This window comes from Salmo salar, chromosome 09 (genome assembly GCF_965601325.2).
Source record: "Salmo salar chromosome 09, fSalSal1, whole genome shotgun sequence".
NCBI classification, from domain to species: domain Eukaryota; kingdom Metazoa; phylum Chordata; class Actinopteri; order Salmoniformes; family Salmonidae; genus Salmo; species Salmo salar.
Window position 1 is genome coordinate 26,324,201 of NC_138299.1, and position 133,300 is coordinate 26,457,500.

General features: G+C 43.1%; 6 protein-coding genes across 29 annotated transcripts; 1 reads left to right on the forward strand and 5 right to left on the reverse strand.

Moving 5' to 3' along the window:
* Positions 1-4,375: 4,375 nt before the first annotated feature.
* Positions 4,376-22,968, reverse strand: trm61 (TRM61 protein). Of its 3 annotated transcripts, none has more exons than XM_014210587.3 (4): positions 22,854-22,968; positions 19,424-19,786; positions 9,869-10,135; positions 4,376-5,313 (listed from the first exon to the last, which is right to left on the reverse strand). In XM_014210587.3, exons 2-4 carry the CDS (start codon positions 19,752-19,754, stop codon positions 5,021-5,023), a joined length of 891 nt encoding a protein of 296 aa, XP_014066062.1. In that variant the 5' UTR covers positions 19,755-19,786; positions 22,854-22,968; the 3' UTR covers positions 4,376-5,020.
* kcrt (Creatine kinase, testis isozyme) lies at positions 22,080-26,491 on the forward strand. Of its 2 annotated transcripts, NM_001140683.2 has the most exon segments (8): positions 22,080-22,175; positions 22,885-23,086; positions 23,916-24,070; positions 24,206-24,338; positions 24,858-25,029; positions 25,322-25,445; positions 25,603-25,792; positions 26,182-26,490. In NM_001140683.2, coding segments are annotated over 7 exon segments (1,146 nt in total). In that variant the 5' UTR covers positions 22,080-22,175; positions 22,885-22,893; the 3' UTR covers positions 26,361-26,490.
* Positions 26,492-26,560: 69 nt separating this feature from the next.
* Positions 26,561-64,026, reverse strand: LOC106610955 (MAP/microtubule affinity-regulating kinase 3). Of its 15 annotated transcripts, XM_014210680.3 has the most exons (19): positions 62,572-62,839; positions 59,952-60,134; positions 59,638-59,691; positions 48,406-48,454; positions 41,896-41,961; positions 37,340-37,410; positions 35,699-35,755; positions 34,852-35,088; positions 34,565-34,705; positions 33,675-33,774; positions 32,426-32,538; positions 32,177-32,324; positions 31,862-32,064; positions 31,635-31,759; positions 31,215-31,481; positions 29,454-29,533; positions 29,232-29,285; positions 27,640-27,684; positions 26,561-27,235 (listed from the first exon to the last, which is right to left on the reverse strand). In XM_014210680.3, the coding sequence occupies exons 1-17, from the start codon at positions 62,632-62,634 to the stop codon at positions 29,233-29,235; spliced, it is 2,010 nt and encodes a 669-aa protein (XP_014066155.1). In that variant the 5' UTR covers positions 62,635-62,839; the 3' UTR covers positions 26,561-27,235; positions 27,640-27,684; position 29,232. The 15 variants fall into 15 exon arrangements, with proteins under 15 accessions (XP_014066155.1, XP_014066154.1, XP_014066156.1 ...); XM_014210679.3 differs by lacking the exon at positions 29,232-29,285; XM_014210681.3 differs by lacking the exon at positions 29,232-29,285 and having other exon boundaries at positions 34,586-34,705; positions 62,572-62,837.
* Positions 64,027-64,600: 574 nt separating this feature from the next.
* LOC106610956 (eukaryotic translation initiation factor 5) lies at positions 64,601-70,938 on the reverse strand. 3 transcript variants are annotated; one of them, XM_014210684.3, is made up of 12 exons: positions 70,782-70,938; positions 70,357-70,564; positions 69,403-69,682; positions 69,136-69,217; positions 68,796-68,968; positions 68,311-68,422; positions 68,079-68,200; positions 67,728-67,889; positions 67,328-67,489; positions 67,027-67,191; positions 66,725-66,862; positions 64,601-64,958 (listed from the first exon to the last, which is right to left on the reverse strand). In XM_014210684.3, exons 3-12 carry the CDS (start codon positions 69,472-69,474, stop codon positions 64,860-64,862), a joined length of 1,287 nt encoding a protein of 428 aa, XP_014066159.1. In that variant the 5' UTR covers positions 69,475-69,682; positions 70,357-70,564; positions 70,782-70,938; the 3' UTR covers positions 64,601-64,859. The 3 variants fall into 3 exon arrangements, with proteins under 3 accessions (XP_014066159.1, XP_014066157.1, XP_082811814.1); XM_014210682.3 differs by having other exon boundaries at positions 68,079-68,215; XM_082955688.1 differs by lacking the exon at positions 70,782-70,938 and having other exon boundaries at positions 68,079-68,215; positions 70,357-70,771.
* Positions 70,939-77,084: 6,146 nt separating this feature from the next.
* LOC106610954 (tumor necrosis factor alpha-induced protein 2) lies at positions 77,085-89,883 on the reverse strand. Of its 2 annotated transcripts, XM_082955689.1 has the most exons (13): positions 89,764-89,865; positions 89,457-89,575; positions 89,137-89,349; positions 82,305-82,950; positions 82,095-82,206; positions 81,758-81,880; positions 81,497-81,591; positions 81,267-81,362; positions 78,761-78,887; positions 78,472-78,594; positions 78,231-78,386; positions 77,958-78,079; positions 77,085-77,721 (listed from the first exon to the last, which is right to left on the reverse strand). In XM_082955689.1, exons 3-13 carry the CDS (start codon positions 89,345-89,347, stop codon positions 77,583-77,585), a joined length of 1,950 nt encoding a protein of 649 aa, XP_082811815.1. In that variant the 5' UTR covers positions 89,348-89,349; positions 89,457-89,575; positions 89,764-89,865; the 3' UTR covers positions 77,085-77,582. The 2 variants fall into 2 exon arrangements, with proteins under 2 accessions (XP_082811815.1, XP_014066141.1); XM_014210666.3 differs by lacking the exon at positions 89,457-89,575 and having other exon boundaries at positions 89,764-89,883.
* A 4,562-nt stretch (positions 89,884-94,445) lies between these two features.
* Positions 94,446-118,438, reverse strand: exoc3l4 (exocyst complex component 3-like 4). Of its 4 annotated transcripts, XM_014210663.3 has the most exons (15): positions 118,238-118,438; positions 116,569-116,927; positions 115,919-116,041; positions 115,525-115,740; positions 114,685-115,312; positions 114,344-114,461; positions 114,057-114,185; positions 113,814-113,914; positions 113,571-113,669; positions 101,680-101,803; positions 101,268-101,390; positions 98,794-98,946; positions 98,425-98,546; positions 98,101-98,156; positions 94,446-97,683 (listed from the first exon to the last, which is right to left on the reverse strand). In XM_014210663.3, exons 2-14 carry the CDS (start codon positions 116,894-116,896, stop codon positions 98,147-98,149), a joined length of 2,274 nt encoding a protein of 757 aa, XP_014066138.1. In that variant the 5' UTR covers positions 116,897-116,927; positions 118,238-118,438; the 3' UTR covers positions 94,446-97,683; positions 98,101-98,146. The 4 variants fall into 4 exon arrangements, with proteins under 4 accessions (XP_014066138.1, XP_014066135.1, XP_014066137.1 ...); XM_014210660.3 differs by lacking the exon at positions 98,101-98,156; XM_014210662.3 differs by lacking the exon at positions 98,101-98,156 and having other exon boundaries at positions 116,569-117,029; positions 118,238-118,362.
* Between the last annotated feature and the right edge of the window lie 14,862 nt (positions 118,439-133,300).

Here is a 133,300-nt window from a genome sequence, read left to right on the forward strand (position 1 = left end):
TGTTGATTTACTTCTGTGCTTTGGGTCGCTTGGGTTGCTTCTGTTGAGCTTCAATTGGCGGACAGATAGCCTTACATTTTCCTGCAAAATGTCTTGATAAACTTGGGAATTCATTTTTCCGTCGATGACAGCAAGCTGTCCAGACCCTGAGGCAGCAAAGCAGCCCCAAACCATGATGCTCCCTCCACCCTACTTGACAGTTGGGATGAGGTTTTGATGTTGGTGTGCTGTGCCTTTTTTTCTCTGTACATAGTGTTGTGTGTTCCTTCCAAACAACTGAACTTTAGTTTAATCTGTCCACAGAATATTTTGCCAGTAGCGATGTGGAACATCCAGGTACTCTTTTGCGAACTTCAGACGTGCAGCAATGTTTTTTGGACAGCAGTGGCTTCTTCCGTGGTGACCTCCCATGAACACCATTTTTGTTTAGTGTTTTAGGTATTGTAGACTCGTCAACAGAGATGTTAGCATGTTCCAGAGATTTCTTTAAGTCTAGCTGACACTCTTGGATTCTTCTTAACCTCATTGAGCATTCTGCGCTATGCTCTTGCAGTCATATTTGCAGGACGGCCACTCCTAGGGAGAGTAGCAACAGTGCTGAACTTCCATTTATAGACAATTTGTCTTACCGTGGACTGATGAACATCAAGGCTTTTAGAGATACTTGTGTAACCCTTTCCAGCTTTAATCAAGTCAACAATTCTTAATCTTAGGTCTTCTGCGATCTCTTTTGTTCAAGGCATGGTTCACATCAGGCAATGCTTCTTGTGAATAGCAAACTCACATTTTGTGAGTGTTTTTATAGGGAGGGCAGCTCTAACCAACATCTCTAATCTCGTCTCATTGATTGGACTCCAGGTTAGCTGACTCTTGACTCCAATTAGCTTTTGGCGAAGTCATTAGTCTAGGGGTTCACATACTTTTCCCAACCTACACTGTGAATGTTTAAATGATGTATTCAATATAGACAAGAAACATATAATTTGTGTGTTATTAGTTTAAGCAGACTGTGTTTGTCTGTTTTTGTGACTTAAATGATCAGATCTAATTTTATGATCAATTTATGTAGAAATCCAGATAATTCCAAAGGGTTCACATACTTTTTCTTGCCACTGTATATATATTTTTCAGGGGGTGCTGCAGCACCCTCAGCACTCCTGCTTCCCACGACTATGGATATGTGCATGGTTGGGTTGGTTACTTTCGAAATGTAATCCGTTAGTTACTAGTTACCTGTCCAAAATTGTCATCAGTAATTTAACTTTTGTATTACCCAAACTCAGTAACGTAATCTGAATACTTTCAGCCATTAGCAGACGATAAAAAGGATTCATCAAACACATTTGGTGCAGGGGTGAAAATCTGATATCAACTTTGGGGGGGACAATTACATGAAATTTTCTCAAGAGCAATTCCTGAGGGGGACACCAAAAGTAGTGCTGTAACACATAGCCTACATTGTAATATGGTAAATGTATATTGAGGAACCAAAGAAATAAGGTGTTTGCCATACTCCTAACTACCATTACCCAAAACTACACAACTACTCACAACAGCAATACCATTGCCTTTAACAAATCTTAGTTCAGTCACCAGTTTAAGTTGAGAGTGGGGGTATCCATGGCATTTTCCAATAACGTTCCTATTTTACAAGTAAAAAAAATGGAGAACCTTTCATAATGTTGCCAAACAAAGACTCAACAAACTTACCTGAGACTTCCTGTCTCTGCCAGTCTGCCCCTGCATATCTGTCCCCAACTCTGCTGTCTGTGTGCCATCTGTTGCCTGCTCTGCCTAATGACATCATTGTGAAACATTTCCATTCGAATTTCATTTCTTTCTTATGAACATTTTATCAACTAGTCTTTGAGATATTAGGCTACTAGGGTTCTTACTTTGCGTTTTGGTGTACTGAAAAATACTCTGATGTCCGTCTTTTATTTTTCTGCCATTTTTCTACCTGGCTGGCTGGCTACACACACACACAGTGTGTAGGTTATTTACAGTAGGAGATGGGCTTCTATCATCTTATCTTTTATCATTCTATTTGGGCTTCGATCTAAAAGGTAGCTAGCAAATGTGAAACGGATTAAAATGACAAGAGTTGACAGCTGTATGAGTTCACCATTTACACAACATATGCTGCAACCTTTTGTAATTTTAATAGTTTGTTTCATATTGGCTGGCTTCCAACAATAGCTGAATTTGCAAAGCTAGCGAGCACCAATTCAGTTTCAGTGGTGTTTGCTATAATCTTTGCTACCCGGGTTAAATAAAATAAATAAATAAAAGTTCCCTTGCGACAATTTAGCTTTTGCAACGAGACCATTAAATATATTTAAGACAATGGTAGAAGAGAGTGTAGTTCTGTTCAGTTTGGACTTCAGTTTATCGCTAACCTTATCACAGGGACTTTGAAGCACTAACTTACATCATCTGCATGCTGATCTCGGAATAAATTGACGATAGCAAAGATTCCATCTTTGACGAGGCCACATAAATGGAATAGGTACTAGCTAGCTTAATAGTTAATATTTGCGCGCTAGCTCTGCATATTCAGCTAGTGTGTGTGCGCGATTGCCTGGATTAACCTCACGTCAGTTACGTTCATTGAGTGCCTTTCAGACAGTGGCTACGACCCCTCTGTTACCTTGCCAGTGGATCAAACCATTGTGAGGAAAAGGGTGGGGGGGTCGCAATCTTTTGAAACTTAAAAACGCGCTATTAAGTGTCTATAATCAGCACAATTGCTTTCATTGCGTATTAATATTATTTGAATTACATAGTTATGTTTCAGTGATATATTGGGGGGGACAAATCATATTTTTCGCAGGATGGGGGGGTCGTGTGTCCCCCGTCCCCCCCGCGATTTCCGCCCCTGATTTGGTGTCATCGTAGTGGTCTCTGACTTGTGGTCAGACTCGCTCAGGTGGAACAAACTTAATCTACACCTTTTTCAATGCTGAGTTGAATGTCATTCAGAAATGTAAAAGTAATCCCAGAAGTAAACTAGTTTTTCTAAACTATCTGTAATCCGAATACAATATTTTAGCTGGTAACATAACTGATTAGCTGGTACCACAACTCAGCTCAGCAGGGCAAATGACAAGCTGATTAGGGGCAGGATTCCCAGTTTCTGTCCTCCAGATTAGACCTTCTTCAGCTGGGGACAGGCTGATGACACCGGACTGCAGGTGAGACAACTCTCTCATTTGGATTGACAATGATTTATCGTTTAAAAACATACGACTGAGCTTATTAAGAAATTAAGATTTACAGAAACAGATTTAGTCTCTCTCTAGTTAGCAGATTGTGCAGCCAACTTTTCTCTACGTTCTTGATTATGGTGAAGCTATTTACCAAAGTGGAGCGGCCTCTAAGCTTAAACACTTGGCAGCTGTTTTTCATAGCGCCCTTCGTTTTATCACAGGAGTTTTATTACTCATCACTGTATTCTTTACCTAAAGGTTGGTTGGACCCCTTTGAAGTCATGTAGATCACGTCTTCACTCTCTTTTTGTTTACGAAGTCCTGCTCCACAAACTTCCGATTTAACTATCACTGTTAAGATTTAAAATGTCAAGTTACCAAACCCGTTCAAAGGGCTGGTTAACTCTAGAGACTCCTTTGGTGTCGAGATGAGTTAGGCAAATCAGACTTCAATTTCCTGGAATGATCTACAATATAAATATTGCCTCTAGGGCATTTCAGGTTGTTAGGGGACCTTTTTACAGAAGAATGTCTTTTTTTTGTGTGTTTTGCTTTTCGTGTATAATAACATGTATTTTGTGTATATGAATGTGTAGTTTAATGTTTGTGTATTGTGGTGCTATACTGGGCTAATCTGGAAAAGAGACCTTGGTTTCAGCATTGAAAATAAAGGTTCAATAAAAAATATCCCACCAACAGGTTCAGCTTCGACACAGGAGACCTGACCACAAAGGAATGTTAACCCACAAAAATCCCACAATTACTTCAATAACCAACTCACCATCCCATCCCCCACATACTTTCTAAGCACGGTAGGGAGCTTATTCAAAGAACACCAACCTTTAAGTGTCACATAACCTCTAGGTTCTCCCATTATGAAAACATTGAAACAAACCTGTACAAACTCATTGGTCATGTGTGAGGAGTGAGGACAATGTCATTGGGCAGAGGTTGTGTTTCTCTGAGTAACAGTCTGTTTCATCTACAATCAAAGAGTGAGGTTTACAGTCCCTCACAAAGAGAAAGAGAGCAATGGAGAACATCTTCTCCTCCCAGCCTAGAACGGCTGCCATTTCTCTGCCTTTTTTGGTCCGGAGCCACCGGCCATCCAGCAATGATGATAATAACAGACCATAGTTAAAGAAAACGTCACAAGCAGAGGGCAGTAGGAAGAACAGTAAGGCGTTTATTTAGCCTTGTTACAGCATCCCCCCCAGCTGAGACAAAACACAATTTCTCCCACCATTCTACAAATGTAAAAATTGCAACAACCAAAAATTGTCCTCCAAAGAGAGAAACTGGGTAACAATGGGGGATAAGATACTATTATTTCAATCCTGAATGATGCAAGAACATATCAGTAGCATGCTTAGAGCGATTGTACATGACAGATTAAGAGTGAACCTCTGACATCTCTTCACAGCCCTGTGAAGAGACCCTCAGCAATCAGCAGCCTATTTATAGAATCCCACTTAGCCTGCTCTTCCCTCCCTCTGTTAGTGTGTGTTAGGGATGTGTGGGTTTGTGTGTATACATTCAAAGTCTACGAAAGACTGGAAATAGCCTAAAACAGCAGCAATTTCTCAATCATGTCTCTCTCCAAAAGGATGTCAGCTGTCGACTGAAATGTAGAGTTTTAGCTGAGCAGTGGAGAGGAAGGGAAAGTACAGTAAATCAGTCTGAGCAGGTTTTCCACCCGGGTCAGGTTATGTCCCAAGTCATCAGCACTGCATTTAGACCTTGTGGAGTTCCCCAGCCATAGCCTCCTAGACAACAGTCTCTGCCCACTCCAACCTCCAGCAGTCAGTCCTCTACACAGAGGGTTTGGTGGCGAAGGTAAGGTAGCCAGTGTGCCCTGCCATGTCCCTGGGCGGCGTGGTTGTCTTACAGAGAACGGAAGCATTGCTAGGGACTGGGGTGTCAGTCGGGGTCTCCAAGGGCTGGTCGGACCCAAAGTCCGGCAAAGGGAGTGTGATGGAGCGCACGTCATGCACCCTCAGCAGAACCTCTAGAGTGCTGATCTCCTGGAAACCCTCATCAGCCAGCGCCTCAACCGTCTTCTGCACCTGCTCAATACACGGGGAGAAGGAGCACACACGCCCCCCTGCAGAGAGAGAGAGGTGGGGATAGGAGGAGATGACAGGATGGAGACAGAGAGAGAGGTGGGGATAGGAGGAGATGACAGGATGGAGACAGAGAAAGAGAGAGAGAGAGAGGAGGAGATGACAGGATAGAGACAGAGAGAGACAGAGAGAGACAGGTGGGGATAGGAGGAGATGACAGGATGGAGACAGAGAGAGGACACATAAGCAGAGCAAACATGAGTCAGTTATTCCAATCTCACACACTACTTTTGGCAGTATCTATGTAAACTTCCAGAGCTTGGTTTATTCATCCCTAATGGAGATTTTGGACACTCCTCTAGCCACCTTTAAGAGGCATATTGTGATTCAGAAGACAGGTTTAGACAGACTCGGCTGGTGAATTGGATTCCAAGCTGACATCAAACACGTCAAGAGATTTACAAAGCCAAAGATATTTAGACATCCACAACAATGAGATATTGGCCAAATCATAAACATCTTATTGTTCTTGTGTGTTATGTTGAACACCGAAGAAGCAAGTCAACCATTTTAAAAGCAAGGAGGAAAATGCTATACACATGACCAGTGTTTAGTTTAAAGAAGAGCACATTGAAATGTTCCACTGGTTGCCCAAGTCATTGTAGTTGCTATGGTGATGACCCTTGTTTGAGAGAAGCAGAAGAGGTGGAGCTAGTGGTGACCAGGTTGTCGACAACACAAATCCAGAAAGTGTGTGAGAGCTATTGTTCAAGGCGTTGGACAACTAGCTAGTCAAAACATCTGAGACAGCCTTACATTCTGACCAAGGCTGCCTGGCCTCAGAATGCAAGGCTGTCTCAGATGTTTTGACTAGCTAGTTGTCCAACGCCTTGAACAATAGCTCTCACACACTTTCTGGATTTGTGTTGTCGACAACCTGGTCACCACTAGCTCCACCTCTTCTGCTTCTCTCAATCAACCACTGGTCAACAAGGGTCATCACCATAGCAACACAAACATAATTTCAAAGTGCATTAAATAAGAGAAAATAAATATCTATATTTATTTTTTATCTCATAAAAGTCTTCAAGGAAGGGTAGGCCAGCCGATAAAGATGAGTCAAAGGTGCAATATGCAGAAACTGCTCCACCAACTCCACCAATTCCTGGCTGCTATAATTCTAACAGTTCACCTAATTTCAGTTTATGTGACAAAATAAGCACCCAGAGTGTAGAGAATCATTGTACCATCTAAACCGCTGTGATAAGACATTTTATTTTCAGCTGGTGTACAAAACCGAAAGTAAGACGTAAAAACTAAAGCTGGGAACGGGAAACATAGAAATGGAGCACAAAAAACAAATGTACTGCTTCTTAGACTTCGCAGCTTTAAGGCCTGCTTTAAAAGCCCCAACAGTCTGAGCAGCCCTAAGATTGTCAGGAATTGTCAAGTGCCCTCATCGTAATACAGGGACGTTGTGTGTGTTCTGTGTGGCCAGACCTAATAAGGATAACAGAGGGTTGTGTAAGGACAGATGGAGTAAAGCGGTTGGAGCAGGACTAGGACAGGTAGAATGGGAGAGGGACAGCCCTGCCACTCATTAGTGTAGTTTACCAGGATCACAGCAGATCCACTTAACCCAGGATCATCGTCTCCTCCTCCCGCTCTCTAGTCTCCCTCCACCTCCTCCTCCTCCTCTCTGGCCAAAACCTGGACGTGCAACACTCAGGCTCCAGGGAGGAGATTGTGTGTGAGCGCATGTTTTGCTTCTATGGTGGCAAGAAATCAGTCACAGGACCAGTGTTGTAACACACATATCTGAAAGATGAATCAGAATGTAATACAAGTGGGTAGAATCAAACACACAAGACTATGCATGTGTTTCCACTGGGCTAAAGTATCCAGAGAAACAGCCTACACACATCATTAACTAACATCCAAGAATGTGTGCAAACTGCAAAGGATCTCCCTCTCTCTGCGAAACACAAGCCCCATAGAACCACAGCAGGGTATGAGAGCAGCTGACCAAAATATCTTCATAAACCTTGACAGACTGAGTAAAGAATGTTGTCTAAATCACAGACCTATTACAGAAGCCAAAATCTCACTGGGAGAAGAATTTATTGTTAAATCTACAAAGTGAGGTGGCCTTTTAGCCAAACGAGTCCAGCAAGCAACACATGCAGACATTTACTAGTATGTGCCAAGCACACACACACACCAAAGTCAAAGTAAGATATGCCTTACAAAAACTAGTGGCCGTGTCCGAATACCCGTACTTGCAATACAAATAGCAGGCATTTTGGATATGCGAAAAAATACATGTTTATGGTATGGGAAATTCTGAAACTGTAGTATGCTTTAAATGCCAGGATGTCATACTCATTTAGGCTTTTCATCTGTTATAGTAGAATTCGCTAAACACTATTGAGGAAGAGAATTGTCTTTCCAGACCCATGTGTGCCTGACCAGCTGAGGGGTCACACTGTACCAAAAATAAACGAATGGCGGGAATCAACGCAATTGTGCATTAAAACCCAAACCGGCTGCGCGCACCATCGTGCATACATTTATTTTGTCCCCCGACACCAAACGCGATCACGACACGCAGGTTAAAATATCAAAACAAACTCTGAACCAATTATATTAATTTGGGGACAGGTCGAAAAGCATTAAACATTTATGGCAATTTAGCTTGCTGTTCCTAGTTAATTTGTCCCGGGATATAAACATTAGGTTGTTTAGGTCCTCTACTCCGACAATTAATCCACACATAAAACGGTCAACCGAATCGTTTCTCGTCATCTCTCCTCCTTCCAGGCTTTTTCATCTTTGAACTTATATGGTGATGGCATCTACACTTTCATAGTATTACCAAACAACCGGCAAAACAGTTGGTATTTCAATCACCCACTGGGTATAACCAATGAGATGGCACGTGGGTGCCTGCTTCTATAAACCAATGAGGAGATGGGAGAGGCAGGACTTGCAGCGCGATCTGCGTCAGAAATAGAAAGGACTTATATTTTAGCCCTTGGCAACGCAGACGCTCGTTGACGCGCGCGAGCAGTGTGGGTGCAATAATTGAGTAACAGATTTCGAAAATTATTTTGCATCGCTCACGTCGCAGTCAGGGTATAAGATGACGTACTCTCAGTAGGATGAGCCTAGTATGCTGATATTCCTTGCTTACTGCATTCGATTTTACTAAACAGTATGTTCTAAATGGTATGTAGTACGATTAGTACAGTACGCCATTTAAGCGAAATTTCGGACACAGCCAATGTCTAGTGTTGGAAACTTGGGATCTCTCAGATAACAAACGTTCCATTGACAAATAGGAGCAGCACTTCTCTCTGGAAAGCTCAAAAACACAGCCCCAATCGGCCCCATGTCTTTGGCAAACAGAGGGGGTGTGTGGGGGGCAGGAGGGTTTGTGCCAGGATCTAGGGTCCTCTGAGCACAGCTTCTCTAAATAAAAGGTGCAGGCCACTGGCCAAATAATGAAAAGAATTAGAGAGAAAAAAAAGGCAGCCATTTCCTCTGCTCCATGCTCCACATTCTTCCCCTTACCCTGATTCTCAGATACTACAGACCAAATCTAAAGCAGGGAAAAGAAAATGTACGGACATCTCCTTTATTAGTGGTTACACAAGGACTGGACAGGAGCATGTGAAGCTCACATGGGCGGTATAATTGACTGGTCAAATGCTAGATGCCCTTGGCTGAAGCATGGAGAGAGACGGCTCCATAGTGTCCAGTCCTCTAGAGGAGTGTGAGAGAGAGACTGGGACTCCAGTCTTAACAGCCCTGAACAGAGGGAACAAAATTGTGCCTTGCCTAAAGGAGACTCACGCCACCTCCCTGCAGCACATAACCCTGTATGGTCATGAGACTGATTCTACATCCAGATATCTGTCTGTTTGCTTGTGGCTCTGTGTGTGTGTAAGGGGGAGTCAGATAGCTAGAGAGAGGAAAACGCAGACGTGAAACCATAGAAGGGAGGACTGAAACGTCTACCACGGGAGAGAAGGTAGGAAAGGGTGCTTGAGTCTCTCTGCACCGTTACTAGTCCATGTCCCACATTCGATCTGTTTATGCACCTTGGGATTAAACAAATATGTTATAAAGCTGTTTATAAACCAGTGATCCCAAGTAAGTGACTGTACTAGCCTAGGGCACTATGTGAATACTTCATAACCTTGTGATGTATTCTACCCATGTCCCACCTTTAGCCTATACAGTCACGCACGCACACATACTGACCACCCCACTAAGCTGCCAACCTGCCCAGGCTTGTCCCCACTGTACATGGGTCCTGATCTCCATGGAGACCACTGCATGCTCTTTAGTCAGGTCACGTTATTCTGCATCCGTGTGACAAGGAAGTAACAGAGAGGAACAAGCGTGAGCTGAGCCAAGGGCACATTTAATGAGAGCTCTGCTGACCCGGATCAATATTCAATATGGCACTGAGTGTACTACATTGCACAGCCAGAGAACAAAGGCTGGCTAGGATTCATGAGTGGACAAGCCAAAGTCATGTTCTCTGGACCAAGTTCCTGGCTGCTTCTACACACGCACACCCCTTCTTACCCTGCCTCTTCATGGTGTTCCTGGCATGTTTGACGGCCTCCCAAGGGGAGGGGATGTCCAGGAAGACAGCGTCTGCAACCCCCGTCACTCCAAAGCCCTCCTTGCAGACGTCCTGGTTGCGGACGGTGACCAGGTGGCCTACGCGGTGCTCCCTGAACTCCTCAGCCGCCTTCTCAGCACGCTGCTGGTGGAACTCCACAGTGTGTAGGTGACCAGTAGGCGCGATGGTGCGCAGGATGGCGTGGGACAGAGAGCCGCTGCCCGTGCCTACAAACAAAACATACAGGGAATGGGTTATGAGACTAGTAGCAGTGGTGGTGTCATGAATCAGGGTTTCCCAAACTCAGTCCTGGCCCCCCCTGGGGGCACGTTTTGTTTTTTGCCCTAGCACTACACAGCTGACTCAAATGACCAACTCCTCATCAAGCTTTGATTATTTGAATCCGCTATGTAGTGCTAGGGCAAAAGGCCAGGACTGAGTTTGGGAAATCCTGTTATAGATGACTGGGGCATTCACAACAACTGAGAAGATGTAGAAAACAGATCAATACAGAAGTGCTTCCATTTTTATGTCATTATACTCAATCAACGTGTCTGATGTACAGTAGTACAGTTGTGCAAGCATCTAAAGTGTAATCAAACCTTGGAGTGTCATATGACCACAACAATAACTGCAGTTGTGTCTGATCGCATCTGAAGTGATCATGTGACAAGGCAGGGGAACATGGCGATGGGCTACAGTGCCCCTTCCTCCTCCCGCTCCTGACATTGCGTCACTGCTGCTTTTGTTCTCATGGCAACAATGGGGGCAATGTTTACCCCACAGCGGCACATTGACTTGCTAACGCCACACCAGTCGACTAACCGGATGACTGACAGAGCCAGGGGCACAGCAGAGGGGTTGAGAGCTGTACTACTACTAGTCTCTCTCCTGGACCTTCAACTGGATGACAAGTGTCTGGTCTAAACAACAACTGTATATGAAGGGTCTAAAGGAAAGGATACTACTAATTTTAGTATGATGCAGTGTGTGTGGGTAGTGCTGCTGTGTATGGGTGGTGCTACTGCATGGTAAACCATTTCCAAGACTTTGAAAACTGAACAAAAATATAAAAACACAACATGCAACAATTTCAAATTTCACTGAGTTACAGTTCCTATAAGGAAATCAGTCAATTGAATTAAATAAGTTAGGTCCTAACCTATGGATTTCACATAACTGGGAATAAAGATATGCATCTGTTGGTCACAAAAAACTTTTTTTATTTTTTAAAGGAGGGGTGTGGATCAGAAAACCAGTCAGTATCTGGTGTGACCACCATTTGCCTCATGCAGCGCAACACATCTCCTTGGCATAGAGTTGATCAGGCTGTTGATTGTGGCCTGTGGAATGTTGTCCCACTCCTCTTCAATGGCTGGGGAAGTTGCTGGACATTGGCGGAAACTGGAACACGCTGTCGTCCACGATAATCAGAGCGTTCCAAACTTGCTCAATGGGTGACATGCCTGGTGAGCATGTAGGCCATGGAAAAACTGGGATATTTTCAGCTTCCAGGAATTGTGTACAGATCTGTACGTTATCATGCTGAAACATGTGGTGATGGCGGCGGATGAATGGCATGACAATGGGATCTTGTCACGTATCTATGTGCATTCAAATTGCCATCGATAAAATGCAATCGTCTTTAATGTCCGTAGTTTACAGTGCATTCAGAAAGTATTCAGACCCCTTGACTTTGTCCACATTTTGTTACGTAACAGCCTTATTCTAAAATGTATTCCTTCATCAATGTACACACAATACCCCATAATGACAAAGTGAAAACAGGTTTAGACATTTTTGCAAATGTATTTAAAAAAATGTACATAAGTATTCAGACTCTTTGATATGAGACTCGAAATTGAGCTCAGGTGCATCCTGTTTCCATTGATCATCCTTGAGATGTTTCCACAACTTGATTGAAGTCCACCTGTGGTAAATTCAATTAGTTGGACATGATTTGGAAAGGCACACACCTGTCTATATAAAGGTCTCACAGTTGACAGTGCATGTCAGAGCAAAGACCAAGCCATGAGGTCGAAGGAATTGTCCATAGAGCTTCGAGACAGGATTGTGTCGAGGCACAGATCTGAGGAAGGGTACCAAAAACTGTCTACAGAATTGAAGGTCCCCAAGAACACAGTGGCCTCCATCATTCTTAAATGGAAGAAATTTGGAACCACCAAGACTCTAGAGCTGGCCACCTGGCCAAACTGAACAATCTGGGGAGAACGGCCTTGGTCAGGGAGGTGACCAAGAAACCAATGGTCACTGACAGAGCTCCAAAGTTCCTCTGTGGAGATGGGAGAACCTTTCAGAAGGACAACCATCTCTGCAGCACTCCACCAATTAGGCCTTTATGGTAGAGTGGCCAGATGGAAGTCACTCCTCAGTAAAAGGCACATGACAGCCCGCTTGGAATTTGCCAAAAGGCACCAAAAGGAAACTCAGACCACGAGAAACAAGATTCTCTGGTCTGATGAAACCAAGATCAAACTCTTTGGCTTAAAAGCCAAGCGTCACATCTGGAAAAAAAAACTTGCCACCATCCGTTGCAGCATCATGCTGTGGAGATGTTTTCAGCGGCAAGAACTGGGAGACTTGTCAGGATCGAGGGAAAGATGAAGAGCAAAGTACAGAGAGATCTTTGATGAAAACCTGCTGCAGAGCACTCAGAACCTCAGAGTGGGGTGAAGGTTCACCTTCCAACAGGACAACAACCCTAAGTACACAGCCAAGACAACGCAGGAGTGGCTTCAGGACAAGTCTCTGAATGTCCTCGAGTGGCCCAGCCCGAGCCCAGACTTGAACCCGATCAAACATCTCTGGAGAGACCTGAAAATAGCTGTGCAGCAACACTCCCCATCCAACCTAACAGAGCTTGAGAGGATCTGCAGAAAAGAATGGGAGAAACTCCCCAAATACTGGTGTGCCAAGCTTGTAGCGTCATACCCAAGAAGACTCGAAGCTGTAATCGCTGCCAAAGGTGCTTTAACAAAGTAAAGCAACAAAAAAAAATCTATAAAACTGTTTTTGCTTTGTCATTATGGGGTATTGTATGTAGATTGATAAGGGGAAAAAACATTTTTCCAAAAATGTAGAATAAGGCTGCAACATAAAATGTGTCAAGGGGTCTGAATACTTTCCGATTGCACTGTATGCCTGCCCATACCATAACCCCACCATGAGGCACTCGGTTCAATATGTAAAAGGACATTGGAGGCAACTTATGGTAGAGAAATGAACATTCAATTATCTGGCAACTGCTCCGGTGGACATTCCTTTAATCAGCATGCTAATTGCACGCTCTCTCAAAACTTGAGACATCTGTGGCTTGTGTTGTGTGACAAAACTGCACATTTTAGTGGCCTTTTATGGTCCCGGGCACAAGGTTCACCTGTGTAATGATTAGAGGTCGACCGATGATTTTTCAACGACGATACCGATTATTGGAGGGCCAAAAAAGCCGATACCGATTAATCGGCCGATTATTATGCTTTTTTTCCCGTACACACACACACACACACACACACACACACACACACACACACACACACACACACACACACACACACACACACACACACACACACACACACACACACACACACACACACACACACACACACACACACACACACACACACACACACACACCTCTGAAGTGACAACGATACTGAAGAGTCTGCTTAGGAGACAAATACTCTCAACTGTTTGAATAATAGAGTTTAAGTTACCTGTGATGAATGCTGAAAACAAAAACGAATTTCTATATGCAGGAAATCCTATTTTAATAATGGGCATGGTAAGAATTGACTACCAAAGTGCGAGTCATAATTCCCATGACACCTTCTAGCAAAATCTGAAAAGAGGTTCCTTCATTTATTCCATAGGATATTTTTAGATTAACTTAAAATAAGGTCTGTGTTTGGTTTAGGCTTACACCACCTTGCCAATTTTATAACTGTGTAGATATCCATAGGATATAACTCTGATCAATATAAACAAAGATACTTTTTTTTGTAGAGTGGATTTATCAAAATATGTTGACAAACGTTACCTAGTGAGATTTAGACGGGTATCAAAACGCCGAGGCGGTTTAAGCACAAAACACAGACCTTATTTGAAGTAGATCAAGACATTCTCTATGGAAGACATGAACGGTAAAATAACGAAGGAACCCCTTTCAAGTTCAGCCGTAAGTTATTACAGGAATTATGACGCGTCGACTATTTCTCTCTAAACCATATACCTTTGACTATTACGAGCCTGCTGCTGCCTACCACCGCTCAGTCAGACAGGTCTATCAAATATCAAATCATAGACTTAACTATAATATAATAAACCTTAGGTCATTAATATGGTCAAATCCGGAAACTATCACCTCGAAAACATTATTCTTTCAGTGACATACGGAACCGTTCCGTATTTTATCTAACGGGTGGCATCCATAAGTCTAAATATTCCTGTTACGTCGCACAACCTACAATGTTATTTCATAGTTCCGTAAAATTCTGGCAAATTAGTTCGCAACGAGCCAGATTCTGTATACCCTGATTCTGCGTGCAATGAACGCAAGAGAAGTGACACAATTTCACCTGGTTAATATTGCCAGCTAACCTGGATTTCTTTTAGCTAAATATGCAGGTTTAAAAATATATAGTTCTATGTATTGATTTTAAAACCTGTTGGGGCTAGGGGGCAGTATTGAGAATTTTGAAAAAAACATGTGCCCATTTTTAACTGCCTCCTACACCAACTCAGAAGCTAGAATATGCATATTATTGTTCAGGTTTGGATAGAAAACACTCTGAATTTTCTAAAACTGTTTGAATGGTGTCTGTAAGTATAACAGAACTCATATGGCAGTCAAAACCCTGAGACAAATTCTGACAGGAAGTGGATACCTGATGGGTTGAATTACCTTTAAGCCTATGCCATTGAAACACACAGGGGCTTATTCATCTTTGAGCACTTCCTATGGCTTCCACTAGATGTCACCAGTCTTTACAAAGTGTTTTGAGTCTTATACTGTGAGATCTGACCGAACAAGAGCCTTGGAACGGTGGTGGCCGATTAGACTCTGGCGCGCGAGTTCATGTTGGGTACTCTCGTTCCAATACGTTTTAAAAGAGAATGCAATCGTCCGCCTTGAATATTATTCATGTTCTGGTTAAAAAAGGCACTAATGATTTATGCTATACAACATTTGACATGTTTGAACGAACGTAAATATATCGTTTATGAAGACAAGTCCGGCGGGCATAGATCATGTGCTAACAACACGGAGCTTTTTGGACATAAATTATGAGCTTTTTCGAACAAAACTACATTTGTTATGGACCTGGGATTCCTGGAAGTGACATCTGACGAAGAGAATCAAAGGTAATGGATTATTTACATAGTATTTTCGATCTCTCCAACATGGCGGTTAGTCTGTATCGCAAAGCGTATTTTTCTGGGCGCAGTGCTCAGATTATTGCAAAGTGTGATTTCCCAGTAAGGTTATTTTTAAATCTGGCAATCCGTTTGCGTTCAAGAGATGTAAATCTATAATTCTTTGAATGACAATATAATATTTTACCAATGTTTTCGAATAGTAATTATTTAATTTGTTGTGCTGATTGACTGGCGGTTATTGGAGGGAAACGATTTCCTCAACATCAACGCCATAGTAAAACGCTGTTTTTGGATATAAATATGAACTTGATAGAACAAAAAATGCATGTATTGTCTAACATAATGTCCTAGGAGTGTCATCTGATGGAGATTGTCAAAGGTTAGTGCATAATTTTAGCTGGTTTTCTGCTTTTGGTGACGCCTGTCTTTGAATTGACAAAACATTACACACAGCTATTGTCAATGTACTCTCCTAACATAATCTAACTTTATGCTTTCGCCGTAAAGCCTTTTTGAAATCGGACAATGTGGTTAGATTAAGGAGATGTTTATCTTTCAAAGGGTGTAAGATAGTTGTATGTTTGAGAAATTTGAATTATGACATTTAATTGTTTTCAAATTTGGCGCTCTTGATATTTCACCTGTTGTTGATAGGGTGTACCAGGGGTGGAACGCTTGCGTCCCACATAGCCCATAGAGGTTAAGAAAGGCATTGATGTTTATGCTTGGGTACAGTCGTGCAACGATTGTGCTTTTTTTCCGCAAATGCGCTTTTGTTAAATCATCTCACGTTTGGCGAAGTCGGCTATCTTTGTTAGGAAGAAATAGTCTTCACAGTTCGCAACGAGCCAAGCGGCCCAAACTGCTGCATATACCCTGACTCTGTTTGCAAGAGAAGTGACACATTTTCCCTAGTTAAAAGAAATTCATGTTAGCAGGCAATATTAACTAAATATGCAGGTTTAAAAATATATACTTGTGTATTGATTTTAAGAAAGACATTGATGTTTATGGTTAGGTACACGTCGTAGCAAAGACAGTCCTTTTTCGCGAATGCGCAGCACATCGATTATATGCAAAGCAGGACAGGCTAGATAAACTAGTAATATCGTCAACCATGTGTAGTTAACTAGTGTTTATGATTGATTGATTGTTTTTTTTTTAAGATAAGTTTAATGCTAGCTAGCAACTTACCTTGGCAACATAAAGCAGGAGGTTAGAGCGTTGGGCTAGTTAACGTAAGGTTGCATCCCCAAGCAGACAAGGTAAAAATCTGTCGTTCTGCCCCTGAACAAGGCAGTTAACCCACCGTTTCTAGGCCGTCACTGAAAATAAGAATGTGTTCTTTAACTGACTTGCCTAGTTAAATAAAGGTAAAAAAATAAATAAAAAAAGGTTAGTAAAAACTAAATAATAAAAAAAAATATCGGCAAATCGGTGGCCAAAAATACCGATTGTTATGAAAACTTGAAATCGCCCCTAATTAATCGGCTATTCCGATTAATCGGTCGACCTCTAGTAATGATCATGCTGTTTAATCAGCTTCTTGATATGCCACGCCTGTCAGGTGGATGGATTATCTTGGCAAAGGAGAAATACTCACTAACAGGGATGTAAACTAATTTGTGCACAAAATTTGAGAGAAATAAGCTTTTCTTCTATATGGAACATTTTTGGGAACTTTTATTTCAGCTCATGAAACCAACACTTTATGTGTTGTGTTTATGTTTTTGTTCAGTGTAGTTTACTGCCTAATTCGCAAATATCTAAAACATCTAGTCACCTTCCATGGTACTACCAAGCAGGAACATTCCTTACAAAGTACATGTGAAGGCCTATTTGTTCTGCAAATTGTAAGCATGGCGTGCACTGAGGACATGCCATTTCCATCTTCCACTGGTTACAAGAGCTTATTCAGAATCTGAGAGTGACCTTGTTAATTTAATAAGCCTGCCATGTGAGAGCCAAAGACAAAGACTGAATGAGAGCGAAATGTGCAAGACCGAGGGATAGAGCGCCATCTGCGAGTATGGTTTGCTGATGTGTGAACTTGACTGTCCAGGCACTTGTCATCTCCCGTCTTGACTACTGCAACTCGCTGTTGGCTGGGCTCCCTGCTTGTGCCATCAACCCCCTGCAACTTATCCAGAACACAGCAGCCAGCCTGGTTTTCAACCTTCTCAAGTTCTCCCATGTCACCCCACTCCTCTGCACACGCCTCTGACTTCCAGTCAAAGCTCGCATCCACTACAAGAGTATCTGCTAAATGACTAAAATGTAAATGTAAGAGACATTGCACATTTCTGCTGCCTGAGGAGGATGAGCGGCAGGACAAGAGCCCAAAGTCTCTCCCCATCTCACAAAACGGCCATTAGCACTGCACTCAGCCCATGCCCACCACGAGGGTGCCACCTGATTGGATAACAAGGCGGCCGCATTTGGTATGTTCTTCAGAGGCTCTGAGCAGTGAGCACCCATTAGCTTTCCCATAAAGCCAGCGTTGATGAAAACAGCCCTGACCTGGGACTCCTATCAAAAGTTCTAATCTATTCCTGGCAGCAGGATGGAGCCTGGTCAGCGAAGAAATGAAACAATGACATGTGAAGGAGCAGAACATGAGACCTTCTGCTGGGGCTAGAATGGCGACCTTCAGCGCAATCTAGATGACTCCTCTATGTGACTGTGCATTTCCCCTACAACACATGCTGTACTCAGAACAGCCAACTGATAATCACTGCCTGTTTACATAGCTCATTCACAAAGTCACTCAGGACACAAAATATAAGTCACCCCTGAGATTGGACAAGTAATCGCTTAGATAGGCTTATTGTCGTCACCCAGTGTTCATGTATCAGCAGGTAATAAAGTAGATTTGACATATAGTCAGTTGATAAGCTTCCAGTCTTGTCAGCCATTATAATCAACATTTAGGAATAACATCTGACCAGACATCCAATAAGTATTTATTTTCTACAGAGTGAAACATGGTTTCAATGTCAAAAACATAATGAACTCTAATGTGAGAGGGCAGGTGATCCTCAGGTTGGTACATTAGGGGTCTTTCATCACTCAATTAGGCTACGTTACACAAGTTCAAAACCAACCAACAAAAATGACTCGGCATGCAATGGTGCATTGTAGTAATGCCTTAGCTTTTTTGCTCCCTGTGTATATGTTTTGGAGCCAGACCTTTTTCAAAGCAAAGTAAACACCCACATGAAGAGGCTAATAAATGTGACAACACTGCAGACATGTTGCAGCTACCCATTATGTCAGGGGCTGACCAAGCAGTTTTGTTCATCGATACGCCATCTGGGAATTCGCACACGTTTACTGGTGTTCCATCTATAATCCATGAACCGGGAAGGAAGGAACAGCACAGCAGTTAAACATGATGAAGCACTGCAGCAAAGCAGCCATCTGCCCCCAGACCCTCCAAGCCAGACACGTACACAGCCCAGGCTGCGTCAACATCCATTAACCACCCACACAATCACTTTACTTCTGCATTGAATTCAACCAGTTCACACTCCTTACTCAGGGAAGACTTCTGTGGGGTTCCATCTCAAGTCTAGTTCAGGTCAGGTTATTGTCATAAATAACTGACCACTTAACTGAATAGGTTAATAATGGGATGTAAAACCACAACATTCATTTCTCTCTGCTTTAAAAAGAGCATCATTTCAATAGGCCTCATTGTAAATGTGATGCTGTGAACCAATGAAAACAGACGTCTTTTTTCAACTCTTGATAATCGTGACAACTTGGTGTGCATCAAAAGCCAAGTGTGGTGTTGTCCCAACCACTTCCCTCGGCGCTTGAGCGGGAGCTTTCACTTACCAACCTCCGTTCGAAGAATAATTGGCGTCACATTTATCCTTTTGTTTTTGAGTGGCTTACCACTAGTCTATCACAAATACTTCCTCCAGATCTTTTCTCATTATCTGTGTCCATCTCTTACAGGGAAGATGAAACATGTAATATTTCTACTTTATGAGTATGTTAAGCAATTATTCAGTGCAATGGGTGAAGTTATGGAAAGATTAAAATGACTCATGTCCTCAGATAAAGTAGCTTACATAAAGTTGGAAAACAGCTGGTTTTGTCCCTCTCACCTGATTCACAGACGACAGAGCCAGGCTTGAGCTCCAGCATCATGGTGATGTTGGCAATGTCTGTTGTGTAGAGGATCTGGGTGCGGTGGGGCAGGTTGAGGGTCCACAACTCAGGGGTGGGGTGCAGCACATAGACCCAGCCACCTTTGCTGCAGGTGACCTTGGTGCCAAAGCGCTGGCCTATCAGGTCTTTGGAGTGGCGGATGACTCCGTAGCGTGTTTGTGTTTGGGCACCCTGCTGCACCTTGACCGGCATCATCGAGTCATGACCCAGGAAGATAATTGCAACATCGCCCTCCTGGATAAACTCTGAATACTCTACAAAACTCATGGCCGGCCTTGTTTGACTCCTATCACGGGAGTCTATAAGAGGGAACCAAAGTGAAGAGTTTCAGGTGTTTTCACTGCAAAGAAATGAAGTCAAAAGGAGTGGAAACTAGTGAACATTTCCCCTATGACAACCAGAACATCCTTTTCACAAATTAATACAAATACAAGTTTGATCTATGTATTGGGTGACATTAGCTGATATCAGACCTGCCTCTTCTTTCACCTAAACTATGCGAGTTGAAAATGTACTTTTAAAAATGGGCAAATGTGGTCTGTCAAATATGATCAAAATCCATCCAAAATGGGTTTGTTTACTTTCATACTCATTCGAAAGCTCATTTTTACTTTTAGATGTGTGTGTATTGTTAGATACTACTGCACTGTTGGAGCTAGGAACACAAGCATTTCGCTACACCAGCAATAACTAAATATTTTTTTTATGTGACCAATGCGATTTGATGTGCGTACACTGTATCGGCGTTTGTTATTTGTTTTGAAAGCAAGTATGATTTAATAATTCTAAACTGTTTATTGTCGAATAAGAACAGTGGAGAGACACTTCAGTGTGACTGGCGGACAATAATATGGAGAAACTAAGTGGAAAGTCGTTTGTGAATTTTTAAATACATAACGTTAGTTATGATACTTTTGCAGCTAACGTTAGCTCGCTAGTAAGTGAACATATCAATCTAGGAAGCTACTGTAGCTAGCTAACGTTAGATAAATTACATTTTAAACCGTTAGCTAGCGAACTAACGTTAGTCAATGTAGCTAACGTTAAACTATCGTTAATAACTTAGTTGGTTAACTCGCCAACAACAAATATACCTAGCTAATCTTGATTTTGCAAGTCCGCTATTCGGCAACTTCACTGTGGAAAACGTATCTCAATGGTTAACTAGCTCGCTACGTTAGTTAGCTACCTATGGAAAAACGGTTGGACGCAAAATCGGACCCCATTCGTTAGTCAATGAACAGTCACGGCGAAAAACACTAGCGAGCAAACTTTGACATACCTTATCAAATGTAGCTAGGTACTTGAAACTATAAAAGCAAAATTGAATTAGATGTGCGAAGTGACTTCTAGCTATGTTGAGAGGTTGATGATCAGTTAGGACTTGTTACTTGCTGTTCAAATGCTGCAGAGCTCACGTGTGGATTTGTAATCAGACTGACCAGACGAGGCTCCTGTTCACAAACATTTACACTATTCGCTTTCACAGTAATCATGAATCCTGCAATGAATGTGGCAGTTCAGATGATATATTAATCTATGTAAACGTGCAAATGCGGCGCTTTAAATTATTTTCAAACTGAGATGCGCAGGCGCCAGTTGATGACGTAAGGCATTTCTTAAAAAGGCAGAACATAATCTGCATTATTGCTTAATTATATGTGACTCCATACTATACTTTTTATGTATTTTTATTGTTGGATTTTTTTCTGTGTATGTTTGGTTGTTATGTTTGGGTTTGGGTGGGAGGGTATATGTGTATCTCCTATTTGGAACTAATACATATATGTGTGTAAAAAAGAAAAAGGCCGAACAATCAATTAACTGTAAATCATAATTTTTCACATGATGGTCCTACATTTGTTTATGAATCCCTAGGAATTGCAAACAGTTTTAGCAAAGAACAGTTATTTAGGCCCAGAGTCTATGGCTCTAGTTAGGCCAAAGAAGTTCATATAATTTAACATTGTGGAAAAAATCCCACATTTAAATTCAACTGTTGTTATATGATATCCGTAGCCAGGCTATACAATAAGAGAAAATGTGTAATAAGGGGCGCTATGTTGAAGCCACCGCACCACCATCTCAGCACTCCTCCCTACACCGTTGTAAAACATATTTGTTTTGGCCACATGTATTCTATTACAGACACCTTAATGCATACTTAAAATTGAGCTAAACAGAAAAATAACAAATACTAATATTTTCCTTAAAGTATTCATTTTTTAGATTACTAATGTTACTGTCCCCACTATAATTAAAAAAAAACTTAAATACGTGTAATTTTGTCCTTGAAACATTTAATTGAAATACTGTAGAATTCCATTCATTCCTGTGGAGGCCTGTGCCTACTGAGAAGTGCCAATATGGCTGACCGCTGGCTTCAAAACCTCTCAATGGCCAATACATAGCACCAGCAGCAATCCAGGGTAGATATAGGCTACATCATTGGTAAAGAAAGACCAAAGGAACATATGAAAACTGCAATCTCGTATAGCCTAATAATCGACAAATAGATGAATGGACTAGAAATACTGACCAATGGGAGTCGAGTTCGCCTACTATAAAGAACCATCTCCAAGAACATTTTCCACTTGTGAGCCAAATAACGTCAGTGATTGCTCGCCACGGTCGGAAAAATACGTCTCGTTGTGTCTTCCCCCTAGTAGTGACCAGCCTCGGCAGCAGGTAGGACCACTATTTATACTCGTTCAGTATGACATTCATTGATCAGAATGGCATAAGTCGTTTTAACCCAAAATCAGCTCATTGTGACTAAGCAAGTACTTGGTTTTTAACAGAGGCGACATTTTATTGGATATTTGTGGCCATCCATATATATTTTTCATATTCCGTGAACATTTCGATAAAATAGACAAAGAAAACAATTGTATAACGCCTGTAGCCGTGTTCGAGCGCGAGACCCCGTTATTTTGAATATCTTGCTTTGGTCTGTTACAATCTCGCATAGCCTACCGTACATTTTCTTCTTTCAGGGGCTGAGTGATTTGGATATGATTTCCAACATGATCACACGCATTTACCACTCCAGTCTAGAGCTCTATAAAATAGTTATTCGGATTGGAATGACGCTACTGCGTAATCTTTGGCATTTGACTGGAGTTCCATCACTCCACCTTTCTAGAGGAAAAAGTATAATTTTTCCTTTATCAACTGCCTGTCGACATCTGCCTATACTCGTCTGATTGTCGTTCAGTGCGGTGACTGCGGTCCGACATCGTTGGTGCGGTCGCTACTTTGCAGTGCGCATATTCAGCCTTGCACTCGCACGCACCTGATAAAAACCAAGTATTTGACTGAGTTATGTCGTAGGCCTATTTGTAGTATTTTCAAGATCATATTCACCAGTTTTTACGCCACTCCGTGTTGCGTCCAGGGATCAGCCATGCCGTTCGGAAACACCCACAACGCGCTAAAGATGAAGTACACTTCTAGTGAGGAGTACCCAGATCTCAGCCAGCACAATAATCATATGGCCAAGATCTTGACTCCTGCCATCTACGAGCGCCTGAGGAGCAAACAAACGCCCAGTGGTTTTACATTGGATGATGTCATTCAAACCGGGATTGATAACCCAGGTAAAGACCCAAGCAGCTTTCAACCATTAAGCCATCTGTTCTGCCTCTTAAATGTGCGTTTAGTGAGGGCATGCCATTTTGTTTTGCACGGTAACCTTGCCGATGGGTAATATAACCCTATGAAAGTATGTCTTCAAGTGGAATGTTGCAGGTATTCCATTGGCCAGCATCAGTACCAAACTCTTAAAGCACAATGGGGCATTGATTTGTTTTGGATAACCTGTTTATTTCTGCTGTTATCCAGCAGGGGTCAAGCATCACTTAGGAATAATGCTTATTGGTCAAGCATACCATAATAATAACTTAGCAATATGGAAATCATCATAGGTTGTCACTGCAATTAGTGATGATCTGGTGACTCCATATGAACTGAAATAGTATAGCCTAACCCTTTTTGAGGGGAAATAGTGTCCATACGCATTTTTAAGCATAGCAGGTGGCTTCCCCTTACCCTGTAGAATGTGTTTTGTTATTGTTCAGCAATGATAAAATGGCCAAATTGACCATCAAGAGGCTGTCTGTCACCTGAGGAGGAGTTCCCTGACCTAGGCCAGCACAACAACCACATGGCCAAGGTCTTGACCCAGAACATGTTCACCAAACTCAGAGACCGTGCCAGCGCCAACGGCTTCACCATAGATGGTGTCATACAGACGGGGGTTGATAATCCTGGTAAAACTAACCCATCTGGAGTCTGTCGACTCTGCCTGTATAGAGCTTGATGGAATGCTAAGTATTGAGTGAGGTTGTCACTGTTTAATCTGTCATGCTCTACAATTTGTTTCCTAATTGAATCCATCCCTGATTGATTTTTCTCCCCCCATTCCAGGCCATCCATTCATCATGACTGTGGGATGTGTGGCTGGAGATGAGGAGACATACGAGGTGTTCAAGGAGCTGCTGGACCCCATCATTGAGGACAGACATGGAGGATACAAGCCTACAGACAAGCACAAGACCGACCTCAACCCAAACAACCTGAAGGTACTGCCCTTTAAATGGGTCCCTGGTTGACAGTGGTCTGACACTCATGTTCAACAGTGTACACTGCAGGGAAGTTGACCAGTATTGATAAGTCACGGAGAATTCAGAACTCAACTTTGGTGTCTGTTTTCACAGGGTGGAGATGACCTGGACCCCAACTACGTCCTTAGCTCCCGGGTCCGAACAGGAAGGAGCATCCGGGGGTTCTGTCTGCCCCCACACTGCAGCCGTGGAGAGCGAAGGGGCGTTGAGAAAATGTCTGTTGAAGGTACTCACCTAAACCCACCCAAAGGGGGCTGGGGCTCTGAGTGGATGCCATTCTACAATGATGCCTGGTCCCTGATGCAACATTACTGCGTAAAGAGTCCCCTCTAGTGGTGAACTATGTGAATGTATTTCTACATCTGTTACTGACTGGAAAGGATCGCTTTAGACCAGGGGTGTCCGTCATTTTGCCTGGGTGCCGCATTTGGTTATATTTCCCAGCCTTCAACTTTTGGAAAAATTGGAATTTGATGCTCCCTGAATGTTGCGCTTTAATTTTGGTGAATATTAGCAAGCTGGACACAGTCAAGAAACTATGAATGAAGGTCCATTATCATTTCTACACTGTTTCGAATTTGGTTAGTTTTCCCCACCCGCAGGTGGTTTTAATCAGACCGCCCGTGGGCCGGATTGGACCCTATCGCTGGGGTCCAATGGTTGTAACGTGATCACCAGATTAGTGAAAGCCACGTAATGGAGTCTCATCCAGTAACCTCAGACAATGTATCTGACACATCTGCAGCTCTGGACTCCCTGTCCGGTGACCTGAAGGGGAAGTACTACGCCCTGAAAAATATGACAGATGCCGAGCAGCAGCAGCTGATTGATGACCACTTCCTGTTTGACAAGCCTGTGTCTCCTCTGCTGCTGGCCTCTGGCATGGCCCGGGACTGGCCCGATGGCAGGGGGATCTGGTAAGACAGGGATTTCCCATTCCCATACTTGATGACCTCAAAAGCATTACAATTTGGTTTTGTTCTTACTCACGGAAGTCATTCTTACTTTCTACCCTCTCCAACCTATTCAAGTAAATGACTGCCAAAATGATTAGGAAATGTAGTTACCCTCAAACTAGGTGTTCCTAAATCTCTGCTAAATTGAAGGGAGAAAGTTCATAATAGTTTATATGCTGGTGATGGCTTCATAAGCCACTGTCCATGACCTTGTCAGAGGATCATAGAACATTTATTTATTCTAATCTTCAAGGCACAATGATACCAAGACCTTCCTGGTTTGGGTCAACGAGGAGGACCACCTGCGTGTCATCTCCATGCAGAAGGGTGGCAACATGAAGGAGGTGTTCAACCGTTTCTGTACTGGCCTCACAAAGGTGAGAGGGAATATCTGAGGAATACATTCATGAGGCTTTAAGAATGAAATATGAATCATAATTTGCCATATTCATATGTGAAAACATGCTGGCAATGATCAATCGATGTTTGTATTCCTTTTCTTCTTAATTTGACCCCCAAATCTCTTTTCCTCAGATTGAAACCCTGTTCAAAGACAAGGGCACTTCATTCATGTGGAACGAGCACTTAGGCTACGTGCTCACCTGCCCATCCAACCTGGGAACAGGGCTGCGTGCTGGAGTCCACGTCAAGATCCCCAACATGAGCAAGCACGCCAAATTCGAGGAGGTTCTCAAGAGGCTAAGGCTTCAGAAACGTGGAACAGGTACAGAAAATGTTCAATTACTGAACCATACCTAATTTTGTTTGTTTGCTGTTCTGTTGCTCAGGGTAACTTACAAGCACATTAAGGCTGTAAAATGACCAACACTAGAAACAGTTCTAGCATTAAAGCTGGAATTCCTCTAAAAGGACTATTTTAGCTATGTTAAAGGAGGAAATATTCACCCATTTTGAATTGTATGTCCTCATATGATGCAAACCTCATCATTCCGGCTGTATTTCTGCCTGCTTGCACAGTGATGGCTCAGATACACATGGAAACATGAAATGACCCCAGGAATCGATAGAGCATTGCTCAGATGCACCAAAACGATACAATGTTCAAAATGGGTGAATCTTTCTTCAGTCCCTCTTCTGATGTCTCTATTTCAGGTGGAGTGGACACGGCAGCCGTGGGTGGCACCTTCGACATCTCCAATGCCGATCGCCTGGGCTTCTCCGAGGTGGAGCTGGTGCAGATGGTTGTGGATGGAGTCAAGCTGCTGGTTGAGATGGAGAAGAAGCTGGAGAAAGGCCAGTCTATCGACAACATCATGCCCTCCCAGAAGTGAAAACTCTTGTGATTGCTTCCCTTTGCCATCTGAATGAATGTGTCACACTATCCTGGAATGCACTTACTCTCTCACAAGGTCCTCTTTCATTGTGAGAGTGGATCTCAAAATAAAAAAACTGTTTCAATCCATGTTTGTTTCTATTCTTTCCCATCTTTGAAGTTGCACATCCTCAGATTAGAACTTAAATATGCCATGAGTCAAGTTTACAGAATTTTATTGAGACACTGGTGATCTCACCATGTGAGCATTTACATGAACTCCATCTCTTATATATTCTTTGAAATTAAGGAAATGGTGTATAACAATGTGTGGCTGTCTTGAAAGTCAGATTCATTATTTACTCTGAAAAGGTTAACTTTCATGAGATGACCAATGCTATTTAGGTCAAGTTTCTCTGTATGACAACTCATGATGACCAGATTATATACTGTAGTTATTATTCCCAAACTCATTCAATACATACTCAGTATTTTGTAAAAAAAAAAAAGATTGTACAGCTTATACTTTCTAGATATAGTTTTACCCTTTTTGTTCATAGCTTTAACTCATTGGCAACTTTGGAAGCAATGTTTTTAAAAGCGATGGATGAGCCCGATATCCTCTTGAATCTCACGCCATTGAGGGAGAGGCGGGGAAGCTTGCACACCTCCATCACCCATTGGACAAGGTTCTCAGCATCGCCATGGACACAGAGCAGCAGGAAACACTCTTGCTGTTCGTAGTCACAATTGTTGGCCTCAAGCACCTTGCGTATCTCCCGCATGATGTCACAAGGCTCCATGGAGCTGGTGGTCCTCATACTCCAAGTGAATCTGAGGGAGCGGGGTTTACCGTCTTTACTTTCCCCTTTCTGATCCCCAGGTACATGGCGACTGGTAGGAAGGAGATAGAAAAAGTTGAATTCACTAAAGCTGTGCGTTTTAAAGGGCCTTCCATGAATAGACAAAATAATGCAAGGTGTTGATCAAAGGGTCAATTAGCAGAGCATGCAATAAACAGATGGTCATGCAGCACACAAGCGAAGCACCATGCACATTAGGAGAAGCACAACCACAGCAGGGCACGATGAGGAAACCATAATGATCTGAAATAACCACACCCTATGTCACATACAGAGACCACATCCATGGGGAAAAGGTGAGGCATGGGTAAACCCTGTGGACTATTGGTTGACTGACAAAATGAACGGAGAACAGAGCTGGGCCTGGGAATGAAGTGATATCAAGCCTATAGTCACAGGAATATCAGGCTGAGAAAGCAACAACCTACACCTCACCTTGAGCTCTCAAATCTCCCGTTTCTTTCAAACTCGGTTGAGACTCTGTGACAGTTGAGGGAGCAGAGCAAGATTAGAAGAAAAGTGAAAACACTAAATGTGGACTTCCAAAGAGTATTTTGTAATTTCAAGAACAGATAACACTGATATATACTGTGAATATTGACAGATGTATAACATGTATATTATATGGAGTTATAAAAACAAGAAAGCCACCAAGGTTACTATAACCTCATTACGGAAGTATTGACATGAAACCTGTGCACTGATCAGTCTCATTGGTGTTCAAACTTTCTTGCTTCTTTAACACAAAATAAAAATGAGAGCAAAGGAACAAAAAAAGTGCTTAAACAGATGACAGAGCAAGGGAATACAGGAATGGAAACGGAAATGTGTTGAATGATGGTATGACAGCTTTGGTAAGCTTGGTGACGTGAAGAGATTCACCCAAACACGACAAAAACAAAATCATACAGTGGAACTACAGTCCACACACCCACACGTTTGCGCACACAATTATGCTGTGTTCGTAACCAAGTGGGAAGTGGGAATTTACCACATACGACTGGAAAAAATCCACTTCAACGGACCTCAAACTGGAAATTACTAGTGGGAAACTCGTCTATCATCCTGAGCTCACTTCTCTCACATACTGACCTCTGATACCACCTTCTAAATAAATGACCTCGATTACTGCATTTTCGGCAGTTAAATGCAACAAAACAATATTTATAAAAATGTATATGTTTTTTTTTTAACACTATAATTTGTGTTAACAGCTTGTTGGCCATTAGCCAATCAGCGTTTCTCAATTAGTTAAAATCATGTGAATGATCCAACTGTTTACGACTTCACAACTGGTAAATTCCCACCTCCCACTTTGTTACAAACGCAGCATTTGGGTCAGTGCATGCAGACTGGGGCTATTGTGGGAGGACTCATGCGGTCTACTCTAGAGGTTGACAGACAGCAGAACAGAGGTCTTCTAGTCCTATGTTTCTTCTCTCGGCGTGACACTGGATATGTTTAAAGAATTCATATTTGTATTTTTTTTATTTAACTAGGCAAGTCAGTTAAGAACAAATTCTTATTTACTATGATGGCCTAGGAACACTGGGTTAACTGCCTTGTTCAGGGGCAGAACAACAGATTTTTACCTTGTCAGCTCGGGGATTTGATCTTGTAACCTTTCGGTTACTGTCCCAACGCTCTAACCACTAGGCTACCTGCTGCCCCAAAGAAGAGGAGGGTTGGTTAGGCAGGGACTGCATACCAGGTCCACAGACCCTAATGAGTTTTGGGCTCCACACATGCAGACTAGCCTTGAAATGATTCTACAGGAGGGTAGAGGAAGTTAGATTCCTGGAGGGGTATTAGTTAGTGGGCAAGATAACAGCCTCTAGCCAGGGGGATGAGGGACACAAAAAGGTCTGAGACTTTATCTGGGGCAGGGAGAGGGGCTGGGATTGTCTGTCACATACTGGAGAGAAGGGAATGTGACTGTTTGGGTGTGTATACAAATTCGTTCTCTCCACACAGAACTCTGACACACTAACTCTTGTGGGGACATAAGGGTTGAAATGATCCCTTACTCTAGGTCTCCATCTGCGACTTACTACAATTCTCTATATCTTCCGCTGCTGAATCTGGAAGAAAAGATGGATTCTGAAAAAAAGCTTGTATTTTTTACGGATACATGAAAAGAGAAAGAAACTTGATGTACGACATGATCACAGGCCGATGATGCCAGGATGACAAAGAAGAAGAAAAAGGGGGAGAAAAGAAGGGGAGAGGTGGGTGAACAGAAGACTTACTAAGAGTCTTTGCTCCCTGGGCAGAAGGGATGGCAGGCCCTGATTTGGCCGTCTGCCGTTTGGTCGGGTCAATACTGACCCTGAAGGGAGGAAGAGCAGTGAAAAGGTCCAAGGTTAAAGGGCACAGAAAGTCAGGGAAACATTGGCACACAGCAGTACAATAGTGAGGAGAAGAGTGAAGGGAGGGAACAGAGACCAAAGCGCATTGCCTACTACTGAGACAAGAGACTTCCTTCCCTATACTTAAACCAATTGTTTCCAAGATGTTACTCTGTGCAGAAATAAGAATCAACAGATAAATGAAATGAGTGACAAGGACCTGGTGAATGAAGAATTGTGGAAGGGTTGCAAAAGGTGACAACTTCCCGAGATGTAGAACTCCTGGTAGCCACTAGATGTCAGTGTGTCACTTAATCAGACTGAAGAACAGAAGGTTATGTCTGAAGAGGAGGTATGGTGGGAGAGCTTTGCCTTTTGTCCCAGCTTTGTAAACAACATATCCTGAACTACCAGACCATCTGCTTGTAAATGTTTACAAATTGATGTATCAAGACATAACTCCCTCTGATCTTACTCATCAGAACGCCTGGTTCACAAAAAGTATTTCACAACACTCTCGGTTCGCAACAAGTGAACACGACTCCACAAACCAATATTACAATCTGAAGTTCCCAAAGCCTTACAAACAATCCTTCTTATCAGAATACTCTATATCCTGCATCGCCACGTCACATTCCTACAAGCCAGCAAAGTTATTATAGGGACCATTGGTCACAACTAATAAGATACAGCAAAATCCAATTATGGACAGAGATAAAGACAAGTTAGAATCTGTCTACCTTTCAAGCAAAGATCTGTCTACATAAAAAACAAACTTACCTGGAATAACAGTTCAATACTGATCAATCATTACTTTGTGAAAAACAACAGAAACTTTGTAAGCAGCCCCGTCCCCACCGCATGCGTTGGAGATTGATTAGTGTCAAGCTTTCTGTTGGCTGTTGATGGATTTTTTAACTAACTGACCGATCGAGAGGGCATCACTGCCCTTACAATCTAACCCATCGTTAACTCCAGAAGCCTAAGACCAATCACTGTCACAAAACAGAGGTTCTAAGCAATGTCAGTTCCAGCTTGTCCTAGTACTGGTTTTAGTTGATTAATTGCACACACTGAAGGTAACAGGGGATCCTACCTTTTCGTAAACCCAAATGAAATGTTTCTACACCAGAATCAGCAAACACACAGAAACAGTGAAATGAGGCAAGAAACTGAAAGAATATGATTGGTTGAAACTTGAAATGAGTGAACAGAAACAGGGTGGTTGGAATCAATGGCGAGGAGGAGAAGGTTCAAATGACAGACGTTGATTTCTATTCCTCATGTCAGGTTAGTCTCGGGACAACACCGAATTGTTGACAGTAGCCTGGCTGCCTGTCTGAGATGTGTTCAATCTACTCAGTCTGGACACAAATTCAAGTGGGTTTTCCCTGCTGGTTTACACTTGAGGTATGTTTAATTTGATGTCTTTCTCAGACTGGCACCCAGGCTACGTTATCAGAGCTTCTGGAACAATCTATTGTTAGTAGGACTGTGGATGTTCCGCACAATGTGATTCATGATGCTAAAAAGCACGCCGTTCAAAGCCCACTCAGAAGGATTAAAAACAAACCATATAGCTAGATATTGTCACAGTATATTTTAGGGGCTTGGACTCATAGTTGAATTGAGTGGCATGGAGCTGTAGTCCCTGACACCTACCTGCGTGTGAGTTTGGAGGTGAGTTTGGAGAAGAGGTTGCTGGAGCCGCGGCTGCGGGTCTGGGAAAGGGGCGCTGCGTCTTGGGACAGGGTGGGTGAGGCTGGTGGCCCGTTGTAGGTGGCCGTGCGGCGCTCCTTCAGCTGACCACTGTGGAAGGTGCTGCGGCTCGCTGTTCCTCGTGGGAAACGTAGTCTGTCCGGCGTGGTGGCGCTGGTGATGCTGTGGGTGGATGCCACGGGGTTCCGTTGGCCAGGAGACACAGCCACACTGCAGGGAGGATGGAGGGAAGAGATCAGTATTGATACACATAGTTCCCGCCTCTCTGCCCCTGGGGGGGAGGAACAGTGAAGGTGCTGTGTTGAATGCTGATTGCATGTGGCGAACACAGGGAACACAGTAAAATTCTAGCCTGTTCCTTACCTGTTCTCCTTCCCATTGGGAATGACAGAGAGACAGTCCATAGCATTCCTGTCGCTGCACACGTACGTGTTTCTCCTCGTCATCCCGTCAGAGCCAGTGTTATTCTGCAGGGTGGAACAGAAACTCTGAAATCACAAATCCTCAAATCGGAATGGAGGATTCATCCCCACTTCAAGTGTAAGAATATGTTATACAATTGATAATGGGATGGAATAGCAGACACTCACGTTGGGAACAGTGGTAACTCCCTTCCTGCCATTGGGAATATCAGCCTTGTTGGGGTTGTTGGCGTTCCCCAGCAAGGGGCTGGGTGGAGGGGGACAGCGCCCCCCGGGGACACTGCGCCCTCCCTCCTCTTTGATGTTGTTTTCGGCCGTGCTGGTCTGGCTCCTCTTAGGGTGTCCTGAACCTGGGGGAACATTCTGACCCACTGGAGAAGAGAGAGAAAACGAGGAAGAGAGGAAATGGTACAGCTGAAACGAATTTGTCAAAGATGAGAATTCCCTCTAAATGGTTAATGACCGACTGATATAGTGTCTCACCCTGATCACTGTAGCGTCTCTGTTTCTGGTTGGAGGAGACGCTCCGCTGGACTTTGAGGTGTGAGGGGGACTGGCCATTGAGCTCGCTGGTGGGCCGGGGCTTAGCCAGGGACAGGTTGCTGCTGGAGGTTGAAACACTGGGCTCCAGCTAGGTCAAAGGTCACAAACACATTAAAAAGATTGGACACTAATGGATATACCAAGCACTAGACCAAAGACATCAACAACTATCCATTGTGTTGCTCTGACCTCAGAAGACTTCCTCCCCAGCAGCAGGTAGGTGGCAGTGATCTCATCATACTTCATCTTGGCCAGAGACTCCTGGATATCCTCTGGAGAGAAGCCCATCCCCACCATTACATCTGGAACAGTACAGAGACATGAGTTCACATATACAGCCCTGGCCTCCACAAGCACTGTCAACAACTGTCTTATTTTAAAGGACTTTTCATTTAAATGGAATTGACCCCAATCCTGCAGCCCAAAATGGCTGCCATAATACCAGAAAGGTCTTTATTCGCCAGTATCAGCAACCAAAAGCAGCCCACATCCTTAGTGTGTTCTACATAGATATAAACAATTCATAAGCAATTATGCACACTTGCTCCTCTGACTCATTTAAAGCAAACGTATTATATCTTCCTTTTCCACCATAACGACAAGAGATGTTTCACCACTTATTAAATGTAGCAGCAACCTCATCATGCGAGTGAGTCAGCATTGCATTCTAGCTCAGGTGTTATCACCCGGCCCCCCTCCTCCCTCTCGCCCCATTCGTCAGCAGAGGAGGACAGGTGACGCAAGCAGCACAGCGGGGGTGGAAGTGATTGGTTGGGAGGCAGTGGAAGATGGGGAGTGATTACACCCCCACTGCGCTACTTGCATCACATTGAGAGGAACATGCCAGGTGGGGAAGCTCCCGGAGCTGCAGTACCACCATACATCAGCTCCCTCTATCCATCTCCCCACTAGGCTATACAGTGCTCCACAATCAATGTGTTCAGGCAGATCAGGCTTCAGTAAACCCACTGAGGAGTCAGTCCACTGGGTGAACGAGATGGAGAACGCCCTGAAACGTGATCCCTCTCCACTAGACTACAGAGCCCTCAGTGAAACATGTGCTCCATTTCATCTCTCCCTCCCGCCCGCTCTCTTTCTCTCTGCGCTAGGTGACTGGCAGCTCCCTCTAACCAACGTGCTCTGACAGAGATCCCAGCTGCTGTTATGCAATACCCCCCACACCCCAGAGGACATCTTTCAGCATGTACACCCTCTCTCCCCCTCCCTCTACCCCTTAGTGCTTTTATCCAGGCCAAGATGTGGAGGTTCTCTCTGTCTCATGTGTCTCTCCCTCTCGGAGGCCCCTGCAGAAGTAGTTTTTATGCTGCGTTTTATCTTTTTCTTTTGAAAACTGTAAAGTGCTTAAATACTGAGAGCGATTATGTTGCTGTGCTGCTGCCTACACACGTTTTTGAGCTTCACGAACTCCTCTTAGTACCTATTCTCTTCTGATCTGTGATGTCCTGTTCTGGTTCTACGAAAGGCTTGAGCTCGTCCTCCTCCGATCCCGCGTTGATCCAGCGGTCTTTCATGATTTGCTGAAATAAAATGTAAAAAGAGTCCTCATAAAACAGGATGGGGTGCTTTCTTAAATCCACTTAAAGGTTCACTTATTTCACCTCATTGCACTCAAATAACAAATTGAATTGTGATTTCCTCTAAAAATAAGGATTGGAAAAGAGATTTTGATTCAAATCAATGCTCCACTGTTTGAAAGCTGAATCGTCATTTAAAGTCAGTCTAATCTAATTCTCAAACAAACTCACCAATCAATCGGGCGGCCGTGTACGATGGGTTTACAAGATAATGATAATAGGAAATGTACAACCACGAGGCCGATATCTGTTCTTAATGAAATCTTTCAATGCAGGACTGTATGTTATCTGAACTTCTAGTGTCAAGAGGGATGAGGATGGATGTGAGAACACAATGTGAACACACAGAAACCAAGACAATTATGTGCTGTGCCTGCATTTCGCTCTGCCTAAAACTCAGAAAACAAGAAAGATAAAAACAAGAGGGATCATGAATTATGTATTGTGCCAACAGATGAGAGAATGGAGAATATATAATCAGCACAAAAAGAGAGCGGTGTGATGAGTGTCGAGCAGACGCCGGCCCAAGGAATGGAGAGTTGGCAGGCAGGCGGATGGAGAGATGGCAGGCAGGCGGATGGAGAGATGGCAGGCAGGCGGATGGAGAGATGGCAGGCAGGCGGATGGAGAGATGGCAGGCAGGCGGATGGAGAGATGGCAGGCAGGCGGATGGAGAGAATGCTCTGGAGTGCCATCATGCCATGGTGGAGTGAATAAAGTGTTGAATATTTACATTTTCGCTGTCCTCCCTCACCTCGAGAGTCCCCCGCTTGGCCGGGTTGAGCACCAGGAAGCGCTTGAGGAGGTTCTCGCAGTCTGTGGACATGTAGAAGGGGATACGATATTTCCCCCTCAGAACCCGCTCCCTTAGCTCCTACAGAGAGACGGACAGGGAGAAAGAGCGAGACAGGGAGTGAGGACATCTTATCTCAAGTTTTACCCCTATATTTCACTGACTATGAATCTCCCACAGACAAAGGAACTGAGTATGGAAGTATTTCTACGAGTCTTTCTACATACCTTGAGGTTCTGCCCGTCGAAGGGCAGAGAGCCGCTGACCAGTGTGTAGAGGATGACCCCCAGGCTCCAGACGTCCACCTCGGGCCCATCGTACTTCTTCCCCTGAAACAGCTCTGGGGCGGCGTAGGGTGGGGAGCCACAGAACGTGTCCAGCTTGTTCCCCATGGTGAACTCATTACTGAAGCCAAAGTCCGCTATCTTAATGTTCATGTCTGCATCCAGCAGCAGGTTCTCTGCCTAGAGACACAGGAGGGGAAGGCAGAGAAGAATGGGGGGGGATGAGGTGAGAGATAGCTGGGACGTCAGATTGAAAGACAGAGGTAACAGACTACCTAGGTCACAGGTAAAAGCATAACACATTTGAATAACCCACAAAGATCCATGCTGACAGTAGAGTTCCAATCAGAGGTAGAGATGTCAAAGGCACAAAAAATATCTACTGATCCCTTACCAGAAAAACCCCTCACAAAACAAAGTGCTCTACAAGTCAAAGTTAGTGTCAAACACACAGGGGGAGACAGCTGCTCTCTGCTCTTACATCGCTGTCCTCATGGATCATTCATGAAGCTCTACAGAGTAAACACTGTATGGACACGCTGCTGATGGAAAGGAGATGGGAGCTCTGAACAGAGTAACTCCCACTGAGGTCGACCCCCTCACGCTAACCGAGATAAAAATACAGGAGCATCAATATTTATTCTACATGTGGCAGCATATCGGAGGCTGGCTAAATGGAATGGCATTTTAAGTGAGTATGTGGTGCAATGGAGAACATGCGAGCAGGGAAAAGCACCGCCTTTGGCCACTTTAGTTCACCCCCCCACACCCACCCTCACTGGGTCCTTACCTTCAGGTCTCTATGAACAATGTGCTTCTGGTGGCAGTACTGCACAGCAGAAACGATCTACAGAAAAACACACATACAGAGTGATACAGTTAGTCTTCCACCTGGCACAGTTTTCACACCGCCCCTGAGTGAAGGATGTGGTGTACAACCACCCTGAGAAAAGGATGTGGTGTACAACCACCCTGAGTGAAGGATGTGGTGTACAACCACCCTGAGTGAAGGATGTGGTGTACAACCACCCTGAGTGAAGGATGTGGTGTACAACCACCCTGAGTGAAGGATGTGGTGTACAACCACCCTGAGTGAAGGATGTGGTGTACAACCACCCTGAGTGAAGGATGTGGTGTACAACCACCCTGAGTGAAGGATGTGGGGTGCGTCACTTGAGTGGGTTGAGTCACTGACGTGGTCTTCCTGTCTGGGTTGGCGCCCCCCCCCCCCCCCCTTGGGTTGTGCCGTGGCGGAGATCTTTGTGGGCTATACTCGGCCTTGTCTTAGGACGGTAAGTTGGTGGTTGGAGACATCCCTCTAGTGGTGTGGGGGCTGTGCTTTGGCAAAGTGGGTGGGGTTATATCCTGCTTGTTTGGCCCTGTCCGGGAGTATCATCGGATGGGGCCACAGTGTCTTCTGATCCCTCCTGTCTCAGCCTCCAGTATTTATGCTGCAGTAGTTTTTGTGGCGGGGGGCTAGGGTCAGTCTGTTACATCTGGAGTATTTCTCCTGTCTTATCTGGTGTCCTGTGTGAATTTAAATATGCTCTCTCTAATTCTCTCTTTCTTTCTCTCTTTCTCTCGGAGGACCTGAGCCCTAGGACCATGCCTCAGGACTACCTGGCATGATGACTCCTTGCTGTCCCCAGTCCACCTGGCCGTGCTGCTGCTCCAGTTTCAACTGTTCTGCCTGCGGCTATGGAACCCTGACCTGTTCACCGGACGTGCTTGTTGCACCCTCGACAACTACTATGATTATTATTATTTGACCATGCTGGTCATTTATGAACATTTTAACATCTTGACCATGTTCTGTTATAATATCCACCGGCACAGCCAGAAGAGGACTGGCCACCCCTCATAGCCTGGTTCCTCTCTAGGTTTCTTCCTAGGTTTTTGGCCTTTCTAGGGAGTTTTTCTTAGGGAGTTTTTCCTAGCCACCGTGCTTCTTTCACATGCATTGCTTGCTGTTTGGGGTTTTAGGCTGGGTTTCTGTAGAGCACTTTGAGATATCAGCTGATGTACGAAGGGCTATCTAAATAAATTTGATTTGGGAGAAAACTGGGTCTCCTCTTCCTGTGTGAGCATCTGCTCGAGGTTTATCAGAGCTCCCAATGAAACTCTGCAGTAAGATGAACCTGCGGTCAGACCAGGGAAGTAGTTAGCTATTGCCTCAACATTGCTGAGTGTGCCTGACTATCCTCCCACTGCAGAGCGCTGTGTGGAGGCAGCACATCCCCAGTGTGTCACTGTCAGTGGGAGAGAGATAAGCGATGAGGGGAGCTCTGTGTTTTGCCATTTCTCATAATTTAACAGTAACAGCAGTCTATCCTGGGTGGTTTAGTACACTGACCAGTGAGGAATCGGCAGGCAGACAGGCAGGCAGGCAAGGTGAGAATCCAGCACACTGCGGGTAAAGTCCTGTACCTACCTGTCTAAATTTAGCCCTGGCCTCTTTTTCCTTCATCCTTCCGTGTGCAACAAGGTAGTCGAAGACCTCTCCTGCAAGAGAAAGAAGACAACAGTAAGGATATTAAATTAAAGGCTGTGTATTTCAAAGGGAAAATGGTACGAAAACACTTTGTACATCAAATAAGGTCAAGGTTTAGAGCAGGGCTGTTCAATTCCGGTTCTGGAGGGCCAAAATACTTCCGTGTCTTGTTTCTACCTGGTAGTTAATGGCACACACCTGGTATCCCAAGTCTGAATTAAACCCTTATTAGAAGGAGAGGATGAAAACCAGAAGTGTTTCGGCCCTCCAGGACCGACATTGAACAGCACTGGTTTAGAGAATAATCCAAATCAAATCAAGAACTACTTTAAAACACAGTATGAGGAGCATGTGAACCTAACTGTTCTTCACGCCTACAGAGAGAGACACAGAACTCTAATTCCTTTACTGTAGTTCTGTCCTGAAGGCACAAGCTTCTGAGTATGGCTACAACATCAGATGCTTTCTTCAGCCCACGCAGCTGTGTTGTGTTCTCTCAAACCCGTTCATGTTAAAACGTGACACAGCTGAGAGGTTAGGGGGTGAGAAGGGGGGGTCCAGCATTAACAACTTGCCCCATAAAACCTTTTGTTCTGCATCCCCGAAACCCTCCCACACACAATCAGTGTTGATCTGCGGTGGCAGCAAGTGAGCGTGTGTGTGAATGAGCGAGCTTGTAGGCCTATGTGCGCAAAAGAGAGTCACCAGTGCTCTCCAACTCCGCTCTAAATGCAGGACGTGTCAACACACATTTCAGATTTCCTAGAAGTAGGTTGCCAATGGCCACTGTTGCAATGTACTGAATATGATATATTTCCTGTAGGGCTGACCCCATTTTGTTGACTGGTCGTTTGTTTGGTCAATAGGCTTTTGGTTGACTGAGATTCCTTTAGTCGAGCAGTAGCAAAAAAAAGTAAATAATTTTCATGGTGTACAAGACACCTGTCTAATTGGCACCTGCCCGAGTGGACTAATCCATTATGGAGGCCGTGGGGATGGCACAGTCCATCACTCCAAGACATGTGCTACTGAAATTGTATATGGTTATATTACGTTGGAACAATGGTGCAACACTAAGAAAAATAATATTATTTTATAACAGATGCGCTTTCTCCCGCGTTGGATAGAGGTCGCTGTCAGTGGTTCTGAAACACATCAGTGCACTGTTGGCGCCTAGACCATGTTGCTTTGTGCGTAATAGCAAAGTTAACCAGCATATTGGTGTTGAGAACAATGCTTTGGAGGCAGCTGCAGAATGAGGAGATGAGAAAAACAGCCTTTTGACTTAATTGTCTAAGAAAAGTAGCCTAACTGTTAAATGTGCCTGGCTTTATAAATAATCAATATATCTACAGAAATAATACAGATCCTGCTTCTGTTGCCTGTTTGTTTAATAGCCTACTGATTCCATCAGCACCAAGCCTTCGTAAGCACCAACCACACACAACATGTCGGATAAGCAATTTCACAAATTCATCTGTTTGCTATACTGTAATAAAGGCTTTACCTTATTTTTCAATAGAACATCCTGTCTGGGATTATTTATAATTTATTTAGTGCTTGCTTACACTGTTCCAAATTGTCCGAAAAATTATATTTATAATAACCCTCCTTTTTCTTTATCTCATTAATGTTATTATTACTATTATTGTTATGATTATTATAATAATAAGTCATGTCATTATCATTAGTAGGCTTAGTATAGCAGCCTCGTATAACCACCATTGAGTTGTAGGCCTAAGAGCGCATCCGGTTTATTCTTAATACTGTAACTTACTTTGGTCTATATTTCAATATATAACTTACAGTACTGTAACAATCAATCACTCATTCATTTACAAAAAAAGTTGTTTATATTGTTCCAAACGGTCAGAGAAATTATAGCGTAATCTAACAGAACCTGTTTGGCACACATAATATGCACAAAGCGCTTGCTCCTTACCTTACGAGCTAAACTACTTCTATGCTCGCTTCGAGGCAAATGACACCGAAACATGCATGAGAGCACCAGCTGTACCGGAACACTGTGTGATCACCCTCTCCGCAGCCGATGTGAGTAAGACCTTTAGACAGGTCAACATTTACAAGGCCGCTGGGCCAGACGGATTACCAGGATGTGTACTGCAAGCATGAGCTGACCAACTGTCTTTACTGACATTTTCAACATCTCCCTGTCCGAGTCTGTAATACCAACATGTTTTAAGCAGACTACCATAGTCCCTGTGCCCAAGAACACTAAGGTAACCTGCCTAAATGACTATTGACTCGTAGCACTCACGTCTGTAGCCATGAAGTGCTTTGAAAGGCTGGTCATGGCTCACATCAACACCATCATCCCAGAAACCCTAGACCCACTCCAATTTGCATACCGCCCCAACAGATCCACAGATGATGCAGTCTCTACTGCACTCCACACTGCACTTTCCCACCTGGACAAAAGGAACACCTATGTGAGAATGCTATTCATTGACTATAGCTCAGCGTTCAACACCATAGTGCCCTCAAAGCTCATCAATAAGCTAAGGATCCTGGGACTAAACACCTCCCTCTGCAACTGGATCCTGGACTTCCTGATGGGCCGCCCCTAGGTGGTAAGGGTAGGTAACAACACATACGCCATGCTGATCCTCAACACAGGGGCCCCTCAGCTCAGCCCCCTCCTGTACTCCCTGTTCACTCATGACTGCATGGCCAGGCACGACTCCAACACCATCATTAAATTTGCCAATGACACAACAGTGGAAGGCCTGATCACCGACAACAACGAGACAGCCTATAGGGAGGAAGTCAGAGACCTGGCCGTGTGGTGCCAGGACAACAACCTCTCCCTCAACATGATCAAGACAAAGGAGATGATTGTACAGGAAAAAGAGGACCAAGCACGCCCCCATTGTCATCGACGGGGCTGCAGTGGAGCAGGTTGAGAGCTTCAAGTTCCTTGGTGTCCACATCACCAACAAACTAACATGGTCCAAGCACACCATGACAGTCGTGAAGAGGGCACGACAAAACCTATTACCCCTCAGGAGACTGAAAAGATTTGGCATGGGTCCTCAGATCCTCAAAAGGTTCTACAGCTGCACCATCGAGAGCATCTTGACTGGTTGCATCACTGCCTGGTATGGCAACTGCTCGGCCTCCGACCGCAAGGCACTACAGAGGGTAGTGCGAATGGCCCAGTACATCACTGGGGCCAAGCTTCCTGACATCCAGGACCTCTATACCAGGCGGTGTCAGAGGAAGGCCCTAAAAATTGTCAAAGACTCCAGCCACCCTAGTTCATAGACTGTTCTCTCTGCTAAAACACGGCAAATGGTTCCCGGAGCACTAAGTCTTGGTCCAAGAGGCTTCTAAACAGCTTCTACCCCCAAGCCATAAGACTCCTGAACATCTAGTCAAATGGCTACCCAGACTATTTGCATTGCCGCCCACCCCCACCACTCTCTGTTGTCATCTATGCATAGTCACTTTAATTAACTCTACCTACATGTACATACTACCTCAACTAACCGGTACCCCTGCACATTGACTCTGTACCGGCACCCCCCTGTATATATTGTTATTTTTTACTGCTGCTCTTTAATTACTTGATAGTTTATCTCTTATTCTTATCTGTATTTTTTGAAACTGCACTGTTAGGGGCTCATGAGTAAGCATTTCACTGTAAGGTCTACACCTGTTGTATTCGGCGCATGTGACTAATAGAAATTTGATTTATTTTTCTTTATTTCCAGTATTTTCTACAACATGTCAAATGTATTCCACACATCTGACTTACCCTTTATCTCCTGAGCAACCTATAAACATTCCCCATTTCAAGTTTTTTTGTCACGTGTTATGGTGTTCAGAGTTTATTATAACCAGTTAATTGATGTGATTCTGATATGCTATAGGTCAGGTCCTATTGGTCACGTGCATGCGATGCATACATGTGTCACGTAAAGAGATCAAGGGTTGAGAGAATAGGGAATGTTTTTCCTAAACAAATGAGGGATTTCAGTAACAAAAGTTTTCAGTCAGAAATGGCTGTAATTATGTTGCAGCTTCAGCAGCACGAACAGCGCAATAAACACTGTGGTGGTCGCTGCAGCAGGGAGGAGAGAGCGACAATGGGTGCTAGTCACAGTCACTCAATGTCATTTTTTTTAACACATCAAGTCTGAGCCCGGCTCGGCACAATCAAATCAATTGCGGTCAGACTCCCCCTAGTCATGTGTGTCTTAATTATTTCATCAAACAGTGCGCTTAACGCATCAGACAAGCTCAGTGAATATACTGTAGTTGATTTGATTAAACACAAGATTTGTCTACATATGGAAAAATACACGTTTGAAAATGTAGACCAATCGATGGGTCGAAAGAACAGATGACTCTCGGTCGACCATGATTTTTTATTTTCGGGGACATCCCTAGTTTCCTGTATGGCTCTTCACCAAGCCCTATGCCATCACAGCAGTTATGGGAGCTGAGAAGGCGAGGCATAACATACTACTCACCTCCACTGGCATACTCCATCACCAGGTACAGCGTTCTCTCTGTCTCGATCACCTCAAACAGCTTGACTATGGGGAAAAGAGAAAGATTTGTCTTTGAATTCAGGCCCACACTCAAAAACAATTAAGAATTTAATCTTCCTGGCTCAACTTTGTAAAGATGCGTGTCCTGGATAGCTGACGGCATTGTCAGGGACCAGCGGTGTAAATGGATCCTGGTAAGAGAGAGACTCTGTACCCCCGACATTGAACTGCTTTCTGTGTCACTGCGACCCTACTATCTGCCATGTGAGGTCCCCCAGCTGTTTGTTACCGTTGTGTACATTCAACCTAAAGCTAATATAACAAAGGCATCAGAGATTATTTATAATCTGTCACAGAAACTGGAATCCATCTCCCCCAAAGCACCCACATTTATTTTAGGGGATTTTAACAACTGTACCTTGCAAAGTCCTGCGCACATTCCACCAGTATGTGAAATGTCACACTAGGAAAAATAGGACTCTTGACTTGTGCTACGGGACAATACCAAATGCATTTTCTGCCACCACCAGACCTCCCCTGGGGACATCAGACCACAATGTGGTCTACCTCAGGCTAACCTACTGTCGACTCCTGGAGATCTGGAATGACAAGGGTATCACTTGTCTCCAGGGGTGTTTTGACTGTACTATGTGGGAGGTATTTGAGAACAGCAGCTCTGATCTTGATGAACTCACAGATGTTGTTTCAGACTATGTAAACTTCTGTGTTGAGTCAGTTGGGCCTGCTAAAACCTGTAAAATCTTCCCTAACAATAAGCCTTGGGTATCAAAACATCTAAAATCACTACTTGATAGGAAGAAGGCAGTTTATGCTGAGGGTGATAGACAGGCTTTAAGAGACGTACAATGTGAGATCAAAAGATAGATACTGGTGGACAAGGAGTCATACAAGCAAAGGGTGGAGAGGACCCTCTCCTCAGGAAATGCAAGGGTGGCCTGGCAAGGGATTTAATCCATGGCTAGTGCCCTCCACATAGGCAGGGGAAAAACCAATGCTGACCTTGGGAGATGTTTTCTTCTCAAGATTTGAATCAGACAACTTTGTGTCGGAGGTAAAACAAATGGAAGCACCATTACAAATGTTTGAGAGAGTTGTTGTTGAACAGTCTGATGTTTTAAAGTTGTTCAGGAGATGTAACACATACAAAAGCCCATGCAAAATAAGTGGACATGTGTTGAATGCCTACCGCACTGTTGCCTTGACATCCTTAGTAATGAAATGCCTTGAGAAACTTGTGAAATGTCATTCTCAGCGTCACCCAGAGGCTTCTCGACCCATTTCAGTTTGCCTATCAGAGGAGTTGATGATGCCATTCTTATCTTCCTTAACATGGTCTATAGACATCTTGAGGATGTCAAATCCCATGTTAGGGTTTTGTTTGTTGACTTTTCTTCTGCTTTCAACACAATCCAGCCCTACATTCAGGCACAGAGACTCATTCAGGACTCCTTAGATGGGGGGCTGGTTTTGTGGCTGTTGGACTTCCTGAGCCAACGCTCACAGCGAGTCAAAATAGGTCCCCACATGTCGGACATACGCAATAGCAACACAGGCTCTCCTCAGGGATGTGTTTTGTCCCCACTCCTGTACATCTTGTACACTAATTACATTTACATTTTAGTCATTTAGCAGACGCTCTTATCCAGAGCGACTTACAGTAGTGAATGCATACATTTCATACATTTTTTTTCTTTCCCGTAACTAATAGTTGTACTAGTTCCCATCCTGACAGACACCTCGTTAAGTTCGCTGATGACACTGCCTTGATCAGCCTGTTGCATGATGACGAGGAACATCATGGCCCGGTCCTAGATGACTTTGTAGAGTGGTGTGAGGAATCACACTTGGTCCTCAATACCAATAAGACCAAAGAGATGTGCATAGACTTCAGGAAGTGTACAACACCTACCTCTGCAACATCTATCAGAGGTCAGAATATAGAGATTGTTGAGGAATACAAATACCTGGGTGTCCTCTTGGACAATAAGCTTCAGTGGAGTAAATGTACAGACCTGATCTACAAAAAGAGCCAACAGAGACTGTACTTTCTCAAAAAGCTGGGATCTTTTAATGTAGACTGTACTACACTGACTCTGTTGTACAAATCTTTCATTGAGAGTATTTTAACTTTTTGTATTGTTTGTTGGTTTGGCAATGCCACTTGTCAGCCAGAGACATATGCTGAGAAGGATTATCACCACAGCAAGCAAGGTACTTGGAGTCAAACAGACAGGTCTGGATGAGATCTTTAAGGTCAGGGCCCTCCGCAAGGCTCACAAAATCATTTTAGACCCGAGCCACCCCCTGTACCCGGACTTTGAACTACTCCCCTCTGGGTGCAGGTATAGGGCACACCTCGGCAGGAAAAACAGAACTAGACAATCATTTGTGCCAGGTGTGATATCCCTCCTAAATAGCTTGGGCTAATGTTCCTATCGACCTATTAAGGCCAGCAGGCTAGTCTTCAAAAAAAATAAGTTTTATTGGTATGTAACTTATTAAAGTTGTATTGTCAATTTTGTTTTGTATTTAAACGGCACTATAAACGTGTACATGACACTGCAACAACATTTCCCCATGAGGACAATAAAGTCAGAAAGTAAGTAAGTAAGATGGTTCTAGGGACTTTACGTTCCTCAGTATCAAGAGCAAGCGGTCGTAGTTTAGAGCAAGGGATCCAGTTCACAATCATTCACATGTTCTACTGCTGATACAGTTGAAGTCAGAAGTTCACATACACTTAGGTTGGAGTCATTAAAACTCGTTTTTCAACCGCTCCACAAATTTCGTGTTAATTAACTATAGTTTTGGCAAGTCGGTTAGGACATCTACTTTGTGCATGACACAAGTAATTTTCCCAACAATTGTTTACAGATTATTTCACTTATAATGCACTGTATCACAATTCCAGTGGGTCAGAAGTCTACATACACTAAGTTGACTGTGCCTTTAAACAGCTTGGAAAATTCCAGAAAATGATGTCATGGCTTTAGAAGCTTCTGATAGGCTAATTGACATAATTTGAGTCAATTGGAGGTGTACCTGTGAATGTATTTCAAGGCCTACCTTCAAACTCACTACCTCTTTGCTTGACATCATGGGAAAATGAAAAGAAATCAGCCAAGACCTCAGAAAAAGAATTGTAGACATCCACAAGTCTGGTTCATTCTTGGGAGCAATTTCCAAATGCCTGACGGTACCACGTTCATCTGTACAAACAATAGTATGCAAGTATAAACACCATGGGACCACGCAGCCGTCATACCGCTCAGGAAGGAGACACGTTCCGTCTCCTAGAGATGAACGTACTTTGGTGCGAAAAGTGCAAATCAATCCCAGAACAACAGCAAAGGACCTTGTGAAGATGCTGGAGGAAACGGGTACAAAAAGTATCTATATCCACAGTAAAACGAGTCCTATATCGACATAACCTAAAAGGCCGCACAGCAAGGAAGAAGCCACTGCACATAGCTGAACCACTTACATATCTGTTTAATCTAACCCTGGAATGTAATGAAATTCCAAAGATCTGGAAATCAGCATTTGTCCTGACACTTTTAAAAGGGGGAGATCCAACTCTTTTAAATAATTATAGGCCAATCTCAAAGCTGTCACCCCTGGTGAAAATACTTGAAACCCTTGTGAGTGAACAGCTAAGAGTTTTTATTTACTAACTCTATTTTTATCAATGTACCAATCGGGTTTCAGGAAGAAGCATAGCACAATTACAGCAGCCATGAAGGTTTTAAATGATATCACTGAAGCTCTTGACAAAAAACAGCATTGTGTCTCACTTTTTATTGGTCTCTCTAAGGCTTTTGATACAGTTGATCATGCTATACTAAGGCAGAGATTGTCAAGTGTAGGTCTTTCAGAGCATGGTTTGTTAACCATCTGTCTGATAGAACTCAGTGCACTCAATTTGATGGGCTTAGGTCTGTTAAATTGTCTGTCTTTAATGGTGTGCCCCAAGGCTCTGTACTTGGTCCCCTCTTATTCACTATTTATATAAATAATTTAGACAAAAATGTCCAAAATGCGCAACTTAATTTTTATGCTGATACTGTTATTTACTGTTGTGCCTCATCTCTTAAAAGCTTTCCAGTACTTGCAAACTGCTTTTTATACTGTTCAACATACCTTGTGTCAATTGAAGCTTATCCTCAATACTGACAAAACAAAACTAATGGTGTTTTCTAAAGCAAGAAATAGACCTGTAAACCTTTCACCTATTACTACCTGTCAGGGCAAGGAGATTGAGGTTGTAACCTCATAAATATCTTGGAATTTTGATTGATGATGGCCTCTCTTTTAAAATGCATATTCAACAACTTACAAACAAATTGAAGCTGAAATTGGGATTTTATTTTAGGAATAAGGCCTGTTTTTCTTTTGAAGCCAGAAGGAGGCTAGTATCAGCTACATTTATGCCTTTACTAGACTATGGGGATATTTTATATATGAATGCTTCCGCTCAATGTTTGAGATCAATTGACACCATTTACCATGGCATTTTGAGATTTATTTTAAACTGCAAAACCCTTACGCACCTCTGCACTTTGTATACCAGGGTTGGCTGGCCTTCTCTAGTCACTCGTAGGCTCAGTCACTGGAATACTTTTATTTACAAAGCCATTTTGGGTTTACTACCTTTTTATTTGGGCATTTTTATTGTTCAGAAATGTGGTGGGTACTCTCTTCGTTCGCTGGACTTTATCCTGCTAATTGTTCCAAATGTCCGAACTGAATTTGGTAAAAGGGCTTTTATGTACTCTGCGCCATCGTCTTGGAACGCCTTACAAAATACTTTTAAACTGGAAGAACTTGTCCCGATTGGTAATTTTAAATCACTGATGAATGATCTTGAGACTGATTCCCTGACATGTCAATGTTTTTAATTTGCTGTTTTTGATTTTGTTATATTCTTTGTTAATTCTATGGTTTTTACTAGATTACTTGTAGTTTTTCATGTTGTTTGTCTGTAATTTTTGTAATGACTTGGTGCTGCCTATCTTGGCCAGGACGCTCTTGAAAAATAGATTTTAAATCTCAATGAGCCCTTCCTGGTTAAATAAAGGTTAAATAAATAAAATAAAAAACTGCTCCAATGCCGCCATAAAAAAGCCAGACTACAGTTTGCAACTGCACATGGGGACAAAGAGAGTACTTTTTGGAGAAATGTCCTCTGGTCTTATGAAACAAAAATAGAACTGTTTGGCCATAATGACCATCATTATGTTTGGAGGAAAAAGGGGGAGGCTTGCAAGCCGAAAAACACCAGCCCAACCGTGAAGCACAGGGGTGGCAGCATCATGTTGTGGGGTGCTTTGCTGTAGGAGGGACTGGTGCACTTCACAAAATAGATGGCATCATGAGGGATGAAAATTATGTGGATATATTGAAGCAACATCAGTCAGGAAGTTAAAGCTTGGTCGCAAATGGGTCTTCCAAATGGACATTGACCCCACGCATACAAAATGGCTTAAGGACAACAAAGTCAAGGTATTGCAGTGGTCATCACAAAGCCCTGACCTCAATCCTATAGAAAATTTGTGGCAGAACTGAAAAAGTGTGTGTGAGCAGCAAGGAGGCCTATAAACCTGACTCAGTTACACCAGCTCTGTCAGGAGGAATGGGCCAAAATTCACTCAACTTATTGTGGGAAGCTTGTGGAAGGCTACCTGAAACGTTTGACCCAAGTTTACCCAAGGTTTGACCCAAGTTAAACAATTTAAAGGCAATGCTACCAAATACACTCAATTAGTATGTAAACTTCTGACCCACTGGGAATGTGATGAAATAAATAAAAAGCTGAAATAAATAATTCTCTCTACAATTATTCTGACATTTCACATTCTTAAAATAAAATGGTGATCCTAACTGACCTAAGACAGGGAATTTTTACTAGGATTAAATGTCAGGAATTGTGAAAAACTGAGTTTAAATGTATTTGGCTAAGGTGTATGTAAACTTCCAAATTCAAATGTAGCCTTGAAGAGCCTGAGGAAACTGAAGAAATGTATTTCTCATTTCCTTTGATCACTCCTCCAACTAACCTCTCCACTCCCTCATCTTAGAATGGTGTGTGTGTTGCTGCATACACTCTCTGGCCTACCTCTCACATGTGGGCATATTATACAGGGCACTCATGCTTATTGGGTATACAGTGTAAAATCAGCCTCCCTGCAGTGTTTTCAGTGAGTTGATCTAACAGTCTCTGGATGAGTGGCTGAGAGCTCTATGACTATATATAGTGGAGGTGGGATGGAGAAGAGGCTCCCTCTCTCTCGCTCTTTTAAATGGTTATCATTGCACATTTAATTATAACCACATTTGAGCAGAGGAAATCATGACGTACGTGGGGTACAAAATTAGATGCATTTAACAGAGTATCCTGTCTCCACCATCTGTAACTCAGCTGTATGGTGGTGTGTGGTGTATGGAGGTGTGTGTGTGTGTTCTGCTTACCTATATTTGGGTGGTTTAAAATCTTCATTATTCTTACTTCTCTGAAGAGCTGCAGGGAGAGAAAATTAATTAATTGTTCATTGTTGAACTGGATGTGTCAGAGAAGAGACAGTAGGGAACTGTTTAGAAGTGGATTTATATTTATATATATATATAGTGGGGCAAAAAAGTATTTAGTCAGCCACCAATTGTGCAAGTTCTCCCACTTAAAACGATTAGAGAGGCCTGTAATTTTCATCATAGGTACACGTCAACTATGACAGACAAAATGAGAAAAGAAAATCCAGAAAATCACATTGTAGGATTTTTAATGAATTTATTTGCAAATTATGGTGGAAAATAAGTATTTGGTCACCTACAAACAAGCAAGATTTCTGGCTCTCACAGACCTGTAACAACTTCTTTAAGAGGCTCCTCTGTCCTCCACTCGTTACCTGTATTAATGGCACCTGTTTGAACTTGTTATCAGTATAAAAGACACCTGTCCACAACCTCAAACAGTCACACTCCAAACTCCACTATGGCCAAGACCAAAGAGCTGTTCAAGGACACCAGAAACAAAATTGTAGACCTGCAACAGGCTGGGAAGACTGAATCTGCAATAGGTAAGCAGCTTGGTTTGAAGAAATCAACTGTGGGAGCAATTATTAGGAAATGGAAGACATACAAGACCACTGATAATCTCCCTCGGTCTGGGGCTCCACGCAAGATCTCATCCCGTGGGGTCAAAATTATCACAAGAACGGTGAGCAAAAATCCCAGAACCACACGGGGGGACCTAGTGAATGACCTGCAGAGAGCTGGGACCAAAGTAACAAAGTCTACCATCAGTAACACACTACGACGCCAGGGACTCAAATCCTGCAGTGCTAGACGTGTCCCCCTGCTTAAGCCAGTACATGTCCAGGCCCGTCTGAAGTTTGCTAGAGAGCATTTGGATGATCCAGAAGAGGATTGGGAGAATGTCATATGGTCAGATGAAACCAAAATATAACTTTTTGGTAAAAACTCAACTCGTCGTGTTTGGAGGACAAAGAATGCTGAGTTGCATCCAAAGAACACCATACCTACTGTGAAGCATGGGGGTGGAAACATCATGCTTTGGGGCTGTTTTTCTGCAAAGGGACCAGGAAGACTGATCCGTGTAAAGGAAAGAATGAATGGGGCCATGTATCGTGAGATTTTGAGTGAAAACCTCCTTCCATCAGTAAGGGCATTGAAGATGAAATGTGGCTGGGTCTTTCAGCATGACAATGATCCCAAACACACCACCCGGGCAACGAAGGAGTGGCTTCGTAAGAAGCATTTCAAGGTCCTGGAGTGGCCTAACCAGTCTCCAGATCTCAACCCCATAGAAAATCTTTGGAGGGAGTTGAAAGTCCGTGTTGCCCAGCGACAGCCCCAAAACATCACTGCTCTAGAGGAGATCTGCATGGAGGAATGGGCCAAAATACCAGCAACAGTGTGTGAAAACCTTGTGAAGACTTACAGAAAACGTTTGACTTGTGTCATTGCCAACAAAGGGTATATAACAAAGTATTGAGATAAACTTTTGTTATTGACCAAATACTTATTTTCCACCATAATTTGCAAATAAATTAATAAAAAATCCTACAATGTGATTTTCTGGAATTTTTTTTCTCATTTTGTCTGTCATAGTTGAAGTGTACCTATGATGAAAATTACAGGCCTCTCTCATCTTTTTAAGTGGGAGAACTTGCACAATTGGTGGCTCACTAAATACTTTTTTGCCCCACTGTGTGTGTGTGTGTGTGTGTGTGTGTGTGTGTGTGTGTGTGTGTGTGTGTATATATATATATATATATATATATAACACACACACACACACTGACACACTGAAAATATATATATATATATATATATATATATATTACACACACACACACTGAAAAAATATATAAATGCAACAATTTAAAAGATTTTACTGAGCTACAGCTCATATAAGGAAATCAGTAAATTTAAATAATTAATTAGGCCCTAATCTATGGATTTCACATGACTGGGAATACAGATATGCATCTGTTGGTCACAGATACCTTAAAAAGTAGGGGTGTGGATCAGAAAACCAGTCAGTCCCTGTTGTGACCACCATTTGCCTCATGCATCTCCTTCACATAGATGATCTGGCTATTGATTGTGGATCGTTGTCCCACTGCTCTTCAATGGCTGTGAGAAGTTTCTGGATATTGGAGGGAACTGGAACACGCTGTCGTAGAGGTCGATCCAGAGCATCCCAAACATGCTCAGTGGGTGACATGTCAAGTAAATATGCAGGCCACGGAAGAACTGGGACATTTTCAGCTTCCAGGAATTGTGTACAGATCCTTGCGACATGCTGAAACATGTGGTGATGGCGGCGGATGAATGGCACGACAATGGGCCTCAGGATCTCGTCACAGTATCGCTGTGCATTCAAATTGCCATCGATAAAATGCAATTGTGTTCGTTGTTGTAACTTATGCCTTCCCATACCATAACCCTACCATGGGGCACTCTGTTCGCAACGTTGACATCAGCAAATCACACGCCCACATGACGCCATACACGTACGTGGTCTGCGGTTGTGAGGCCAGTTGGACGTACTGCCAAATTCTCTAAAACGCAGTTGGAGGCAGCTTATGGTATTGAAATTAACATTCAATTCTCTGGTAACAGCTCTGGTGGACATTCTTGCAGTCATCATGCCAATGCACGCTCCCTCAAAACTTGAGACATCTGTGGCATTGTGTTGTGTGACAAAATTGCACATTTTAGAGAGGCCTTTTATTGTCCCCAGTACAAGTTGCACCTATGTAATGATTGTGCTGTTTAATCCGCTTCTTGATATGCCACACCTGTCAGATAAACAAATTTGTGCACAACATTTGAGAGAAATAAGCTTTTTGTGCGTATGGAACATTTCTGGGATGTTTTATTTCAGCTCATTAAACATGGGACCAACACTTTACATGTTGCATTTATATTTTTGTTCAGTCTATATGCTTTATGTGTCTTAAATAATACAATAGTCACTTCCACATACCGAGTGATATTGTTGGGGAATGTTACTATTAGGTTAACATGCAATATTTTGTACTAATGATGACCTATATTAATTGAGTGACTATGACATATGATAACCAACTAATACCCAGGGCCGATCAGGCCTTACAAAAACAGCATGATACTAACACTTACAGTAGTAGTAGTAGTAGTAAGAAAACCTCACTGACATATGACAGACACTGATGTGGTTTTCGCTTACAGAGAAAATGTATCTCTACCCAAATATTTCCCAAGCACTAGTCTGGTTTTCACAAACATCTAGAATACATCGTTGTGCTATTAAAGAAGTTGAAGTGAAGTTCCGATTATTGTCCCCGCCTATCTTTCAGAACCTTAGACTTGACCGGTTTCAACGTTATTTGAGCAAGACACCTGCACACACAGACAAGACAAATGTGGTCCCGTGTGGCTCAGTTGGTAGAGCATGGTGTTTGCAACGCCAGGGTTGTGGGTTCAATTCCCACTGGGGGACCAGTACGGGAAAAATTAAAAAATGTATGCATTCACTAGTGTAAGTCGCTCTGCATAAGAGCGTCTGCTAAATGACTAAAATGTCATGGAAACGCTCCATAACCATTAGAGAGTGATCAGAGTTGTGTCAGAGCCAAAAATGCTCTTTAGGGTTCAATCTCAGTGGGAATATAATAACTAAGTGCTATTTATTATTGATCCTCCTTTTACGACAGCTCACTGTGCTCCCTTCCGCCCATAAAATAATAAAAGGGATCCATATTTAAAAGAGCAGGAGCCGTGCCTGATGCTGTGCCATGTACTGGCCTTTCTAGCTTCTACTGTGCCTCCTGGCATTACCCAATACCAGGTGCTGCAGCAGTCAATGCATAGGAGGAAATATATCAGCATGTCGGGAACATACAGCTTAATGCCATCCTACTGTTCACGCATCAAGAAACACAGACACGACACGCTCTGTACTGGGGAAGCCAGGCTGTTTGGAGGATGACAGACCCAGGTGGTGTTCATCGCCAAGTCTCTCAACTGAATAGTATGATTTCCGGTTTAGCTAAAATACTAAAGGGTTAAATTAAACTTCAACAGAAAAACACTCTGAACACCATAGTAACAAACAAGCGTAGATTCGACTTGGCTCTTCCTTGCTAGGGGAAGAGAAGTCTTAGCCTTGGCTTGAGGTCTAGCTCACTTTCATTACACTCTTCCCATTATGCCCCTCTACCCATTTTTATAGCAAAATATTCTCAGAGTGCTGCGTAAATATAGAGAAATAAATTATGCATTTATTAGGGGTCCCCATTAGAGCTACTCTTCCTGGGGTCCAAACACATTAAGGCACCTACATCACACAAAACAAAAGATAAAACAGTACATGATATAACATTATTACACCACTACAATAGAAAATGTATAACACCACTGCCAAGTGTCAGATCTGGAGGAAACCTGGCACCATCCAAACGGTGAAGCATGATGGTGGCAGCATCATGGTGTGGGGATGTTTTTCAGGGACTAGGAGACTAGTCAAGATTGAGGGAATGATGAACGGAGCAAAGTACAGAGAGATCCTTGATGAAAACTTGCTCCAGAGTGCTCAGAACCTCAGAGTGGGGCGAAGGTTCACCTTCCAACAGGACAACGACCCTAAGCACACAGCCAAGACAATGCAGGAGTGGCTTTGGGACAAGTCTCAATGTCCTTGAGTGGCCCAGCCAGAGCCTGGACTTTAACCCGATCTAACATCTCTGGAGAGACCTTAAAATAGCTGTGCAGCAACCCTCCCCATACAACCTGACAGAGCTTGAGAGGATCCGCAGAGAAGAATGGGGGAACTCCCGAAATACAGGTGTGCCAAGCTTGAAGCGTCATATCCAAGAAGCCTCAAGGTTGTAATCGCTGCCAAAGGTGCTTCAACAAAGTACTGAGTAAGGGTCTGAATACCTTTGTACATGTTATATTTCTGTTTTTTATTTTTTTTAAATTAGTAAAAAAATTCTACAAACCTGTTTTTGCTTTGTCATTATTGGGTATTGTGTGTAGATTGATGAGGGATAAAACAATTTAAGACATTTTAGGATAAGGCTGTAAGGTAACAAAGTCTGGAAAAAGTCAAGGGGTCTGAATCATTTCCAAATGCACTGTACCTGATGTGGAGTAGAGTTCCATGTAGTCATGGCTCTATGTAGTACTGTGCGCCTCCCATAGTCTGTTCTGGACCATTTTCCATGTCATGGATAGGCAGGCAGACAGGCTTATCATTGTTTTGTAAAAAACTGAGTTCCCCTATGTGTGGTTGCCGGTTGGGTTTCGTGGTGTTCTCTAGAGAAAACCATAGGGAACAGACAACACTATCTTACAGCAGTATTGACAGGCTTATGTACTGATAAAGAGCCGAACCGGTCAGTTCTTGCACACACACACAAACAGACCCCATGGGAACCACCTGGCTAAGGCACAATAACAAAACATCTTAATAGACATAATACTTCTACGAAGATGGTGTTGCCAACAATCCAGGCTTACCAGTAAGGCTGGGAATTGTCAGGGACCTCACTATACGATATCACAATACTTCAGTTTCAATATGACATGTATTGCAATTGTCACGATTCAATATCTATTGCAATTCGATATTGTGATTTTATTACATTTCGATATTCCAAACATATTGCTCACCATATGTCTTCTGCAGAGGGACAAGAGAAAATTAGTTTTGGTCAGTCATGGAATTAAGTGCTGAAAACAAATTGGCTCCCTATTTAAAAAGAAGATGGCGAACAATCTATGAAGGACAAATACTGGAGTTTTGGTGCAGGTACATCCAGTCAAAAATAATATTGCAATATTGTCAAAACTATACAATATAGTGTCAAAAACTGTATCGATTTTTCCCCCCATCACTACTTACCAGTGCACTAATATATGGATCACTAACCTTTACTTATGCTACAAGGCTAATTGTCACAGCAGGTCCCATTTTAACAGTCAGTTCGACATTTATTTGTGAGAACTGCTTCTGCTCTCATTAGCCTATACTGAACTTAAAACAGCTTTAGTGATGCTCTGTGGTGACTTTATGAGAAGGGAGTAGGAGAGCAGTAGAGGCAGAGGCCACACCACACCAGACTCCAAACATCTGAGAACCAACTGTTTACATTTAATCAAAGGCTTTGGCCATTTCCCTAACCTTTGCCCTCTAAACTGGGCAACAACAGCCTGGTCGGTCAGTGAAGGGAGGGAGGGAGTTCGGGAGGAATGGAGGTCAAAAGATTACATTGAGCTTGTCACGGATGTGAGCTCTTCCAAACTATTAAAAACCGAGGATGAAAACAAAGATTTCAGCTTAAGACCATGTTTGATTTACTGTCCCAATAACAGAACCAACCACATTTTGCAGTCTCCTCTTCTCAGTGTACCTGGACCTCTTAGATTTGTTGGTGCTGGAGAGGTAGAGTTCCTTTTGTTCACAAATCACCGCCTAAGTCAGAAGGCGACATTTAAGGAAGATATTGATAGCTTTGTACTACTAAAAATGAGTAACATCAAGTACCCAACACAACATGACTATTCCTAGGGGTTATTACTAAATAGTCAACAGAAGCTCCATGCGCTGTGTTTCCAACAAGCCACCTCATAAAGAGCCTCATGACTCAGATAGGGTTCAATTGAAATTTGTTTTAATCAAATCACATTTTATCTGTCACATGCGCTGAATAAAACAGGTGTAGACCTTACCGTGAAATGCTTACATACGAGCCCTTAACCAACAACGCAGTTCAAGAAATAAGAGTTCAGTAAAAATATTTACTAATAAACTAAAGTAAAAAGTACAATAAAAAGTAACTTGAAACTCTCAACCCGCTCCACTACAGCCCTGTTGATGTTAATGGGGGCCTGTTCTGCCCGCCTTTTCCTGTAGTACGCGATCACCTCCTTTGTCTTGCTTACAATGAGGGAGAGGTTATTGTCCTGGCACCACACTGCCAGTTCTCTGACCTCCTCCCTATAGGCTGTCTCATCGTTATCAATGATCAGGCCTACCACTGTTGTGTGGTCAGCAAACTTGATGGTGTTGGAGTGGTGTTTGGCCACGCTGTCATGGGGGAACAGGGAGTACAGGAGGGGACTAAGTACACACCCCTGAGGGCCCCCCATGTTGAGGATCAACATGGCAGATGTGCTGTTGCCTACTCTTACCACCTGGGGGCGGCCTGTCAGGAAGTCCAGGATCCAGTTGCAGAAGAAGGTGTTTTGTCCCAGGGTCCTTAGCTTAGTAATGAGCTTTGTGGGCACTATGGTGTTGACGGCTGAGCTGTATTCAATGAAGAGCATTCTCACACAGGTGTCCAGGTGGGAAAGGGCAGTGTGGAGCGCGATTGAGATTGCGTCAGCTGCGGATCTGTTGGGGCAGTATGCAAATTTGAGTGGGTCTAGGGTTTCCAGGATGATGGTGTTGATGTGAGCCATGACCAGCCTTTCAAAGCACTTCATGGATACCGATGTGAGTGCTATGGGGCGGTAGTCATTTAGGCAGGTTACCTTCACTTTTCATGGTCTGCTTGAAACACGTAGGTATTAGAGACTCAGTCAGGGAGAGGTTGAAAATGTCAGTTAAGACACTTGCCAGTTGGTCTGCGCAGGCTCTGAGTGCACGTCCTGGTAATCCGTCTGGCCCAGCGGCCTTGTGAATGTTGACCTGTTTAAAGGTCCTGCTCACATCGGCTACGGAGAGTGTGATCACACAGCCATCCGGAACAGCTGGTGCTCTCATGCATGCTTCAGTGTTGCTTGCCTCGAAGCGAGCTTAAAAGGCATTCAGCTCGTCTAGTAGGCTCACGTCACTGGGCAGCTCGAGGCTGGGTACTGCATATCGGTGCTAGAGGCATCACTACAGACCCTGGTTTGATTCCAGGCTGTATCACAACCGGCCGTGATTGGGAGACTCCATAGGGCGGCGCACAATTGGCCCAGTGACCTCCGAGTTAGGGTTTGACCGTGGTAGGTGGTCATTATAAATAAGAATTTGTTCTTAACTGAGTTGCCTAGTTAAATAAAGGTTCAATAAAAAAAATGAAAATACATTTAAAACAAAATTGTAGTCCGTAATAGTTTGCAAGCACTGTCACATCCAACGAGCGTCAGAGCTGGTGTGGTAGGATTCAATCTTAGTCCTGTATTGATGCTTTGCCTGTTTGATGGTTCGTCTGAGGGCATAGCGGGATTTCTTATTAGTGTCCGGATTAGTGTCGCGCTCCTTGAAATCGGCAGCTCTAGCCTTTAGCTCGATGCGGATGTTGCCTGTAATCCATGGCTTCTGATTGGGGTATGTACATACAGTCACTGTGGGGACAACGTCATCGATGCACTTACTGATGAAGCCAATGACTGAGGTGGTATACTCCTCAATGCCATTGGATGAATCCCGGAACATATTCCCGTCTGTGCTAGCAAAACAGTCCTATAGCGTAGCAGCCATGTCATCTGACCACTTCCGTATTGAGCGAGTGACTGGTACTTCCTGCTTTAGTTTTTGCTTGTAAGCAGGAATCAGGAGGATATAATTGTGGTCAGATTTGCCAAATAGAGGGCGAGGGAGAGCTTTGTATGCATCTCTGTGTGTGGAATAAAGGTGGTCTAGAGTTTTTTCCCCCTCTGGTTGCACATGTGACATGCTGGTAGTGACATGCTGGTAAAAATTAGGTAAAACGGATTTAAGTTTGCCTGCATTAAAGTCCCCGGCCAAAAGGAGTGACGCTTCTGGATGAGCATTTTCTTGTTTGCTTATGGTCTTTTACAGCTCGTTGAGTGCGGTCTTAGTGCCAGCATCGGTTTGTGGTGGTAAATAGACGACTACGAAAAATGATGAAAACTCTCTTGGTAGATAGTGTGGTCTCCAGTTTATCATGAGGTACTCTACCTCTTGCGAGCAATACGTCAAGACTTCCTTAATATTAGACATCGCGCACCAGCTGTTATTGACAAATAGATACACACCCCTACCCCGTCTTACCAGACGTAGCTGTTTTGTCCTGCCGATGTACAGAAAACCCAGCCAAATGTATATTATCCATGTCGCCGTTTAGCCACGACTCGGTGAAACATGGTATTACAGTTTTTAATGTCCAGTTGGTAGGATAGTCGAACGGAGATCATCCAGTTTATTTTCCAGTGATTGCACATTGGCCAATAGAACGGATGGTAGAGGTGGGTTACCCACTCGCCAACAAATTCTAACAAGGCACCCTGATCGCCGCCCCCTGTATTTCCGTATCTTCTTCACACGAATGACGGGGATTTGGGCCTGGTCTCGGAGAAGCATTTTATGCTTCGCGTTGGAATCATTAAAGATGCCTAGTTCGAGGCGAGTAATGGCTGTTCTGATATCCAGAAGCTATTTTTGTTCATATGAGACAGTAGCAGCAGCATTATGTACAAAATAAGTTACAAACAATGCGGGGGAAAAAAACACAAAATAACACCGTTGGTTAGGAGCCCGTAAAACGGCAGCCATCACCTCTGGCGCAATTGTAAGAGATTTTTGCATGCTTCTGTTCTCCGTTTAGTTTTTCCAGGTTTTCAACAAAATTGGATGTCAGGACACCACTTTTGAGGTCTGGAAAAATCTAATAAATTTAGATTTTTGGGTGTAGTTACCCTTTATTTCAAGTACGCACCAGCCAGAGACCGTTGTTTGGTTAATGATGTTTCTGTAGCGCTCATGTGATTGCAGTTTGCAAAACAAATGGCCACTGAATTGATGCAAATAATCATATCATTCCACCAGGTAGGCATAGGCCACTTTGTAGCTAGCATTTCATTGAGAAGGTTTTTGGGAAAGACTTTCTATCTCTACCAGAAGGTCATCATTAGCATCATAAAAAACATGTAGACATATATACACACACAGGGGCATTCCTGTGCCGTTTCAAAAAGTTGCAGGACAAAAACGAATCACTGATGCATTTTGTCTTATTACTAACATGGGCAAATTTTTGAATAAATTCAATACATTTATGCTGAATAAAAATATAAACGCAACATGTAAAGTGTTTGTCCCATGTTTCATGAGCTGAAAAAAATAGAAATCACAGAAATGTTCCATACGCACAAAAAGCTTATTTATCTCAAATTATGTGCACAAATGTGTTTACATTTCTCCTTTGCCAATATAATCCATCCACCTGACAGGTGGGGCATAAGCAAGAAGCTGATTAAACAGCATGATCATTACACAGGTGCACCTTGTGCTGGGGACAATAAAAGGCCACTTTAAAATGTGCAGTTTTGTCACACAACACAATGCCACAGATGTCCCAAGTTTTGAGGGAGTGTGCAATTGGCATACTGACTGCAGGAATGTCCACCGCAGAGCCCAGGACCTCCACATCCGTCTTCTTCACCTGAGGGATGTCTGAGGAGGGGTGGGTTGATGAAGATTATTTCTGTCTGTAATAAAGCCCTTTTCTGGGGAAAACTCATTCTGATTGGCTGGGCCTGGCTCCCCAGTGGGTGGGCCTATGTTCTCCCAGGCGAACCCATGGCTGTGCCCCTGCCCAGTCATGTGAAATCCATAGATTAGGACCTAATTAATTTCTTTAAATTGACTGATTTCCATATATGGACTGTAACTCAGGAAAATCTTTGAAATTGTTGCATGTTGAGTTTATATTTTTGTTCAGTGGTTGATTTCCTACTGAAGTTCAATACATTTTTTTATATTGTTGAATTCCATTTTAATGTCTGGATGCCGTGATTCTGTCCACAGCGCTGATTTTATAGGGCCCTACTCAGAGTTTATGTTGACTTAGCACAGCCTATGTCAAAGGACCTGGCTTTAAATACAAAGCAACAAATCAATGGTGCTTTGGAAAAACAGATGGAAACTACAGCTAAGCAGCGAGTGAGAGAGATGCTTACTCTGAGTCTCAGTGGGGCAGGCAGAATACCAATGACCACACCAGCACCCTGGGTAAGCCCTGGTCATGCGCTCTGTCTGTCTGTCAAACCTTGCCTGCTACAGCACATCAGTCATATCAATAATGCCCTCTGACTGGCCACAACCACCAGCAAGGCACAGGCACAGGGCCAAAACTACACAGGTCAGCAGTTACACAGCAGCGCTAAAAAAAGATCTATTTTGCCACACAACCTCAATAAGTGTACTGGGAATCACAACCACACAGGGAGGATCCTTACCTTTTGAAGGCTGTTTGGGTTCAGTTGTGTCTTATCGATAATCTTTATCGCCACCTGAGGAGAGAGCAAAAACAAAGTGTGTAAACAATTATGCTCTGAGGACCCTTCACTGGGATCAACACAGCACAGCACACACATACATAACATTACTTAGCTTTTATTTTTATGTCCCCCACTTATGAACAAGATACAATTCATATTTGCACAACAAGAACAATGCTATTGAGAGGGGAAAGAATAGACTAGTGAAGCTAGGTAAACCAGAAAGGGGCTACAGCAGCCTGACCTGCTGCAGGCATAGTCTCTCCTCTCACCTCTCTGCCAGTGAGGATGTGACGGGCTAGCTTGACCTTGGCGAAGTTGCCCTTCCCAATGGTCTTCAGGAGTCGGTAGTTCCCCACATGAGGCTGCTCGTCGGCCCCAGAGTTCCGGGTGCGGACCCCGGAGCGGACGGAGCGAGCGGTGACCTCCTGGCGCCCATTGCTGTGAGATGTATGCTGTGGACATACACAGACAGACAGACATGAGTAGAACAGCGTGCTGTGGATGGACTGACGGATGGACAGACAGACAAAGGAGTGAAACATCTCTGCACTAGCAGTGGCTCATGCTTGGGATTCCATCCACTGCAAGGTTCCAGAACAACTCTCCTGTTAATTAAATCTTTACTGAACAGATTATAATCAAGCTAACCAAGCGGGTAAAGAAAGGTTAGTGTAGGTGACTGACTAGTGCAGCCTGATTAACAAGTGTACAGTGAGGGAAAAAAGTATTTGATCCCCTGCTGATTTTGTACGTTTGCCCACTGACAAAGAAATGATCAGTCTATAATTTTAATGGTAGGTTTATTTCAACAGTGAGAGACAGAATAACAACAACAAAAATCCAGAAAAACACATGTCAAAAATGTTATAAATTGATTTGCATTTTAATGAGGGAAATAAGTATTTGACCCCCTCTCAATCAGAAAGATTTCTGGCCCCCAGGTAACGAGCTGAGATTAGGAGCACACTCTTAAAGGGAGTGCTCCTAATCTCAGTTTGTTACCTGTATAAAAGACACCTGTCCACAGAAGCAATCAATCAATCAGATTCCAAACTCTCCAGAAACACAAAAGAACTGTCAATCTCCCTCGGCCTGGGGCTCCATGCAAGATCTCACCTCGTGGAGTTGCAATGATCATGAGAACGGTGAGGAATCAGCCCAGAACTACACGGGAGGATCTTGTCAATGATCTCAAGGCAGCTGGGACCATAGTCACCAAGAAAACAATTGGTAACACACTACGCCGTGAAGGACTGAAATCCTGCAGCGCCCGCAAGGTCCCCCTGCTCAAGAAAGCACATATACATGCCGGTCTGAAGTTTGCCAATGAACATCTGAATGATTCAGAGGACAATTGGGTGAAAGTATTGTGGTCAGATGAGACCAAACTGGATCTCTTTGGCATCAACTCAACTCGCCGTGTTTGGAGGAGGAGGAATACTGCCTATGACCCTAAGAACACCATCCCCACCGTCAAACATGGAGGTGGAAACATTATGCTTTGGGGGTGTTTTTCTGCTAAGGGGACAGGACAACTTCACCGCATCAAAGGGACGATGGACGGGCCATGTACCGTCAAATCTTGGGTGAGAACCTCCTTCCCTCAGTCAGGGCATTGAAAATGGGTCGTGGATGGGTATTCCAGCATGACCATGACCCAAAACACACAGCCAAGGCAACAAAGGAGTGGCTCAAGAAGAAGCACATTAAGGTCCTGGAGTGGCCTAGCCAGTCTCCAGACCTTAATCCCATAGAAAATCTGTGGAGGGAGCTAAAGGTACAAGTTGCCGAACATCAGCCTCAAAACCTTAATGACTTGGAGAAGATCTGCAAAGAGGAGTGGGACAAAATCCCTCCTGAGATGTGTGCAAACCTGGTGGCCAACTACAAGAAACGTCTGTCCTCTGATTGCCAACAAGGGTTTTGCCACCAAGTACTAAGTCATGTTTTGCAGAGGGGTCAAATACTTATTTCCCTCATTAAAATGCAAATAATTGTATAACATTTTTGACATGCGTTTTTCTGTATTTTTTTGTTGTTATTCTGTCTCACTGTTCAAATAAACCTACCATTAAAATTATAGACTTATCATTTCTTTGTCAGCGGGCAAACGTACCAAGTCAGCAGGGGATCAAATACTTCTTCCCCCCTCACTGTATGTACAGCATACTGATGTTCTGACCCTGGTTAAAAGCCCACAACAGCCCACCCCAAAATCAGATAGATACTTTTCTATGGGTCAGTATCGACTCCAACCCAGGTCAGCTCCATTAACAGGGCCTGCTCCGCCCTGACAACCCCACCCCTAACCTGAGCATCAGTGTCTGTAGCTACACCTGTCTGTAGCTACACCACAGACAGTTGGAGTTGTGGGAAAAGATGTACAGCACTGAACTGGATGAAAAGGAAAAACATAGATTAAAATGATTCTGATGTTTGCATTGATCAGGATGTTACCAGTAAGAATGCATTAGATTCAGCAGATGTCCAAAGGTCTCGTAAACCAGACAGAACACTGCGCTCGTCAGTCTGTTGGACAAGGCTCGACTTCCAGTATAGCCAACAACAGCACTGTAACCCAGTGTTATAATCACTCGCAGGGAACGCCAGGGATGCTTTCTTTTCTGTTGTGATCCACTAACATATCTAAATGTTATAAACTGCATTAAGTAGGTCACACTTTCAAAAATATATATACCCTGGGAATGTTTCTTCAATATAATATTCCTTTCTTATGATCCAGAATGGATGACAGGATAAAGAGTATTAGAACATCTAGATACAACTGCAGAAAATCTCATTAACAAAAATACATTCCAAGAGAGGCATCATTTGGCTAAATTAAAATTACAGGTAGCCTGAGATTTCAATTAAAAAGTCCTTACTTACTACACTGATGGGGTGTCTTTTCATTGCTTGCCGGATACTCTGAGCGAGAATGAAAACTCTCATACGATTATCATTGAACTAGAAGTGGTGGGAAATATCAGTAAGCCTATATCATTGAGAGCAAGCAATAGAACTTGAAAACCAGTCAGAACCTAGTCTAACAGGTAAGGTTGTTTGGATGGAGATACAAAAGAGTAGGCTATTTATCACTATCCACAGACCAAACAAACCATCTGGCGTGGCATCAGTCAACATATGAGATTACAGCCAGGGCGTGCACAGTAGAGGATTTTGTTTGTTCCCGAACGTATGCCTGTCTCCGGCGTGACACAATGTATCGAACACTCAGATACAAGGTAACCAGTATGTAAAACCATATGATACAATGTAAGAAAAATAGTTTCGTTGTTAGGCCTACTTTCTATTGTCAGAGACAACACATCTCTAACTGGCTAATAATAACAGTTTACTTACGCTCTCCATCTCTTTCTCATTGACTGTAGGTAGAGGAGTTCTTGTTGACATTTTCTCGATGAAATGTTGTCTATTTCCCTATATTCTGCACCTCCTTTGGCAATACGAGGGGAGGCGATTGTATTCTTGCATTTGGACACAAACTATGAATTCGGCAACTGTCTCAACATCGGTCCATCGAATCCAAATTTGTCTCAAGATATCCCGAAGACGCAAACAGAATTGAATGACATGTATTTCCCTATGACGCTCCTCGGCAGCAGGGCATTCGCCCTATCGTCCTTTATGTTCAGAATTAAGTATGTCAACTATATGTTTCATTGCAAAAAATACAATACATTGGCTGTTAAATTGAACTAAGAGGCTGATCGACTCCAATCTAGGCTACTCAGAGTGGACGGCGGAAGGTTCAGATGTCACCGCTCCCAAAATCGCAATTTTGTTGTGATGTTATCCGTGTGTGCCTTGATATCCGTCTGTATTCCTGGGTTTCAAAATTGTTGAGCTTTTGGACTTGCAGTCGGTTCTATTTCTTCCATCTTCGATTCCAAATAAAACTAGTGTTTTAGGTGGGAGCAAAATGGCTACCACTCACGGGCTCTGTTGGATCGGCCCAAGTCCTGTCTGATAGTGATGGGTCGTTCGCGAACGAATGGCTCTTTTTGGTGACCGATAGGAACCGAATCGCATCGGCTAAAGGGCCTTTTATTTGGCTCCCCGATTTGCGTACTGCTACTGCTTTTTTAAGCTTCAAAACGATCTGCAAATAAATTACAAAAATCATTCACTGAAGAGGATTCACTGCAGAAACAAAGTGACCACGTCAATCTAGTCCATTTGGCAAACAAATGCAGGCGATCGAAATTTGTCCAGGTAAAATTTTATTTCAACATGCATATCACGACCTGACAATGGTAGACGCCTTTTTTGGTTTTATGTGTACGTTTTCCCCTGGTTCTTGTTTTTTTTTTTTCAAGCATTTAAACGAAGAGCCGTTTGGGAGCCAAAGGATGCAGCTCACCGAAAAGACTTGGTCTGGAATGCCATCACTGCCTCAGATCACTACTGTCTAATGACAGACGTGAGGATACAAGCGACCCCTTAGCGCTCATTGGAGCTCAGTACAGAGTGATGGTAGCACTATCACTGCTGTGTTTCACAATGACAGATTGGAAATAAAGTTTATGCCTTACCTACAGAAACCATGAGTCAGGGCTCATGCTCCCAAAATTAGCTTTGTTATGACTGGATGGGCTGTTGTAATATACTGAAAACTGGGATAAGTCACCCTGATGTGTCATAATTCCAGTGTTTTCTGTGCTCTCCTTTTTCAAAACAGTTTTGTATTCAATATCTGCCGAGATGGCACTGCTGACTTGTCAAGGAGGGAATACCAATTTATGTTTAGTGACATCGCTAGTGGGCATGTAGTTTACACATACACCACTTATCTCAGACAAGTTCAAGAATCCCATCTCAGACAAGTTCAAGAATCCCATCTAACAATTAACCAAAGGTTGTTTATCTGTAACTAAATTGAACAAAAATATAACAGTTGTGGATAGCAAAACATTTAATGACTGGAAAAAATACAACACAAAACCTACAAAAATTAATGTGCAGTCAAGTAAATCCCCAAAATACACCAATATCGCATAAATCGAATGTCTTAAATTACAGAGTTAATGTGCAGTGACTAATAGCGCTATGTTAACAAAAGCAGTGAGGTTGTGGGAAAAGGAGAGTAGGGCTGGCTGGCAATTTGGCAGGATGAGAAAATGTGATTCAACAACTTCTCAAAATGGCCTCCTTGTTTAAATTGCATCAATATCAAAGTAGTCCTCTTCCTCGTCAGGCTTGTCCGGTTTTACGGTCTCCACTTTCAGTTCCCGAGCAGAAGAATCATATACAACCTGAGGAGAGAGCAGGATGGAAAATAAGAGTTCATTTGTGCGTTATACTGGCATCAAAACTCAAACCTTTATCTCCACAATTTTGTGATATCCAAAAATGGTAGTTAGTCTTGTCCCATCCCTTCAACTCCCCTACAGACTCGGGACAGGCAAAGGTCGAGAGCCATGCGTCCTCCGAAACACGACCCTGCCAAGCCGCACTGCTTGCTTAACCCGGAAGCCAGCAGCACCAATGTGTCTGATGAAACACCGTACAACTGACGATCATGGTCAGCTTGCAGGTGCCCGGCCCACCACAAGGAGTCACTAGAGCGCGATGAGAAAATGAAATCCCGGCCAGCCAAACCTTTCCTAACCTGGACGACGCTAGGCCAATTGTGCACCGCCTCACAGGTCTCCCGGTCACGGTCGGTAGTGACACAGCCTGGGATTGAACCTGGGTCTGTAGCGACGCCTCAAGCACTGCAAAGCAGTGCCTTAGACCGCTGCGCCACTCGGGAATTATCATTTAATTTTATCTGATGTGGAATAGAGTTCCATGTAGCCATGGCTCTATGTAATACTGTGCGCCTCCCATAGTCTGTTCTGGACTTGGGGATTGTGAAGAGACCTTTGGTGGCATATCTTGTGGGGTATGCGTGGGTGTCCGAGCTGTGTGCTAGTAGTTTAGACAGACAGCTCGGTGCATTCAACCTGTCAACACTTCTTACAAAAACAAGTAGTGATGAAGTCAATCTCTCCTCCACTTTGAGCTATGAGAGATTTACATGCATATTAATGTTAACGCTCAGTGTACATTTAAGGGCCACCCGTGGTGCCCTGTTCTGAACCAATTGTAATTTTACAAGGTCCCTCTGTGGCACCTGACCACACGACTGAACAGTAGTCCAGGTGTGACAAAACTAGAGCCTGTAGGCCCTGCCTTGTTGATAGTTGTTAGAAAGGCAGAGTAGCACTTTATTATGGACAGACTTTTCCCTATTTTACCTACTGTTGTATCAACATGTTTTGACCATAAGTCAACTTGCTCAATTTCTACATTTATTGCAAGAATTAGTTGAGGTTTAGTGAATGTTTTGTCCCAAATACAATGCTTTAAGTTTTGGAAATATTTAGGGCTAACTTATTCCTTGCTACCCACTCTGAAACTAACTGCAGCTCTTTGTTAAGTGTTGCAGTCATTTCAGTCGCTGTAGTAGCTGACTAGTGTATAGTGTTGAGTCATCCGCATACATACACACACTGGCTTTACTCAAGGCCCGTGGCATGTCATTAGTAAAGATATTAAAAAGTAAGAGGCCTGGACAGCTACCTTGGGGAATTCCTGATTCTACCTGGATTATGTTGGAGGCTTCCATTAAAGAACACCCTCTGTTCTGTTACAAGAAAATCTTTATCCACAATATAGCAGGGGGTGTAAAGCCAAAACGTGCGTTTTTCACATCAGCAGACTACGATTGTTAATGTCAAAAGCAGCACTGAAGTCTAACAATCATCAATCTCTCTCAACAACTCATCAGTCGAGTGGCGCAGCGGTCTAAGGCACTGCATCTCAGTGCTAGAGGCATCACTACAGACACCCTGGTTTGAATCCAGACTGTATCACAACCGGCCGTGATTGGGAGTCTCATAGGGTGGCGCACAATTGGCCCAGCGTCGTCCAGGTTTGGCCGGTGTTCACTAAGCATATCCTAGTAGCCCAACTCAAACCACAAAGTATAAACTGTGCAAGCTATGAAAATATCAGTGGACAGTCTGACCAGTACCTCCACATTTTCATCCTCTGCCTCTTCTTCCTCACTGCCCTCGCTCTCTTCCTCTGCCTCCTTCAGCCACTTGATGAAAGGAGCTGCCTTCGCATGGATCTCTTTGGCAAGTTCCTTAGAGACATATTTCTTAGACACCTGAAATATATAAAGTAATGAGCAATGACACTCACGGAGAAGGAGCAAACAAATTTTCATGACAAAAAGTTATATTTGACAAGAAACTAGGTATTAAGGTGGTCAGTCTGACATGCAGCTGTATTGAACCGTGTGTGAGAGCATGTACAAGTTTAACCACACACCTTCTCTGCCCAGGACAGTATGACATCCTCCTCCACTAGGTCAGCATCATACAGGTCTTTGAGTATGACAGGCACACGGGGCAGCAGCTGGGCTTGGTGCAGCTTTACCAGGCACTCAAATCCTCCCAGGAGGTATTTCTGGGCCTTCTTATTATTCACACAGAACTAAAGACAAGGAGTAACAAAACCACAATCAATTTGGCAAGGTTTTGGTCAACTTTGTCCCCTCTTGAACACATTACCACAGTGGTAAGAGGTTATGACAGAGGTCAAATGTAACAATGGAGGTTTGAAGACTCACGCGAAGGAAATGGCGTTTGTATTTCTTTATCTGGTCACGGATGTTTTCGTCAAACAGTAGTTCGCTTAGGATCAGCGGTCCCATGGCCGTCACATCCAGACGCTCTGCCTCTGCCAAGATCTCCTTATCAGCTGCATCAATAGCGCCATCCTCCCTTTTTTGCTGGAGAAAGTAACCAGTGAGAAAGCTTTTAACATGATTTTCAAAATAGCCCCTAAGCAGCCAAGAAACACAGATTGCGCTGTGTTGAATAGGGAAAAAAATGACTTAAGGCCAGTCAAAACTTCTAGGTCGCCATCATAAAACATTCACTCTCATTGTACCCCTATATCAATGAGATATTTTCACAATGGATCACCGACCTTCATTGCCCTTGTAATTGATTTCAGGCACAACTTACTTTGACAAAGTTATAGAATATGTTGACCCTCTCCTCCAGGGTCTTCTCCAGGTCCTCACTGAGGGTCAGGTTTTTGGCATGGGCACTAATCTCCTCCATTCTTCTTCTCTGTGCCTCCTCCGTGGTCTCCTCTGCCCAATCCTCGTCATCATCGTCACCGTCCTGATACACAACACACGTTCTCAAGGGATCAATAGCTGCTAGACAGACAGGCTTGGGTTACTGAGAGACTAGTCCTTCAGAACAATGACAGCATGGAGGGGGGTGATAAGAGGTTGGTTCCCCCTTTTCAACCACTAGCATTAAAAACTTAAACTGACATGGCTTGCACACATTAATGAGGATACTCACCACAGCATCAGGGGCATCTATGTCGTTATGATTCCCAGCCTCTACGCTGCCAGAGCCATTTTCCTTGTCCTTCTTACGGTTCTTCTTCTCCTTCTTCTCCTTCACAGATCCAGGTTCGTTTTCTGTTGAAAAAAGCCCTTGGTGCTTTGTCACTCAACAGGCCACTTATCAGACTTGACTTTAAGATAAGAAAAACAAACCGGTCATGGGCAAATTCTTATTGTGTGCTTACCTGGTGGGTTTTTGAGGATAAACGTGCAGAGCTTGTGTCGAGTGTCTAACATGCCACGATACCCACAGGCCTTACAGGAGTTACCAATGGTTTGTTTCTTAGGATTGATATGCTGCAATGAAAGGTCAACCAACTTATCATAATCACCCTTTATACCACCCATAATAGACAAGCAATCACATACCCAAAACAGACCATAACTACATTGCAGGAAAAAAAGCCACTTTATCTCTCATTGCTGTGTATGATGTAGCAGATGAGATCCCAAATGGCTGGGGCATGCACAAGCAGGACCCAGAAAGGCAGAAATGGTTGGCAGGATGTCAAATAAAACTACATAAAAACATGACCGGGGCTTTATTCTATCTACACGCCTCAGAAAGGACATACACTACACTGGGAGTGAATTAAAAGACATGATTAAAAAAAGGAAGAAACACTACCAGGAAATAACAAAGGACAAAAAATGTTGATCAAATATTTACCAAATCAGTTTCAGGGTTATCACACTCAGGACACAGCACAAATTTACGGATAAATATGTCAAGCATGTCCTGCAACTTGTTCGCCTCATGGGATCCGTTGACGATGAAGCGGTCATTCTTTGCATCAAACTGGGTCTGCGCACCAAGCTCACAACCAAAAAACTTGGTCGGATCTGCAAAGAGGATATGAGTTGCAATCAACATCCACTAAGCTAATGGATGGTTATGCACACAACAGATACCTAACATTTAGTGAAGTGAAGGTAACATATCAATGTATGGTGCAAGTCAACGTAACCACTTTAGAATCAACACTATGGTAGTGGGGAGGTCAACTTACATGTTGGAGGCCGACTCAGTGCCTTTGCAACATCAGTCATGTTGACAATGACCGTCTTGATTCCATTTCCCTTGCCCTCAACCTGGACACAAATCAAACCACAAAAACCATAAATAACTTAACAGAATAATTTTGTACATGGACCACCATTGAGTCCTGCACATTTCATTGGAAAACATAACTGACCAAGGATGCAAATATCAAGAATGTGTAATGACGATGCTATTTTCCTGACAGGATCGTGACAATATTATACCAGATAATCACCTTAGCAATCAGACGGGGCATCTTGTAGCGATAGAACTGGTCTGCCACGCTGCGGTTGACGTTGACCGACATTTTGACTGGCTACTAGCACTATCAGTAAGATAAAAAGATCTTGAATGGGGATTTTTTGGGATCTTCTGTCTGGAAAAGAGGGGATGACATAAACGACTGCAAGCGTGCTCAGTCTCTGACATGAAAAATTGTTTGCCACTGTGGCCGCAAGCGCCTTGATCGTAGACTAGGTTTCCTCCACACAGGTTCCAACAGCTGCGCAACAGCTCTGAAAAGAGGGGAGAAAGGCATGGACATCAACTCTAGTTCCATAGATTTTGATAACTTCCTAGATGGCAATGGCTTTTATTGACTACCTAAGTAGCCTATATAATTATCTGACTTTACCTTTTAGTTACAACCTGTATGTATAGTTGTTGGGTATGTTGCTAGCTAGCTACCCACCCAATGTGTCAAGTTAGTGTGGCTCTCGTGAAATATCGCCACTGACATTGTCAAACTCAATTATGAGACCCCGTGTGGCTCAGTTGGTGGCGCTTGCAACGCCTGGGTTGAGTGCAGTACGAAAACGTATGCACTAACTAACAGATAGTCAACTGATCTCGCTTTACCGTGAACTAAAACACAGCAAACGTGTCTAACGTTAATACATGTAGGTATACGCATTCTTTCACTTCGATATACAAACGAGGTCGGGTTGATTAGCAACCGGGAAGCCAGACTGATGAATCTAGGTAAGTTAGCGCTGCAGAGTGCGTCATGATTTATCAGATGGCAGGGGTGATGGGAGACGCCATTTTGATATTCTTATTTAGCGGAGACATAACTACGCCACGAATTTCACTATAAAAAGTAGCTACATCGAAATATACATACAACAAAAACAAAGCGTATATATTTACGACAGCTGCATATGTCTATAGCTGGTCATTATGCACTCACCGTTTTCGTAAAACAAAGACATAAACAACGATGGTCGTCCAAGAGGCACAGTGAAGTGTTGCCTAGTACTGCTGCTGCCAATAGCTGGTGTGTTGCTGGGATTGTAATTCAATGATGCAAGGTGGCAGAATTTCGGAGGTGATAAACGATCTAGCAGATTCTTGCCCCTGTTGTGAAAATATTCGGGACGCCGTCAGAGTTGGGGTGTCTAAGAAAAAAATAAAGAGTTAGTCAGCAGAAACTAGTTAGATACAGCGACTAACGTTAGCTAGCTAAACACGTTTTGATACACTCGCGCTAACGTTAGATAGCTAGCTTTGGCTAAATATAACATGGACTCAATCCAGCTATATCATACAACAATTATTAGTTAGCTAGCTAGACACCTCGCTATCAGATGGACGATAGTAAAATTGCTTCGCTACCTCTCGAACGTTCTCTCAGACAGGATGATTATTCTGTAGCCAAAACGTGAACTTCTTCTTCGATTAAGTTTAACGGCGGTTGGCACCCAATAAATGTTGCATTACCGCCACCTACTACTAGACTGTAGTACAACTCCCTTATACTTTGCTTGAAGAAATAAATAAACAAAAACCCTAACATCTAACACTGTACTCACAAAAAAAGAACACCCCCCCTACTCCACTATTTAAATCTATAAGGATGGGACAACACCACTTAACACACCCTGGAACTCTTCTGATGTCAAGTCTCGAACACCCAAATACCTCTCTGCAGCTGACACTACAACCTCAATTTTCTGCAACTTACGTTCCAACCTTGCAGTACAGTTGATAACCATTACTATAAATGCAAAAAATCCAATCTTACTGAAACATATATTACTTGTTGCCCTGTACTGGTACAGATCTACTACTCACACCACTCCTCTTAGGATCCCTCCCCCTTGACCCGTCTTCCTCTACTTTCTTCACTGCCTCCGCATATGACAACTTCTGAACTATTCTAACCCTGGAAACCTCAACCTGCCTCTCTCGCACGGGACATTTCTGATCCCCAGCCCCATGGACACCCCTACAATTAACACATACCGCTACTTTCCCCAATGCTACACATTCCTTTGTCTCATGCCCTTCTGCACACTTCTCACACCAAGGAACCTCCCTCCTACACACTGCTGTCACATGCCCATAAGCTTGACACCTGTAACAACGTAATGTATTCGGCACAAAAGCTCGTACAGGATAACTTATATATCCTAACATCACTTTGTCAGGCAAAGAATCAACATCAAAACTCAAAAGAACAGACAATTACTTTTCTGTTTCACCAACTCACGCCACCCTGTCTGTGTCGCACCAAACGATGAGCATCACAAACACTGGGAATCTTCCCGTTCAGTTGGTCAACTTTTACATTTACCGCTACGCCAGTAATCACTCCTTTCAATGGTGCCCTTTTCTTGTGAGCAAAACAAATCACATTTCTTGCCCCCATTTGTTTAACGCGGAGCACCTTCCTCTCTGGTACTGATAAAATGATTGCATCATCATTAGTTCAGCTTTGAATAATCATGATTGTCATGTTAACAATAAGGAAACGTTTCGAGCTCACTTGGGAAAATTCCCTTTATCCTGATACACAACCACTACCACACCCACTGCCAACACCATCTCTGGTTAGCTGTTGTAAAACAAATAGCCTTTGGTTTGGTACTATATTTCTCAGTCAATCAATATATTTCTACTGTGGCAGACACAAATATATTAACTTTTCCTCTTCTTTTTCTCTCTCTATGAAACCAGGCCACCAGCATGTCAGGGCCAGTTATGAGTGGATAGCAATAATCCCAGGAGGAATGTTTGGGAATTTGGTTGTATGAGTGTGGAATGGAACAACCAGGTAGAGCAGTTGTAAATATTCCCCCACTCCTTGAATTTTTTCCAGACCTAGGAAAGTTTGGGAAAAATTCAAAAGGGTAGACGGTGTTCACCCATATAGGAAAGTTCTACACTGTAATGGGCTCCCGTGTGGCTCAGTGGTCTAAGGCACTGCATCTCAGTGCAAGAGTTGTCACTACAGTCTCTGGTTTGAATCCAGGCTGTATCACATCTGACTGTGATTGGGAGTACAATAGGGTGGTGTACAATGGGTCCAGTGTTGCCGGGGTAGGCTGTTGTTGTAAATAAGTGTTTGTTCTTAACTGATTTGCCTAATTAAATAAAAATAAATAACCTCCAGCATGTTTATCTTTCAAACACATTTTAAATGTATTGTGTCCTATCATCAGTTACTCCTATTAACTATTAACAGGATTATTGTAAAAAAAACAGTCCTCACAATGAGTCTATTGTTACAAAATGTAATGTTATATAGGCAGGCATCCAGTACAATGCAGCCACAGAAACTGAAAGCAACACCATGACTGTGGAGTGTCGCTAATGGGAAAAGGGGTAAATTCCCTGCTCCAGCTCTACTGTACATAGTTCGGCAGACAGCCTCTTGTATGGACATTGGTGGTTGGCTGACAAACTGTGACTTACAGTATCCCTCATCTGTACTACTGTACATGCACCTGCTCCATCCCCTCAAGATATTACATCATAATATCTACCTACTTGGATTCTGACTGAGGACCAGTTGAGTTCAGCATTGGTACTTTTTGTGGCAATCGGTGTGTCAGACAATCAACCCAAAAGAGAACCGTGAAGAGATTAATCTTGATGACCAGAAAAGGTAAGGAGGAAGGATGAGAATCGTCTGATGAAGAACAGTACACTACATGCAGATGGTGAGATCCAGATTCTTACTATGGTCTACCTATTGTTTGTCATTCATCATGTTTGTTCCAAAAGCAAGAAGATATGTCTACATTTCTTGGGATCAATTAATTATTTTAATGTAATGTATTATGACCAAAGCAATCAGTATTCAATTTATATTGAATCAACTTAGAGTACATGTATGGTATAATAATGGTAATTTGTTTTTTGTTCAGTGAGACTCAGAAGAAGGACGATACAGACTCAGAAAACTTGCTCCAAAGATACTTTCACCGTATGGAGGCGTCTGTGGACAAACACTTCCCTAAACTGCCAGCAGAGGACACTATGAATCAACTGAAGTGCTACCTAAAGGAGGTGCAGAGAACTATGCTGGGGGAGCTTCTGAGGTTAATACCCCTGCTCAAAGAGGCTGAGTTGCTGAGGCATTGGATTGCTTGCTATCATCTGTGTACGTTTGATTGTGTACACCAGATCTTTCAGCTTATTTACACAATGGGGCAGCAGGTAGCCTAGTGGTTAGAGTGTTGGGCCTGTAACCAAAAGGTTGCTGGATCAAATCCCTGTGCTGGCAAGGTAAGCATCTGTTGTTCTGCCCCTGAATAAGGCAGTTCATGGGTAGGCTGTCATTGTAAATAAGAATTTGTTCTTAACTGACTTGCCTGGTAAAATAAAGGAGGTCTTTACTGTGTTCTACACAGGTACTCAGTGTAACAATGGAGCTGCTAGGACACCCTGACCTGAGGCTCTCCAAGCAGTTGACCTTCTCCTTCTGACAGACTGGTTCCCACAGGGTGAGAGGCAACTACTGGCCACTGTCCAGGTGAATCACGTATAGGGTCGTTAATGTCATCTCAAAACAAACAAATCAGTACAGGTGTCCTACTTCTTGAGGGTTAGATTTCTAACATGTATCGATTTTTAAACATATATTTGTGATAATAATCCAAGCAGTTCCTGTGAATATAATATTTAACTCATTTCGGTCTATCAGTACACCTTCTGAGTCTCTCTCTCTTTCTTTCTGACCCACCGCAGGATGACATCTGTGAATAGTCAGGTAGAGAGGTGTGTCTCTCTGGGGAAGATGCCTTCATCCACCTGTATCTGGATGTCATTCAGGTACTTCAACCAGCAGGGATGTGCACAGAGATTATACAGTGTATCCCTGTAAGTCTATACTAAGACATTTCTCTCCATGTCTCTTTTCTTCCTCTGCGTAGTGCATCAGTTCTGTGGTCCAAAGAGCAAAGATGATGAGCCAAACTCTGATGCTCATGGCACATATAGTCTGTTGGCAAGAGCTACAGGACTTCATAAAAAGGTAGGTCTCGCTTTTTCTTAGTCCCACAACTGTTTCATGGTCTATAACTGTTTGACCAGGCACAATGTTGAATGAATGTGCTAAACTGTGCAGGTATGTCAATGTTGAAAATAAACACCTTCAGAAACAAGCAAGAATGGGCATGTCTGGTACAATGCACTTCTTCAAGACTTTCAACACCTGCAATGAACTCAAGTGAGTTTCTCTATTCTTCTTATGCTGTTTGCAATCAGTAATGATAGTTTATTCCATTACAATGAGCATGACATAAAATCAAATCTCATGTATCACTGTTGGATCATGGTCATCATTATGATTATAAATTATTATGTTTCTTTTGCAGGCTGTATGTTCCAACGATTGCCAGAGATAACAAGTTTTGACTGTGTTAAAACCATTTCAACACTTAAGGGGATGGAAGCTTTTGCTTTTAAGTTTCTTCTGGAAAGACCAATTCAATTTGCACAGGTGCATTTCCCCCCCAGCTGCAAATAAATGATATAGCAATTAGCAGTTAGCCTCTGTTAAAAATCAACAAATTCCCCACTTTCAATGTGCACTCTTGAACATCCTAGAAACACATTAATATTGTCATCGTAATTTCTTATTTAATGATATTGAAAACATTAAGAGAAACTGGACGATGTACAATGTTTTATGATCCCCAGATTTCCTTGAAGAAGTATTTCAAAAGAGAGGATGAACAAATGGAAAATCAAATGAAAGAGATTGAAGAAATGTTCCCAGAACCTTCCCAAAGACCAGGACATGCAAAAGGTGTGTTTACTGTTCACATCTGGTGTGAGAGCATTACTATTGCAATTATAACAAAACTGTAAAGTCAGGTACTCAACACTTGTCTCTTGTTCTGTTGGGAATATTGTATTATACATCTTTCTCCTTTCTCTCTGCAGATTGTGATTAACAAAGCCTATCAGCGCATCGCCCCCCTGTACCTCCAACACCTGGTGCAGAGCAACCATGGGAAGCTGGTGGAGAGATGGGATTAACGTGGGCAAAAGAATGACGCGTGATGCCGAGCTCCTTTACTCCATATTCCCAGGGCTGGTGAGAGCTAGACCTGTACACCAGTTACTATACATTTATTCTCTCTATCTGATCAGATACAGCTGGTTCATCTCAGAAAATGGCCAAAATTCAGAATCATGTTGAACAGTGGAACCTCATACAGCTGAAAGTGAGAGAAGTGCTGGAGAGCAGCGATGTTGAAAGTCTCAAGATAACAGTCAGTGAGATACCGAGGGACTGCTCCAGTACAAGTTAAAACAGCCCCTCCTTACACTGAGTATACCACAGGGTTTCCAAGGTCTGCATGATTTATTACATAGAGATTCGCTTGAGTACATGCTTGATATATACAGTATTATGTATTGATCAATGTTTATCTCGTTGTAGTACGGAGCACCTACCAGCCCTGCTGTGTTGAAAGGGAGGCCTGTCACGGACACAGACCCGGGAGGTGCTGGAGGCAAGCTAGGAGGTGTACCTGATTTACCTGTACCAAACAAGGTCTGGAACCTGGTATGGCTGTCTTCTCTGTTGCTGAGAGTGGGACGTCTCAGGCGGATGACGGCACTAAACATGACCTTCAAGTTCGCAACCGACCGCACAATATTTGGAGCTCTGTTTAAAAGTTTACAAAATATGTAAAGGTACTCTGTTATTTTTTATGTATTAAAGATAAATAATAGTAGGACATATCTGAAATTGGATAACAGATCAAGTTTTTCATTTTGAGGTCAAGTGGTTTTAATCCTAAAACATGCCTTGTGGAATGACTTGTTCATGTTCAGTGAGTGTATAACCAATAGCACCCTGTAGATGGAGATAGGCAGTAAGGCTATTGGTCATTGCTCTTCTCCCGAGAAGGAGAAGCCCCGAACAGTCTGCTTGGCTTGTGGGAGTAGTTATCTAATATTGTAAATTCCAAAACTTATAGTAATTCACAACACATTCAGTAACTCAATTTGAATGCGTTTTGGATGGCCCCATTAGAGACATAGGATGGAATTTAGCTTATCTTTTTCAATGGACAATCCACCAACTGCATGCTTCTTCAATTGAATCCCAGGGGATATTATCATTAAGGTATGGTGTTTCCCCTTAAATCCTTATCACACCCTATTATCAAAACACTGACAGTCTTCCAGGGGAGCTAGAGACATTAACCTGGAAGAACTGGCAGCCTGACTCACTTGAAAAACTGTTAACAATGCTGTTAATGCTGTACATGCTTCCTCAATAGTATCCCAGGGGATATTATCATCAATGTCTGGTGTTTCCCCTTAAATCCTTATCACAACATATTATCAAAACACTGACAGTCTTCCAGGGGAGCTAGAGACATTAACGTGGAAGTATTGGCAGCCTATCCTGTTGCCGTTTCCTTCCTCTTTCCAAAGTAATAGGTAGCTTACTGGTAAAGTGAGCGTTTACCTGGAACTGATACACAAAACAAATCACAGTCGGCTAGACAAGTACTTAGTGTGTATACTTCCCCTTGTCGTTGCCAAAATAGTAACAATGACTTAGAATGGTTGACTAACCAATTTGAGGGAAATCCTTGAGTAAGGAAGAAAACACTCAATAAACTCGTACTTCTTGAGTCCATGAAGAAGAAATGACAGAGAACTATATTGAGGTGCCTTACAGACGTAATGCATAGTCCTTTTTATTACGTAAATAATTCAACATGCAAAATACAACATACAAATCTATAAGAAGCATTAAGAACACAGTATTCTCATTGAGGAAAAAACTGCACTAACCTAAAAGAACCCTTTTATACAATATAACAAATGTCTACTTTTCACAGCACCCTCAAAAGCTCATAAGGTACAGCAATGTGAAATAAGTCCCTTTAAGAATTCCCATACACAAAAGACAAGCTATTTTGCAACAATCTTATACAGTACAGCTTATCATTGCATGGTTAACACTACAGACTTGACTCAAGAGTGTTCAACAATCATTTGACCTGTCGTCACTAGTTGCCACAAAGTCATAAATCACACCCATTTCTACAATTTCTCTTGTTAAAATATGATTTTAAAACTCTAGCCTTAACCCTAACCACACTGCTAACCTCATGCCTAACCCTAACATTAAATTAAGACCAAAACGCTAGTGAAACCCTATACCTTGGAGAAAAAGGATGGGCCATCCTGGGAGCTGGTGGTGTCCTGGATGTCCAGGAGGGTCTTCTTTATCCTCTTCACAGCTGAGGCAGAAAGGTTGGACTTGAGGCTAAGCAGGGCGGTCACCTGGACGTCACTGCGGGTCAAAGGGGAAAAGGGTGAGCTCATTGATTGTTCAATGCAAACACAGAATCATCTGCAGTGTGTTATTGGCCTTGTGCAATGAACTTTAACTGAATTTAGCATTATAACCTGAATTATTTCTGTATCAATATCAGCCATCACTACATAGTATGCAAAGGAGATACAAAATCACATAGCTACAGTCTTGTGCAATAACAGTTATGTGAGTAAGTAGTATGAAAGTTCAACCTGAGATCAGGGTAAGCTTGACTCAGAGTTACTATTTCCAGCTGTATGGAAGAAATGTCTTGGAGTTTCAGCACTTCAGCAATCCTGGCCAGAATGTCACTCAGCCACTCCTCCCTGGAACCCTGTGAAAACAGTCAAAATGTTACTTCCTGTGTGTGTGTGTGTGTGTGTGTGTGTGTGTGTGTGTGTGTGTGTGTGTGTGTGTGTGTGTGTGTGTGTGTGTGTGTGTGTGTGTGTGTGTGTGTGTGTGCGTGTGCATGTGCGTATTCTCACCGCTTCAGTGAACAGTTTGTTTAGTCTCTGGCCATCCTCACACACCGACCTGGCCGCCTGCTCCTGCATCGCTTTGTCTCTCAGCTTGATCTTCCTCTTCAGTAGCCTTCTCACGTACTCTGTTGTCACCTCCAAGTGCAGCTGGCCCAGCAGCTCCTGCATAACCATCCATTCAATCAACTTCTCAATCTATCAATAAATCAGCCATTCCATCTTTCAATCGATTTGTCAATCAATTTACCTGATGGCAGGAGTCAGTCAAGCCCCTAACATCCTGGGTGTGTTTGTTAATTCCTTCCAACAGCTTCTCAAACACCTGTTTCTTCTCCAACCATATGGGCGTTCCCAGACTGCTGTACTGAGACTGTGTGTGTGTGTGTTTAGAGAGGAGGAGGCAGATAGACAACAGATCAATATCAAGACCAATGACAGGCTAGTAGGTACATTCCACTTTATATTACTTCCTTTCCTCAGATGTAAAGTCAAACTTTTCACAAAGCCTGGATTTTAGATGTGTAAGTCAGCAATACCTTGAGGTCCTTGTGTATGGGGCTTGTTAAAGATCTGTAGCCACAATTTTTCATATCAGCTACTATGGACAAACAGCATTCCTTTATATCCACTGGGAAGAGATCTGCTTTCTTCACAATATAGTCCCTGTGTGGAATCATACAGGTAAAATGGCTTAATAAGATGGCGCTTAAGAGAATGGCTGATGTTTTACATGCTCCTGACCAATTGTGCTATTTTGTTTGCTTTTTTGCGTTGTTTGTAACTTATTTTTAAAATGTATTTTGTACATAATGTTACTGCTACCGTATCTTAGGAGCGAAAATAACTTCTGGACATCAGAACAGCAATTACTCACCACGAACTGGAAGAAGCTTTTTCCTTTAACGAGACCGACGAGAAAGATATACTGCTCTCCCGTGAACAGGCCCAAATCCCCGTCATTTGCGTGAAGAAAACACAGAGGAAAAGAGGATGCAGGTCGGGCTGCCTTCTGAGATTCCGTAGGCGAGCGAGTAAACTCCCACTGCCTTCTGTTCTACTTGCTAACATGCAATCATTGGAAAATAAAATTGATGACCTACGATTACCCTACCAACGGAACATTAAGAACTGTAATATCTTATGTTTCACTGAGTCGTGGCTGAACGAAGACACATAATATAGAGCTAGCGGGATTTTCCATGCACCGGCAGAACAGAGATGATACGTCTGGAAAGACTAGGGGTATTTGTATTTATTATGGATTCCCATTAGCTACTCTTCCTGGGGTCCAGCAAAATTAAGGCAGTTCATACAATTTTAAAACGTTGCAATACATTCACAACACACTGTGTGCCCTCAGGCCCCTACTCCACCACTACCACATATCTACATTATTAAATCCATGTGTAGTGCGTATGTTATCGTATGTGTGTATATGCATGTGTCTGTGCAAATGTTTGTGTTGCTTCACAGTCCCCGCTTTTCCTTAAGGTGTTTTTTTTTATCTGGGGTGGGGGTGTGTCTTTGTCAATAACAGCTGGCTCACATCAACAGCATCCTCCCGGATACCCTAGACCCACTCCAATTCACATACCGCTCCCAAAGGTGACGCAATCTCAATCGCACTCCACACTGCCCTTTCCCACCTGGACAAAAGGAACATCTATGTGAGAATGCTGTTCATTGACTACAGCTCAGCGTTCAACACCATAGTGCCCACAAAGCTCATCACTAAGCTAAGGACCCTGGGACTAAACACCTTCTTCTGCAACTGGATCCTGGACTTCCTGACGGGCCGCCCCCAGGTGATAAGGGTAGGCAACAACACGTCTGCCACTCTGATCCTCAACACTGGGGCCCCTCAGGGGTGTGTACTTAGTCCCCTCCTGTATTCCCTGTTCACCCACGACAGCGTGGCCAAACACGACCCCAACACCATCATTAAGTTTGCTGACCACACAAGTGGTAGGCCTGATCATCGACAACGATGAGACAGCCTATAGGGAGGAGGTCAGAGAACTGGCAGTGTGGTGCCAGGACAACAACCTCTCTCTCAATGTGAGCAAGACAAAGGAGCAGATCGCAGACTACAGGAAAAGGCGAGCCGAACAGGCCCCCATTAACATCAACGGGGCTGTAGTGGAACGGGTCGAGAGTTTCAAGTTCCTTGGTGTCCACATCACCAACAAACTATCATGGTCCAAACACACCAAGACAGTCGTGAAGAGGGCACGACAAAACTTTTTCCCCCCTCAGGAGACTGAAAAGATTTGGCATGGGTCCCTAGATCCTCAAAATGTTCTACAGCTGCACCGTCAAGAGCATCATGACTGGTTGCATTACCGCCTGGTATGGCAACTACTCGACATCTGACTGTAAGGCGCTACAGAGGGTAGTGCGTACGGCCCAGTACATCACTGGGGCCAAGCTTCCTGCCATCCAGGACCTATATAATAGGCGGTGTCAGAGGAAAGCCCATAAAATTGTCAGAGACTCCAGTCACTCCAGTCATAGACTGTTTTTTCTGCTACTGCATGGCAAGCGGTACCGGAGTGCCAAGTCTAGGACTAAAAGGCTGCTTAACAGCTTCTACCCCCAAGCCATAAGACTGCTGGACAATTAATAAAAATGCCACCGGACTATTACATTGACCCCACCCCCTCCATTTGTTTTGTACACTGCTGCTACTCGCTGTTTATTATCTATTGATAGTCACTTCACCCTTGCCTACATGTACAATTACCTCAACTAACCTGTACCGCCGCACACTGACTCGGTATCGGTATCCCTTGTATTATAGTCTCGTTATTGTTATGTTATTGTGTTACTTTTAATTATTTGGTAAATATTTTCTTAACTCTTCTTGAACTGCACTGTTGGTTAAGGGCTTGTAAATAAGCATTTCTCGGTAATGTCTACACTTGTTGTATTCGGCGCATGTGACAAATAAAGTTTGATTTGATCAAATTAGACGACTAGATTATGTCATGGTGGTCCTATCAATTTGGACATCACATCACATAAAGAGAAAATAAAACATACCTAAATTGTTCAACACAGGAAAGATTGGCCATTATCACAGTTCTGCTGTTTCTATTGTTGCATCCCTTGAGAACTTTCTCCTGGAATTTCTTGTAGCTGGAAGTGTGTAATTTGGTACATTATTAATAGATCATCTTGATTTAATAGTATTTGGAGTAGAATACAACACAATGCACTGTTACTTCATGATTCACAACATGCAATTCTGTCCTGCAAAAAGTTCATATTACCTATTCAAGAAGTCCTTCAACAGGCACGCAATCATCTGGACTTTGGACGTGTCTCCCAAAACTGTCTCTACTGATTCGAATGCAGCATTAACAAACTAAAGGGACAGAGAAATAGAAAGTGAGTTGGTTAAAGATGGAGAATAAGTGACCTTTCCATTTGAAATTAATCTCTGTTGAAATAAACAGCGTAATTTGTGACTAACTGAATAGTAAGAGCAATAAAGGCATGAGGATGCCGAATATTTCCTATATGATGTCTACCTGAATGACATCGATGGCCAAGGGGCTAAAGTAACAGTTGTCTCTGAGCTCTGGCACAGATCCCTCCCTCCAGGCTTGCTCCTCTACATTCAGCACTTTGTTGATCAATGTCTGCACCTCTTTCTGAAAATAGAGCATAAACAAAACAATGCATTATCTAACAAGGGATATATTTATCTCTGGGATAATTACTGTAAACTTAACTTTTTTATGATCTACAATCAATTATTCATATCTAGGTGGGTAAAGCTAATATGTTTCTGTTCGAAAACAAACACATGGGTCAGAAAGCTGTCCTCCAATTTGCAGGACACATTTTTATTTAAATCATATTTACCTCTTGGTGAGTAAGATATTGATTCTCCAGTTGTGTTGTTAACTCTTCAGTCAACAGCTTTCCCAACGCCTCAGAGTTAATCGCCTTGATCAGTTCCAGATTATGTAGAATCCTAAAACAAAAACCAGGAGTTACTATGTTAGTCAGTCACATCTCCTAACCTCCTTATATAGTATTTGAATAAGCAAACAAAAATAAGATATCACTCACTCTGGGTAGGCAACATTCACCCAATGCAGGAGGTAAGAACAGTCAACCATGCCCAGCCCATACTCTGCAACCTTTCTCATCCCTGCACTGAAGGCTTGGTGGTACATTTTTCCATAGAGGTTGCAGATATCCATGTCCTTTGGGTAACAGCCCTTCACAACCTTCACCACCCTCAGCAGGTCCTCCTGCAGGCGTCTGCCCTTCCCACAGATGTCCCTCTGCAGGGAGGAGCGTAGCTTGTTGCTCTCTTCAGGGGGCAATTCGGCATTGACCATACACTCCTCCACCAGGCTCTGGATGACAGTGTCGTGGTGACGTCTACACTCACTGGGCCTCCAGGAAGGCCGTTTACTCTCCTGCTTCAGCCATCGTCTATCCTGCTCCTCCTCCTGTAGGATAGCCTTCACTGCAGACTTCAGAGCTTCCAGACTGTCTTCGTCCGGACTGAGAGAACTCTTCACAGCCAGGTCTATGTGGCTGAGGAGGCCTTTGCGATCTCTGGCGAGCTGCTCTTTCTCCTTCTTCTCTGTGGTCGGCTGAACTACTTCTGAGATCCGTCCATATAGACGCTCCTCTCTGTCTATCAGCTGTTGGCCAGCAGCAGACAGGCGATTTCTCTCAAGGTTCTGCTCAAAAGTCAACAACTCTGAAGGAAAAGACAACAAAAACAATGTAGTGTTTACAGTGTCTAAACTATTTGCCATAAAACATGTACGTACGAATGTATGACATGTGTTAGAACCAGCGGTGGAAAAAGTACCCAATTGTCATACTTGAGTAAAAGTATAGATACCTTATGTCGTGTCTTTGGCTATGCCGGAATAAGTGATATGACATGCTATTCTATAAAATCCTTTCTCTGTAATTAATATTACCTGATTAAGCTAATCATGTAAATGTAATTAACTACAACGTCGGGGCACCACGAAAGAATGTTTATAGAGCTGTTATCTTCCGAATAATTTTATTTGCACGGCCGGATAAAAAACGTACCCGATTTAATCTGGTTACTACTCCTGCCCAGTAACTAGAATATGCATATAATTGTTTGATTTGGATAGAAAACACCCTAAAGTTTCTAAAACTGTTTGAATGGTGTCTGTGAGTATAACAGAACTCATTTCGCAGGCCAAAACCTGAGAAGATTCCAAACAGGAAGCGCCCTCTCTGACCATATCTTGTCCTTCTTGATTATCTCTGCTGTTACGTGACACTTCCTATGGCTCCCATGGGCTCTCAGAAGGCGGCAAAAAGCTGAATGACATAATTCCAGGCCCTGGCTGAAAAGCATTAGCGCATTTGCTAAGTGGTCTATCAGCGGACAATGGGACTCAGGCTCGTGCATGAGACGACCCCATGTTTTTATTCTTTCGTCTTTGAACGGATACAACGACTCCTGGTCGGAATATTATCGCTTTTTTACGAGAAAAATAGCATAAAAATGGATTTTAAACAGCGGTTGACATGCTTCGAAGTACGGTAATGGAATATTTAGAATTTTTTTGTCACGAAATGCGCCGTGCTCGTAACCCTTCTTTACCATTCGGATAGTGTCTTGAACGCACGAACAAAACGCCGCTATTTCGATATAACTATGGATTATTTTGAACCAAACCAACATTTGTTATTAAAGTAGAAGTCCTGGGAGTGCATTCTGACGAAGACAGCAAAGGTAATAACATTTTTCTTATAGTAAATCTGACTTTGGTCAGGGCTAAACTTGGTCGGTGTCTAAATGGCTAGCCGTGATGGCTGGGCTATCTACTGAGAATATTGCAAAATGTGCTTTCACCGAAAAGCTATTTTAAAATCGGACATGGCGAGTGCATAGAGGAGTTCTGTATCTATAATTCTTAAAATAATTGTTATGTTTTTTGTGAACGTTTATCGTGAGTAATTTAGTAAATTCACCGGAAGTTTGCGGGGGGTATGCTAGTTCTGAACGTCACATGCTAATGTAAAAAGCTGTTTTTTGATATGAATATGAACTTGATTGAACAAAACATGCATGTATTGTATAACATAATGTCCTAGGGGTGTCATCTGATGAAGATCATCAAAGGTTAGTGCTGCATTTAGCTGTGGTTTGGATTTATGTGACATTATATGCTAGCTTGAAAAATGGGTGTGTGATTATTTCTGGCTGGGTACTCTGCTGACATAATCTAATGTTTTGCTTTCGTTGTAAAGCCTTTTCAAATCGGACAGTGTGGTTAGATAAAGGAGAGTCTTGTCTTTAAAATGGTGTAAAATAGTCATATGTTTGAAAAATTGAAGTTTTTGTATTTTTGAGGAATTTGTAATTCGCGCCACGCCCATCATTGGCTATTGGAGCAGGTGTTCCGCTAGCGGAACGTCTAGATGTAAGAGGTTAAACTGTTATTCAAAGAATTATAGATGAACATCTCCTTTATGCAACCGCTGTGACAGATTTCAAAAAATCTTCACGGGTAAAGCACACGTTGCAATAATCTGAGAACTGCGCTCAGAAAAATACACCAGGCAATACAGATACCTGCTATTTTGGAGTCATCTAAAATCATAAATAGCATTAGAAATATTCACTTACCTTTGATGATCTTCATCAGAAGGCACTTCCAGGAATTCCAGGTCCACAATAAATGTTGTTTTGTTCGATAAAGTCCATAATTTATGTCCAAATAACTCCTTGTTGTTTGCGCATTCAGTAAGCTACTCCAAATCTAGGAAGCGCGCCGAAAATTTCACGATAAAAAGTTATATTTACGTTCGTTGAAACATGTCAAACGTTGTAAAACATCAATCTTTAGGGCCTTTTTAACGTAAAACTTCAGTAATATTCCAACCGGACGATTCCAATGTCTTGAAAAACGTTATGGAACACAGCTACCTCCTCACGTGAACGCGCGTAATTGTGGCCTGTCATTCTCTCGGTCATCAGACTCCAGGAGGTCTTGTTCGCTCTCTGTTGACTGCAAAAGCCTGAAACACATTCTAAAGACTGTTGACATCTCGTGGAAGCCTTAGGAAGTGCAAATTGAACCCTAAGTCACTGTATACTGAATAGGCCCAGTCTTGAAAAACTACAATCCACTTCCTGGTTGGATTTTTTCTCAGGTTTTTGCCTGCCATATGAGTTCTGTTATACTCACAGACACCATTCAAACAGTTTTAGAAACTTCAGAGTGTTTTCTATCAAAATCTACTAATAATATGCATATTCTAGTTTCTGAGCCAGAGTAGTAACCTGTTTAAATTGGGTACGTTTTTCATCCGGCCGTGAAAATACTGCCCCCTAGCCCAGACAGGTTAAAGACCTAGTAATATTTTACATCAATAGCAGTCAATATTAATCGTCACCTTATTTCAGTCTCATCAGAAAGTTGTAAATTCTTGGTTATCTTCACGAACCCTGGCTAACAAGTTGAATCAGCAACACAAAATTGGGTTTAATTATTTATTTACTAAATACCTAACTAATCACACAGAATTACATATACACAGAATGCAAATTATGTCATACAGAAAACGTCCCTGGTGGACGGAACCTGTATGACGGCTGGTTACTCAAAGAGAGGGGGGTTGGGCTTAAATGAAAGAGCGGGAAGACTGAGGAACAAAGGGAGAAGCTGTACTATCGTAAATACAGTATCTTATGCATTCTAAATTACCGCCCATTTGGAAAAGGAAAATGCAATAAATATTTACTCTGAGCTGCGCTTCGGTAGGTTGGTCGTAGATGCTGGCCGTGTTGGCCAACAGAGATCTTCCTGTCCTCGGAAGAATGTCTCTGGTGGTAAATTGGATACGTTGTAGTATCTTCGTTGTGTGTTAGACCGGATACGTCGTCCGTCCTTCCCTAGCCCACGTTTACAGCTGCTGTTGCTAACTCAACGGCTAGGAGGGCTCACTTCTTTAGTGAATAAGAGTTCAAAGTTCATACCATTCACAACCAAAGCTCACGCTGAGGTTGGCTTAGTTCTGTAGTTGACATGTTAGTCCTTTTTAACGTATGGACCGTCGTCCTATCGTCCTCGGAACAGGAGGTTACATTTTCGTCAAGGGCTTATATAGTGGAGGGAGAGAAGGGTGTGTTTCATAGTTTATAACCCATGTCTCTTCACAGGGGCAGGCCACTGATTGAGCAGGGCTCTAACCTTATGAAAACCCAATTCTCTCATTTGGAAGCTAAAATTACATTTAATCTTTTCACAAATAGTGTCATATTTAAACATTTAAATTGCACAACAGTTCCATGTGAATCTGATAACTAGAATGTGTAGACTTTCCCAGATACAGTTTATGTCATCCTGTCATCAGTCATAATGTCTCAGATGACAACCGAACTGACATATTCATTGAGTACCAACGCATATTTTCAACTGGTTCTATTACCGAAATATGGTTGCTTTCCCCCCACTTGTTTGATGTTCCCAGACTCTCTATGTTTAACAAAGGCTATTCAAGAGTCCTTCAGTGGAGTCAAAGAGAGAGGGAAGGGAGAAAGGTATTTATGGGGGGGGTCATAAACCTTACCCACAGGCCAAGTCATGACACTTAATATACTGCTCAAAAAAATAAAGGGAACACTTAAACAACACATCCTAGATCTGAATGAAAGAAATAATCTTATTAAATACTTTTTTCTTTACATAGTTGAATGTGCTGACAACAAAATCACACAAAAATAATCAATGGAAATCCAATTTATCAACCCATGGAGGTCTGGATTTGGAGTCACACTCAAAATTAAAGTGGAAAACCACACTACAGGCTGATCCAACTTTGATGTAATGTCATTAAAACAAGTCAAAATGAGGCACAGTAGTGTGTGTGGCCTCCACGTGCCTGTATGACCTCCCTACAACGCCTGGGCATGCTCCTGATGAGGTGGTGGATGGTCTCCTGAGGGATCTCCTCCCAGACCTGGACTAAAGCATCCGCCAACTCCTGGAAAGTCTGTGGTGCAACGTGGCGTTGGTGGATGGAGCGAGACATGATGTCCCAGATGTGCTCAATTGGATTCAGGTCTGGGGAACGGGCGGGCCAGTCCATAGCATCAATGCCTTCCTCTTGCAGGAACTGCTGACACACTCCAGCCACATGAGGTCTAGCATTGTCTTGCATTAGGAGGAACCCAGGGCCAACCGCACCAGCATATGGTCTCACAAGGGGTCTGAGGATCTCATCTCGGTACCTAATGGCAGTCAGGCTACCTCTGGCGAGCACATGGAGGGCTGTGCGGCCCCCCAAAGAAATGCCACCCCACACCATGACTGACCCACCGCCAAACCGGTCATGCTGGAGGATGTTGCAGGCAGCAGAACGTTCTCCACGGCGTCTCCAGACTCTGTCACGTCTGCCACGTGCTCAGTGTGAACCTGCTTTCATCTGTGAAGAGCACAGGGCGCCAGTGGCGAATTTGCCAATCTTGGTGTTCTCTGGCAAATGCCAAACATCCTGCACGGTGTTGGGCCGTAAGCACAACCCTCACATGTGGACGTCGGGCCCTCATACCACCCTCATGGAGTCTGTTTCTGACCGTTTGAGCAGACACATGCACATTTGTGGCCTGCTGGAGGTCATTTTGCAGGGCTCTAGCAGTGCTTCTCCTGCTCCTCCTTGCACAAAGGCGGAGGTAGCGGTCCTTCTGCTGGGTTGTGGCCCTCCTACGGCCTCCTCCACGTCTCCTGATGTACTGGCCTGTCTCCTGGTAGCGCCTCCATGCTCTGGACACTACGCTGACAGACACAGCAAACCTTCTTGCCACAGCTCGCATTGATGTGCCATCCTGGATGAGCTGCACTACCTGAGCCACTTGTGTGGGTTGTAGACTCCGTCTCATGCTACCACTAGAGTGAAAGCACCGCCAGCATTCAAAAGTGACCAAAACATCAGCCAGGAAGCATAGGAACTGAGAAGTGGTCTTTGGTCCCCACCTGCAGAACCACTCCTTTATTGGGGGTGTCTTGCTAATTACCTATAATTTTCACCTGTTGTCTATTCCATTTGCACAACAGCATGTGAAATTTATTGTCAACCAGTGTTGCTTCCTAAGTGGACAGTTTGATTTCACAGAAGTGTGATTGACTTGGAGTTACATTGTGTTGTTTAAGTGTTCCCTTTATTTTTTTGAGCAGTGTATAAAGTTACTCAAGTAAAAGTGAAAGTCACCCAGCAAAAGACTTACCTACTTGATTAAAAGTCTAAAAGTATTTGGTTTTAAATATACTTAAGTATCAAAAGTAAATGTAATTGCTAAAATATACTTAAGTTAAAGCATAAATAATTTCAAAGTCCTTATATTAAGCAAAGCAGATGGCTCCATTTTCTTGTTTTTAAAATTTGTACAGATAGTCAGAGATACACTCCAACCCTCAAACATTATTTACAAACAATGCATTTATATTTAGTAAGTAAGGATGACCACCTGTATTCTTGATAAGTAGGTGAATTTGACAATTTCCCTGTCCTGCTAAGCATTCATCATGTAACAAGTACTTTTGGGTGTCAGGGAAAATGTATGGAGTAAAAAGTACATTATTTCCTTTAGGAATGTAGTGAATTAAAAGTAAAAGTTGTCAAAAAATATAAATAGTAAAGTAAAGTACAGCTACCCCAAAAAACTACTTAAGTAGTACTTTAAAGTACTTTTACATCACTGGTTAGAACTATCTACAGATGTGATATAAACAAATAAATTAGTCATGCGAAAAATGTACATTTAATATCTGGGATTTTTATGATAACCTATGATAACCTAGGAATAATAACATAGGAATAATACAACTGTTTAAAAAAGAGATGGAATTACAGATAGAGAAGGGGAGAACTCATTGTAGGTTTCACTCACCCTTCGGGGGGGCGGCTATAAGACTGGATGTGTTGGGTACATCTGGAAAGGAGACGTTGCTGTTACTCTTGGAATTCCGTCTAAGGATAGGGGGCAGTGTAAAATGTTTAAACTTTCTTCCAGCTGATGATGTCTTTCCACTGTGTTCCACTGGAGATTCTGGCTTAGTGGATACTATTCCTGAGGTGTTTCTGGTCCGCAGGGTCCTCATTGCTACAGAGAGACAGTCAGAGACAGATGGTCACTTACTGCATTTGCAATGTGTTAGAAACTGATTGTGTTCAATCTGCGGCATTGTTAAATATTGTAGCGACATTTACCCAACACCTAGCGACCTCAGCAAGAGGTTTGGACCTCTTAGCATAACGGTTGAAGTATTGGCTTGACTATCGCTTGACCAGGGTTCGAGTCTTGGTCTGGCCACAATCCGCCGTGTACTCTACAATATTTAAAGTCGTTTGTATGTCACATTATCTCTGTCTACCCGTAACAAAAATTGGGTAAAATGTTAGAAATACAGTCGGCATATATATAATTGCTAAGTATATTTTGTAAATGAATACATTTGACATCATAAGTAAACTTTCAGTATGTAGAGGCAGAAGAAAGAATGCAGTAAAGACCTACCTGCTGAAGCCAGATAGAAAAATATGTGTGAACTGAAAGGAATAGATCTACTCTCCCGACAGGACAGAAAACGTTTGCATATCGCTCTTCGATTTATAGGCTGCAGCAGGACAGGGTGGGCCCGCGTGGCAGCCTGGTCTCATAGACTAGACGTAACATAGTACACTTAAATCCGGGATACTCACATCAGTATGATATGTTATGTTTGGTATGGTTGCATAAGACCACGGCCGACCCGCTCATTAGGCAGGATTAGGCTGCCACATTTTCTGAGCTAAACTGAACAAGACGCACCTCCAACAACAAAACATAAAACCTCACATAATTCTGCCCCAAAACAGTGACAATTTCTCTCAACCAGTGGCATATGGGTTTTTTAGGTGAGCGCTGATGCCGCCCTGTGATAACCAGTGCCCACTTTGTAAAAGGCAGGGGCGCAAAATATTTTGCTTGTCCATTCCCAGTGCGCCTCTCCAGGGTGCTGTTGGAGTGTCAAAGCTAAAATACCACCTCTGCAAAATTAACAACAACTCAACCCTGCCTACCCAATAGCAGTCAGTTATCCCTTGTCATTAATCCCCCAGATCTGATAGATGCCGCTCTGCTTTACCACTGAGCTAGTTTACAGCTAGGGACTGTTCCTCAAACTCAACAGTAAGGGCCACATAGTAAAGTGGGCTATCCTCAGAGTCTAGTGCCTATGCTACCTCGCTCTCGTTCCACCTGGCGCCTTCTCAGGATCATCCAGGCCAGAGCTTTCACCGTAGCCCACTATGAGAGGCCCCTATTTCGTGGTTTGACTAAGCCCAGAATCACCCCTCTTATGACGCTGACCAATGCACTCAGTACCTATAGTTCAGTCTCAGGTTCTTTTATCCCAGCAACTCGGGTTCACAATGGACGAATTAACCAAAACTAAAAATCCTCAATCAATCAAGTTAATCTCAGAAACCTAGAGTAAAACGACATGCACTTGTAGAACTCTGATGACACAGGGTTTCAGAACAATAAAGCAAGTTTATTCAAAATTCCAGAAACAGGCATAAAAAGTCCCAGTTCAATCAATCAATATTGTGATAAGCAAAAGTTAACAGTGGATTAGATACATTCAGCACCCTTATACTGCCAATGCAATATTTTTTTATCTGTTACAATTTTATGATAAGCACAGCATTAAATTACAAGAAAAAAGGTTTCTTACCTTCTACAACTATAAACAGTTTTTGTCGCCCCCCCTCAGGATGATCAGCTCCTCATTCGGTGTCTAAAAACTTTAACAGCTACTTTAAAACTTCTATCAATAAGGTAACCTTAAGGATTTATTCTAGAACTTTACTTTAACACTAAGAATAAAAACTAAGTATAATAAAAATCTAATTGTATCTTAAGCTAAAAAGCTACAGCAAAATCTTTCTTCAGCAGACAACAGGTTCTTCAAGCAAGCCCAAAGAGACTCTTCTCCACCAAAAAATACTGTTTTTTATATCCTAATCCTTATTCTAATCCTATCCTAATAACCTATCTGTGTTCCTAACCACACCCCTAACAACACTTATATTCTCGCTGACGCTTCTGCAAATCTTACACCTGCATCTGCAAACTCTCAAAGGGTCTTGTTCAGACACCTGCTAACCCCCTTTTTCCTCACCCTTTCTAAAACCACAGGCTCCTCCCCTCCCCAGGCTCAAGCAAGCAGTGATTTAATTAACCTCTTTTCACCTAAATTGGATGCGTCCCCCAATACCAAATGATACGAGCCTCACATCCACATGATTTCCTGCCTCCTTCTAACTAGTCTAACCTTGGGTTATTCTACACTGAACAAAAATATAAATGCAACATGCAACAATTTCAAAGATTTTACTGAGTTACATTTCATATAACGAAATCAGTCAATTGAAATTAATTCATTAGGCCCTTATCTATGGATTTCACATGACTGGGAATACAGATATGCATCTGTTAGTCACATACCTTAAAGAAAGGTAGCGGCGTGGATCAGAAAACCAGTCAGTATCTGGTGTAACCACCATTTGCCTCATGCAGCACGACACATCTCCTTCACATACAGTTGATCAAGCTGTTGAATGTTATCCCACTCCTCTAAAATGTCTGGGCGAAATTTCTGGATATTGGCAGGGACTGGAACACGCTGTCGTACACATCATTCCAGAGCATTCCAAACGGGCTCAATGGGTGACATGTCTGGTGAGTATTTAGGCCATGGATGAATTAGGACATTATCAGCTTCCATGAATTATGTTCAGATCCTTGCGACATGGGGCCATGCATTATCATGCTGAAACATGAGGCGATGGTGGCAGATGAAGGACACGAGAAATGGGCCTCAGGATCTCATCATGGTATCTCTATGCATTCAAATTTCCTTTGATCAAATGCAATTGTGTTCGATGTCTGTAGCTTATGCCTGCCCATACCACAACCCCGCTGCCACCACTGGGCACTCTGTTCACAACATTTACATCAACAAACCGCTTGCCCACTCAATGCCATAGAGTTGAAACCGGGATTCATCCATGGGCTTCTGAGAGGCACAGAAGTCTGAAGCACTGCATTTCAGTACAAGAGGCATCACTACAGTCCCTGGTTTGAATCCAGGCAGTATCACATCCGGCCGTGATTGGGAGTCCCATAGGGCGACACACAATTGGCCCAGCGTCGTCTGTAAATAAGAATTTGTTCTTAACTGACTTGCCTAAAAAAAATCTAAATCCATGAAGAGCACACTTCTCCAGCGTGCCAGTGGCCATTGAAGGTGAGCATTTGCCCACTGAAGTTGTTTACGACACTGAACTGCAGTCAGGTCAAGACTCTGGTGAGAATGACGAGCACACAGATGAGCTTTCCTGAGTTGTTTCTGACAGTTTGAGCAGAAATTCTTTGGTTGTGCAAACCCAAGGTTTCCTCAGCTGTCTGGGTGGCTGGTCTCAGATGACCCCGCAGGTGAAGAAGCCGGATGTGGAGGTCCTGGGCTGGCGTGGTTACACGTGAGGCCGGTTAGACGTACTGACAAATTCTCTAAAACGACATTGGAGGTGGCTTATGGTAGATAAATGAACATTACATTCTCTGGCAACAGCTCTGGTGGACATTCCTGCAGTAGCATGCCAATAGTGCGCTGCCTTAAAACTTGAGACATCAGTGGCGTTGTGTGACAAAACTGCACATTTTAGAGAGGCCTTTTATTGTCCCCAGCACAAGGTGCACCTGTGTGATGATCATGCTGTTTAATCAGCTTCTTGATATGCCACACCTATCAGGTGGATGGATTATCTTGGCAAAGGAGAAATGCTCCCTAACTGTAAGGACAGACGCTGGAGACGAGAAGCAAGTACAGGGAGTGAACATTTAATGAAAACACAGACATGAAACAGAATACGGACAGCGTCTGGACAGGGGAAACGTAAACGACAATAATGCTGACACGGGGAACCAACGGAGGAACAGACAGATATAGATGGGGCAATCAACAAGGTGAAGGAGTCCAGGGGTGAGTCCAATGAGCGCTGCTGCGCGTAATGATGGTGACAGGTGTGCCTAATGAAGGGCAGGCTGGGGCCCTCGGGCGCCAGAGAAGGAGAAAGGGAGCAGGCGTGACACTAGAAGGAAAAGAAACGCACACCTACTAAGGCGAGGTGCTGGCTAGCAGAGTAGAAAACTTGAAAATAAGGGAGAGACGCACACTCTAGGAGCTCAGATGCAAAAATGTAATATCCAACGTTTCGACAGACAAGCTGTCTTCATCAGGGTATGATCACAAACACTGCGAGATGACTCGTTTATATAGTGTCAAAAGACACACAGGTGTCTGTAATCATGGCCAAGTGTGGCCTAATATCATTGGTTAATTCTCAAATATAAAAGTGGCATACAAAGAACAGCATACAAAAAAACAAACAAACAGGCGTGACACTAACAGGGATGTTAACAAATTTGTGGAAAATGTTTTGAGAAATAAGCTCTTTGTGTGTATGGAAAATTTCTGGGATCTTTTATTCAGCTCTTTGAAAAAGGAGGGAGTTGTGTAGTGACCCTGGATTATAAATGCGGATATAGACTTTGCCGCTGGAGCATGCTTGCAGTGAAAGCTTAGTTGTTTGATTTATTTTCTGTTATGTAATGTCATTGAGTTCTAGACTTGAGAAAATTAAGAAATTATCATTACCTGCTTCGTCCCTCAACCTCCTTAATAACTTCATTCTGCCAGAGCGCGCGTTGCTATGAATGATGGGTTCTCTGCCCCCCTGCGTCTGGTCCAGCAGAGTTTAGTGTTGCTTAGCAATAGACAGGTCAGGAGGATACCAGGTAGTAATTTTATAACGAGGTTGAACTGCTCTTTGGCAACCTGGTTTCTTCATATGAAGTTAGTGGCTTTCATGTAGGCGTGGCTTTGCTTCTGGGATCTGTTGATGCTGTGCAGTCTGTCGTTTTCAGGGATCTCAACATTCTCATAACTATTTTCCCAATACTATCATGTGCTGGTTTGGCCTCCTGGCAGCTCACACGATAAACAGGCACATCATGTGTATAATGCCTTGACTTAAACTTTATTTCCAAGATAATGATTGCCTTTATTATACATTTGCTTATCATTATAGCTACAGTATGAGCTTTCATGAGCTGACACAAATGATCGGTGAACTATGAGAACAGTAGATCTATACAGTAGATGTTGGATGGATTTATTGTGATTGACTCATAGTTAAGAGCAGACAGATGAGTACAAACCTTTGTGTTGCATGTTGCCCTGTAAAAGTGGCCAACATTATCGTTAATTGAAACATATGATCAGAGGGGAACAAAAACTCCCACTTCCCTAACCAAAATACTGCATTCAGTTTGTGCAAATCTCAGATCTGATATTTTAAAACCAGTATTTTACACCCCGAAAAAGCCCCAACTGACTTCCTAATTACAGTTGAAGTCAGAAGTTTACATACACCTTAGCCAAATACATTTAAACTCAGTTTTTCACAATTCCTGACATTTAATCCTAGTAAAAATTCCCTGTTTTAGGTCAGTTAGGATCACCACTTTATTTTAAGAATGTAAAATGTCAGAATAATTGTAGAGATAATTATTTATTTCAGCTTTTATTTATTTCATCACATTCCCAGTGGGTCAGAAGTTTACATACTCTCAATTAGTATTTGGTAGCATTGCCTCTAAATTGTTTAACTTGGGTCAAACCTTGGATTAACTTGGGTCAAACGTTTCGGGTAGCCTTCCACAAGCTTCCCACAATAAGTTTAGTGAATTTTGTCCCATTCCTCCTGACAGAGCTGGTGTAACTGAATCAGGTTTATAGGCCTTCTTGCTCGCACACCCTTTTTCAGTTCTGCCACAAATTTTCTATTGGATTGAGGTCAGGGCATTGTGATGGCCACTCCAATACCTTGACTGTGTTGTCCTTAAGCCATTTTGACACAACTTTGGAAGTATGCCATCTATTTTTTGAAATGTACCAGCCCCCCCTCAGCAAAGCACCCCCACAACATGATGCTGCCACCCCCGTGCTTCACGGTTGGGATGGTGTTCTTTGGCTTACAAGCCTCCCCCTTTTTCCTCCAAACATAATGATGGTCATCATGGCCAAACAGTTCTATTTTTGTTTCATCAACGATCTTTGTCCCCATGTGCAGTTGCAAACCGTAGTCTGGCTTTTTTATGGCAGTTTTGGAGCAGTGACTTCTTCCTTGCTGAGCGGCCTTTCAGGTTATGTCGATATAGGACTCGTTTTACTGTGGATATAGATACTTATGTACCCGTTTCCTCCAGCATCTTCACAAGGTCCTTTGCTGTTGTTCTGGGATTGATTGCACTTTTCGTACCAAAGTAGGTTCACCTCTAGGAGACAGAACACATCTCCTTCCTGAGCGGTATGACGGCTGCGTGGTTCCATGGTGTTTATACTGGCATACTATTGTTTGTACAGATGAACGTGGTAGCTTCAGGCTTTTGGAAATTGCTCCCAAGGATGAACCAGACTTGTGGAGGTCTACAATTTTTTTCTGAGGTCTTGGCTGATTTCTTTTGATTTTCCCATGATGTCAAGCAAAGAGGCACTGAGATTGAAGGTAGGCCTTGAAATACATCCACAGGTACACCTCCAATTGACTCAAATGATGTCAATTAGCCTACCAGAAGCTTCTAAAGCCATGACATACTTTTCTGGAATTTTCCAAGCTGTTTAAAGGCACAGTCAACTTAGTGTATGTAAACTTCTGACCCACTGGAATTGTGATACAGTGAATTATAAGTGAAATAATCTCTCTGTAAACAATTGTGTGCAAAGCTGTCATCAAGGCAAAGGGTGGCTACTTTGAAGAATCTAAAATATATTTTGATTTGTTAACACTTTTTTGATTACTACATGATTCCATGTGTTATTTCATAGTTTTGATGTCTTTGCTATTATTCTACATTGTAGAAAATAGTAAAAATAAAGAAAAACCCTTGAATGATTAAGTGTGTCCAAACTTTTGACTGGTACTGTATATTTTTTGTTGTTTAAAATGTATTCTACAAAAAGCGGTCTGCGGGCCGCCAGTTCCCCATCCCTGTGTCAGGCGTGTGCGTACTTGTGCTGAAGTCAGGTGCAGGAGAGCAGAGAATAGTGAACAGGCGCACACTTTACTTCGGCAGGAGAGATATACAGACGGACGCAGCTGCGTCTTAAAACCTGCAGCCAACAAGGCAAAGTGTAAAACGCGCAAAACAGTCACAACACATCAAATGTAAAGAAACAGGCTTTGTAAAATAACACGGGAAAAACGCACGCAAGCCTAGTGCGTACAAAAAAATAAAAAACACAACACAAACAATCTTACACAAAGACATGAGGGGGGGACAGAGGAATAAATACATGTAGTGTAATTGGGGAATGAAAACCAGGTGTGCAGGGAACAAGACAAAACAAATGGATACATGAGCTGACTTCAGCAGAAGTTGTGACACCCTGCAGTTGATGTTGGATGAATTTATTGTGATGGACTTCATCTATACTCATACTAGACAGCAGACACATGAGTACAAACCTTTGTGTTGCATGCTGCCCTGTCAAATTGGCCAAAAATGATTAGAGGGGAACAAAAACTCGCACTTCCCTAACAATGGGAGAAACTTGTATTTGTGTATTTGTTTGTGGTTTAATGACATTATCAGATGTGATATTTTGAAACCCTTATTCTGACCACAAAACAACAGGACCGTGGGACTTTCTAAGCGAGTCTTTTCTATGTTGACATGTAATATGTGTGCACTGCTGCGACACATTTCAATAGCTTGAAAATAGGTAAATCAATGGTAAAGTTAATTCAACACTGAACATACAGTTTGAGCCCTATCATGGAGTTCATTTAGCATCAGGCCCATTATTAATTATGTTCTCAGCTTTCTTTTGCAACAACAGTGGGCTAAAGTGATAATATATTTAAAAAAAAATAATGCTTAATCAATGAGGTGTCTTAAATAACCTTTGACTGCATGAACAAAATTTACCATGTAAAGGTCCATTCACATTTAAATAATCATTAGACTATGTTTTCTTTTTGCGTAGTGATCATACTGGTAATCCTAAAGTATCTTCTTTATAAGCCTCCTCAGGCCTTCTCAGACAGCTTGGTTAGGTTACCATCTCTGTGCTAGGCTCCTGTATCTAGGCCTGTAGATTAGCCGTCTGGGAGGACAGAGGAGAGGCAGGAGAAAGGCATGTTAGCCAGACAGTTTGTATTGGTGATGGTGACCTGCATATCAATGAAGAGGCCTCTTTTTTTATCTCCAGTGTTCCCCGAGGTTCCTAGTTTCTTCTTCAGCTCAGTGAGACACTGCAGGATTACCCGCTTCTCCCTGCCCCGCACCAAGCCCCTGAAGTACAGCACGGCCGATAGGTGCTTCTTACTGCAGACAGAGGGGAGAGAGGGTACAGAATATCACTCTTGGAGAATCAGAAGGAGAAATGAACTGTCAAATGTTTTGTGAAATTAATTGGTCTAAAATTCCATAATTCCAACACCCAGAACCAAATCAGATAGCTACTCAATTTTGTTAATGGGGCTGTCATGACAAATAATATATATATATATATATATAATTTTTTAATTTTTTTTAAATTATTATAATTTTTTATTTATTTAAAAATATATATTATCTGTCAATCTCGATTTGGAGAAGTTAACTAGAGTTCAAATAAAAATCTAATTAAATGAGAGGTTCACAAAAACCCAGACCACGGCAATTGCCTGGGAAAGTACAGCACTTAAAGCCCTATTCCGAGAAACCAGGTGCAAGTGTTCACGCCTCATCGGGGTCTCTCACCTCGGTCTCTCTATCTCTCCCCCTCTCCCGGCTGGTCCTCCCCCTCCTACATCCTGCTGTTGAGAATAAACACGGCTCTCTATCATATTTGGAGCAGCACTATCTGGCTCTCAATCTGTCACTGCCTAGTCAACCCTCTCCCCTGTCTGATGAACACCGCTGACTTCATCTTCCACTGCTGTTCTTCTCAGGGTCATAACAGTCAGAGTAGAATTCATATGATGTGTTTTTACTCTGATTATATTTTGTAAAAATTTTTTTTTTTTTTTTAAATCACCAAAATCACCAGATACAAGATGTGGCCACGGGAAGATGCTGGATTACCTGATGTCTGGGTAGTCCGCTACTAAATGTTTCAGGTGGTTCTTTATGTCGCTCTTGTTCTTTTCCCCAATTATGTTACTCAGGTGGTCTCCTACTGGGTGGAGCCAGTCATGGGTTGTGTTCTACAAGAGGAAATTATTATGAGTGTGTCTACTAGTCATGAATGGTAATAACACATGTCATTTGTTTATGACAGCACTGAATTTTCAAAGTAGCATTCCTCAAAGCACAAAGACATAATGCTGAGACAAATTTATGTACTGTAGTATTTACAATTTTAGACAATGTTGAATGAACATGAAAAGTACAATTTGTGTGGATGTAAATTGGCCAAAATTCAGTTTATAATTCAGGATTAAGAAGTGTTACCATTTCCTCAAACAAATCATTGAGTTCATTCCACTGCACCCTCATCTTGGTGGCTGCTTTGTCATGCTTCCTGTTCTTACAGGAGTAGTTGTTTTTCATCAGCTGGGAGACATACTCTTTCACCACATAGTAGTGCAAGCTACTCACAAACATCTGATGCAGAGGAACACAGGACAGGCACAGTGGAGGCCAGAGAAAGGGATTACAAATAGACATGAAAGTCTTCTGTTTATTCTTTCGCTTTCAAGTGACTGCCATGACTGATCATCTGAGTGACACCCATCCTCCTCCCCCTCTTTTCCTGCCATTTACTCCCATTGCCACATCAACTCAAATAATGTTCCATTCTATGCATGGTCAAGTTCCAGTATGGTAAGGTCAGGAAATTCTCGGGGCTTTCCCAGTGACTCCAACTTCCTATGGTTCATCAGGGGCATGATTTCCTTTGCTTAATTGAGTGTACAGTACCAGTCAAAAGTTTGGACACACCTACTCATTCAAGGGATTTTCTTTATTTTTAATATTTTCTACATTGCAGAATAATAGTGAAGACATCAAAACTATGAAATAACACATATGGAATCATGTAGTAACCAAAAAAAGTGTTAAACAAATCAAAATATATTTTAGATGTGAGATTCTTCTAAGTAGCTACCCTTTGCCTTGATGACAGCTTTGCACACTCTTGGCATTCTCTCAACCAGCTTCACCTGCAATGCTTTTCCAACAGTCTTGAAGGAGTTCCCACATATGCTGAGCATTTATTGGCTGCTTATCCTTCACTCTGTGGTCCAACTCATCCCAAACCATCTCAATTGGGTTGAGGTCGTGTGATTGTTGAGGCCAGGTCATCTGACGCAGCACTCCATCACTCTCCTTCTTGGCCAAATAGCCCTTACACAGCCTGGAAGTGTGTTGGGTCATTGTCCTGTTGAAAAACAAGTGATAATCCCACTAAGCACAAACCAGATGGGATGGCGTATCGCTTCAGAATGCTGTGATCGCCATGCTGGTTAAGTGTGCCTTGAATTCTAAATAAATCACAGACAGTGTCACCAGCAAAGCACCGCCACACCATCACACCACCTCCTCCATGCTTAATGGTGGGAACCACACATGTGGAGAGCATCCGTTCACCTACTCTGCCTCCTACAAAGACGTGGCAAATATCAAATTTGAACTCATCAGACCAAAAGGACAGATTTCCACCAGTCTAATGTCCATTGCTCGTGTTTCTTGGCCCAGTCAAGTCTCTTCTTCTTATTGGTGTCCTTTAGTAGTGGTTTCTTTGCAGAAATTCAACCATGAAGGCCTGATTCATGCAGTCTCCGCTTAACAGTTGATGTTGAGATGTGTCTGTTACTTGAACTCTGTGAAACATTTATTTGGGCTGCAATTTCTGAGGCTGGTAACTCCAATGAACTTATCCTCTGCAGCAGAGGTAACTCTGGGTCTTCCTTTCATGTGACGGTCCTCATGAGAACCAGTTTCATCATAGCGCTTGATGGTTTTTGCGACCGCACTTGAAGAAACTTTCAATGTTCTTGAAATTGTTCGGATTGACTGACCTTCATGTCTTAAAGTAATGATGAAGTGTCATTTCTCTTTGCTTATTTGAGCTGTTCTTGTCATAATATGGACTTGGTCTTTTACCAAATAGGGCTATCTTCTGTATACCACCCTTACTTTGTCACAAGATGACTGATTGGCTCAAACGCATTAAGAAGGAAAGAAATTCCACAAATTAACTTTAACAAGGCACACCTGTTAATTGAACTGCATTCCAGGTGACTACCCCATGAAGCTGGTTGGGAGAATGCCAAGAGTGTGCAAAGCTGTTATCAAGGCAAAGGGTGGCTACTTTGAAGAATCTCAAATATTGTCACGTCCTGACCATAGAAAGCTGTTATTTTCTATGGTAGAGTAGGTCAGGGCGTGACAGGGGGGGTTTCTAGTTTAGTTTTTCTATGTTGTTATGTTCTAGTTTTGTATTTCAATGTTGGGTTTTGTTTGGGATGATCTCCAATTAGAGGCAGCTGGTCCTCGTTGTCTCTAATTGGAGATCATATTTAAGTAGGTGTTTTTCCCACCTGGGTTTGTGGGAGATTGTCTTTGAGTTAGTGTATGTTTCTACTCTGCTTCATGGTTTGTTATTCAGTTTATTTGTATGTATTGCATAGTTTCACAGTGAAAATAAAATGTGGAAGACACACGCTGCACTTTGGTCCGCTCGTTCCTACGACAACCGTGACAAATATAATATATATTTTTATTTGTTTAACACTTTTTTTAGTTACTACATGATTCCATATGTGTTATTTCATAGTTTTGATGTCTTCACTATTATTCTACAATGTAGAAAATAGGGAAAATAAAGAAAAACCCTTGAATGAGTAGGTGTTCTAAAACTTTTGACTTCTCTATAGTATATACTGCATTTAAAACAATATGAACAGCACTTCCCCAATCCTTACCTGTACATATGGATGTCTCATTTGTGAACAGCGCTGGGACAGCTTCTCTGTCCTGCTCAACAGCTGTTGGAAGTCCTCATCTGTGGAGAGCCACTTCCTCGTCATCATTCTCCTGAGGTAAGGCTAGAAAAAGCAACAGACACATATTAACCCATCTATTCCCTCTAATTTGTTCATTCGTTAATTTATTTGTTTGTTCACCCATCCATAACATTGACAGCAGGAGCGATTGAGAGAAAGCCTTTACAGAAACGTGTGCAAAGAAATCAGTAGACTACCAAACTAAGTAACTTCCAGGTCACCCGAGACAAGTAGGAAAGATGTCAATCACCTCAACACACTGATCAACTTAGGGACATTTGTAGAATGAGGACAAGACCAAAGGTCAATCAAACTTCTCCCCCTCACCTACCCTGACATCATTCTTAAACTGGTCCTCCAGGCCCTGGACCAGTCTATGGACCAAGCCATCCACCTCTCTGCTGAGATGGTCCACCTGTGTCGGGCAGCTCTCTCTGTAACCCTCCATGTGCTCCCTGGAGGAAGAGAAAAAAGGAAATGAAACAGGTCTGAGGTTAGGTCAGGTTATCATGCATAAACACCTACGCGACAGAGTTTCTAAACCCAGAGGCGCCACATTGCGAGACTTCCCGAACGATTGCGAAACAGACCAAGGGAAGGGTTTCAACAGGGGTTGTAAGCAATGTTCACTTCATTTTTGGGGGGCACTGAGCAAATTGCATCTCTGCTGAGTGCAAACTTGAACACTGTGAAGATTCTGTGCAAATTCCAGTGTGCATTTACTGTGAACCCCGAGGCTGTACCCACTTTAAGTTACAGTTTCAGACAGTAGTCAATTAGGCTACTGTGGATGATCATAATGTAGGCCTACAAGAGTGGCCTACCATCAAAAGCAATGGAGAAAATGCATCCCATAACATGAAAATAGCTGTTCTATCATTCAGCCTACAGTAGCAGCCAATGTGTGGTGTTCAATGTAGGCCTACATTCCATGAGACTTTTGAAATAAACATGCAGGGCTTGACATTAACCTGTTCACCCACGTGTCCTTCGGACAAGGAGGGGACTGAAAATTAGGTGATGTTTGATGCTAGAAACCACTTTACAAAATAAAATGCATTATTTTTACCATGCCATTATTACAGATAATCAGACAAATGATGCTACCCTCTGCCTAATGGCTACTTAGCTTATTCAAGCCTGTCTCAAAATACAACACTGCCCCTTTAAGACAAAAAAAAGCTCTTGACCTGACTAGCTTTTCAAAGATGTCTAGAAATGTAAACATTTTGTGCTCTTGTAGGAAGCAATCCCTCCCCCATTGCTGACTGCAAATTATCTAAAACTGGGCTAATAACTCACTAACTAGCAAAGAATATGTATATGCACACGTGGCTACATGCTAATATTGCGTTGTTTTAATCACAATTCCCACAAGGAAAATGTTGATTGTGTTAACTAAGGGGGAAACTCTAGAAAGTTGAGTGAAGTTCAATCTCGAGCTTCTCTGCACAGGCTGATATTTGTTCTTGCGAGGCAGTCCCGGGGGAGCTGCACGCCTGAGCACGTGTGCAGTTTAGATGGAACATTGATTGTAAGAATGTTAACAATTTCTGATGTTTAGCTTGTGTAACTACAGTTGAAGTCGGAAGTTTACATACACCTAAGCTAAATACATTTAAACTCAGATTTTCACAATTCCTGACATTTAATCCTAGTAATAATTCCCTGTTTTAGGTCAGTTAGGATCACCACTATTTTAAGAATGGGAAATGTCAATAATTGTAGAGAGAATGATTTATTTCAGCTTTTATTTCTTTCATCACATTCCCATGGGTCAGAAGTTTACATACACTCAATTATTATTTGGTAGCATTGCCTTTAAATTGTTTAACTTGGGTCAAACTTTGCGGGTAGCCTTCCACAAGCTTCCCACAATAACGTGGGTGAATTTTGGCCAATTCCTCCTGACAGAGCTGGTGTAACTGAGTCAGGTTTATAGGCCTCCTTGCTCGCACAAGCTTTTTCAGTTCTGCCCACATTTTTTCGAAAGGTTTGAGGTCAGGGCTTTGTGATGGCCACTCCTAATACCTTGACTTTGTTGTCCTTAAGCCATTGTGCCACAACTTTGGAAGTATGCTTGGGGTCATTGTCCATTTAGAAGACCCATTTGCGACCTAACTTTAACTTCCTGAATGATGTCTTGAGATGTTGCTTCAATATATCCACATAATTTTTCTTCCTCGTGATGCCATCTATTTTGTGAAGTGTACCAGTCCCTCCTGCAGCAAAGCACCCCCACAACATGATGCTGCCCCCCCGTGCTTCACTGTTGGGATGGTTTTCTTCGGCTTGCAAGCATCCCCCTTTTTCCTCCAAACATAAGGATGGTCATTATGGCCAAACAGTTCTATTTTTGTTTCATCAGACCAGAGGACATTTCTCCAAAAAGTACAATCTTTGTCCCCATGTGCAGTTGCAAACGGTAGTCTGGCTTTTTTTAATGGCGGTTTTGGAGCAGTGGCTTCTTCCTTGCTGTGCGGCCTTTCAGGTTATGTCGATATAGGACTCGTTTTACTGTGGATATAGATACTTTTGTACCTGTTTCCTCCAGCATCTTCACAAGGTCATTTGCTGTTGTTCTGGGATTGATTTGCACTTTTCGCACCAAAGTAAGTTCATCTCTAGGAGACAGAATGCGTCTCCTTCCTGAGCGGTATGACGGCTGCGTGGTCCCATGGTGTTTATACTTGCGTACTATTGTTTGTATAGATGAACATGGTACCTTCAGGCTTTTGGAAATTGCTCCCAAGGATGAACCAGACTTGGAGGTCTTGGCAGATTTCTTTTGATTTTCCCATGATGTCAAGCAAAGAGGCACTGAGTTTGAAGTTAGGCTTTGAAATACATCCAATGGTACACCTCCAATTGACTCAAATGATGTCAATTAGCCTATCAGAAGCTTCTAAAGCCACAATATCATTTTCTGGAACTTTCCAAGCTGTTTAAAGGCACAGTGATAAGGGAATTATATGTTTAAAGGTAATGATTAAAGAATCCCACCCTGAAATTTAACTAATTAGTAGTTTATGTAGCATGTATAATGAATAATTAAAGTACTAAACGTAAGTCTCATAAGGTTTAGTAGAGACCCGGAAGGAAGAGAAATGTATGTGTGTGCCTAAGAAAATATCGAGAACAATTAGACTGCGTTTGACCCGACCTAGCTAGAACTTTGAGAAACTTATGAGAGGACAGGGAGTACCTCTCAAGGTTCCTCTAATCTCGGGGGAATGGAACAGACAGTGCTGGGTAGTGATTAACAGTGGTGAGAACTCCGGGGAGGGATACAACTCACCTACTGTTCGTGTGTATGTATGTGTGTAGGATATCTACTGTTTGTGTGGAGGTATGTGCGTAAGTAGGGAGTGTGCATAAAATGAATGTCTTTGTATAATGGACTTCAGAACGTTCTCTGAATAAACTGTACGAACCTTTTGCATAAGCTGAGTCTTTGCCAATTATTCTTAACCCAGTGTCTTACAAACCTTGGGGATTAGTCAAATCTTATTGATTGTTAGTTATTATCATTGGGATTGAAAATTCTCCTGACACACAGTCAACTTAGTGTATATGTAATCTTCTGACCCACTGGAATTGTGATACAGTGAATTAATCTGTCTGTAAACAATTGTTGGAAAAATTACTTGTGTCATGCACAAAGTAGATGTCCCAACCGACTTGCCAAAACTATAGTTTGTGAACAAGAAATTTGTGGAGTGGTTGAAAAATAAGTTTTAATGACTTCAACCTAAGTGTATGTAAACTTCCGACTTCAACTGTGTGTTTTCTTTTTAGGAAATAAGGATAAACAGTATAAAGTTATATCTGACCATCATTATTTTGAGTCTCCTGTCTCCTTGAACATGAATAACTAAATCTGCAGGAGAGAATTTTGACTGTTTCTGCCCATCTCTAATATTGTGTTCCTCATTTTTTTACTGACAGAGACATGTTGCTTGTTTCAGTGGCATTACCAGCTCTTTGAATATGGAGCTTGAACTACTCAGGCAATTCTCTTACGCTAGCTTAGTTTCCCGGAAACCATGTGGTGTTTCTCTTTTTAGACAAGCAGTGGTAAACTCCAGAGATGCCTGTTGGCTGGAAACAGCTTCCCAGCTAGCACATTTCATTCCTTGGAAGTTGTGGGAACGTACGTTTTTGGTTTCCCATTGGTTCTGGGAACGAAGCCATACATTTCTTGACCAGTAGAACTGAATATTTTTTTATTTTTTTTAGAACGTTTTTACTATGGTTCCCTGAATGTTTTTCTGGGAGATTTTATTATTAAATTCTAAGTTATTTGGAGTTGTTTAAATTACTCCCTTAAAACTTTTATTGAATGTTACAATAAGACTTAAGAATACTGCTAGCTTCGTTTGGGTTAACTGTTTTGAACTCCAAGCACAGATAGGACCCATGGAAATTAATTTGCTTAGGCATTAATCATGCAACCACATTTATTTTCATTATGGGACACCGTCAGTGATCTTCTGTTCTCTATCCATTGAATTAGTCTACTGCACCACCAGGATGGAGCTAGCAAGCTTCTTTTTTTTTTTTACTCATACAAATCTGTTAATTTTAAATCTATTCAAACAGACCCCATTTCAAAGGAAACAAGTACTTATTAAGATCAGACGTGGCCAATTAGTCGGCGCGGCCAAGACACCTGAACACACTTAACAAGATAAAGGATAGAGAGTTTTGTTGACGCTGAGAACGGATATGTATATGTTTTTCAATTGTTTTACAATAACATTTACTAATGTTACTAATGTTTTTTTTATAGAATGTTTTCATAAATGTTACTTTAAATAGTACCATGAGGAAACCTTGTGGAAACGTTATTTACATTTACATTTAAGTCATTTAGCAGACGCTCTTATCCAGAGCGACTTACAAATTGGTGCATTCACCTTATAATATCCAGTGGAACAACCACTTTACAATAGTGCATCTAAATCTTTTAAGGGGGGGGTTAGAAGGATTACTTTATCCTATCCCAGGTATTCCTTGAAGAGGTGGGGTTTCAGGTGTCTCCGGAAGGTGGTGATTGACTCCGCTGTCCTGGCGTCGTGAGGGAGCTTGTTCCACCATTGGGGTGCCAGAGCAGCGAACAGTTTTGACTGGGCTGAGCGGGAACTGTGCTTCCTCAGAGGTAGGGAGGCGAGCAGGCCAGAGGTGGATGAACGGAGTGCCCTTGTTTGGGTGTAGGGCCTGATCAGAGCCTGAAGGTACGGAGGTGCCGTTCCCCTCACAGCTCCGTAGGCAAGCACCATGGTCTTGTAGCGGATGCGAGCTTCGACTGGAAGCCAGTGGAGAGAGCGGAGGAGCGGGGTGACGTGAGAGAACTTGGGAAGGTTGAACACCAGACGGGCTGCGGCGTTCTGGATGAGTTGTAGGGGTTTAATGGCACAGGCAGGGAGCCCAGCCAACAGCGAGTTGCAATAATCCAGACGGGAGATGACAAGTGCCTGGATTAGGACCTGCGCCGCTTCCTGTGTGAGGCAGGGTCGTACTCTGCGAATGTTGTAGAGCATGAACCTACAGGATCGGGTCACCGCCTTGATGTTGGTGGAGAACGACAGGGTGTTGTCCAGGGTCACGCCAAGGCTCTTAGCACTCTGGGAGGAGGACACAAGGGAGTTGTCAACCGTGATGGCGAGATCATGGAACGGGCAGTCCTTCCCCGGGAGGAAGAGCAGCTCCGTCTTGCCGAGGTTCAGCTTGAGGTGGTGATCCGTCATCCACACTGATATGTCTGCCAGACATGCAGAGATGCGATTCGCCACCTGGTTGTCAGAAGGGGGAAAGGAGAAGATTAATTGTGTGTCATCTGCATAGCAATGATATGAGAGACCATGTGAGGATATGACAGAGCCAAGTGACTTGGTGTATAGCGAGAATAGGAGTGGGCCAAGAACAGAGCCCTGGGGGACACCAGTGGTGAGAGCACGTGGTGCTGAGACAGATTCTCGCCACGCCACCTGGTAGGAGCGACCTGTCAGGTAGGACGCAATCCAAGCGTGGGCGGCGCCGGAGATGCCCAGCTCGGAGAGGGTGGAGAGGAGGATCTGATGGTTCACGGTATCAAAGGCAGCAGATAGGTCTAGAAGGATGAGAGCAGAGGAGAGAGAGTTAGCTTTAGCAGTGCGGAGAGCCTCCGTGACACAGAGAAGAGCAGTCTCAGTTGAATGCCCAGTCTTGAAACCTGACTGATTAGGATCAAGAAGGTCATTCTGAGAGAGATAGCAAGAGAGCTGGCCAAGGACGGCGCGTTCAAGAGTTTTGGAGAGAAAGGAAAGAAGGGATAATGGTCTGTAGTTGTTGACATCGGAGGGATCGAGTGTAGGTTTTTTCAGAAGGGGTGCAACTCTCGCTCTCTTGAAGACGGAAGGGACGTAGCCAGCGGTCAAGGATGAGTTGATGAGCGAGGTGAGAAGGTCTCCGGAAATGGTCTGGAGAAGAGAGGAGGGGATAGGGTCAAGTGGGCAGGTTGTTGGGCGGCCGGCCGTCACAAGACGCGAGATTTCATCTGGAGAGAGAGGGGAGAAAGAGGTCAAAGCACAGGGTAGGGCAGTGTGAGCAGGACCAGCAGTGTCGTTTGACTTAGCAAACGAGGATCGGATGTCGTCAACCTTCTTTTCAAAATGGTTGACGAAGTCATCCGCAGAGAGGGAGGAGGGGGGGGGGGGGAGGAGAAGGTAGCAAAGAGCTTCCTAGGGTTAGAGGCAGATGCTTGGAGTTTAGAGTGGTAGAAAGTGGCTTTAGCAGCAGAGACAGAAGAGGAAAATGTAGAGAGGAGGGAGTGAAAGGATGCCAGGTCCGCAGGGAGGCGAGTTTTCCTCCATTTCCATTTCCGCTCGGCTGCCCGGAGCCCTGTTATGCTGAAGTATTGAAATTCCCACAGGAGAACGTTGTTTCTTAACGTTCTCTGAACTATTTGAGAGCATTCCCAATGTCAAACCAGTTGGAGAATGTTCCGAAAACATCAAAATGTTTATTTAATTAAACCATGTTTGGATGTTTCTGTCAAAGTAATAAAATACCAGGTAAATAATGTTATTTTGTCAAGTTTCTTAAATGTGCTGAGAATGTTCCAAAGCCAAGCAACTATCCTGTACCATTTCCAGAACATTGTGGGAAGTTGTATGCAAAATCAAGTCAAATTTCATTGGTCACATACACATGTTTAGCAGATGTTATTGCGGGTGTATTGAAATAATTAGGTTTCTAGCTCCAACAGTGCAGTAATATCTAACAAGTAATATCTAACAATTTTACAACAATACAAACAAATCTAAAGGAATGGAATTAAGAAAATATAAATATTTGTACGAGCAATGTCGGAGCAGCATAGACTAAAATACAGTAGAATAGAATACAGTATATACATATGAGATGAGTAATGTGAAATATGTAAACATTATTAAAGTGACTAGTGTTCCATTATTAAAGTGGCCAGTGATTTCAAGTCATATATATGAACTTACTAAATGACTGAGAGTTTGACTGTGTAATATTAGGTTGCTTCTTGTGTAAATATTTTCCGTCTGGATTTTATATAACAAAATTTCCCCATGGGGACAATAAAGTTAGTAAGTAAGTAAATAAATGCCTTCTTCACCACACTGTCTGTGTGGGTGGACCATTTCAGTTTGTCAGTGATGTGTATGCAGAGGAACTTGAAGCTTTCCACCTTCTCCACTGTGGTCCCGTCGATGTGGATAGGGGGGTGCTCCCTCTGCTGTTTCCTGAAGTCCACAATCAGCTCCTTTGTTTTGTTGACGTTAAGTGAGAGGTTATGTTCCTGGCACCACACTCCCAGGGCAATAACCTCCTCCCTGTAGGCTGTCTCATCATTGTTGGTAATCAGGCCTACTACTGTTGTGTCGTCTGCAAACGTAATTATTGTGTTGGAGGCGTGCGTGGCCACGCAGTCATGGGTGAACAGGGAGTACAGGAGGGGGCTGAGCATGCACCCTTGTGGGGCCCCTGTGTTGAGGATCAGCGAAGTGGTGTTGTTTCCTACCTTCACCACCTGGGGGCGGCCCGTCAGGAAGTCCAGGATCCAGTTGCACAGGGCGGGGTTCAGACCCAGGGCCTCGAGCTTAATGATGAGCTTGGAGGGTACTATGGTGTTGAAGGCTCAGCTGTAGTCAATGAACAGCACTCTTACATAGGTATTCCTCTTGTTCAGATGATATATAGCAGTGTATCCTCTGTGGATCTATTGGGGCGGTAAGCAAATTGAAGTGGGTCTAGGGTGTCAGGTAATGTAATATGATCCTTGACTAGTCTCTCAAAGCACTTCATGATGACAGAAGCGAAAAATGTGTTTAGCTTATCCGGAAGCAAGACGTCGGTGTCAGCGACGTGGCTGGTTTTCCCTCTGTAGTCCGTGATTGTCTGTAGATCCTGCCAAATATGTCTCGTGTCTGAGCCGTTGAATTGAGACTTTGTCTCTGTACTGACGTTTTGCCTGTTTGATTGTCTTACGGAGGGAATAACTACACTGTTTGTATACAGCTATATTCCCAGTTACCTTGCCATGGTTATTAAATGCGGTGGTTTGCGCTTTCAGTTTGTATTTATTTAATGTATTTATTTTATTTAACCTTTATTTAACTAGGCAAGACAGTTAATAACAAACTCGTATTTACAATGACGGCCTACACTGGCCAAACCCGGACGACGCTGGGCCAATTGTGCGCCGCCCTATGGGACTCCCAATCATGGCTGGTTGTGATACAGCCTGGATTCGAACCAGGGTATGCGAATGCTACCATCTATGCATGGTTTCTGGTTTGGGTAGGTTTTAATAGTCACAGTGGGTAGAACATCTCCTATACATTTCCTGATAAACTCAGTTACCTTATCCCTGTATTCATCAATATTATTCTCAGAGGCTACCCGGAACATATCCCAGTCCACGTAATCAAAACAATCTTGAAGCATGGAAACACATGGTTCTGAGAACATTATGTGCTAGCTGGGTTTGGTCTTCAATAGTTTCACTTTAATTTATAAAGTAATATGATAGTGTGTCACCGTGCCTGCATTTTTTATTTCTATTTTACCTTTGTTTAACCAGGTAGGCAAGTTGAGAACAAGTTCTCATTTACAACTGCAACCTGGCCAAGATAAAGCAAAGCAGTTCGACACATACAACAACACAGAGTTAGTTACACATGGAGTAAAACAAACTGTGGCAAACCTCTCCAAAGTTAGGAGCGTTTGTCACAAATTAAGTGGGAAACTGTCACCAAAGTCAGCCCAGAATGAAAGTTCTTTCGAACATGACAGTACCTGTGTGTTTGTTTCTGTCCTGGTCCACCCAGGCCACAGGTAAGGTCAAGGATAGCAGGGTTCGGTACACAAATCTGGTTCTCGGTAGGTCCATGTCTAAACACCAACAGATAAGTCCAAAACAGTCCAGCTCGTACACGGTAAATCCAACCAATGTAGATTGTCTCTTTCTCTATGGTTCATAGATCCTTCCCGCCCTCTCTCTCTCTTCCTGGTTTTTCTTGACCCTTTATCTGTGGGTCGGCTCCACCTTCTGAGGGTTCCCCTTGCTTCTGGGAATTGTAGTTTTGGCAGTCGGCCATTTTGTGATCTGTAGTTCTGATCGGGGTGGCCATTTTAGTGATCGGGCAGAGCCCGTTTATTAGTTCTGCCCTCACATGTCTGCCATTTATCACTCGACCCCCTTCTTTGCCACAAAACATAGTCAATAAAACAGTACAAAAACAAGTCTATATACAATGTGAGCAAATGAGGTGAGATAAGGGCGGTAAAGGCAATAAAAAGGTTACGGTGGCGAAGTAAATACAATATAGCAAGTAAAACACTGGAATTGTAGATTTGCAGTAGGTGAATGTGCAAAGTAGAAAGTAGAAATACTGGGGTGCAAGGGAGCAAAATAAATAAATTAATTCATACAGTAGGGGATGAGGTAATTGTTTGGGCTATTTATAGATGGGCTATGTACAGGTGCAGTGATCTGTGAGCTGCTCTGACAGCTGGTGCTTAAAGCTGGTGACCTATTGAGGACCCCTTCGAGATAAAATCCCGTTAACGGGATTGGTTGGACAACAACCAGTGAAATAGCACGGCGCGAAATTCAAAACACAAAAATCTCAAAATTAAAATTCAAGCATTATACGGCATTTTAAAGATAATCTTCTCGTTAATCCAACCACATTGTGCGATTTCAAAAAGGCTTTACGGTGAAAGCAAAACATTAGATTATTTTAGGATAGCACCTTAGCAAAAAAAAACAGCCATTTTCCAAGCACGGATAGCCGTCACAAAACCAGATATACAGCTAAAATTAAGCACTAACCTTTGACAATCTTCATCAGATGACACTCCTAGGACATCATGTTAGACAATACATGCATTTGTTGTTCGATCAAGTTCATATTTATATCCAAAAACCCCATTTTACATTGGCGCGTGACATTCAGAAAATGTATTCTCCCCATAACCGCCGGTGAATGGGCACATCAATTTACAGAAATACTCATCATAAACGTTGACAAAATGTATAACAATTATTTAAAGAATTATAGATAATCTACTCCTTTATGCAACCGCTTTGTCAGATTTCAAAATAACTTTACGGAGAAAGCACATTGTTCAATATTCTGAGTACAGAACTTAGCCTTCAATGCTAAGCTATACAGTTAGCCTACAACCACGGCGTCGACAAATTTCTAAAATATGTTCAAAATATTTTCTTACCTTTGCTGAACTTCGGCGGAATGCACTCGGAAGGACTCCCACTTCCACAAGAAATGTTCATTTGTTCTGCAAAGTCCATCATTTATGTCCAAATACCTCCGTTTTGTTGGCCCATCCAGAGCACTATTACAATGCCATGAGGTGTGGGCGCAAATCCATAGACAAACAGTTCAAAAGTTCCATTACCTTTGTAGAAACATGTCAAACGATGTTTACAATCAATCTTTAGGGTATTTTTTTACGTAAAATTGCAATAATTTTCCAACCGGACAATGGGTATTCATCCCAGAAGAAAAAGAACGAACAGCGAACTCGTGTCATGAGACACCTGTCCTCAGACTGGCCACTGATTGACTGAGCCACAATTTTCTGCCCGGTAACAGGAGACGGATGAAACCAGTTTCTGAAGATTGTTGACAGCCAATGGAAGCCTTAGGAAGTGCAACGTGAATCCTATGTCACTGTAGTTTCTCAAGGGATTCAAAAGAAGAACTACAATTCTCATTTCTCCCACTTCCTGGTTCAATTTTTCTCAGGTTTTTGCCTGCCATATGAGTTCTGTTATACTCTCAGACACCATTCAAACAGTTTTAGAAACTTCAGAGTGGTTTCTATCCAAATCTACTAATAATATGCATATTCTATTTTCTGGGCCAGAGTAGTAACCTGTTCAAATTGGGTACGTTTTTCATCCGGCCGTGAAAATACTGCCCCCTAGCCCTAAGAGGTTTAAGGCTGGTGAGGGAGATAAGTGTTTCCAGTTTCAGAGATTTTTGTAGTTAATTCCAGTCATTGGCAGCAGAGAACTGGAAGGAGAGGCGGCCAAAGGAGGAATTGGCCCTGGGGGTGACCAGTGAATTACACCTGCTGGAGCGCGTGCTACGGGTGGGTGCTGCTATGAGTATGTTTGAGTATTTTTGTAAGATAGATAAGATGCATATTTAACCATAATTCAACATTTATTGGTGTGTAATGTTTGATGTTTATCTTGAACAGAATCTTGCAGGCACGCTAAATGACCTAGTATGGGTTCCTGGAAATGCCTGTGAAATAAATAGTAATTTCATAGTCGCAGTTTTCCATCCCACTTCTGTTAGATAAGGTGCAACTTCAAATCAGACAGAGTGAAGTTAAGCATTTAGGTCAAGGTTTAACATTATGCCACTAAAATACGGTTGCTCAAGTCCAAACAAAAAAGTGCATAAAATTCCTGAGATACAAAAATGTGTTTAATGCTGAGACTTTGTCTTCTGAGCCAAGACTTCTGTTCTCAGGTCAATCTTTTAGACTGCAGTCTTATTTTTTATTTATTCACACCATCCTTTGGTAAATGTACCCCAAAGTGTCTGGAAAGCTGAACTGACTGTCTATCAACTGTTGTCCAGGACATTCCCGTCTACAGTGTGTTGACGGCAGAGGAAAGGGCGAGGGTTGTTGACCAGATGTAGTGAAGAGTGAAATCTGACTTACTTAAGAGCTCTAAAGCTGTTGATGTAGGTTATCTGATAGTCAGCCCAAAGTGAAGGGTTTTCCATACTGTTACAGCAGTACCTAAATTCGGTCTCAAATCTATGGAGATGTAGAGAGAGTGAAGGAGAAATAATGTCATGGAGTTATTAACAAGCAAAGGACAAGGTGCAGTTTTATGTTTCCAGTGAATAATGGTTAGGATAGAGATAGAAAGAGCAGACTCTGGACTGTTGCAGAGCATACCGCTTGGGAAACTGCTGTAACTCTTCAAGGCAGGAACAGACTACTCTCATCTCCAGGTTTACATCAATCCTCTTGGAGTTTACAGCATTGCTCTTAACTTTCTACACAGAGAACAACATCAGTTTCAAGTCCTACAGTTATAGTAGCCTGCCGCTATAATTAAAATGTAACTAAGTAGGCAATGTTGCCCTCTAATGGAGATATGATGCTATTGCATTATATAAAATCATGACAAAACAATACCGTCCAGATATCCATGTGTATGTCAGAGTTAAAGAAGTGTTCATCGTCAGTCTCTGGTGCCTGTTTCTTTATCCACATGTCCTCATTTTCAAGCTCTAATATTTTATCCAGTGAAGCTCTCATGTCCTCCTGGAAAAGACATGGAAAGCAAAAGAATAAAGGCTAAAGGACTAGAAGAGTTTAAAAAAAACTTTATATTTTGCTCATCAGTGTGGTACCTGCATTCAACCTGAATTCTTCCTAAACATCTATCCATCTGTCACTTAGTGGAATGTTCCATCCCTCACCTTTGCCCGCATGCAGTATTTCCCCTTGAGCTGGTCCAGGAAACCCTCCTCCAGGGAGAGGCCTATGTTCTCAGCTTCCATCTCTGGTCTCAATGAAGGACTACTCATTATCTTCTCACTGTTCAACAGGGATGGTGTCTCTCAGATACAATACTACTCATCATCTTGAGTCATATTTTTGTGTATATATATATATATATATTTTTTTTTTGTATATATATATATATATATATATATATATATATATATATATATATATATATATATATATATATATATATATACACACACACACACACACACACTTCTTACTCAAGACAATTACTTTAAGTCTTCCTCACCTCTCATAGTGATTGATGATCCAGTCCAGCAGGCTGTAGTAGTCCTTCAGATCTGTCACCTGCTGCTGAAGCCTCTTCAGGTGCTGGCTGACAGCACCATGGTAACAGCTCACATAGGTACTGAACACATTGAAGCTGGGTGGGTAAGAGCCTTGCAGCTCTCCCTTCACCTTCTTCAAGTCCTCCACGATGGCCTTGCCCAGCATACCCAGGTGGATAGCCAGCCAGGAGGCATTCTGCTCGGGCCTGTCCAAGTGAACACTCTTCAACGTGGCCTGTACACCCTCGCTCACAGCCTCTCTCCAGGCCCCCCGCCAACCCCCAGGCCCAACCACGCCCCCAGGCTCTGCCTCCCTCTTCTCCTCCTCCTGGATGACGCGGGCCACATGCACCAAGAGATCCTTGTTGCGAGAGGGAAAGGAGTTGGAGTCCCGCACTATTTCCTTCACCTTGTCCCGCAGGGCATTGTAAAGGAGCCTTATGTCCTTCTCCTTCTTGGCCAGCTCCATAGAGGAGGCCTCCTCCGTGCACTCCTCCCTCTCCCGCTGGAACTCCTGGCACAGGGAGAGGAGGTTCAGATAGGCCTCCTCCAGCACCTCCATCCCAATCAGCTTATTGATCTGCATCACTTGAGTGTAAGAGCAAACAGAGTAAAGACCTTAATGCATAAAAGCTTATGCTGTTATACCTAATACACACATACTGCACAGACACAACCATATTGATTTACATCACAATTAATATATTTTGTGATCTCTACTGCTAAAACAAATAAAAATGGACAAGAGGATGAGGGAGAGAGAGAGACAGAGACAAAGACAGAGAGAGAACGAACCTCACCTGAGACGGGTGTGAGGGGTATCTCTGGGAGTATGTATGACTCTTTTATCTCTACCCTCTCCTTCTCCCTCTCTCTCTTCTCATCCACAGTGATCTCAGTGACAGGCTGGAGCTGCTCCTGTTTGAGGGTCTTGTCCTTCTTATTCCCCACAAGTCGCAAACTCCGTCGGATGGAAGCCCCCTTCTTTAGAAGAGAGTCCCCAATTGCCAATGGGTCTATAGATGGACAATACAGATGACAGATTACGAAGACCTTACAAAGACTCAGAATATCCCAACGAGCTCTCCAGAATTCTCTCAGTAAATGATATGTATTTGTGCTTGTCTTTGAACAGTATTTATTGTCAACCATTGATTGAACAGGCTCTGGTTGGTTGGGTAAACAGTGGTGTACCTGAGCGTGTTCTGGTGTGCTTTTTCTGTAGTGAATCTTCTGCACTCTCTCCTCCCTCCTTCCTCTGGAAGGACCCACCTAGACCCTTCAGGGGAGAGGCCATAGGAGACCCAGCACTCAAACCTGAGCAAGAGAAAGTTGCTGATCTCTATGACATTGAATAATGCTAGTTATTAAACTACTTTGCAGTGTAATAGTAGGTGTGCTGACCGTACACACACAATCACACGGACAGTCGCACAGTCACACAAACGCATACGCACACACAGAAGAAGTCACACAACCTTGACAACTAGTTAAGCAGCTTCTATCAGATTCGTCATAAAAAAAATCTGTGTTATTGTACAAAGGTTAATTATGTTAGTCTATATCCTGCTTGGTTGGCAGCTGTTTCCGAGTTTAGTATAAACTTCATTAAGATAGGAATGTCAGTAATTGAGAAATGACGAAAGCCCCCTGCTCAGACTGGCTCATGTCCAGCTGAAATTCCCAATACAGTGCATAAGAGAGTCCTTCCTGCCATTTATACTGTCATTCTGTGTCTCCTGAGACGTCCTTTTCCCACGACCTTGAGAAGCCATTTCTTGACTCAAGAGCATATTTCATAACTCACTTAATTAGACAGAGGGACAAATCTGAGGAAAACTTACATGGTGAGGGAGGGGGTGGCAGCTGATGGGTTGGAGAGGTCACTTCAGGGTCAATACCATGTCCCCCCTGTTCTGAATTGGATTTGTCCTTTGAATCTTTGCTGTTTGAGGCCAGAGGACTCCTCTCTCCAACCCGCTTGATGCTCTCCCTGAATTGCTTCATCATCCCCAATTTCTTCTCCTTCACCGGGCCGTCAGGTTGTGTCTTCACGTTCCTCTCCATGGTGGATTTGAGGGAGGATCTGTCCCCCTCTAGACCCTGAGCTTCATTCACCTCCTCTATGTCTCCAGGTTCCCCAATCTCTGCCATCTGATCTCTGCTTGGCATCGAATGTCTCTTGTTTCACGCAAGGAGTTGTCTGTTGAATGTGTTGTTAAAATTGCCTTTAACTTTTGGTGCCTGTCACAGCAGTCAGCAGGAACAGGAGCAAAGCTTATGTTTACAGCCAACATGCCATTTTCTATGGAAGGTAAGGGGGAAAGGGTGTGCCGTCACGGTAACCAACCCGACAAAGTACCTTTAGTTAAAAATAAGGGTAGCATTCCTATATGCATAAGAATCATATTATGGATACATTGTGTATAACCTGTAATTACCATGAGTCACTGATAAGAATGGACTTTCCACTTCTGACATGAATGTATGAGAGGTACAGATGTAGGATCTTAATTTGATCACCCTGTTGCAGGAGAACTTTCCTGCAATGCAGAAAATATCAAATGTGTAGTGTATTTGAGTTTTAAAAGGTTTCTGAAGTTTGTAATTTCCACTTTGACATTTCAGACTTAATTTTTCCTTACGAAAATTATAATTTAATTATAATCCACATAATAATTCACATTTCCTGTTAAACTGGTTAAAATTAAGTTCCTACATCTGTAACCTGAGAATCAAAACCTAAAAAACAACCTATACCCTGTGAGAGGGACTAGCTTTTGGGTCCAGTGGCTGTTTGGTTTTGAAGGACTGAGTACAGACAACCAGGTTGGATTACAGTTTGTTTACACTAAAATACCATTGTTATTGGTATGCACTGGTCCGAGGGCCTATAACAGAAACAGGAAGGTACTGTCCGAAGGAAGAAGTATGTGACAGACAGTGTGACAAGGGCAAAGAACAATCAAATGAGGCAGCGGGCAATGGTTAATTAGTAAAACACATGAAGGCCTACTCCCTCTCTATTATGATTTCTTTGTCTGTAAACAGTAGACACATGTAAATATCTGTATAAAATGATGCTTTAATGGTAATCATTGAATATTTTCTGTACCACCTAATTGATTTGGCTTTTGAATATTCATAACAAACTAATGAGTAAAACAAACGTACATTTTCCCGAGAGAGCCTATTTGTTGATATTTGCAGTAACATGCTCAAATTGCCTGTATTTTTGTAAAGAGAAGTTAACTTTATCTATTGAACTATGTCTCTGCTTTGCCCTATACATCACCATTTTTAGAGCAATACTTAGCACGCAGAGGCTAAACAGTTCAATTGCATGACAAATGCTCCATGACGCATGAAGCCTAGTCTGTAAAAACAATCTGCCATAGCATAATCCTCTGCTCTTATTTTAGACATATAGACAGACACATTTAGTTTACAAGAATATACCCTTTCACAATTCAAAAGACACCACAAGATTTCAGGTAATATAGCCTCACTCACCTGAGCAACTCTACTGTCTGGACCAGTGAGTAGCCTACCAGACCAGGGGTTTTCACATGGGTTTACAGCTGTTTTCACTTTCATGTTCACCTTGGAAGTTGAGACGACTGCAAGAAACATGAAAATAAAATCCCCTTTAGGCAGCGTGCCAAGCAGAATGAGAGAAGCAAAAATCACCATGTGACTTAGAGACTCGAGCAGTTCATTGTTAGAAAATAAGTTAATCATTACACTGTATATGTTGGTGTAAAATATTTGTTGTAGACCTACGCCCATGGCAAATAAAATGCCACCAATGCTTATAAACCGGACTGCACTATTTTCAGTCATAGTTTTGAGACATTTCAACGTCTACACTACGTAAAATAGGCGACAGGTCTATCTCTAAATAGCAAAACAATGCTTAGAAAAGAGAACTAGCCGAGCAATATTCACCTATCATTCCTGTTGCTTGTCACTGGAGGGCGACTGTAGACAATATTTAGACAACTTCCCCAATGACCGCATGTCAATTAGGCCTACTTGTTTGTTGATCTCATCAAGCCGGGAAATTACAGTATATATGATATCACTTGTTGCTGACCTTGGCTCAGGGGTGATAACTATTTAGCTTACTTTAGGTGGAATTCTCCTAATTGTTCGACATCTATCAATGATTGGCCCTATAGCAGGGATCATCAACTACATTCAGCCCCGGGACGATTATTTCTTGAATGGATGGTCAGGGGCCGGAACATAATTACGAAAAATGTGTAGACTGCAAATTGAACGCAATAAGCCCAAACAGACATAATATTGCATCTTGCCTGTGCCGCTTTGTCATTGCTCATCCATATTGTAACGACCCTGAGTTTATAAGCGCGGATATTGACTCTTCCGTTCGAGTACGCTTTTGTGACACAGTCGATAGCGCGCCGGACTTCGGGCTTGATGGTCGAGGGTTCGAGGCCTGCTCCATCCCTGCCTGTTTCATTTTATATTCTTATTCCATTCCTTTACTTAGATTTGTGTGTATTAGGTAGTTGTTGTGATATTATTAGATTACATGTTAGATATTGCTGCATTGTCGGATCTAGAAGCACAACCATTTCGCTACACTCGCAATAACATCTGCTAACCATGCGAGCGTGACCAATATAATTTGATTTGATTTGATCTTTGACTAAAACATAATCATTTTAAACCTTGCATACATTTGTATACGTTGACATATATCTCTCTATTATGCGTGGGAATACTTTGGAACAGATTTCCAAAATTAAAACCACATGGAGCTGATTTGCTGGTGTTTTTACAGTCTTTTATGTCCAACAATCAAAATAAAAGTGTTTTGTTTATTTTTGCTCTGAAAACTTGTGGGTGGGGGGGGCAAACAACATCATCCAAATTTGGCCCATGAGCCGCAAGTTGGGGAACCCTGCCCTATAGCCTTGGTATTTGCTCTGATAGGGTGAAGTGTATCCTATTCTATTCCTTTAACAGAACACGTAAATATAGCATGAATCTTTCCCAAAAAATATAGATGTATTTGGAGTATGTACAGTGCATTCGGAAAGTATTCAGACCCCAAGACTTTTCCACATTTTGTTATGTTACCGCCTTGTTCAAAATGAATTAAATTGTTTTCCCCCCTTCATCAATCTACCCACAATACCCCATAATGACAAAGCAAAAACAGGTTTTTAGAAGTTTTTGTAAATTGACAGTCGTCCTGGTAATCCGTCTGGCCCAGCGGCTTTGTGAATGTTGACCTGTTTAAAGGTCTTGTTCACATCGGCTACCTAGAGTGTTATCACACAGTGACCCAGAACAGCTGGTGCTCTCATGCATGCTTCAGTGTTGCTTGCCTCAAAGCGAGCATAAAAAGCATTTAGCTTGTCTGGGAGGCTCGCATCTCTGGGCAGCTCGCGTCTGGGTTTCCCTTTGTAGTCGGTAATAGGTTTCAAACCCTGCCACATCCGACGAGCGTCAGAGCCGGTGTAGTAAGATTCAATCTTAATCCTGTATTGACACTTTGCTTGTTTGATGGTTCGTCTGAGGGCATAGCGGAATTTCTTATAAGCGTCCATATTAGTCTCCCGCTCCTTGAAAGCGGCAGCTCTAGCCTTTAGCTCGATGCGGATGTTGCCTGTAATCCATGGCTTCTGGTTGGGATATGTACATACAGTCACTGTGGGGACGACGTCGTCGATGCACTTATTGATGAAGCCAATGACTGAGGTGGTGTATTCCTCAATGCCATTGGATGAATCCCGGAACATATTCCAGTCTGTGCTAGCAAAACAGTCCTGTTGTGTAGCATCTGTGTCATCTGACCACTTCCGTATTGAGCGAGTCACTGGTACATCCTACTTTAGTTTTTGCTTGTAAGCAGGAATCAGAAGGATAGAATTGTGGTCAGATTTGCCAAATGGAGGGCGGGGGAGTGCTTTGTATTCAGCGATCATACACTGTTTACCAGGGGGCAGGGCTACCGACGTTAAGGCTAATGTAAAGACGGTGCTGGCTAAAGCTGAAACTGGCGAGTGTAGAGAGTATAGAGATATTGTTATCCACGTCGGCACCAACGATGTTAGGATGAAACAGTCAGAGGTCACCAAGCGCAACATAGCTTCAGCGTGTAAATCAGCTAGAAAGATGTGTCGGCATCGAGTAATTGTCTCTGGCCCCCTCCCAGTTAGGGGGAGTGATGAGCTCTACAGCAGAGTCTCACAACTCAATCGCTGGTTGAAAACTGTTTTCTGCCCCTCCCAAAAGATAGAATTCGTAGATAATTGGCCCTCTTTCTGGGACTCACACACAAACAGGACCAAGCCTGGCCTGTTGAGGAGTGACGGACTCCATCCTAGCTGGAGGGGTGCTCTCATCTTATCTACGAACATAGACAGGGCTCTAACTCCTCTAGCTCCACAATGAAATAGGGTGCAGGCCAGGCAGCAGGCTGTTAGCCAGCCTGCCAGCTTAGTGGAGTCTGCCACTAGCACAGTCAGTGTAGTCAGCTCAGCTATCCCCATTGAGACCGTGTCTGTGCCTCAACCTAGGTTGGGCAAAATTAAAGATGGCGGTGTTCGCCTTAGCAATCTCACAAGTATAAAGACCTCCTCCATCCCTGCCATTATTGAAAGATATTGTGATACCTCACATCTCAAAATAGGGCTACTTAATGTTAGATCCCTCACTTCCAAGGCAGTTATAGTCAATGAACTAATCACTGATCATAATCTTGATGTGATTGGCCTGACTGAAACATGGCTTAAGCCTGATGAATTTACTGTGTTAAATGAGGTCTCACCCCCTGGTTACACTAGTGACCATATCCCCCGCGCATCCCGCAAAGGCGGAGGTGTTGCTAACATTTACGATAGCAAATCTAAATTTACCAACAAAAAAAACAACAACGACGTTTTCGTCTTTTGAGCTTCTAGTCATGAAATCTATGCAGCCTACTCAATCACTTTTTATAGCTACTGTTTACAGGCCTCCTGGGCCATATGCAGCGTTCCTCACTGAGTTCCCTGAATTCCTATCGGACCTTGTAGTCATCGCAGATAATATTCTCATTTTTGGTGACTTTAATATTCACTTGGAAAAGTCCACAGACCCACTCCAAAAGGCTTTCGGAGCCATCATCGACTCAGTGGGTTTTGTCCAACATGTCTCTGGACCTACTCACTGCCACAGTCATACTCTGGACCTAGTTTTGTCCCATGGAATAAATGTTGTGGATCTTAATGTTTTTCCTCATAATCCTGGACTATCGGACCACCATATTATTACGTTTGCAATCGCAACAAATAATCTGCTCAGACCCCAACCAAGAAGCATTAAAAGTCGTGCTATAAATTCTCAGACAACCCAAAGATTCCTTGATGCCCTTCCAGACTCCCTCTGCCTATCCAAGGACGTCAGAGGACAAAAATCAGTTAACCACCTAACCGAGGAACTCAATTTAACCTTGCGCAATACCCTAGATGCAGTTGCACACCTAAAAACTAAAAACATTTGTCATAAGAAACTAGCTCCCTGGTATACAGAAAATACACGAGCTCTGAAGCAAGCTTCCAGAAAATTGGAACGGAAATGGCACCACGCCAAACTGGAAGTCTTCCGACTAGCTTGGAAAGACAGTACCGTGCAGTATCGACGAGCCCTCACTGCTGCTCGATCATCCTATTTTTCCAACTTAATTGAGGAAAATAAGAACAATACGAAATTTATTTTTGATACTGTCGCAAAGTTAACTAAAAAGCAGCATTCCCCAAGAGAGGATGGCTCTCACTTCAGCAGTAATGAATTCATGAACTTCTTTGAGGAAAAGATCATGATCATTAGAAAGCAAATTACGGACTCCTCTTTAAATCTGCGTATTCCTCCAATGCTCCGTTGTCCTGAGTCTGCACAACCCTGCCAGGACCTAGGATCAAGGGAGACACTAAAGTGTTTTAGTACTATATCTCTTGACACAATGATGAAAATAATCATGGCCTCTAAACCTTCAAGCTGCATACTGGACCCTATTCCAACTAAACTACTGAAAGAGCTGCTTTCTGTGCTTGGCCCTCCTATGTTGAACATAATAAACAGCTCTCTATCCACCGGATGTGTACCAAACTCACTAAAAGTGGCAGTAATAAAGCCTCTCTTGAAAAAGCCAAATCTTGACCCAGAAATTATAAAAAACTATCGGCCTATATCGAATCTTCCATTCCTCTCAATTTTTTTTGAAAAAGCTGTTGCGCAGCAACTCACTGCCTTCCTGAAGACAAACAATGTATACGAAACGCTTCAGTCTGGTTTTAGACCCCATCATAGCACTGAGACTGCACTTGTGAAGGTGGTAAATTACCTTTTAATGACGTCAGGCTCTGCATCTGTCCTCGTGCTCCTAGATCTTAGTGCTGCTTTTGATACCATCGATCACCACATTCTTTTGGAGAGATTGGAAACCCAAATTGGTCTACATGGACAAGTTCTGGCCTGGTTTAGGTCTTATCTGTCGGAAAGATATCAGTTTGTCTCTGTGAATGGTTTGTCCTCTGACAAATCAACTGTAAATTTCGGTGTTCCTCAAGGTTCCGTTTTAGGACCACTATTGTTTTCACTATATATTTTACCTCTTGGGGATGTCATTCGAAAACATAATGTTAAATTTCACTGCTATGCGGATGACACACAGCTGTACATTTCAATGAAACATGGTGAAGCCCCAAAATTGCCCTCGCTAGAAGCCTGTGTCTCAGACATAAGGAATTGGATGGCTGCAAACGTTCTACTTTTAAACTCGGACAAAACAGAGATGCTTGTTCTAGGTCCCAAGAAACAAAGAGATCTTCTGTTGAATCTGACAATTAATCTGGATGGTTGTACAGTCGTCTAAAATAAAACTGTGAAGGACCTCGGCGTTACTCTGGACCCTGATCTCTCTTTTGAAGAACATATCAAGACTGTTTCAAGGACAGCTTTTTTCCATCTACGTAACATTGCAAAAATCAGAAACTTTCTGTCCAAAAATGACGCAGAAAAATTAATCCATGCCTTTGTTACTTCTGGGTTGGACTACTGCAATGCTCTACTTTCCGGCTACCCGGATAAAGCACTAAATAAACTTCAGTTAGTGCTAAATACGGCTGCTAGAATCCTGACTAGAACCCAAAAATTTGATCATATTACTCCAGTGCTAGCCTCCCTACACTGGCTTCCTGTTAAGGCAAGGGCTGATTTCAAGGTTTTACTGCTAACCTACAAAGCATTACATGGGCTTGCTCCTACCTATCTTTCCGATTTGGTCCTGCCGTACATACCTACACGTACGCTACGGTCACAAGACGCGGGCCTCCTAATTGTTCCTAGAATTTCTAAGCAAACAGCTGGAGGCAGGGCTTTCTCCTATAGAGCTCCATTTTTATGGAATAGTCTGCCTACCCATGTGAGAGACGCAGACTCAGTCTCAACCTTTAAGTCTTTACTGAAGACACATCTCTTCAGTAGGTCCTATGATTAAGTGTAGTCTGGCCCAGGGGTGTGAAGGTGAACGGAAAGGCTGGAGCAACGAACCGCCCTTGCTGTCTCTGCCTGACCGGTTTCCCCTCTTTCCACTGGGATTCTCTGCCTCTACCCCTATTACGGGGGCTGAGTCACTGGCTTACTGGTGTTCTTCCATGCCGTCCCTAGGAGGGGTGCGTCACTTGAGTGGGTTGAGTCACTGACGTGGTCTTCCTGTCTGGGTTGGCGCCCCCCCCCCCCCCCCCCCCCCTTGGGTTGTGCCATGGCAGAGATCTTTGTGGGCTATACTCGGCCTTGTCCCGGGATGGTATGTTGGTGGTTGGAGATATCCCTCCAGTGGTGTGGAGGCTGTGCTTTGGCAAAGTGGGTGGGGTTATATCCTACCTGTTTGGCCCTGTCCGGGGGTTTCATCGGATGGGGCCACAGTGTCTCCTGACCCCTCCTGTCTCAGCCTCCAGTATTTATGCTGCAGTAGTTTATGTGCCGGGGGGCTAGGGTCAGTCTGTCATATCTGGAGTATTTCTCTTGTCTCTTGTCCTATGTGAATTTAAATATGCTCTCTCTAATTCTCTCTTTCTCTCTTTCTTTCTTTCTCTCTCTCGGAGGACCTGAGCCCTAGGACCATGACTCAGGACTACCTGGCTTGATGACACCTTGCTGTCCCCAGTTCACCTGGCCGTGCTGCTGCTCCAGTTCCAACTGTTCTGCCTGCAGCTATGGAACCCTGACCTGTTCACCGGACGTGCTACCTGTCCCAGACCTGCTGTCCCAGACCTGCTGGAACCCTGACCTGTTCACCGGACATGCTACCTGTCCCAGACCTGCTGTTTTCAACTCTTTAGAGACAGCAGGAGCGGTAGAGATACTCTCAAAGATCGGCTATGAAAAAGCCAACTGACACTTACTCTTGTGTTACTGACTTGTTGCACCCTCGACAACTACTATGATTATTATTATTTGACCATGCTGGTCATTTATGAACATTTGAGCATCTTGGCCATGTGCTGTTATAATCTCCACCCGGCACAGCCAGAAGAGGACTGGCCACCCCCCACAGCCTGGTTCCTCTCTAGGTTTCTTCCTAGGTTTTGGCCTTTCTAGGGAGTTTTTCCTAGCCACCGTGCTTCTACACCTGCATTGCTTGCTGTTTAGGGTTTTAGGCTGGGTTTCTGTACAGCACTTTTAGATATCAGCTGATGTAAGAAGGGCTATATAAATACATTTGATTTGATTTGATCTCTGTGTGTGGAGCAAAGGCGGTCTAGGATTTTTTTCCCCCTGGTTGCACATGTGACATGCTGGTAAAAATTTGGTTAAACTGATTTAAGTTTGCCTGCATTAAAGTCCCCAGCCACTGGGAGCGCCGCTTCTGGGTGAGCATTTTCTTATTTGCTTATGGCCTTATAGAGTTGGTTGAGAGCGGTCTTAGTGCCAGCTTCGCTTGGTGGTGGTAAATAGACGGCTACGAATAATACAGATGAGAACTCTCTTGGTTGATAGTGTGGTCAACAGCTTATCATAAGGTACTCTACCTCAGGCGAGCAATACCTCAATACTTCTTTAATATTAGACATCGCGCACCAGCTGTTATTGACAAAAAGACACACCCTCACCCCTCGTCTTACCAGACGTAGCATCTCTGTTCTGCCGGTGCATGGAAAATCCCGCCAGCTCTATGTTGTCAGTTTCTTCGTTCAGCCACGTCTCGGTGAAACATTAGATGTTACAATTTTTAATGTCCCGTTGGTAGAACAATCTTAATAATAGGTCATCAATTTTATTTTCTAACGATTGCACGTTAGCAGGGAGAATGGAAGGCATTGGGAGTTTACTTGCTCGCCTTCGGCTTCTCAGAAGGATCCCCGATCTGCGTCCCCTTTTCCAGGGTCTTTTTTTAAAAGGCGTGGATCTGGGCCTGTTCCAGTGAAAGCAAGATCCTTCTCGTCAGACTCGTTAAAGGAAAAAGTTTCTTCCGGTCCGTAGTGAGAAATTGCTTTTCTGATGTCCAGAAGTTATTTTCGGTCATAAGAGACGGTAGCAGCAACATTATGTACACAATAAGTAAAAAAAAAAAGTTACACAAAACTCAAAAAAGAAATACATTTCCACAATTGGTTGGGAGAATGTAAAACATCAGCCATGTTCTTCGGCGCCATCTTAATTTGGCTCATTCTACTGTGTGGGAGTCGTTAAAAGCATGTCTAAGGTGCCATATTATTTAATACACAGCATATGACAAAAAACGCACTAAACACTTATCGGAGCTATCTCAACCCATTCTAGATGTGGACAACATGGATTCCTCAATAAGTGATGATGAAGCTACTCTGGCAATCCAGTCCATGTAGAATGGCAAAGCTTCTGGGCCTGATGGCTTCCCTATTGAATTTTATAAAGCATTCTCCTCTAAACCAGCTCAATGTACAATGAAATCCTTTCTAGTCAGAAACTGCCCAAGACACTTACCCAGGCGACTATTTCGGTTTTGCTTAAAAAGGACAAGAATCCCTTAGGCTGTGGCTCATACCGCCCTATAAGCCTTTTGTGCTGCGATTATAACATTCTCACTAAAGTCCTCTCCCGCCATTTAGAGACACATCATACCTAATATAATTAACTCTGACCAAACCGGATTTATCTCAGGTAGGCAATCTGTCTATAATATGCGCTGGCTATTTAATGTTCTTTATTCTGCTCACTCAACTCAACAGCCAGAGGATGTCATCTCTCTTGATGCTGAGAAGGCTTTCTACCGGGTTGAGTGGGAATATCTATTTAATGTACTAGAGAGATTGGGGTTTGGCCCGTCATTCCTTTCCTGGATGAAGATTTTGTCCTCGTCCCCAGAGGCTTGTGTTCGCAACAACAATGTTACCTCCAGCTACTTCCCTCCCCACAGGGGGGCCAGGCAGGATTGCTGTTTATCCCCTTTCCTATTTGATATGGCTATGGAGCCTCTTGCTGTCGCCCTGCGTGCGGAGGAGAGGTTTAAGGGAATACTAAGGGGCGACATAATTCACAAGGTGTCCCTATATGCAGAATATCTTATTTTATACATTTCTAACCCTGTGGAGCCTATACCCTATCTCTTGTACATGCTACAAGGTTTTGGGACATTCTCTGGTTATAAGTTAAACCTAACAAAAAGTGTGCTCCTTCCCAATAATCAGTTAACTGAAGGAATTGGGTATGCCAATTTCCCATTTAAGGTGGAGCATCAGGTTTTTACTTATTTTGGGATAAAGGTCACATGCTCATTTAAGGCTCTGTTTAAACATAACTTCAAAACACCCCAAGAGCGCACTAAGCAGGATTTCATAATGTGGTCGTCTTCCCATTTTATTAGCAGGTCACATTCATTTTGTCAAGATGACTGTACTACCTAGGTTTTTGTACTTATTCCAAATGATTCCTATTTTTCTGCCAAAGTCGATGTTCAAACAACTGGACAGCTACATTTCCAACTTCATTTGGAGTAAGTCAAATCCACCAATGAGAAAGGTATATTTAGAGAGACCTAAGCCCCAATTTTCTACACTACTATTGGTCAGCAAATATATCTAAATGTGTTTATTGGGTTTCTACATTTGAAAATAAGGATGGCCCAACTTGGGCCGTCATGGAGTTACAGTCAAGCCTTCCAACTTCTCCGGTCTCTTTCCTGTGCTCCCCATTGCCCATGAACCTTGGCACCCATGTTTTGAATCCCATTGTCAAGAACTCCCTTAAACTTTGGTCACAATTCCAAAATCACTTTAGGTTTAAACAAGCAAGCTGCTTCTCCCTATTAACATTTAATGATCTCTTACCAACATCACAGATTGACACAGCGTTCTGGTATAGGAATGGTCTGGTGTTTTTTGTGACCTATTTGTTGATAACACATTTGTCTCATTCGATACTCGGAAGGTTGACCATAATATTCCCAAAATCCACTTTTTTAGATATCTACAAATTCGCAGCTTTGCCAAAAAACATTTCCCTTAATTTCCACTCGAGCCCACTTAGTGTCCAATTGATAGGTGCTTAGATCTTAACCCATATCTGAAGGGCACAATCTCCAGATTATACGACATAATACAGAACATTAATCCGCCTTCCTTGGCAGGTACAAAATCTGCATGGGAGCAAGACATTGGTGTTGCCCTACCCGATGATATATGACAACAAAGTATTGAGCGTATCCACACCTCATTATTTTGCACAAGGCATGGGCTCATTCAGTTTAAGGTTTTGCACTGCCTTCATTACTCAAATGACAGATTGTCAAAAATATATCCAAATGTTGACCCCAAGTGTTTGAGATACCACCAGTCCAGCGACTGTGGGACACATGTTTTGGTCATGCCAATCTTTGAGTGGCTTCTGGGATCCCATTTTTGAGGCATTCTCACATATGTCATACAACTGTTAGCCAACTGTTAGTTTTTGGAGAGCCTGTCTTTTACTTCGTTTTATTGAACTTTTTCCATTGTTTTTGTTTGTATTACTGTTTGTTTCTGTCATATTTACTTTTCTAGCATATCCTTGTATGATGCCTTGGTGGGTGGGTTGGAGGGATGGATGGGAGGGAGGGAGGGAGGGAGGGAGGGAGGGAGGGAGGGAGGGAGGGAGGGAGGGAGGGAGGGAGGGAGGGAGGGAGGGAGGGAGGGAGGGAGGGAGGGAGGGAGGGAGGGATGGGAAAATTAGGTGTTGGGGTTGTAATGTTTCTGTTCTCATATCTGAAAATCTTTAAATAAAGTTATACTTTTTTTTTTTTAAGAAGTAAAACATTCACATCACTATACCCTTGTCCTAACACAGTTAAACTAGGCTGCGTCTAATAGTCAGTATATCGGTGCAAACCCAACATTTATTCTCCCTTTAGTCTCCCTTTTAAAATGGAAATCAGCTACTTTGCATTCAGGCTACAGAACCCTACATCCATTGTAAAATAAAACGTCCATACCTCATCACCACCACCCAGACAGAGCCCAGACGGAGCCCAGACAGAGTGTGTCAGGTCTGGTTTTAGCTTCAGAGAGATAAACCTGCCCAACCAGGGAGATGGAGGTCACTGAGGAAAGGTCCATCCTCTCCACAGTCCCTCATGAACAGCACAGCAACCAGGAGAGGAATAGAGACACAATTTGTCACTTTAGTGCTGCCTACTTTGTGTTAAATTATATATTCCCAGTACAGTAGAGAGCGAGATAGATTATCGACTGTCATCCCCAAAGCTAAGAGCTTTAAATAGCCTTATCAGCTCTCTCAGAGGAGGCCTTTAGGATCGGGACTTTGCAGTGTTTAATGCTTAGTGATATTAATGTTTTCATATGTTGACACTGTGAGACCAGAATCACCTATTGCTTGTGATAGTTAGTTTTAGGTTGCGTGTCTTTATTTTAGGTACTACTTTTTATTTTGCTCACCACTTGGTGATGTAATTTATTGTAAAATAAAAATGTGTGATGCATCTGTCAGGTATTCCCCCCCTCCCCCGCTCCCCCTCTCCAGCGCTCGATGTCACCTGTCTACTAACCAACGTCCCTGGCAACCATCATTACGCACACCTGGACTTCATCATCACCTTGATTACTTTCTCTTTATTTAGTCCGAAGTAGCCTCAGTCATCAGGCAGTATTGGTTTGCTTCACGTACAATACGCTGCCTTGCATCATCATCATCATCAGTATTAAAGTTTCTTCCTGCACCTGCTTCCTGACTCCCTGCATATACAGTACGTGATAGAATACTGCCTCAGAATATGGAAGCAACAAAGGATAAAACCATCTTCCAGACGTTCAAGGAATAGGGTCATCTACTCCATCAACACCACGACCAGCTGGTGCAACTGGGTACGGCCATGGAGGAGCTCCTCCACGTTCTCCACCGCCTCGACACCACCTGCGAAGCTCTCCCTACCCCTATCAGAGGGCATCCTACCACTGGTCGTCACAGTGAGCCAGTCCCCCAGCCTACCCAGCCATCCGCCCAGGTCAGTGATGTCCGACTGTCCCTTCCGGATAAGTATGACGGTACTCGATCAAAATACCATTACTTCCTACTCCAGTGCTCCCTCGATTTTGCCTATCAGAAGGGAGCTCCCACTACCGAGAGGTCCAAGGTTGCCACGGTCATTTCCCTGCTGACCAGGCGGGCGTTGGAGTGGGCTACCGTCGTCTGGGAGAGGAGAGGAAGAGCTAGGTTCCAATGAGAGGTTCATGGCTCTATTCAGGGAGGTCTTCGACCATCCTCCAGAAGGCAGAGAGGGAGGTGAACGACTTCTCCAACTCCAGCAGGGTGCGGAGTATGCTCTCACCTTTCGGACTGTGGCAGCCTCCAGCGGATGGAATGAGCCGGCGCTCCACACTCTATTCCGGAGAGCACTGCGTGAAGAGGTCCAGATGGAGTTGACGTGTTGGGATCACAACACATCCTTGGACGCACTCATCCCGATGGCCATCCGTCTGGATAACCTTCTTCGGGAGTGCCGGCACCTACCTCTCTCCTCGCCCTCCTCCTTCAGCTGTCCTGAGGCATAGCCTGAACCCATGGAGGTAGGGGCCACACAGCTCTCTGTCCCTATTGCGGCCAGGAGGGGCACCAGCTTCTGTGGTTTCTGATGCGTCCAAACCCGGGGTCCAATAGGGCAGAGGGGCGGACTTCGTTATTGATCTCCCCCCGTCTGATGGTTTCACCACTGTTATGGTTATTGTGGACAGATTCTCCAAATCCTGCCATGTTATCCCTCTCTCTGCTCTCCTTACAGCTCTCCAGGTTGCTGAGGCACTGTTCCTGCAGGTCTTCCGGCACTATGGCCTTCCGGAGGACATCGTCTCTGACCGTGGCCCCCAATTCACGTCCCGGGTATGGAGAGCCTTCATGGAGAAGCTGGGGGCCATGGCCAGCCTCACATCTGGGTACCGGCCTCAGTCCAACGGGCAGGTGGAGATGACCAACCAGGAGCTGGGGAGGTTCCTAAGGAGTCACTGCCAGGACCGACAGGGGGAGTGCGCCCGGTTCCTTCACTGGGCGGAGTATGCCCAGAACTCACTCCGTCACTCCTTCCCCTTGGACTCCGAGCCAGAACGAGGCCCCTGCAGTGGACGAGTGGTTCCGGCATGTGGAATGCAGCCCACGTGAGGTTCCAGCGCGCTGTCCACCATCAGAAGGATCAGGCGGACCGTCATCGCAGTGAGGCTCCTGTGTTCCATCCTGGTGATCGAGTCTGGCTCTCCACCAGGAACGTCCCGCGCCGCCTGCCCTGCTGGAAGCTGAGACCCCGGTCTGTGGGGCACATCAAGGTCCTCTGGAGGATCAATGAGGTAACTTACCATTTACAACTCCCCACCAACTACCGGATCTCACCCTCTTTTCATGTTTCCCTCCTTAGGCCGGTGGTTCATGGTCCCATGGCTGATGCCGCACACCGCGACACCACACCGCCTCCCCTGGACATCGATGGGACCCCTGCCAATGCTGTCAGGTCCCTACTGGACTCCCAACATCGTAGGGGTTGGCTTCAGTACCTGGTGGACTGGGAGGGGTACGGCCCAGAGGAGCACTGTTGGGTTTCGGGCGGCCGACATCCTGAACCACAACACCGTCCGGGATTTCCAACTCCACCGTCCGGACCAGCCCGCTCCTCGTCCTCGGGGCCGTCCTCCTGGTCGGCGTCGTCCTACAACTGGAGCTGCGTTTCAGGGGGAATATTGTCATGCCTACTCCCGCTCCCCCTTTCCAGCGCTCGACGTCGCCGGTCTACTAACCACTGGCCCTGGAAACCATTATTACGCACAGCTGCTGCCCATCATTACGCACACCTGCTCCCCATCATTACACACACCTGGACTTCATCATCACCTTGATTACCTTCCCTTTATTTAGTCCTCAGTAGCCTCAGTCATCAGGCAGTATTGATTTGTTTTCACATTCAGTACGTTACCCTTTTTGTTCCTCTACCTAGCATCATCATTATTAAACTCTCTGCACCTGCTTCTTGACTCCCTTGTGTATACGTGATAGAGGTGAATCACACAAAGACAGAATTACATTAAAAATCACTATCAATGTTCTGCTCATGTATGTGTCTAACTTCAGCATGATATGAACATTATCCTCCCTCCCACCTTCAGCAGTACAGGAGAGTGTCAGGAAACCTGAATTATGCAACAAATCTGTCTGTTTAACTCCTCCAGTCTCTCTGTGCCATGACTCATCCTGTTCCCTCTCTCTACTCAGCGGAGGAAGGAGAACACCTAGGTGAAATGTGTTTCTCTCCAGCCCTATGTTGTCAGAGTAGCTTTTATGAAAATGTGTGTGAGTGAGAGAAAGGGCAAAAGAGCTGGAGAAGAGGGGTGAAATGTTTTCTCTCTCTCTCTCTCTATGTTGTCAGAAGAGCTTTGTGGCATGTGTTCGAGCCATGTTCAGTGGAACTTTCCTCAGACAATTCAGACCGTTGGGCTTTTACACCAGCCATGGTCACAGATACAGTTGAAGTCGGAAGTTTACATACACCTTAGCCAAATACATTTAAACTCAGTTTTTCACAATTCCTGACATTTAATCCTTGTAAAAATTCCCTGTTTTAGGTCAGTTAGGATCACAACTATATTTTAAGAATGTGAAATGTCAGAATAATAGTAGAGAGAATGATTTATTTCAGCTTTTATTTCTTTCATCACATTCCCAGTGGGTCAGAAGTTTACATACACTCAATTAGTATTTGGTAGCATTGCCTTTAAATTGTTTAACTTGGGTCAATCGTTTCGGGTAGCCTTCCACAAGCTTCTCACAATAAGTTGGTGTGAATTTTGGCCCATTCCTCCTGACAGAGCTAGTGTAACCGAGTTAGGTTTGTAGGCCTCCTTGCTCGCACATGCTTATCAGTTCTGCCCACAATTTTTCTATTGGATTGAGGTCAGGGTTTTGTGATGGCCACTCCAATACCTTGACTTTGTTGTCCTTAAGCCATTTTGCCACGACTTTGGATGTATGCTTGGATTCATTGTCCATTTGGAACATTTACATTTACATCATTTAGCAGACGCTCTTATCTAGAGCGACTAACAGTAGTGA

Coding starts and splice junctions, on each gene's coding strand:
- exoc3l4 (XM_014210660.3), bottom strand. CDS start 116,896: ATGCCAAGCAGAGATCAGATGGCAGAGATTGGGGAACCTGGAGACATA. Junction 113,915..114,056: donor TACACATGGATATCTGGACG/GTATTGTTTTGT, acceptor TTCTCTGTGTAG/AAAGTTAAGAGCAATGCTGT. Junction 101,804..113,570: donor AACAGCTTTAGAGCTCTTAA/GTAAGTCAGATT, acceptor CTCTTCCTCCAG/GGAGCACATGGAGGGTTACA.
- kcrt (XM_014210589.3), top strand. CDS start 23,930: ATGACTGTGGGATGTGTGGCTGGAGATGAGGAGACATACGAGGTGTTC. Junction 24,071..24,205: donor TCAACCCAAACAACCTGAAG/GTACTGCCCTTT, acceptor CTGTTTTCACAG/GGTGGAGATGACCTGGACCC. Junction 25,793..26,181: donor GCTTCAGAAACGTGGAACAG/GTACAGAAAATG, acceptor TCTCTATTTCAG/GTGGAGTGGACACGGCAGCC.
- trm61 (XM_014210587.3), bottom strand. CDS start 19,754: ATGAGTTTTGTAGAGTATTCAGAGTTTATCCAGGAGGGCGATGTTGCA. Junction 10,136..19,423: donor CTCTGTCGTCTGTGAATCAG/GTGAGAGGGACA, acceptor TTTTGTTTGTAG/GCACGGGCAGCGGCTCTCTG. Junction 5,314..9,868: donor GAACACCATGAAGAGGCAGG/GTAAGAAGGGGT, acceptor CTCTCTCTGCAG/GGGGGCGTGTGTGCTCCTTC.
- LOC106610956 (XM_014210682.3), bottom strand. CDS start 69,474: ATGTCGGTCAACGTCAACCGCAGCGTGGCAGACCAGTTCTATCGCTAC. Junction 68,423..68,795: donor ATAACCCTGAAACTGATTTG/GTAAATATTTGA, acceptor CTTTCATTGCAG/CATATCAATCCTAAGAAACA. Junction 67,490..67,727: donor TATTCTATAACTTTGTCAAA/GTAAGTTGTGCC, acceptor TACTTTCTCCAG/CAAAAAAGGGAGGATGGCGC.
- LOC106610955 (XM_045723516.2), bottom strand. CDS start 62,634: ATGAGAGTTTTCATTCTCGCTCAGAGTATCCGGCAAGCAATGAAAAGA. Junction 35,756..37,339: donor CCAGGGCTAAATTTAGACAG/GTAGGTACAGGA, acceptor GTTTTTCTGTAG/ATCGTTTCTGCTGTGCAGTA. Junction 31,482..31,634: donor CCCAATGGGAAGGAGAACAG/GTAAGGAACAGG, acceptor TCCTCCCTGCAG/TGTGGCTGTGTCTCCTGGCC.
- LOC106610954 (XM_014210666.3), bottom strand. CDS start 89,347: ATGAGGACCCTGCGGACCAGAAACACCTCAGGAATAGTATCCACTAAG. Junction 82,951..89,136: donor TATAGCCGCCCCCCCGAAGG/GTGAGTGAAACC, acceptor CTTTTCCTTCAG/AGTTGTTGACTTTTGAGCAG. Junction 78,387..78,471: donor TGACTGACTCCTGCCATCAG/GTAAATTGATTG, acceptor ATGGTTATGCAG/GAGCTGCTGGGCCAGCTGCA.